We start from the raw sequence: 120146 nt of genomic DNA on the forward strand, positions 1-120146 counted from the left end.
AGTATTTCTGTAGGAGGGGATGTGGGTTGTTTACCAGAACCATTTGCCATGAATAAACCCACAAAGATGTGATAAAAATAAAAGGAAGCAAAAATATCCGTAGAAAAATCATTATTTCCATCCAATGTTACCACTAGGTCCAAGCTCTCAAGAGCAGGAGGTCAGTCTTGAAGATCCTGTGCACAGTATTCTGTACTGTGAACATGACTGCCCCCAATGACATTGTATTGTTCAAATTACTGAATACAAAATGTTCCAGGATTATAAACAACTGGCAGGATATGTTGCTGTTATGCAATCAATTAATGCATTATTTATAAGACAAATTCTCTTAATTCTCATACTGTAAAATAGCAAGAGACTGACAAGGTTTCAAACGAGTCATAACAGCTCACCATGTAAAATAACCACTTCTTACCAGCACAGTGGATGGAAGAAAAATGTATATCGTCTTTCACCCTTGAGAATAAAAAAAGAAAAATGTATTGTTTTAGGTTTTACATTTTTATTTGTTTATGATCAACATATATTTTCTAGGATCTTTGGTGTTCCCGCAGCACTTAGTTGCACATCGACTACTGTAATATACTGCATTTGACCCTTTAAAGTAGATTGAAAACCCTTCAAATCACAATCTCCTACAAAAAAAAAACAGGTCCACTGAAGACACTTCCTTGTTAAGTTCACGTACACTCAGCAGATCACATACTGATAAATGTGAGAAAAAGACACTATGGTGAGTCAGTGACAACAGAACAAATACACTCGTGACCTTTAGGATTTTCCATAAAGTCATTGTTTAGGAAACTCATTTTATAAACACATTTCTGACTTACAAATGTATAAAAAAAATAAACAGATTTGATCCAAAATTCAATCATATCCAGAAGGTCACATACATTTTTATTCTGAAGCACAAACATGTGAATATCACCTGTACGAAAATATTGGAGTGTAATGTCTTTACAATGATTTTGTGATGATCTGTGAACAGTTGTGAAGTTTGATTATTGTTGTGTGGTCAGTGTAAAGCAGTATAACTAAATATGTTGAGTATGTAATGTGAATACATATTGCCCTTAAATTGCACAGAAAATAAAAACCCTGGAAGTCTCAAAACGTCCTTGGCTGTGGAAAGTGATCGGCAGAAAAACTGGAGAACTGTATGTGGATATTTCTACTGTATATACTGTAGTTACACTATTTAACTATGGTCTTGATTGAATCGACACACAAGCTGCTGATTGTTGTATGTTGGTGAACTGAGTAATAACGAGCACAGATAGAAGGTGAAAGCTGAAACAGATGAGCTCATCTACTAACACAATGCTGTATGAGCATCAAGGTGGCCAAATCCAACGCTGCCGTTTCGCTCGCTGTTTTTCTCCCACTTTAAAACCCAGCAGGACTGGAACCCACAGGGATCAGCGTTCAGCTCTACTGCTCCATTTCTCTCCATCTCACCCAACAGTCACCACGAAGCCTCTAAGCTCCTGCCTTCCGTTTAAAACCCATCCTTTCCATTATCCTCCTGACCAACAGGACACTATAAATGCAGTCATTCATATCCTCTTCAAATACAACAGAAAACAGTCAATTCCACAAGTTCAAAAACCAAAAACAACAATAACATGAAATGAGTGTGCTCAAAAAGAAATAATAGGGGGGGAAACAAAAGAAAAGTGTGTCAGCTGTCTGCTCCAGTTTCCAAAGGGGAGGGGGATCTTTTCAGGAGCAGAGAGTCTGACAGATCTGGGTTAGCCTGAACCATTCTGATGCCTGATGGGTCTCTTGGTTTGTCTGTGGCAAACACTGTATCCTATTCCACCCCTTCTACTCCTACCCAGATCACGCCGATATCCCAACCCAAGCACTGTAAATAAGCCTCCGGTCTTCTGCTCTTTCCAAGGGTCGACGGAAGTTGTCGTAAACTGATTATTTTTGTAGAAATTCAGAAGGGTATTGTGTCTCATGGCATACGCTAACATTAAACCTCATGAATGCTCAAACAACAAGCATATATTTGTCCAAATCTAATTTCACTCAGACTCTGACGCTATGAGGGGTAATCTAGTATTTACCATAACCTTACAGGAGTCATTACAAGCCATAATGGGACCCCTTAATTGAGGACAAATTAAAATGAAGATCGGCATTGTACAAGTGAATGGTCAGTCATACAGTATAGGAAAACACTGGGAAGATTAAACAATTTCACAATAGGATAAACAATGAACAACAAAATGTATTTATCTCTATGACAATGAAAAATTCTGAAGATTTTTGAAGTAAGATCAGCATATGAACCGACAAATGGTGCATTGATCTCCTAGAAGTAATCTGAACAACAGTGACGGACAGTTGCTGCAGCAAGGATCACATGACTATTGCAACTGGTGAGTTCATATGAAAAAAATAGGATCAACCTTACGTTATTGCTTAAGTTGACATATCTTCTTCTAGAACCGTTATCTTTAAAACAGAAATAAACTCAACAGATACAATCACAATATACTTTTGAGAGAGCGATAAGCACTGCCAGTTGGCTGGACCAACAGCGGCTGAGAAACAAAAACCTCTTCGTAACGCAATACCTTTTCACACTGAAAGATCAAAAAAGTAACCCACTCACCATGGAGCTGCAGTAAGCTGTTCCAAATTCATTAATTCAACAGTTTATTTCACTGTCAAAACCCACCACCTTGTTAGGAAAACAACAAATAAAACGTACATTGTTTTTTGATGCAGATTACTGCTGATTGGCAAACCAATTTGAAAAAGGACTAAGACCTGACAAAGCTGTTTGAAGGACAAAGTCCATTCAACCTAGAGAGCTTTGCCCCTGTGGTGACTCGGAATGCTATGCGAATCATCACCCCTGTGCGTCTCCAACTGCCTCTCTGTCACAACAACACAACCCTCAAGGCACCGGGGCGGCTAGTGGGAGGGAAACTGGCCATTTTAAAGAGAGCCTTCTGGATGTACAACACATTATATAGTATCTCCTTTTTTCAAATTCCAGTTAGCCTTAGATGACTGGGCTCAACATACCACAGTGGATCTAGAGAAGGAATCCTACTGTATAAAAAAGTCATGGGATGACAGTTTGACAGCGTAGAAGAGTTTCAAAATGCTTCACTTCAAATACTTGGCACAGCATTTGGGTGTTTTCAAGACAAGGTCGGGAAGTTATGAGGCTGCGGATCTAGGGCTCATGATGTAAATGCCGGTAGCACATGTGTACTGTACCCTGTTATTATTTAATCAACCTTTTAAATACATAAGTAATCATGATGAATGTTAGTTTTCTTTTATGGAACAGATGAACCATTGTTGCACACACATCCAACTGCATACTGTACACCTGATACAAACATTACACTGGGGAGGAAAGGGTAATGGAATTATCTGGCAACTCTCTGGTAGCAACATCTTGTAATGCTACTCGGTTTGGCTTAATATACGACAAATCTCGAATATCGGCAATATTTTCCGTCAACGATATGGTTGAGATATTGTGACGCACTAGACCAGTGGTTCCCAAACTTTTTATAGTCCCGTACCCCTTCAAACATTCAACCTCCAGCTGCGTACCCCCTCTAGCACCAGGGTCAGCGCATTCTCAAATGTTGTGTTTTGCCATCATTGTAAGCCTGCCACACACACACACTATACAATACATTTATTAAACATAAGAATGAGTGTGAGTTTGTGTCACAACACGGCTCGTGGGAAGTGACAAAGAGCTCTTATAGAACCAGGGCAAATAATAATAATCAATAATTTTGCTCTTTATTTAGCCATCTTACATATAAAACCTTATTTGTTCATCAAAAATTGTTAAGAACTCACCACAGGTTAATGAGAAGGGTGTGCTTGAAAGGCTGCACATAACTCTGCAATGCTGGATTGTATTGGAGAGTCTCAATCTTAAATAATTTTCCACACACAGTTTGTGCCTGTATTTAGTATTCATGCTAGTGAGGGCCGAGAATCCATTCTCACATAGGTACGTGGTTGCAAAGGGCACCAGTGTCTTAACAGCGCAATTTGCAAAGGCAAGAAACTCTTGAGTACAGCTCTATCCAGAAATCTGGCAGTGACTTCTGATTAAATAACATTTTCACAGAAGCACTTGTTGCAATTTCGATGAGGCTCTCTTGTTCAGATATCGGTAAGTGGACTGGAGGCAGGGCATGAAAGGGATAACGAATCCAGTTGTTTGTGTCGTCCGTTCCGGGAAAGTACCTGCGTAATTGCGCACCCAGCTCACTCAGGTGCTTCGCTATATCACATTTGACATTGTCCGTAAGCTTGAGTTCATTTGCACAAAAAATCATACAGTGATGGAAAGACTTGTGTATTGTCCTTGTTAATGCAGACAGAAAAGAGCTCAAACTTCTTAATCATAGCCTCCATTTTGTCCTGCACATTGAATATAGTTGCGGAGAGTCCCTGTAATCCTAGATTCAGATCATTCCTTTTGAGAAAAAACATCACCCAGATAGGCCAGTCGTGTGAGAATCTCGTCATCATGCAAACGTTCAGACAAGTGGAAATTATGGTCAGTAAAGAAAAATGTAAGCTCGTCTCTGAATTCAAAAAAACTTGTCAATACTTTGCCCCTTGATAACCAGCGCACTTCTGTATGTTGTAAAGCGTGACATGGTCGCTGCCCATATCATTGCATAATGCAGAAAATACACGAGAGTTCAGGGGTCTTGCTTTAACAAAGTTAACCATTTTCACTAGTGTCCAAAACGTCTTTCAAACAGTCAGGCATTCCCTTGGCAGCAAGAGCCTACCGATGGATGCTGCAGTGTACCCAAGTGGCGTCGGGAGCAACTGCTTGCACACGCGTTACCATTCCACTATGTCTACCTGTCATGGCTTTTGCTACATCAGTACAGATACCAACACATCTTGACCACCAAAGTCCATTTGATGTCACAAAGCTGTCCAGTACTTTAAAAACATATCCTCTCATGTTGTCCTGGTTTCCAGTGGTTTGCAGAAGAGGATGTCTTCCTTAATTGACCCCCCATAAACGTAACGGACATATACCAGGAGCTGTGCCAGGCCCGCCACGTCTGTTGACTCATCCAGCTGTAAGGCATATAATTCACTGGCTTGTATGCGAAGCAGTAATTGCTTCAAAACAATGCCATGTCACTGATGCGTTGTGAAACAGTGTTGTTTGATGAAGTCATTGTCTGTAGAGTTTTTTTTAGCCTTTTCCCCCAGCATTGTACCAGCCATATCCACGGCAGCAGGAAGAATTAAGTCCTCCACAATAGTATGGGGCTTGCCTGTCCTAGCCACTCGGTAGCTCACAATATAAGACGCTTCTAGACCCTTCTTATTAATGTACCTGTTGCTTTTATACATGTCTTACTACTTGAACGTCGTCTTTATTCTCGCTCAAAAAACTCCCGTGGCTTATTCTTCAAATGGTCATGTTTCGTTTCTAAATGTCTGCGCAAGAGTGAAGGTTTCCCGCGAGAGATTAATGGTTAACGTGATTGGATGTTAATAATTTGACTAGGCTACCTGTATTTGACATTGTGTTGTTATTTCGCTGTACACTAGATGGTTTAATTGTATTTTTGTGAATACGTGAAACGAGGCTACTCAGTGAAACGAGGCTACTCAAGTGAGGAAAAAAACTCACCCAAATGTATAGCTCTGTTGGAAAATATAAATGTACTGTTTGAAAATGTGAGAAAATGTTGAAATAAAGAAATTATTAGGCGTTCCCCCGACGGCATTGTGCGTACCCCCCAGGGTTACCACCAGTTTATCAGTTAGGCAGTATCAATGTGTTCAAAAGAAGTCTAAATGAGAAGGTGATTATGATATCATAAATAAGCAAAAAAATAAGTCTGGAATTATTTTGTCATTAACAGCGCACCGCGATAATATCGCTCATATTTGGAGTAGCATATTGTGGAATTGGTCTCCCTAAATTCAACTCTGTAATGTAATTCTGCTCTCCTATGTAGTACAAGAGATTCATAGTTATCTTGGGTCAACTACATCGTTGCAAACCACTAATCCACCATGACGACTAGAATGAAACGTTTTGTAACGACCAAGGGTGACATAGAACATCTCTCTCACACACAATAAATATAACTTATAGACAGAATCATCCAGTTTCACAATCAAATTGTACCAATGTGATTGGTTAATAAAATGTGCTTCTACTATACCAGCATCTTGCTAATCGTGAGCAAGGGGCAGAGTCTTAACACGTTTTGAAGAACGTTGCAATTTGATCATGGAATTTGGTCCCAGGTGGCATTCGAAAACCACCGATCTGAACCCCTGATTGTAAAAGAGTCATTCAGGTCCACCTCTTTCCAATGGAATGGTCAAACTGTAGCTTTGGATTCTTGCTCTCAATTAGGCAATGACAAAAGTCTGAAAGTGGTCAGGGCACGCAAAGGAACACCACATCCAAGAAAAAGACCGAGCCTAATCCTAGGTTGAAGATCTCATCCAGCCTACTATTGGATAGAAAACTGAACAGGCAATGGAGGAGTGGGATGAAGTTTTAAGTGCCTAATTTCATTGTCGGGATTCGAAAGCCTCCAGAAAAACCAGTAGTCAATGTAATAAGGCTAGACGGAGGAGAGTCTTCTAGGTAGAGATCAGATGGGTATGGAAAGCACATTACCATCTATCGACTGTAGGGGTCTCCATGGTAACTGGCGCTGAAGTTGTTGTCAAGAGGGGAGACAACAGGGGACAGGGTTGAAGAAGAGGAGGAGGAAGCAGAGGGCAAGTGTAGATCTAGATCATCGACAAGTCCCACACCCTCAAACGCATCGTCTGTGTCCATAGGGGCCCCATCGGCCCCCTCCTCCACCCCAATGGGCCCCTGAGGGCTGAGATGAGAAGAGACTGTGATGTACTGGGAGGGGAGAGGTGCTACTGTTCGGCTGTGAGCCCCAGAGGGCTCTAACAGGAAGCCTGAGCTCTCGCCCAGCTGCATGCTGTGGTGGGTCAGAATACGGGAGGTGGGCTCTGTGAACGACAGAGTGCCGCGGTGGGACGGAGAGACGGACGTCCAACCACCTCCACCAAGACCCTGACCCCTGCCCTGAGTGTCTCTGCCCCCATCCTGAGCCTCTGTCCCAGTCTGGGAGCCGCGGTGGATGCGGTGGCTAACGATGATGTTGTTACCGAAGCTACCCATGGAGGCCATGGTGGTGCTCTGCTCCCTCTGGACCACGGCCGTCATACCACCCTCGGCAATCAGCCTGCGGAGCCGAGACACGGCGTCCTCCCCACTGCCCTGATCTTGAGATTCCCCTGGGGAGAGGAGGAAAAGACACGGAGAGCTTTGTAAAACATACAGTAGAAACAGTTTCAATAGGTTGTAGTTGGTCACTTGGTTCCATTCATTTCCTCAATGTTGGATTTACTTCGCAATGTTCTACTTGCTCAACATGTTGTTTGCGCCTAATTACAATACACACATGAAAAACGAAAACAATTTCTACTTCTACACAGATGCATGTCCTCTGCATGGCGGTTGAGAAACTCCCTCCATAAATGTAACCAGACAGTATAAACTATTTGAGGGAAGGTGGAAGTGGCAAGCATGACGTGATCGAAGTGGGCCTCTTCTCTGCGATTTGGCATGGCACGGTGATATCTGCGTTAGCCGTAGCGCTAGCCCTAATGAAGCCAACATTACCTGACAGGGGAAGAATATAGTTACTTACAAGGCTGGCTAAATGTCTTAGTGTCCAACTAGACTGGATTAAGCCACTCCTAAAACAGCATGACCAGTCTGCTCTAGCATCCAGCCCCTACTATAATAACGCATACTGTAATCATATTACTCAGGCAGCTGCTGTTGGTATAGAGTTCAACTTATCCCAATCACCTATTGATAGGAAATCAAATATTATTTTACGAGCCTAAAAAAACATATTAAGCAACATCTCGGAGGAAGTGCAGCCAAATAAATCTTTGAAACTAGACAGCTGTGTACTGTGACATCAGTGAAGTATGAACATGGTGCAACATCTACCTGTCAAGTACACATGGTTATTTGTCATTGCCACAACATGATTGGCTGTTTATACCCGTAAATACATTTTTTATATTAGTCTACAGGCAAAATAAAATGTATATGAAGATCACTGAGGGAACGTCAGCGGCCTAAATGTTTTGCAATCGCACTTAATGTGATGCGGAGAATGAAAATGAGAGTCAGTAGGCGGCCTCTAGCGATGCATGGAGAAGCCAGACTGACAGATCAGAGTACTGTGTGTTATCTGTCAGTCATGAACTCTCCTGGGACTCCGCAAAGAAATTCATAATGTAATTTGTGTCAAAAACAAAGCCACAGTCAGAAGCACACAGAGGGAAAAAAAACAAGGGCAGTACTGTAAGGTGGAAACACTGCAACTTAAGCATCCAAAACTTCAGGCATTCAGGATATGAACATGATACTTAAAAAAAACAAACATTATTGTACTTATGGCTGTCCCTTCTACTGAAAACAGGAGGTATCTGCATTGCTGTTTTTGTCAGGCACTTAAATGGTTGGAGAATGAAATGTGTCAATTTGGAAGAGTAAACATGTTGTATGCTGTTGTTCTTCATTTGAATTGGGCTCCAAGCAACCATAAAAGTTTATGAACAACGGTAGTATACCGTTAATCAGCAGAATACCACTGGGTGTGCCAGCAGGACAGTGGCCCTGGCAGTTCCATTATTCTTATGGATGAGGCTACTACTGTACATTGGTAAAACATTCAAAAGAGCTACTGTTTACTATGTACAATATCATAATCACCACCTTTATTTTTCACACCATGTTTGCTGGCAACAGTCACATCCACTCCACAGTTTATGGCTACTGTATTCAATACACAAATGACGATAATTTGTGGTCTATAGATCATATGTGCGTGCGCGGGTCGACAACCAGGCTGTAATAACCCCAGCCATTATAATGCTCTGCTGCCCCTACAACGGAGAGGCCATTAATAGGATTAATGAAGGGGGGAATATGAGGAAGGAGGCCTCCCCCCCCCCCATTTCCTCTAACCCAGAGATAAGGAGACAGTGAGTACTGGTAATCTCCTCAGACAAGGACCAAACTCATTTATCACAGCCAACCACTCCCGTGGACTGACTTGTCTTGCTAATGATGGTGGTGGTGGAATGGTGTTGAGATCATAGATATAGAACTGAGATGACCTCATGATGTGAGTTTTCTTTGGCTCACCTGGAGCTACATTATGTCTCCTATTTGTCAGCTATTTTTCTCTCAGGCAAAGATTGTCTTGACTTAACACTATTTTGTGGCATATAAAATGATCCCACAAATGCCAGTCAAATTGAGATGTCTATTTACACTGAGAATCAGGTGTGGAGGAGGAGAGCTGGATGAGGTTACCTGGGTTAGCCAAGGTGGTGCTGGCCTCTGTGAAGGCCTCGGCTGACTCGCCATCCTCCTGCAGTGTGTGCGGAGGCGTCTCAGGCACCATTTCTGTGCTGCTGCCTGGATGAAGGTCCCTTATGTGTCCAACGACTTGGGGAGGGAGAAAATAAAACACAGCACATGTTGAGACCTTGTTCACTGGGAGAGAAGATGCAATTATGCAATTTTATACACTTTAGAAAACATGCGTGACTTAGTGACACCAACAGAATCGTATGTTCATCATGTAAGAGAAAAACCACATCCAGTCAGATTACAACTGTTTACCCAGGTAAACATTCAAACTCATTAAAATCCTCCAAAAAACAAGCTCGTTGTGAATTAAGGGAATTCTTCAAGGTGATCTGTACCAAAAAAACATACCTCAAAGAGATACTGTAGATCGGTACTGAGTGTAGTACTCTGTACAATGATATATTTGTAGAAATATAGATTTACTCTGAGTAAATAGAATTTAGGAGAAACCTGTGCTATGTTGAACCATATCCCTCAAACACGCTTCCTAAAGAAATGTTTAGTCTCAGTGAGGGGGAGAGGAATCGGATTAGTGCAGTATTTTGTTGCTCCATCTGCGAGGTGGAGAGATGAAAGCCTGCATTGGGTGGCTGCCGTCTCCCGGTGAGGAGAGTGGGTGAGGAGTGTGTGTAAAAAAAAGAAAAGAATTAAGCTAAAAATGTCCCTCGTATGTAAAATTGGACTAGTAAAATGTTCTCACACCTCCAAAATCATGGATATCTGATTGTGACATCAAAAGGTGAATATTGGCATGACTATTGTCACCTCTAGATCCAATCAAACCAGAGACTGACAAGGCTAGGGGATTATACTGAAACTCGTATGGCATCAGGGAATTGGATATAAGACCTGTCAGTGGGTGGCATTCTATCTGACTGTTTGACACCACAAGGCCAGAGGCTGCGTGAGTAGCACTCTCTGTGTCAGTCACCTGTCCACCTGCAAACTGAACTGCAGAACCTTTTTAGAGTGGAGGTTTTCCCACAGTAGCTTGACAGACACAAATCCATTTAAGGTTTTTGCCTTAGAAGTGATGTTTTCAGTGATGGATTCCACCCATATATCTTAATGACGCTTCCTCTTAATAAGTAGATGACAGACAAGCCTTGGTTGGTTAACCACAAAGAAATAAACAATGTACATGACAAAAACTGTACGGGGAAGTTTCAGATCTAAGATGATTCCCATTCAAACCATAAAAATGTCAAATCCCTCACCCCACACATGTATAACCTGTGTTTTCAATAAACAAAGTTTCCAGTCATTAAACTGGAGGGGTTTCTTGAGGACCCTGATAGTAAATGCTAAGTCCTGGGCGTCCTCTATTGCTACTGTTGATTAGTCAAATATCTAGTCTATTCTCCATATCCCCATCGAACAGCGGGAGGCTCCATTTAAATCATCTTTACGTGGAGTAAGAGAGCGTCTCCTTTATTGCTCTGCCCTGTGTCATCTCCCAAGCGTTGCGCATAAATACCGAAGGTGTTGAGGGAAAGTTGCCTCCATAGGTACATCAGAGGACAAGCGCCGAGCATTTCCTATAGTGTCTCTGGCTCTCCTATCGCTCTCCGTGGGATCAATTATAATTTGGCCTAATAATGCAACTCAGGTGCTTTAGCTTTATCACCGTCCTGCCAAATTGAGGGCGGCTGATTTACGTGACCCCAGCGGGAAATTAGGGCTCTCCGAGGTGTGTCGCTGCCTTAATGAAAGCATGTGGGAAGTGTCACCTTGTATTTAACACTCTCCTCTACACAAAACGCAGGGTGTCTGGCTGGCTGGAGGGGACTCAACTCAAACAGAAGATTGGCTAAAGTCACTTTGCCAGGTGGGGGGGTGTAACAGAGGTGCTGGTTGGATTATTTTTTGGGGGATCCTTCAATACAGCGGGCTTTCGGGAATACGATAAATCAGAATTACTTAACTAAAATGACACATTAGGCCTTACACAAAAGTGAAAGTAATACACTAGGCAAGAGTCATGCCGAGTGTTCTTTGAGCCAGGTGTTATTTGAAGCACAAAGGCTCGAGTGCCAAGGCATAAATACTGTAGGTGTGCAGTGACTCTATAATCATAAAATGCGATCATCTTCTCACAACAGTGCCGCTAATCCATTTCAAATGAACACGTCGAGCAATGTTTGAATACAACTTGCTGAACACGAGTTGAGCCTGAGGAGTGTGCCGTTATGAATTCAATGCGATGTGCGGAGGCGCGTTCCCAATGCCTGCTCGCTCTCCCAACGGCAACACTCCATCAGCCATGCGCTGGAGAGGGCAGCTGAAGAGTCACTTAAGGCATCACAGCCATGGAGATGCTGATTAGTCAAACCAGCCAGCCCACAGTATGTGGATGGATGATTCAGATCCGAATGATACGTAAAAATAACTTCCCTTTGCACCATTGTATAACAGCGCAAACAGGCAAATGCAATTGCAAAGTTGTCCATTTGTTGGGACTATTTATGATGTAATGATTTTGACATACAGTTAATTTCCACCCACAGCAAATATTATTATGATGAATAAATTCAGGTTTTAAATCATTAAAAGCCTTTTCTATGTGATGAGTAATATTAGGCATCCTGATAGTGGTGTTTCGTACCTCCATCATTTTAGAGGAAAATTGGCAAATACACAACTTGCATACAATACGTCCATCTACCATTCTGAAAACTGCTTGGATAATAAACTCAGCAATAAAAGAAATGCCCCTTTTTCAGTACCCTGTCTTTAAAAGATAATTCATAAAAATCCAAATAAACCCTTTACAATGAAGATCTGTGAAGTTAACAACTGTTTCCCATGCTTGTTCAATGAACCATAAACAATTAATGAACACGCACCTGTGGAACGGTTGTTAAGACACTAACAGCTTACAGACGGTAGGCAATTAAGGTCACAGTTATGAAAACTTAGGACACTAAAGAGGCATTTCTACTGACTCAGAAAAACACCAAACGAATGATGCCCAGGGTCGCTGATCATCTGCGTGAAAGTGCCTTAAGCATGCTGCAAGGAGGCATGAGGACTGCAGATGTGGCCGGGGCAATAAATTGCAATGTCCGTACTGTGAGACGCCTAAGACAGTGCTACAGGGAGACAGGACGGACAGCTGATCGTCCTCATAGTGGCAGACCACGTGTAACAACACCTGCACAGGATCAGTACAGCCGAACATCACACCTGCCGGACAGGTACAGGATGGCAACAACAACTGACCGAGTTACACCAGGAACGAACAGTCCCTCCATCAGTGCTCAGACTCTCAGCCTATTGCGGACAGAGGCTGGACTTAGGGCTTGTAGGTCTGTTGTAAGGCAGGTCCTTACCAGACATCATCACCAACAACATCGCCTATGGGCACAAACCCAACGTCGCTGGACCAGACAGGACTGGCAAAAAGTACTCTTTACTGACGAGTTGCGGTTCTGTCTCACCAGGGGTGAGCGTTACACCCAGGCCTATACTCTGGAGCGGGATCGATTTGGAGGTGGAGGGTCCGCCATGGTCTGGGGCGGTGTGTCACAGCATCATCGGACTGAGCTTGTCATTGCAGGCAATCTCTGTGCGTTAGAGGGAAGACATCCTCCTCCCTCATGTGGTACCCTTCCTGCAGGCTCATCCTGACATGACAATGCCACCAGCCATACTGCTCGTTCTGTGCGTGATTTCCTGCAAGACAGGAATGTCAGTATTCTGGCATGGCCAGCGAAGAGCCCGGATCTCAATCCCATTGAGCACGTCTGGGACCTGTGGGATTGGAGGGTGAGGGCTAGGGCCATTCCCCTCAGAAATGTCTAGGAACTTGCAGGTGCCTTGGTGGAAGAGTGGGGTAACATCTCACAGCAAGAACTGGCAAATCTGGTGCAGTCCATGAGGAGATGCACTACTGTACTTAATGCAGCTGGTGGCCACACCAGATACTGACTATTACATTATTATTTTGACCCCCCCCTTTGTTCAGGGACACATTATGCCATTTATGTTAGTCACATGTCTGTGGAACTTACTTCAGTTTATGTCTCAGTTGTTGAATCTTATGTTCATTCAAATATTAACACATGTTAAATTTGCTGAAAATAAAACAGTTGACAGTGAGAGGACGTTTCTTTTTTTGCTGAGTTTATATATCAGATAATATGAGATATTATGAAACCTAACTTCAGGTTTGAGGAAGGGAGTAGATATCATGTAAGATTCTCTTAGTGTTTCACCTCCTTCAGTGTTTCTTATATATTTGGGCTTCCGAGTGGCGCAGCGGTCTAAGGCACTGCAACCCAGTGCAGTCCCTGGTTCGAATCCAGGCTGTATCACATCCGGCCGTGATTGGGAGTCCCATAGGGCGGCACACAATTGGTCCAGCGTCGTCCGGGTTTGGCTGGGGTAGGCTGTCATTGTAAATAAGAATTTGTTCTTAACTGACTTGCCTAGTTCAATAAAAGGTTAAATAAAGGTAAAAAAATGGATTAAAAAAATATATATATAAGAGTCAAGTCTTTTTTATGGGAAGGACAACACTCCACTTCAAGAAATAGGCACATTTTCACTGGAGAGTAGTGGAGTCTGAGCAGTCAACTTTTGAAGGGTGGCGGGTTGGAGTCAAAGCAATCAACCTTTATTACCATCTAACTCTTGGACACCTGTCATAGAATCCTCTCATAGCTCAACCTGTATGACGAGGACCATGGCAGAACACACACACACACGGTCAGAACTGGTTTCAAGTGAGGTACAGTTAGTACACTCCTACATACAGTACAGTGGATCTCTATCCCCTTGCTATGCTATATAATCATTATACCAGTCATTGGTTCATTAACAACAACAATAGGGGAGTAGAAACAGAGATAAATGTTAAGTGCCGGATATGATTGGATGAAAGGTGAAAGGGCCTTGAGAGCTCGTTTTCGATTTCTCGCCAGGTGTTTATTGTTTCAATCATTCATTTGTAATTAGTATAATGGAGTTGTGCTAATGCTCTCGCAACATAATGTATTGTGTACAACATTCCAGCTGAGACAAAATGGACTCTGGTGCTCTGTTTGTGGATATTGACTTCTATAAAATTGAGTCTAAACCCCTTTAGATAGAACCGTACAAAGCCCAGAGACACAAAAGTGCACTATGCAGGTCTCATTTTCTCTGATAGCACTCACGTTCCCAGATGTGCCACTAGGAAACATGAAGATAAAGTAATGAAAATTATATTTCAGTGCCCCAAGAGAGACGGGTTTTGGATGAGACCCAATATCACAACATCTATTTCTGTGATCTGTTACTAAGACAGTTAATGCAGAGATAGGGGGTAATTGGTATTGCTATATTACCACTGGGACAACAGACAAGTAATGATCCACTTCACCTGACTTAGGAACCAAGGGCAATTAAGAGGTTTGTGTCTTAAAAGGGCAATTTCACTTATTTTTCCCCCTTTTTTTTCTTTTCTACCTCACATTGATTATCTCCAGCACCACCCCAACATGTGTGAAAATGCCGCCTTTCTGTTTTGTAGTAAAGAGAGGAAGTATACATGTTTCCAATGACATCATTGATGTGCATCATGTGAATTTAACCAATTATGAGAAGGCATTGCCTACTAATTGGTTGATGATGTCATTGGAAACACACCATCTTCCTCTATCTTTTTTTACCCCAAAATATAGAAACGCCATTTTCACATACAGTATGTTGATGTTGGGGTGGTGCTGGAGATTATGAATATGAAGTTGAAAAATTGTGAAATGTACCTCTAACTAAACAAGTATTTGCTTCCTGTTGCCAGGTACTGTATAAGCCTTTAGTGCATGCCTTTGAGGTCTTTTTTTCTGCTCTGTATGGAATGAGGTCAAGGAGGTTGTTCAGACTGATTGCAATTAGGTTAAGTCTTAAATGCCAAATGAAAAGGATTCCATAAAAAGTTAATTAAATTATGACGCTACTAATTTGCCAGGTTGTATTTCCTGACGGCAACAAGGAACAAATTCCCCATTAATGAAAAAAAACAGCCATTGTAGAAATACTGTTGTGTTGTGCAGTAAAATGGAACCCGATTTCCACAGTTCACTCGTTCAATTAATGAAAGTATCATCCTGAAAATTTGTAAATTACTCATTTGTGAAAGTCCTTACAATATGCCTGAGGGGAGCCTTGGGCTCTCTGCATATTGTGTTAAGAATATTAAATAGTTCTGGGATTCATTTGATGGCGATTTAACCAGACTTACCCGTTAAGACATTACATAGTTGAACAGCTCAGTATTATGAAAACGATGTACAGTGCCTTCGGGAAAGTATTCAGACACCTTGACTTTTCCCACATTTTATTAGGTTACAGCCTTATTCTAAACATTTTCCTCAATCCACCCACCCACAACACCCCATAATGACAAAGCAAAAATAGTTTTTTCGATTTTTTTGCTAATTCATTTAAAATACTAAACTGAAATATCACATTTACATAAGTATTCAGACCCATTATTCAGTACTTTGTTAAAGCACCTTTGGCAGCGATTACAGCCTCGAATTCTTGGTTATGACGCTACAAGTTTGGCAGACCTGTATTTGGGGAGTTTCTCCCATTCTTCTCTGCAGATCCTCTCAAGCTCTGTCAGGTTGGATGGGGAGCGTCGCTGCACAGCTATTTCCAGAGATGTCCGATGGGGATCAAGTCCGGGCTCTGGCTGGGCCACTCAAGGACATTCAGAGACTTGTCACGAAGCCACTCCTGCGTTGTCTTGGCTGTGTGCTTAGGGTCGTAGACCTGTAGGAAGGTGAACCTTCACTCGAGTCTGAGGTCCTGTGCACTCTGGAGCAAGTTTTCATCAAGGATCTCTGTACTTTGCTCCGTTCATCTTTGCCTCAAATCTGACTAGTCTCCCAGCCGCTGAAACACACCCCCACAGCATGACGCTTGCCACCACCATACTTCACAGTAGGGATGGTGCCAGGTTTCCTCCAGACGTGATGCTTGGCATTCAGGCCAAAGAGTTCAAACTTGGTTTCATCAGACCAGAGAATCTTATTTCTCATGGTCTGAGAGTCTTTAGATGCCTTTTGTCAAACTCCAAGCGGGCTGTCATATGCCTTTTACTGAGGAGTGGCTTCCGTCTGGCCACTCTACCATAAAGGCCTGATTGGTGGAGTGCTGCAGAGATGGCTGTCCTTCTGGAAGGTTCTCCCATCTCCACAGAAAAACTCTAGAGCTCTGTCTGAGTGACCATCGGGTTCTTGGACACCTCCCTGACCAAGGCCCTACTCCCCCAATTGCTCAGTTTGGCCGGGTGACCAGCTCTTGGGAAGAGTCTTGGTGGTTCCAAACTTCTTCAATTTAAGAATGATGGAGGCCACTGTGTTTTTTGGGGACCTTCAATGCTGCATACATTTTTTTGGTACCCTTCCCCAGATCTATGCCTCGATACAATCCTGTCTCGGAGCTCTACGGACAATTCCTTCAACCTCATGGTTTGGTTTTTGCTCTGACATGCACTGCCAACCATGGGACCTTATATAGACAGGTGTGTACCATTCTAAATCATGTACAATCAATTGAATTTACCACAGGTGGACTCCAAGTTGTAGAAACATCTCAAGGATGATCAATGGAAAAAGGGTGCACCTGAGCTCAATTTCCCGATCATAGCAAAGGGTCTGAATACTTATGTAAATAAAGTGTTTCTGTTTTTTCTATTTGTATAAATTAGCAAAACATTTGAAAAGCCTGTTTTGACTTCGTCATTATGGGGTATTGTGTGTAGATTGCTGAGGATTTTTATTTATTTAATCCATTTTAGAGTAAGTCTAAAGTAACAAAATGTGTATAAAGTCAAAGGGTCTGAATACTTTCCAAAGGCATTGTAGATCTAGTAGATAGGGTAAATACTGGAGGGATTGGGGGAGAGAGCGATAGGTATAGATATAGGTAGATGTACTGTCTGTTGCTTGGGAGGCCCGGGAGGTGCTGGGAACCTGTGGCTCTCGGTCAGTCTGTGTTTCGGCATTCTGAAGCTGTAGGACGGGTGTCTGTGTGCCTTGTGAGGTCACAACGGGGGTAGGGTGACGGGGCTGGAGACCGATGGCGTTCATAAGTCCCATGTCCCTTTCAGACCTCAAGGGGGCCCTGCTGCTCCTGCAAAACACAGCCACATGGTAAATGTTGATAAAGGCCATATGGATGTAAGTGTGTGTGTATGAGACTAGCGTTGGCATTGCATTTAGTTGAAAATAAACATATTGTTGTGAGCAAAAGGGGAGAGTCCAATGTCAACACACAGAACTAGCGTGTAAACACAGTTCAGAGAATGCCTGCTAGACAGAAGACTTTCATATCTCCATTGAAGAAAAAAATAAAAACTCTACTTGCACACCCCCCCTTCTCTGAAAGCCACATATATCTAACTAGTGTTCTCACACACACCATCCTCAAAGGCCTGCCCCAGCCAATTCTCACCCTGGTCGCTCTCCATCGCGGCTCCCACCGGTACCACTGCCTCGATTGTTGTTGACAGCAAATATGGGCTCACTGTGCTCAGCGGGGCCGTCTCCGTCTGACTGGGCATCTCTAGAGGGGAGAGATGAAGTAGAGAGAGAGAGAGAGGGAGAGAAAGAAACAAAGAGAAGAAAAGAGAGAGGGACATTGTACAATGAGTCATTACTGTCATGTTGTTGCTCATGTTTCATCATTTGGTCATATTTGTATGTTAAATCAGAGAACTAAAAATGTTAAGTTACAATGTTCCACTCGTCATGTCAGACCTATACAGCAGGATATGCTAAAGCTTTCAATAAGTTACAGTATTTCAAATCAATCAAAAAAGGATGTATAGTACAAGCAGATCCCTCACAATGGTCCCCAGCACTAAGATGACAAATCTGTAGTACTGCTTCATTGCGTCATAGCTCAAAAAATGATACAATGTTGACTGAGGGAGGTTGTCAGTCCTGGATGCATCCACAATTATGATTTAATCTCATAAAAAATCAATTCAGGGCAGGCACTCCGGCTATCTTCGGGTAGAGTATAAATACAATAATTGCAGTGGAACAGTTGAGATCGTTTTCATAATACTGCTCTGGTCTGTGAATCTTACCAATAAGCGTCTGTTCAATTGGTGTTGAACCATAAAATAACCTGAAGACCTTCAATTCATCTCGAAAACATTCCTGTCCAGCAGGATTGGATTAAATCTTATGAAGCAGAGACAGAACGGCACTGGAGTTCCATGGTTGCCATGGCACCTAGAGGTAGCCTTGGTATTTTAATCCTGCAAAATCCATCATTATTTGTTAAGTGTTTAAGTGCATTGTTTTTAACAGATCCAAGATCAAATCAAATTTTATTTGTCACATGCGCCGAATACAACAGGTGTAGGCCTTAGTGACATGCTCACTTACGAGCGCCTAACCAACAATGCAGTTTAAAAAAAATATGGATAAGAATAAGAGATAAAAGTAACAAGTAATTAAAGAGAAGCGTTTCCTTTTTTTGATAGCTTATCAAGTATAGAACATAAGAATCTCGTTTTTTTTTATCATCAACGTTAAATTAGTTAACATATTTGGCTAGAACTTGCAAATTGTTTGGATTCAAATACCAGCCTAACTAGATCTGTCTAGATCCTCATCTCCTCGACCAAAGGCTGGATGAAAAAATTCTGAAAATGGCAGCAACCTTCATTTACTTTACAGAAGAAATCCTCAGAAGAACAGGCTCTTTCAATACGGGCTCCTACGGACAACATGGTGAGGACGACGAGGCGGTAGGAGACTAATTAACAAACTAAAGTCAATTGTATGCACTCACAATGAGAGTACAGGAGTTAGGTGATAAAGGGCCTGGCCATTTCTGCAGTCTGACCCTCAGGCAAATTACGTCACCCATTCCAAGTCAATACATACAGAGAGTGGACCAACCAAAATGCAATGAAAGTGTCTCCACCAATGCCTTCAGACGTCGTGCACTCTACAATCCTTAACAAGTCGCCTCTTTTGTATGACTTTATCTCAGACAATGATGTTGACATGATCTGCATCACTGAAAAATGTCACAAAGTGGGGGACTTTTACAATGTAAATGCTTCAGTGCCGCCTGGATATAAATACATTGAAAAAGGCACACAGCCACGGCTGTGGTGGAGACCTTACTGTTTTATAAAGAGTGCTTTATTTTAGTGCCTTGCTTTTAAAATGTAAACAACCAACTCCTCTCACTTGTTATCCTGGGTTACAGCCCCCAATCCCCTCCTGACAAGCAGTATTTTAATTCCTGAGTTTTGTGAACTAATAACCTCTGTATGCTCCACCCTCTCCAACACAGTCATTTCGGGTGACTTTAAAATCCATGTTGACTCACCCAAGTGCTCTATGGCTGTTGACTTCCTCAACTTGCAGGACTGTCTAAACCATGTGCAACATGTAAATGTTCCCCACCCACCACCGTCAACACACAATACATTATCACTAGAGATGCCCCTGCCTCTGACTTGGATGTCCTCGAACTTGGTATATCTGACCACAAGCCTGTGACACGGTCTGAATGCTCCCACTCCGCTCCACTGCCCAAATGGGGGCCATTCAATTCTGCAATTTAAGGAAACTTAACACATCCCTCTTCCTGGAACACATCCAGCCCACTTTTGAGTCTGATGCAAGTGAGCGACCCTCGACGACGTGGTCAACCTGTACAACAGCACTCTGAGTAATACCCTGAACATCATTGCTCCCGTAACTTCCCAACACTCTTCACCCTGGTTCACTGATGAACTGCGCAGAACGAAGACTCATGACCTTAAGCTTGAGAGGCGTTGGGAGGAAGGACGACTTCACTACCCATCTACAGGCCTACAAAGACCACCAAAGCAAGCTATTCTGCTGCCCTAAAAGCAGCACGATCAGCCTTCTACGCCACCATGATTGACAACGAGGCTAACCTCAGAATCCTGTTCTCAACCATCAACCACCTTAAAACGCATGCCCTCCTGCAGCCTTATCTGAACAGTGCAATCAGAACGTTTAATATGGGCCTTAACACGTTTCTACAGACTGTCTTTCTTATAGTCCTACCCTGGAAAGTCCTTTTAGCACCTAGCCTACTACTGCTATTTCCTGCCTTGATTCTAAATGTATGATATTTTTATTGTATTTAAAAAAAAATCTTTGCCTATGTAGATCTGTGATAACACAGTAATGAAAAGCACTACATGTGTTATTACTACTATAAACTCGATTGAAAGACATTCTCCGATTCTTTTGTATAATTGTTATCCATTAGTTCTGAAAGTAGCGCTCACGAGCCAAAAGTGGTCGCGAAAATGGCGGACATTGCACTCTCTTGCTTTGCTGTGAGGGAATCTTGCTAGCTGACACTCAAATAGCGAGGGGCTGAAGCGCATTGGCTAGAACTCGAATTGCTAAGGGGCTGGCCCACGTAGGGGAAAATGTAGGGAAAAGGGCACAGCAGTTTCCAGAAAAACAGTCGCTTTCAAAATAAAAATTGGGATTGTGTGGCTAATTTAGGTAAAACAGTAGTTCTGCTCGTATGAACTACACATTGACACATTCAGCCCTAAACGGGAGGTTTAAAAAAACACTTAGTCGTCGGCCAAAGTTGCAGAGCATGTCTTTAAGTCACACCCAAATAGTAATGTGGCCTGAGTGTTGGGAGAATGCAAGCCGCTCCGTAAACCAAGGTTACATTGAATAGCTAGAGATAGTCAAGCAGTTGGTTTCTGTGAAGACCGCACCATTCAAATGTGTCCATCAGCTACATCTTAGAAGGAAACGAGCAAAATAAGTTTCTATGTTCCATTAATCCCCGGCATCAGTGGACAGGCAGCAGAGTCAGCGAATCAGCAGCCTGTGAGAGACACTGATAAATCATGTACACTTAACGACCCTTCCGCTACAACCGTTTATCAAAATAAGTGCGATACAGGGAAATGAGATGCTTGATAAGAAACTGAGCCATGGCACTCTTTTTGGGGTAGTTACCATGGATTTAGGAAAACTGCTGGCAGGCATTAAACTGGGAAGATATTCATTTCAATAGCACAAAAGTGGATATCTTATAAGGACTGTTCTCACGCCGGTGGGTAGATAAACAGTATGTGTATATTTCCAAAGACCATATTCTGGTGTGTAAGCCAGTGCAGTTAATGGACTCGTGTGCTGAAAAGAAAAATGGATGAGAGAGAAGGAGAAAGAGGGGATATTTTTTTTCACTCACTCCCTCAGGCAAAAATAATATAATCTGAGAGACAAATTGAATGCATGACACTTAAATCGCTGGAACGGCGGCCCCTGACATGCTACTGCTTTCAAATCCTGTCAGATTGTCTGCTTTACCTTGGCTCTTTACAGTAAGCACACCAGGCAGAAGAAGAGACCTGCTCAAATCCCCAAAGGAGGAAGACAATCCATGTCGTCTCTCATTTGCATGAATCCGACACTGATGCTTCTTCAGCGTGGCTGATGGCAGGGAGTAAGGGTTGCTGGCATCAATACTTCAGGTGCCACCTACTGCTGATGTTCCCTTGAGCAAGGAACTTATACCCCCTAAACTGCTCACCGGGCACTGCGGCTGCCCTCTGCTCCAGCCTCTCCAACCTAAAGTGTGTTTGTGTGTACGTGTAAATCCAGGGGCGGGTGTTAAAATTGAGCTCTGCAAATATCACCAGGATGATTAAACAGACACATGCATAAGTTATGCATCTCTTATTTTGACTCAAACCTGTGTCTGAGCCAGAAATTGGATATGGGCACTGCTTGCTTATTCATCACAGTCTTGGATAATATGTAGCAGATGAGGTTCATTAGCAAGTACAGTACCACATCCAGCTGTAGTGAGTGCAGATTTGCTAGAAACTCCTTAAAGCACTTAGAATAACACTAAGAACTGGAATAGAGACAGTTTGGACAGAGATGTTTGGGACTAGAATGCGCCAGAGCTGAAGCATCAACTGTTTTGCCAAAGGTCTTAAAATGCCTCCATAAAAGGGATAATGAGAGCTCTTCCAAAAGGGCTCCTTTACCCAGCAGTCTCTGGGTGACTGGCCTGTTCTCCTCCAGCTGTTCCAAACTCCGGCGGGCACAGAACCACTCCACCTCATTACAGTTAGAGGCTTTTATGGGATATCAATGTGTGTGTGATGATGATGATGATGATACACATACAGTACTATAGGAGAGAGAAGGTGCTGGATATCATGAGTGTGCATCTGGTTTACAAGTCCCTACATTTTCTGCTTCAAATGTAAGAAAGCCACTGTGTAAAGTGAGAAGCAGGAGTGGGATAATCAATTTCAGGATAGATTTCCTCAGGTAACTGTACATGTGAAACCCTGGTTCCAGTTAACCTGACATAGACCCTGTACTAACTAGCAAGGAATTGCTTGCTTCGAGGCATGTAACATTGAAACATGCATGAGAGCATCAGCTGGTCCGGATGATTGTGTGTTCACGCTCTCCGCAGCCGATGTGAGTAAGACCTTTAAACAAACAGGTCAACATTCACAAGGCCGCTGGGGCAGACGGATTACCAGGACGTGTACTCCGAGCATGCACTGACCAACTGGCAAGTGTCTTCACTGACATTTTCAACCTCACCCTGTCTGAGTCTGTAATACCAACATGTTTCAAGCAGACCACCATAGCCCCTGTGCCCAAGAACACTAAGGTAACCTGCCTAAATGACTACCGACCCGAAGCACTCACGTCTGTAGCTATGAAATGCTTTGAAAGGCTGGTCATGGCTCACATCACCACCATCATCCCTGGAAACCTTAGAGCCATTCCAATTTGCATACCGCACCAACAGATCTACAGATGATGCAATCTCTATTGCACTCCACACTGCCCTTTCCCACCTGGACAAAAGGAACACTTATGTGAGAATGCTATTCATTGACTACAGCGCAGCGTTCAACACCATAGTGCCCTCAAAGCTCATCACCAAGCTAAGGACCCTGGGACTCAAGACCTCCCTCTGCAACTGGATCCTAGACTTCCTGACGGGACGCCCCCGGGTGGTAAGGGTAGGTAACAACACATCCGCCACTCTGATCCTCAACACGGGGGCCCCTCAGGGCTGCGTGCTCAGTCCCGTCCTGTACTCCCTGTTCACTCATGACTGCACGGCCAGGCACAACTCAAACACATTCATTAAGTTTGCCGTTGACAACAGTGGTAGGCCGGCCTGATCACCAACAACGATGAGACAGCCTATAGGGAGGAGGTCAGAGACCTGACCGTGTGGTGCAAGGACAACAACCTCTCCCTCAATGTGATCAAGACAAAGGAGATGATTGTGGACTACAGGAAAAGGAGGATCGAGCACGCCCCCATTCTCATCGATGGGGCTGTAGTGGAGCGGGTTGAGAGCTTCATGTTCCTTGGTGTCCACATCACCAACAAACTAACATGATCCAAACACATCAAGACACTCGTGAAGAGGGCACGACAAAACCTATTCCCCCTCAGGAGACTGAAAAGATATGGCATGGGTCCTCAGATCCTCAAAAGGTTCTACGGCTGCACCATCAAGAGCATCCTGACTGGTTGCATCACTGCCTGGTATGGCAACTGCTCGGACTCTGACCGCAAGGCACTACAGAGGGTAGTGTGTACGGTCCAGTACATCACCGGGGCCAAGCTTCCTGCCATCCAGGACATCTATACCAGGCGGTGTCAGAGGAAGGTCCTAAAAATTGTCAAAGACTCCAGCCACCCTAGTCATAGACTGTTCTCTCTGCTACTGCACGGCAAGCAGTACCGGAGCGTCAAGTCTAGGTCCAAGAGGCTTCTAAACAGCTTCTACCCCCAAGCCATAAGACTCCTGAACAGCTAATGAAATGGCTACCCAGACGCTGCTGCTACTTTGTTATTATCTATGCATAGCCACTTTAATAACCCTACCTGCATGTACATAATTACCTCAACACCGGTGCCCCCCACACATTGACCCATTGACTCTGAACCGGCACCCCCTGTATATAGCCCCGCTACTGTTATTTACTGCTTGTAGTATCCTTAGAGGCTTCTTAGATTGATGACTCATGAGCTATGCTATTTTCTTATTTACATTTTTTCAAACATATGATCTGAAAAAGCCTGGCGGAAGTCTCTCTCTAATAGAGCGTCTCAGAGGTGGTGTAGCTGGTGCCACCAGATCTTCACCCCTTGATGGTGAAACAAAGTAATTTTGTGGAGACTTCACAGGTGGAGGTCGTCACGGACTGGTGGTCTCAGGAAGTTGAGCATTGTTGGTCTCAGGTGGTTTGTCAAACTGCAACTCTGGGGAACGTTCCAATGTTCTATCCTGTTCGTTTAAGAATTGATCCAGATCCCCGGATGGAACTGGAATTCGAGCTCGGATCTGATCCACGTGTCTCCTTAGTCTTTGTCCACTTCCGATGATCACAGTATAGGATACTGGTCCTGAGCAATCCTCAATGGAAGGAACATTTTTCCTAGGGAAGGTCCAGCGTAGTCCACATGTAGTCGTGTCCATGGTTTTTCTGTCCATTCCCATGGATGTAATGGCGCGGTGGGGGGGGTGACTTCCTGTTACTCTGACATTCTGCACACCGGCTAACCTCATTTTCCACATCGTGGTCCATCTTTGGACACCAGACTTATGACTTCGCTAGGCCTTTCATTCTCGACATACCTGGATGCGACTGATGCAACAACTTCAGTAGCATTCCCCGCCCTTGTGGTGGGATAACTACTCTTGAACCCCACAGAACACATCCATCTCGAACACTCAATGCCAAGCGGCGAGTGTAGTAAGGCATGATCTGAGGCTCTGTCACTGTAGGCCATCCTTTCAGGATACATTCATGCACTTGTGATAACGGCACATTCTTTGAAGTCCATTGTCTGATTTGTGCCGTGTTCACCGGTGCATCATCCAACACATCGATCATCAAAACCTGGTCATTTTCTTCTTCCTGAATGATAATTTCTGGAAAGGGCAGCCTACACAGAGCATCAGCATTCCCATGGTATCTACCTGGTTTGTAAATGATTCTGTACTCGTAGGCCCTGAGCCACACAGCCCAACGTTGAACTCTTGGAGAGACCATTTGTGGTACTGGCTTTTGTTCATGGAACAGAGAGATCAGAGGCTTTATGGTCGGTCACAATAGTGAATGTTCTCCCGTATAAGTACTTGTGGAATCTCTGTATTCCGAATATGACAACCAGTCCTTCCTTGTCCAGCTGAGAGTACTTTTTCTCCGCTGGCGACAACGTTCTTGACAGGAACCCGATAGGTTTCTCTGCACCATTCTCCATCCGGTGTGATAGCACCGCCCCCACACCATACGACGAGGCATCACATGATAAGATGAGATCTCTGTCTGCTTAGTAGTACACTAGCACTTCAGCTGATTGCAGTAACACCTTTGACTTTGCAAAAGCTTCTTCCTGTCTTTCTGACCATTTCCAGGCCACGTCCTTCCTTAACAGTTGATATAGAGGAGCAAAGAGGGTAGTGAGGTTCGGGAGGAAGCGATTATAATAATTCAGTAAGCCTAGATAGGCTTTGAGCTCTGTAACGTTTGTCGGAGCTTCCACAACAGCCCTCACTTTAGCTTTGACAGTGAGTAACCCCTTGGCATCGACCTTGTGACCCAGGTACTGCACTTCATCAGCTAACAGTGTACACTTGCTCCTCTTCAGCCGGAGACCGGCGTCCTCCATCCTCCTCTAAGTTTCTGAGATGTTCCTCCTTCGTGACTCCCGTGACAAGAATGTCGTCGAAGTAAACCGCTACCTTGGGTATCCCCTGCAGAATTCCCTCCATAGTTCTTTGGAAGATAGCTGGTGCAGAAGACACCCCGAAAAGTAAGCGTTTATAGGTAAACATCCCTCTGTGGGTGTTTATGGTCAGGTACTTCTGTGAAGCTTTATCCATTAGCACTTGCTGATATGCGTGACTCATGTCCAGTTTTGTGAACTGTTGCCCTCAGGTTAACATTGAAAGCAAATCCTCCACTTTGGGTATGGGGTACTGCTCCAGAGAGGGAACTCTACTTACAGTCAGCTTATAGTCACCGCATAATATGATTGAACCATCTGGTTTTAGTATAGGAACAACCGGTGCTGCCCACTCAGAAAACTTGACAGGTATAATTATATCCTCTGCTAAGAGTCTGTCAATTTCCTCATCCACTTTAGGCTTCATGGCATTTGGAACTGATCTTGGCCTATAGAATCTGGGAGTAGCATCAGCAGCAACATGAAATGTAGCTTGGACCCCTTTTAATGTCCCTAGCTCTTCTTTGAAAACACACTCAAGCATTGAAAGCACCTGCTGTAGTGTCAATGTGTCTGTGGTGACATGTTTGATTTTATCCCAGTTACATTTTATTTCCTCCAACCACCCTCTTCCTAGTAAACTGGGGCCAGTACCTTCCACTACTAAGAGAGGCAGACTTTTCTTTTGTCCTTGATATTCCCCTTGAACATCAGCAACTCCAATCACAGTGATCTTCTCCCCTGTGTACGTTTTGAGTTTAATGGGGGTGTCTCTCAGTTTAGGCACTTCAACATTTTTCCACTTCATGTAGAATTGAGACCTGTTCCTCAGTGTGACACTACATCCTGTGTCTAGTTCAAACGGTACATTAAATCCATTTATTCCCATTTCCACAATGAAAGGCTTCACCTTCTTCATATTCGCCCCCTGTGCACTGTACATTGAGAACGCTTGCTCTGCGTCTGCGCACTCACTTTCACTTTCTATCCCTTGATTAGAGCGGTAGCTAGAGCGTCTGGAGGTATTCGGTTTTCTGTCCGTTCTCTTTTCTGCAGCCCGTGGCTTTTTTTTTTATTGCGGCACGCCCTCGCAATGTGGCCTATTATCCCACATGCATAACACTTTTCATGTTTGAATTTACAGTCAAACGCTGCGTGTTTGCCTTTGCAACGATAACAGTCTATTGGCTGCTGCCCCACGGCTTTCCGTTCTTTGAAATTCAGCGCGCTCAGAGCGGCTCTCTTTTATTGTATGGCACGCAGTTGCGCCCCCTGCCTGCAAATCCAGTGCATTTCTATTCGCAGACTCCATGGCCTGGGCCAGTTTGAGTGCATTCTCAAACGTGAGATTAGGCTCTGATAACAAGTATCCTGTCATCGTTAATCCCACACACCAGCCGATCGCGTAGCATTTGCGATAATGTATTCCCATAGTTACAGTCCAATGCTAGTTCTCAACTCAGACACATATTTCCCCACTGATTCGATAGGTTTTCTCATGCGTGAATCAAACTTGAATCTTTGTACTATCTCACTGGGTTTGGGGTTGAAGTGATTTTTTAATCTATGAATGACTTTTCTCCCTGGTTTATCTGGGCTCAACAGGTTTCTCATTAAGCTGTACGTCTGTGCACCGACAACGCTTATGAGTATGGATTTCTGTATAGCGGCATCAGTTATTTCATTAGCAGCAAATACCAGGTTACTACACTGCTGCTCCTTAATTATTTGGTTTTTCTTATCCCTTACTTGTTTTTGTGTTGGTGTTTTTCTAAAAGCTACATTGTTGTTAAAGGGCTTGTAAGTAAGCATTTCACTAAGATCTACTACACCTGTTGTATTCGGCGCATGTGACAAATAGATTTGATTTATTTTGATTTGATTTATAATTCCTACCTGTACCATTAGAGTATTTGGCCCGAAAAGCTTACATTTTAGACCCCCAGCACACTAGCTGTGAATCTGAAAGGAAGTTCAAGTATACAATCCAAGAAAAGCTGCCAAGAACAGAATACATGGTGGGAGTTGGGTCAAACTTTCAGGAGATGGATAAAGAAATAATATCGACAGTATTAGGACCAAGAGGGAGAAAGTTATTATTTTATGAGACTATTTCCCAAACAAGGCCACTATCTCTCTCTGTCCTGATCTCATTTCAGTTTCATCAGCAACAACACGTCCCTGCTCCGAAGCAAAGCTGCTTATAGCACAGCATGCTTGATATTAAAAAAAAAGAGTTACATTGCATTATTTTTCATGCTGTTATTCTATATAATAAAACAGAAAGGCTGCAACAGCCAGGCTTGCAGAATTGAATTACGGGGCTGAAAAATCTATCCCACGGTAGAAAACATCCACAACAAGTCGTACCCAAATCCCCCGAAACCAGGACAATGGAAGACAATGGAATGTGAGCAATTTTGGTGTGGGATGACCACTATACTGAGAAATCAGACAGCCAGAGACGGTGAGACGTCTGGGTAACAGCCGAGTTTGACAGGCTGCTGTTAGAACACCGCTGTTCGATTAGGCTTTCATGGGTTGATTAGGCTACCCAACTGGTCCCAGTGCCTTCTGTTGCTAAAGAGGTCACTTTGACCACACAATGACCAACAGAACTCCGCTAGACCGTACTCCACTTGTGGGGCAAGCGACCACTTTTCCACTCAAATGGTATTTGGTCAAGGTAGAAAAGGTGGCTATCAGTACAAACCTGTAGACTGTAGTTGAAACAAATATTAAATGGTTATCATCAAAGAAAGGGTAGACTGAATTACTAATCCCCTAAACAGTTGTTCACCCAAAATGGCTGATGATCATCGTTTGCTCTGATTCAAATGTCAAACTGAACGCAGTTAGCCACCATCGATCGGCTGTTTTGGCTAGGAGGGAAATCACCTGTAAAACCGAAATGTGGATAAAAAGTTCACTACGAGTTAAACAAGCAGCCTTAAATAGTTTTTCATCCAAGCAGAAAATGTAATATTGTAGGAAAAGAAAAAACAAAATTGATTGAAGATTTCAGGGTTCTCGTCAATACGTACAGAGCGAGGAAACTGCCTCTTCACCTCAGAAGCCTGCCTGTGGGCAAATCAGAAAACATTTTTCTCACGCTGCCAACACATATGAGAGATGCCAGATATTCAAATGCAGCTTAAAATGCAGCTTTCTGCAGAAAGAAGACGTGTGCATCGTTGCTGTTGGTAGTGCTGCTATACGAGGTCCGGCCATATACACAAGGTCCTTCGTATAGACCTTTAGACATGTTTGATCATGTAATTTACACAACGCAGGCAATTAAAGAGACTAGAGAACACAAACACATCCGGGGGTTCTGGTCTTCATTTCCCTCTTTAATGATCCCTGCTCAACAGCGTAGTAGATGAGCCACTGATTGCAGCACAACTGTTTCTACCATTAGTAAACACACAGGGATATAATAGGCTTTCCCCAATAGGGAATGTGGAGTCTATGCTGCAGTGGTATACTGTACAGTATGTCCATGGAGAGCACTGTGTGTGTTCCTCCTCTTGTGATGTTTGTTTGGTTATTATGCACCTGTGGTGCTGTATGTAGGAACGCTATTCATGTATTTTTTAGACCACAATTAGGGCTTCCCGATACAGATGCGGTTTTAAGTGTCTCTTGCATGTACAGTGACTCTCTGGGTAAAGGTACGATTATGGTTGGATCATTAAAATGACTGACATAAATTTGAGACAATTTGGCTGTTGAAAAATACGTTTAAAAATTCCCAAATTTTCCTCTTCAAAATCACATAACATTCTTTGTCTAGACTTAACTATCGCTGTTAGTAAGGTTTGTAATTTCTATGTGTAGAAAATCCTGTTTGGTCATAATGCACATTTTACTGGTGTTGGATAACTTGGCTATAGTTTTTGTTCTTTGAAGTAACAATGCAGGCCCGGGGGCTAGGGAGAACAAATCATCCTTCCTCTGTAACACGAGACAATTTATTTCAGAATATCCAGACATAACAAAGAAAAACAAAACTGAAAAACTTTTTGAACTTGAGTTCGAACACGCTCCTCTGACTTGACTTAGCTGACGAAAGCTGGCTGAATAAGTCAGTGGGCGCTCCATCGATCCAACTCCCTGCCCTGCCTGCCTGCCGTGGGTGGGTGGGAGCTGCTGCCTGCCTTCCCGAATGCCAAAGGCTTTAAAGCCATGAGCACTGGGACTCTCTTAAGGGCCATTAGGTAACCACACAAATGAGGGGATTCTTGTCCCTCAACAGAAACAGATATCTAAAGCGGGGATAGAAAATACACTAATTGGCTATTAGTTTTTCACTGTTTCCGTACAAATGTAAAACAAATACTTGACATATAGAGAAAGGTGCTTAGGGAGAAATCTAGCCACAGGCCACTCCTGATGTAAACATACTGTGGTAGTGAGAGAAGAGGTAGTGAGGACAAACTTAGGTCTCTAAGCCAGGGGCAGATTGCACTGTGCGAGAGGGAAGGCAAGAAAGAGAGAAACAGGTATATAGAGTGCGTAGTGCAGACTTACACAGGTCTGCAGATGACTAGGTCTCCCTTGTTGGTACCGTATGCAAGCCCCAGGCCAGGTTCTGGGAGCCAGCGGGCCGAGTTGATGCTGACGTGTCTCCGCTGATCAGAAGCCATGGGGTACACCACATCAAACATTCTCTAGGGTCGAATGGGAACATACGGAAATAAATCAATTACAGACAGAGCAAAGAGTACCACTATTGTCCCAATATGATACAACCTAACAACAAAAATACTAAAATTAATTTTATTGCATTAGCACCGTCTTCTAATGAGCTTTATCTTTCACTTTAGATTAGCATGTTATAACTTATTAATTTCATGTTAATATATTGGTTATCAATTAACCCGAGAATTCAGAACCTGAGACATAATCCGTTACTAGTGCGGGAATAGCAGAACAATGTTAGAACTTTAGTCTGTCTGCTGAAATGCTGATTAGAGTTGTTGAGTCGAGCAGCTCCCTGTCTTAACGGTTGGCTGTTCCCTCAATGAATCAAGTTCAGAAGAGACGTTGCTGGAGTGCCCATTTAAGAGCAGTCACCTTGGCTTGTCACACCACTTCTCAATATGACTAGCCAAAACTGCTGCTATGACAACCATATCAGGTGACTGACACGGGTACTACTTCCTGCCTCTGCGTTGTCTGCCTCTTACCTTGTGAAACGAAGATGAATGACCACATATACCCGTCTGTCTACATCTGCATACATTTTACACCACTCCGAGACAAAATACGGAGAAATAACAAAAGGAGAAGGGTAAAAAGTTGTTTGATTCATCTCCAAACGTAGGAGCAAGACAGCATAATTGGAGATCTGCATAAGAGCTGTCAGCTCAGAGAGCCTTATTGGACAGTCTATGCTGCCATAACTTGGGCGGTGTGTCAGATGTGCTCGCAGAGAATGCAAAATGTTCAACTTACAAATTGAGAACACATCTAACACATTCCCCGTTTGCTGTATGTAAGAGTCACAATTTCCAATTTGATAGGAACAAAAAACAGCAAGTTATTTTATTATTTTTAGGTGGTAGATAAGCTTAAATATTGCAGATAAATTGTAGCTTCTAATGTAATTTTCTGCGTCATTTCCAATCCCATTTTAAAAATATATATAGTTGAAGTCAGAAGTTTACATACACCTTAGACAAATACATTTTTCACAATTACTGACATTTAATCCATGACAAAATTCTCTGTCTTAGGTCAGTTAGGATCACCACTTTATTTAAGAATGTGAAATGTCAGAGTAAATGCAGAGATAATGATTTATTACAGCTTTTATTTCTTTCATCACATTCCCAGTTGGTCAGAAGTTTACATACACTCAATTAGTATTTGGTAGCATTGCCTTTAAATTGTTTAACTTGGGTCAAATGTTTCGGGTAGCTTCCACAAGCTTCCAACAATAAGTTGGGTGAATTTTGGCCCATTCCTCCTGACATAGCTGGTGTAACTGAGTCAGGTCTCGCACACACTTTTTCTGTTCTGCCCACAAATTTTCTATAGGATTGAGGTCAGGGCTTTGTGATGGCCACTCCAATACCTTGACTTTGTTGTCCTTAAGCCATTTTGCCACAACTTTGGAAGTATGCTTGGGGTCATTGTCCATTTGGAAGACCCATTTGCGACCAAGCTTCAACTTCTTGACTGATCAAATATAGGTGTCAAACAAATATAGGTGTGCCAAGCTTGTAGCGTCCTACCCAAGAAGACTCTATGCTGTAAACGCTGCAAAAGGTGCTTCAAAGTACTGACTAAAGGGTCTGAATACTAATGTAAAATGTGATATTTCAGTTTGACATTTTTTATACATTTCCAAAAATTTATAAAAACCTGTTTTTGCTTTGTCATTATGCGGTATTTTGTGTAGATTGATTAGGGAAACATTTCTTATACATTTTAGAATAAGGCTGTCACGTAACCAAATGCGGAAAAAGGGAAGGGGTCTGAATACTTTCCAAAGGCACTGTACATAACATTCTATTGGTTGCAAGAATTTCGTACAATAATTTAAATTGAAAAATTAAACGTTTTGAATTCAGCGTTGTTTTGTGTATCAGTTCATAAACCATGTGCCATGGAATTAGTACATCGAAAATCTCTTCCCAACTATTTTGCAATCTATATGGCACAGGTGTCAATTGTTTGGTCCTTAAATGAAACTGGTATATCTATCACAATTTTTTTTTGCTCATAGAAATAAAAAAACGGGTCGCTAGTTGTAGGCAAGACCATAAGCAAATAGGTAAACTGTGATATGACTAAAGAGATCATTCAGGGTGATTGTTCCACAAATAGACAGGTATTTTCCTTTCCATGGTAGCAAGATCTTATCTACTTTCTATTAAAATTTCTATTAAAATTCACTGGAGTGAGAATTTCTTTCTTACGGGAGTATGTCCACATCCCCGTCAGACAATTGTATTGGTAAACTACACGGTAATGTAAAAGTTGTATTTTTTTGTGATCCATTACGTAATAAAGTACACATCATAATTTGGTTTTAATCAAGAGAGGTTAGAAAAGGTATCTAGATTCTCTATGAGGCTGTGGAGGGATCCAAATTGTGGATTTAAAAGAATACATTAATCAGCGTACAATGACACATGTTTTTAAGCCCTGAATTTCTAACCTCTCAATATTATTGTTGGATCCGATTTTAACAGCTAACATTTTGATTGCAATAATAAATAGATATGCCGATAGTGGACAACCTTATTTCACTCCTCGTGGCAGTTTAAAACTTTCTGAGAAGTAGCCATTATTGACTTTTTACACATAGGGTTACTATACATAACTTGAACTCATTTTAGTAGAGATTCTCCGAAATGGAAATATTCCAAGCATTTATATATAAACTCTAGTTGTACATTATCAAAGACCTTTTTCAAAGTAAACTATGAATACCAGGCCTGGTTTCCCAGATTTTTCATAGTGTTATATTGTTTCCAGTACTGATTAGGATGAATAATTTCCGACAATACCTTTTTAATTCTACGCGTTAAGCATTTTGCTAGAACACTGAAGTGTAAGGGGCCTCCAATATTTCAAATGGACTGGATCTTTAATATTTACCACTTGGATCCTATTTCAGTAATAATGAAATCTGACCTTGTGTGTCTGATAATCTACCATTCATATCGTAGTGGTTAAAGCATGCTAATAACAGTCCTCTGAGTATATCAAAAAAGTTTGGTATACTTCCACTGGTATGCCATTCAGCCCATCCTTTTTCCCCGGACTTAGAGGCTTTAATAGCATCAATACGTTCTTCCTCTGTAATTTGGCCTTCACATGAGTCTTTCTGTACAGATGTTGATTTTACATTATTAATTGAAAGAAAAATCCATACAATTAGTTAATGGAGATGGAAGAGACTTAAATGAAAACATATGCTTAAAGTACTTTACTTCCTCTTTCAAAATATTGTTTGGTGAATCAGTAATTTTGGTAGCATTTCTATGTTGAAGATTTAAAAATAATAATCATTTGCTGCATTTTTCGCCATTATCCATCCAGTTCGCTTTTTTTTAAATAATATATTTTCTTGAATAAGTTCATCCATTTATTTTTGTTTATCCTCTAACTTAGTGACCTTCTATGGTACAGTTTTTTTTGCTATCTGTGCTGTTAGTCCTTCCATTACCTTTGTTAATATGGACTCTTTTGACCTAAATTGCTTTTGTTTTAGAGATGAGTACTGAATTGCATGGCCTCTAAAGGCACATTTAAAAGTGTCCCATTCAATAATGGGATCTGCTGTACCTATGTTATGATGGGAAAAAGTCAGTTATAAATGATTGTCCTAAAACAAGTTATCATCCAATAGGCCTTGATGAAATCAGGCCCCCCCCCCCCCGCCCCAAAAAGTTAAAACGTCATCTCAATGATCATTTAGCCTAGTTACCATGGCTGCATGGCATCTTCAAAAATGGGGAGGGACGGAGAACAGTCTCACTAACAGCAAGAGGCAGGGGGAAAGACAGAAAGACAACATCAAAGTGGCACCCTGATGTTGTTTACTCAGCCAAGTCATTAGAGGCTGCCCAGGCAGTGGGTCCTGCTTCCTGCTTTCATCAGGCCCTCTGAGGGCTGGATCTGGGGTGACCATGGGACACTGGGCTGTGTTCTGGGTCACTGGGATGTCACAGATGGAACCCTGGCTTCAAGCCCTGCATCATAAACACTTTACCCCTCATCCTTCACACACCACCTACCACATCCCCTGCTACATTCTGATACATGTACAGCCAAAACAGAGTCACATACTGAGCCACCAAACACAGAACACTTTCAAAGACTCTTCATTACTATTTAAGTGTGGCACATTGTGAGACTGTGTACACGGTGTGGTACATTCTCTAAAACGGTAATCATGACTATAAAAAACACAAATTAAAAAAGGGAGAATGAAATGTTTCACAGTGCTGTTGATCATAGATCATCAAGACCACCAGCAGACAAGTTCCTCTGAAAGAGGAAAGGGAACACACTGTACTGTGGTCTGCCAAAGGGCCATGAGAAATCACGGGGTAGATTTAAGACTTAAATTAAATGTGCATAACCATGATTCTACTTGGGGTCTAGCCAAATAAGTTTCTCCATTACACTAGACCACTTTGTACTGCTGGAATATAAAAGGCTAGAGTCTGGCACCTGGAGGCATGTGAAAAATACTCTCATTGATTGTAAGCCCATTTTCTATTCCCATCTTGTTGGAGCAAAAACATTCAAAAGCAGATCAATAAAGATATTTGGTACCTTCAGAATCCAGTTAAAGTAGAGTCCATGCAGGCTCTGCCAGCGCTGGTTTGTTTGTTTGGGGTTGCTAATCTGGCTGGCCATTGTGAGAGGGCTGGAGCTGCGAGGGTATTATTGAGCTACTGTGCTGTACTGAATTGTAATGTCTGTGTCTCACATTCCTCCTCAGTTGGTTAGATAAATGGGGTGAAAATCTATTGTTCATCCCCAAAAATGACGGCGTTAAAGTAGCTATTTATAAAGAGTCGTACTTCTTTGCCAGCCAGAAGCAGCCCATCATTTACATTCTCCTTTACCTCCAGATGTGGGCGGTTTCATTTTGTTACTGTCACCCTGCGGATGCTCACAGATGATGTGGGTCTAGGTTCTTGCTGGCATTTTCAAGTTCAATTCAAATAAACCTGAATCAAGACGCATTGATGAAAGCACAAATAAATGGCATAATACTGTTGTTGTTCCATGAAATTCCAAAGGATTAACGTTGGCCAAACTCACCCTCATGGAAGTCTCTCCACCATGGGGCTGCTGCAGGCGTAACACTTGCGCTACCATGTGGTCTGTAGTGTGATGGAGCAGGATCCTGCGGGAGGCCAAGCCCACCATCACGTAGTGGCCCATCGGGGACAGGCTGACAGAGATGGCATTAGGACCTAGACAAAGAAGAGATGGTTAGGCTACGTATGTTGAGCATGAATGTGTTTGGCATATAAACTTAAAGCAACTATTGAACACCTTTTGGCACGGTTTTACATGAGGGCCTAAAAACAGTATTTAAAGTCTGACTGAAACACTCCATAGTGTAAATTGCTTTATACATAATTGGGATTGTATTCTGAATGTCTCTGACTCAGCAGCTATAAATAACAGACAACAAGAACCATTAAATTAAACTTTCCTGCCTTCCCTGGTGCCTTAGATTGATGCATGCTACTGTACAAGCAGGCTAATGCAAGTCAGTTGAATTTTCTAACAAACCAGTTAAGTGTTTCTTAATTAATGGTTTTTGACGACAGTTGAATGTTTGTTCCCACTTGAGAAACATACAGTAAAACAAACTCTCATTAAAAGGCAACCATTTGGAAACCGATGCTATTATCCAGTTAGGAATCTGGAGTATATCCAAAATGGAGAGTCTCCCTCTGTTGAATGCAGCCTGCACCTGGTAAAAATCTAAAAGCTATATTTGTGTACTTGATTAAGCTATTGCCTAGTCTTAAATGACCGGTAAGTGTTTGTACTGCTCGTGAGAGTAGCTGAACTGTAAATTACAGTGTTCACAACTACTTTGGGCCTAGACCTGCTCTAAATAATTTGTTCGGGATTTATGGCTAAGCTAAATAAGTAGGCCTCCCACATTCCCATATCTACTTACCACCAAAAAAGTGTTGCCTAGATTAAAGCTTTAATTTGCCTTTATCAATCTTCATGCTTAATACGCCTTAATTAATATAATACTTACACAATACATGGACTTTATATTTCATCTTCAAACACGTAAAATGGATATGTACATTTTACTCGGCTCCCGAGTGGCGCAGCGGTCTAAGGCACTGCATCTCAGTGCTAGAGGCGGCACTACAGACCCTGGTTCGATTCCAGGCTGTATCACAACCGGCCGTGATTGGGAGTCCCATAGGGCGGCGCACAATTGGCTCAGCGTTGTCCGGGCCATCATTGTAAATAAGAATGTGTTCTTAACTGACTTGCCTAGTTAAATAAAAGGTTGAATAAAAAAAATATAAAATGTGAATAGTCATGGGATGTGAGCTGATTAAAATGATATACAATGTTATCCTAGTAGCTGCTTTTACTATGACAACTATAAACCTGCCCCAAACATTCCATTACAATGATGTAAAATCCAATGTTGGGCCTGTTGAGGCCAATTATATTACTTTTACTATTCTAGTTACAGACCAATCTGCTATGGTCCCATAGGTAAGAATACATCTTCATTTAGAGTAACTGCGTGTAATGGTTTGCTGCTCTCATCATCAGGTGAAAACGTATTGGCATTCCTACGGAATTTTAAATGTATGCATCAAGTTTCTGGTCCTCTGTTTTATGAAAACAGTTAATAGGATAACATAGTATATAATTGTAATCGGCTCACATCCATAACTATTCACATGTACTGTACATATCCATTTTACATGTTTGAAGATTTAATACTGCCATTATTGATCATAATATCTTCCCAAATCAGCAATTCAGAAAGGTTTTTGGGCAAATTTTTGCCAGAATTATGTGAATAATTTAAAATGTTTATATATCTGGCTCACGAGGTTGTGTATTCTACATCACTATGAACATTTGAAGATATTTTTGAGCTTACTACAATTATATTTCATATAGGTATGATCATGTGAAATTATCCAAGAAGATCCCATTGAGTTGTTTGGCGGCCATATTGTAAAAAGGCTTTTAAACTCGGACAAAACAGAGATGCTTGTTCTAGGTCCCAAGAAACAAAGAGATCTTCTGTTAAATCTGACAATTCATCTTGATGGTTGTAAAGTCGTCTCAAATAAAACTGTGAAGGACCTCGGCGTTACTCTTGACCCTGATCTCTCTTTTGACGAACATATCAAGACTGTTTCAAGGACAGCTTTTTTCCATCTACGTAACATTGCAAAAATCAGAAATTTTCTGTCCAAAAATGATGCAGAAAAATTAATCCATGCATTTGTTACTTCTAGGTTAGACTACTGCAATGCTCTACTTTCCGGCTACCCGGATAAAGCACTAAATAAACTTCAGTTAGTGCTAAATACGGCTGCTAGAATCCTGACTAGAACCAAGAAATTTGATCATATTACTCCAGTGCTAGCTTCCCTACACTGGCTTCCTGTTAAGGCAAGGGCTGATTTCAAGGTTTTACTGTTAACCTATAAAGCGTTACATGGGCTTGCTCCTACCTATCTTTCCGAGTTGGTCCTGCCGTACATACCAATACGTACGCTACGGTCACAAGACGCAGGCCTCCTAATTGTCCCTAGAATTTCTAAGCAAACAGCGGGAGGCAGGGCTTTCTCCTATAGATCTCCATTTTTATGGAACAGTCTGCCTACCCATGTGAGAGACGCAGACTCGGTCTCAACCTTTAAGTCTTTACTGAAGACTTATCTCTTCAGTAGGTCATATGATTGAGTGTAGTCTGGCCCAGGAGTGTGAAGGTGAACGGAAAGGCTCTGGAGCAACGAACCGCCCTTGCTGTCTCTGCCAGGCCGGTTCCCCTCTCTCCACTGGGATTCTCTGCCTCTAACCCTATTACAGGGGCTGAGTCACTGGCTTGCTGGTGCTCTTTCATGCCGTCCCTAGGAGGGGTGCGTCACTTGAGTGGGTTGAGTTACTGACATGATCTTCCTGTCTGGGTTGGCGCCCCCCCTTGGTTTGTGCTGTGGTGGAGACCTTTGTGGGCTATACTCGGCCTTGTCTCAGGATTGTAAGTTGGTGGTTGAGGATTTCCCTCTAGTGGTGCGGTGGCTGTGCTTTGGCAAAGTGGGTGGGCTTATATCCTTCCTGTTTGGCCCTGTCCGGGGGTTTCTTCGGATGGGGCCACAGTGTCTCCTGACCGCTCCTGTCTCAGCCTCCAGTATTTATGCTGCAGTAGTTTATGTGTCGGGGGGCTAGGGTCAGTTGGTTACCTGGAGTACTTCTCCTGTCTTATCCAGTGTCCTGTGTGAATTTAAGTATGCTCTCTCTAATTCTCTCGTTCTCTCTTTCTCTCTGAGAACCTGAGCCCTAGGACCATACGTCAGGACTACCGGGCATGATGACACCTTGCTGTCCCCAGTCCGCCTGGCCTTGCTGCTATTCCAGTTTCAACTGTTCTGCCTGCGGTTACGGAACCCCTACCTGTCCCAGACCTGCTGTTTTCAACTCTTAATGATCGGCTATGAAAAGCCAACTGAGATTTATTCCTGATTATTATTTGACCATGCTTGTCATTTATGAACATTTTGAAAATCTTGGCTCTCTCTAATATTCTCCTTCTCTCTTTCTTTCTCTCGGAGGACCTGAGCCCTAGGACCATACGTCGGGACTACCGGCCGTGGTGACTCCTTGCTGTCCCCAGTCCGCCTGGCCTTGCTGCTATTCCAGTTTCAGCTGTTCTGCCTGCGGTTATGGAACCGCCACCTGTCCCAGACCTGTTGTTTTTCAACTCTTGATGATCGGCTATGAAAAGCCAACTGAAAATTATTCATGATTATTATTTGACCATGCTTGTCACTTATGAACATTTTTGAACATCTTGGCATAGTTCTGTTATAATCTCCACCTGGCACAGCCAGAAGAGGACTGGCCACCCCTCATAGCCTGGTTCCTCTCTAGGTTTCTTCCTAGGTTTTGGCCTTTCTAGGGAGTTTTTCCTAGCCACCGTGCTTCTACACCTGCATTACTAGCTGTTTGGGGTTTTAGGCTGGGTGTCTGTACAGCACTTCGAGATATTAGCTGATGTACGAAGGGCTATATAAAATAAAATTGATTGATTGATATGGAGTTAATGCAGGAATTCTGTGATGGCCCAGTACCTACAAATCTTTTTAAAACACCGTTTTTTCTTGCTGTGTGTGCAATTTGGTGCCTCTATCACCAAAGTTACAATCCAAAAACATAGCGACCCTATTACTAGGGATGAGCGCGGTTATTTGAATACTCGAAAATCCGAACGGCCGTTAGTATTTGATTACTTGCGAGAGTATTCATTTGAGAGAAAAAAACATACACCTATTTTAATGAAAGGCTTTGTCTAAAATGCAATTATAAATGTAACATTGCAACATACAAGGATAGACCTTGACATTAAACATTTTAATAAAACAAAGTTAGTTTTTTTATGTGCGCCCCATCAACAAAACAAATCCGGTAGCCTAGGCTACACACTTTAAGAGTGTAACATACTGTTGTCAATCAAAGCAGCAGTCAGCGGCTCCATGTGTAGAAAGTGAAGTGAAGTTCTAATCAATGCTAAATGAAATTACAATTACAGAATGAAGTTGGCTAAATGAGGAGGAGTAGGCTACAATGATCAGCCAACAGGTAGGCTGTTTAATATGGAGTTGTTGTAGACAAGGACGAGGATCACACCATACTAGCATCAATTATCCTTGCTAGCAAGCTAGCTTCTTTAAATAGATTTGATGAAGTCAAGACAGACACCTCCAGATGAGATGATAGGTTGTCTATCACAGCAACAAGTTTGTCTAATTTGTGCGAGTCGGTTGGGCTACTTTCTTCCTCTCTGTGTCAGACACACCAACCCCTGCTCCCCCCCCCCCCCCCCCCGGGATGGAGGGATTAAAGAAAGAGTAATAACACACAGAAAGTTACCATTGCTGCACTGCTAACACCCATTTTCCAACTCTAGGGACACAGACCTTCAAAACATCACTATGAGACAGCCCACGTGAGCCTGACGACCCAAATTCGGGGGCCTGGCTCACGGACCACCTTGTTACTTCAGAGCAGGGGTGTCAAACTCATTCCATGAAGGGCCTAATGTCTGCTGGTTTTTGTTTTTTCCCTTTCAATTTCAATCAAGTACAAGGGAGGAGCGACACTCGGCCCTCCGTAGAATGAGTTTGACACATGATTTAGAGAGACAATGACTCACCGAATCTCTTGGAGTAGAGCATCTCTCCAAGGTTGTGAGGCGCCAGAGAGTAGATAGCCAGGATGCCCTCATCTGGGAAGCCCCGCTGGCTGCTGGGTATGAACACGGCCAGGAGCTGCCCGTCTGCAGAGATATCACAGCTGGCGTCATTGTAGATCTTGCAGTTCTGCACCAGCACGTTGACAGAGGCTGCAGTGGCAGGAGGAGAGGCACCGATATATGACCATTCAGTTTCACACATCTCCTACTGTGTACATGTCTGGTGCACATCAGCTATACAAAAAACCCACATTGTTAATAGGCGAATGTCTCAGAAGCTTGGAGGGAGAACACAAGGAGAAGAAAAGTTCACATTATCATTCAGTCATATTTTTTACCCCTAAGCTAGTCCACATTGCATTGACATAGTAAATTGATCATTTACATATCTAGTATGTCTCAGAGAGCTGCACCTGCAAAGAAAAAAATAATAGTTCCCACTGCCAATAAACTATCAGACAACATTGCAAAGAAAACAAATGCTAATTTCAGTCTGTTCAAAATATTTACCTAAAGGAAGAAAAAAAACAAAAAAAAAACTTTTGAATACTTATTTTGGCATTGATCTTAATGTTACATTCCAACACCCGGCATAATCCCTTCCTGTCTCCCTAGAGGAATAAACAATCCAAAACATGATTAAGTCATTTCTCAAAGCAGGCTCAGAGCAGCGGCTATATTAACGCCTAACTCTCCTCCAAGTGTTGAGATACTGTAAGAAAGGAAGTAATACTGGTAATGACTATACTGACAACTTGATGTATAAATAAAACGCATTCCATTTTTAGAGGGGTAACTATCAACAAGTGCAATGTCATTGTATTGATATTGTATTATCCATTCAACAACAAAAGGCTTTTCTAAAGGCTAAGGGTCCCAAATATGAGTATAAAAGTGTTAGTGTTTCTTATACAAAGAAAGAGTACCCTTATGGCAAAGCTGTGTCAACGTGAACAAATGGGTCACATACAGCAGGCAGAGGGATATCGTCAGTTAGCTGCAAACAGACCATGCTCCAGTTCCTCTAGCTGGTCATTCCCTGCGCACACCTTGGTTGAGGGAGCCGTTCTCCTTCCAATAACCTAGTCCAAGGATGTCTGTTATGGAACCAATACCAGTGGGTCTACTTGAGTCCAGTGAGGACCATGGTGATGGCTGGTGAGGGAGGGGTGGACACTGCATAGTGTATGGCCCATACAAGGGGTGATCAAAGCAGCTTGTAGGGAAGATTTAAGGTGGGCCATGTCAATTAAGTAAAGCAGTGAAGTAGTAGCAATGTAGGGCCGGGCCCTTGGGGGCAGACCCGGTGTTTTCCCTCTCAGCTTTATGAGCTCAATCCGTCAAGCAAAGCTAAATGGACAGAGTAGGCGTGAAGCAGCGACTTGTGTAAGTCCATTTGTGCTTTCACAAACAAATACACTTAACTTGTATAGGGTACACAATGTGCAATGTATGAGTAATTGAGAGAGTTGAGCACAGTTGTCGATTCAAATGTTGAGAAAGTTCACTAGCCTCCAGATAACATTTGTCTACACGGTTCCAGATATCGCCTGTGGCTCCGTATAAATTAAAACATGTAGACTACATTTAAAAAACACAAAAAATACTACCAAAAAGCAGTACAATTCCCATGACTCCAAGCATGAAAATGTTTTAACAACAACATCAACAGCTAAATACATTAATGTAAGTGGAGTAACCATATTACTGTAGCAAGAAACCATTATTACATTTTTTCCTTACTATTAAGTATCCTAATTAAAATGAATGGCTGGCCTTTCTGACAAACAATCTAAAACAACAATAATCAAAATGTTGTGTGTTGAGTAAAATGTATTTATTTGTCTCATACACAGAATGTGGGATAAGTGGATGATTGTCAAAATTAAAAGGGATACTTTTTATTGTCAATACGCTTTCACATTCAAACGCTAAACTAATACATTTATTTACTGCGAAATTAAACCTCAAAGCCTCTCAGCAATAAAATTGGCCCAGCTTCCTGCCATCGCTGCCAACATACTGTGAATTGCATTTTAAGAGAACAGTCCAATAGCAAACATCCATAGGACGGATGGCTTAGTCAGGTGATGGAACTATGACATTCTTTCTTAAACTGTTCTAGGCTTCGTGAATATTATAGCTGACCCGGGTTTTTAAAAAGGCACTCCGTTGTGCCATATCCTGTTATCGATCAAATCGACATCACACGTCCGGCATGGCCATACAATTTCAACCACCCATTACTCAACTCCCAGACTGGTAAAATCACATTTTCGTTGAGGACAGAGGATTCCCCTCTGCCAGTTCTCTTGCTCCCTCACCCTCTCACCAAACATGATCTGGCAGTTTGCGTCACACTACAAATTAGCTTTCCCCTTCAGCCACTCTCAGGCGGGATATTCTGCCAGTAATGGTGCAAAGCTCTGACTAAGTCCGGATGAGAGGAGAGCAATTTTTGTGCCCCCACCCTTATGTTTCCTAATCTGGGACAGGTCTGGGAGGAGAAGATGGGAGCTTCCTGGCCATTCAGTTGAGTTTTTTTGAGGATGCTGGCTTGTGATCTCTACTCCCCCAGCAGGCATATGGGTTGGATTTGCGAAAGACAGCAGACAATGTGTGTCACAGAACAAATAAGTCTAGGCAAGCAAGGTCAAAAAGTACCAGACAGATTTAAACTGAAAACAACAAAGTTAAAACACTGCATGAAAAGCATGTCTGGTACCTCTCTTCACTGTTGGAACCATTGTGATAGAAATGTCAGGGGAATAAAATACGTCACTTTCACTGTAACAGTGGAGAGAGGTGCCACCTTTTCCATCCCAAATGTCATTAATAGGGGAAAATAACTAAATCGGAGGATGGGCAATGTAATCGCTCCTTAGACATTTACTATCCCACTTCCTCCATGCCCCAACCAGTCTACAAGACATCTGAGGACACATTTGTTTTACACTTTTTGTAAGAACATGGCTAGCTTTCCATGAGTGCAAGAGTCTTGATGTGAACGCACTGTTCCAACAACCAATTAATTTAGCAAGAGAAGAGAGAGTGGGGCCTTTGAAAATGTTCCACGATATCGGCATCACACACTTAATCCAAACTTAATGCAATCTGCTTGTACCCACCAATTACTCTGCAAGGGTGAAAATACATCACGCAATCTTAGCATCTGAACTAGGTCTGTGACAATAGCAGTATCTCAATATTTTTTCGGTGGCAAAAATGAAAACACGAAGGACACCAAACTCGCTGGTCCTTTAAAAACCTGCTGTATGTAAAATATTGTGTGCTAATAGCTTGGAAAAGGACTGAATATCAACATTAGGGCTTTTTTCCTAAAGAAGTTTAATCCGCTTAGTATCTTGGCAAGGAAAACAACACTAACGAGTGTCACGATACTGGTATCGTCCCGGCAGGATTTCCATTAGCCAGTAAATGTCGGCTTTTGGCCGATAAAATAAATGAAAAGTCGATAAATAAAATTGTTGCCGGACAAATTGTCTGGAAGAAAAAAAGAAAACATTATAAAATAATTGTTGTTTTTTCCATTGATGGAAATACTAGTCGATGTGCTCCAACTTCAAAGGCAAATATACTTCATAGGCTAATAAATCCACAAGCTGCTTGGAAATCAGTGTCGGGTGTGTGTGTTTCTATTTTTACTTCCGCAAAAGACGTGAGGTTCCCATAAGGGACTTCAGCTAAGTGTACCCAGACTGGGCAAAATTGGCAAAGATTGTATTGATTATCCCCGTTTTCAGTGTGCCTGCCGAGAGGGGATTCCCTCTTCAAAACAGAGTAAAGACGGCTTCAAGATCACGCCTTCTTGAGGACAAAGTAACGAGGCTGATATGCATCACAAGCTGCTGCAAGGAGAAGGACAGCTTTGATTCCCCAACAGCAACGGCTCACTGAGCAGGCCAACGTCTGCCGCAAACGCAGGTAAACTAGAGGCAAATGATTGTGTAGTCAGGCACTGTCCTAGCAGTTCAGCTGCCGCCCAAGGCAAGATCAACATACGCCGCCTCTGTGTCATGAATAGTACAAAGATTTGGAATACTCGAGAAATTATATGTATCATGCGCAATTGGTGCATTTCAGTTGAGCTTATTCAGTAGCACTTGGAAAAGAAACATTGTTGCCAAGTACTCACATTGAAGAATTACAATGTTGCAATCACTAGGCAGCCAACTGCCGCCTATAGCAGGAAACAGAGTTGTTATCACTAAACCCACGTATATCACACATGACATGAGTCACGATCCCACGATAGCTTAAATTACAATAAAACATTTATTAACATCATCCAGTAGAACTGTAAAAAGAGAGATATAATTCAAGCTTTGGAAACAAGTGCTATCATAAATGCATGGCATGGGACTCATTTCACAGGAGCATTGTAAAATAAGATTTTTCTCAATGAACCAGCCTTAACAAATATAGTTTATTTACATATCGAGAGGTGCAGTGGTCTAATGCACTGCATCTCAGTGCTAGAGGTGTCACCACAGACCCTGGTTCGATCCCGGGCTGTATCACAACTGGCCGTGGTCGGGAGTCCCATAGGGCGCCACACAATTGGCCCAGTGTCGTCTAGGTTAGGGGAGGGTTTGGCAGGGGTAGGCCGTCATTCTAAAATAAGAATTTGTTCTTAACTGACTTGCCTAGATAAATGAGTAAAATAAAATTGGATTGTACAACATCAGTTTTATAATTCGTTCATTTTGTGGCAACCTAGTGTCCTCTTTTCCACTGCTGTGGTGCTGAATCGCAGCGGGAATGGGGAGGGCCAGCCTGGTCATGGCTAGAACGGGTCCAACTTTTGTCAAATTAATGTCAAAAGTTCAATTGTTTTGCATGTTATACTTAACAAAAATATAAACGCAACATGCAAGAATTACAAAGATTTTACTGAGTTACAGTTCAAATAAAGAAATAAGTAAATTTACAAATGAATTAGGCCCTAATCTATGGATTTCACATGGCTGGGAAGACAGATATGCATCTGTTTGTCACAGACACCAGAAAATCTGTCAGCATCTGGTGACCACCATTTGCCTCATGCAGCGCTACACATCTCCTTTGCATAGAGTTGATCAGGCTGTAGATTGTGGCCTGTGGAATGTTGTCCCTTTCCTCTTCAACGGCTGTGCGAAGTTGCTGGATATTGGCAGGAACTGGAACACGCCGTTGTACACGTCAATCCAGATCATCTCAAACATGCTCAATGGATGACATGTCTGGTTATTATGCAGGCCATGGAAGAACTGGGACATTTTCAGCTTCCAGGAATTGTGTACAGAACCTTGGGACATGGGGCAGTGCATTATCATGCTGAAACATGATGGCAGCTGATGAATGGCACAACAACGGGCATCAGGATCTCATCACGGTATCTCTGTGCATTCAAATTACCATGATAAAATGCAATTGTGTTTGTTGTCCGTAGCTTATACCTGCCCATACCATAACCCCACCGCTACCATGGGGCACTCTGTTCAGAACTCAGCAAACCGCTCGCCCACACAACACCATACACATGGTCTGCAGTTGTGAGGCCGGATGGATGCACTTCAAAATAATCTAAAACAACTTTGAAGCGGCTTATGGTAGAGAAATTAACATTCAATTCTCTGGCAACAGTTCTGGTGGTCATTCCTGCAGTCAGCATGCCAATTGCACACTCCCTCAAACTTGATACATCTGTGGCATTGTGTTGTGTGACAAAACTGCACATTTTAGAGTGGCCTTTTATTGTCCCCAGCACAAGGTGCAACTGTTTAATGAGCATGCTGTTTAATCAACTTCTTGATATATGACATCCGTCACATGGATGGATTATATTGGCAAAGGAGAAATGCTCACTAACAGGGATTTAAACAAATTTGTGCACAAAATTTGAGCGGAAATATACTTTTTGTGCTTATGGAACATTTCTGGGATCTCTTATTTCAGCCCATGAAACATGGGGCCAACACTTTACATAGTGTTTATATTTTTGTTGAGTGTAGTTAATCCTAACCCTAAACCTTTTCCTAACCGTAACCTAATTTTCCAGGTTAAATTCTCCTAACCTGCAACGAAAAGTCAAATCTGAAGTTAATTTGACAAAAGCTGGATGGCTTCTAGCCATGACCGGCTGGCCCTGGTGTTCATAGACAGCCATTTTTTGTTATTTATTAGGCCTGGATTGTATTTGAGAGGTCTAGATTGTATTTGAAAACAGCTGTTTTTTGTTATTTATTAAAATGTTCATACAAATAGCCTATAGGAAATATCATTCGCAAATTATATTAAACAAATATATTTTGAAGATGTGTTTTATTACTGTGCAGGTGACTTGTTCTTCTACACCAAATGTTTTTTTATTTTCTATAAAACATTTTCTAAATGTAACCTTTTTTTAACTAGGCAAGTCAGTTAAGAACAAATTCTTATTTACAATGACTGCCTACACCGGAAAACCCGTTCAATGCTGGGCCAATTGTGCGGCGCCCTATGGGACTCCCAATCACGGCCGGTTGTGATACAGCCTGGATTTGAACCAGGGTGTCTGTAATGACCCCTCTAGCACTGAGATGCAGTGCCTTAAGACTCCTGCTCCACTCGGGAGCCTGATATAAATATAAATTATATTAAATTATGATTTGCAGCAGGGATGGAAATGCAACGGGCAATGCTTTGCTTTTCAATAAAAAGCAGTCTTGTTGGTATAAGAACATCGTTATACCTTATTTTGTTACAATTTAACAGGCTAATTTCTATTCTGTTCAAATGAATTACAATAATCCACATGCGATTTGGAGAACAGTTGGTGGACACACTAATGCATTACACACCCAATGCATATGGATGTCAGGTAAAATAAAATCGTGCCGGTCACATTGTCCAGCTCCAAATTTTCCTGACGGAAACCCTGATGTGCATGCCTATGCATCACACACTAATAACCCCTGCTGCTGCAGATGTACTAGTGGGTTGGTCGAGAACCAATTGCCTACCTAAGCGCTTAAAAAAATTACCTATTGCACACCTGCCAACCCTGTATCATGCCAGTAGTACCAGAAGCACGTGGCAAATTGGAGATGTAGCACGAGCCGAATTGGGGGTTTCTTCCCCCGCACGTTCGCTGTTTGTGAGTCTGATGGCTTTTTAGACACGGTTCATAATCAACACTCAAAGCAAAATCATTTTGAAAACACATAAACAAATGATCGCATCGACTCAGACCGCAAACTGGCTACACAAAGCTTAAATTTAGCCTACATAAAGGTGCTTATTGTATTTCTTTGCAGAGCATACATAATTTCAGATCAGGCCCTATTAATTTCTGCGTACTTTTAACTTGGATCTCGTACCTGCGTAAATGGACAGAGAATTGCGTAGTTGATACACAAAATGCGTGCATGTTGGCAGGTCTGCTACTGGTTACCCAAGAAGATAAAGATCCAGAATAGGATTATGACTAAATTATGCAGCAACGCCTGGAGAAAAGATGGAGCTGGAGGGAATGGCTGCCGTCATATTGGCTCTTAACAAAACAGGCTATTTTGTTCGTTTTTTCACATTGGTCATGAGTTGTTTTGTACATAATGTTGCTGCACCGTCTTATGACCGAAAACAGTTTCTGGACATCAAAACTGAGTTTACTCACCTCAAATTGGACGAGGAGTTGTTCTTCATTGAGTCGGACGCGAGGGATATACTACAGACACCCGACCAGGCCCAGAACCCCGTGATTCGCTGGAAAAGGAAACATCTCTTTCCACGAAAGTTACGAGGATGCCTTGTGAGGATCAAGCGACAAGTGGCTAATCTGCCCTTGCCTTCCGTCCTGCTAGCTAACGTTCAATCGCTGGAAAATAAGTGGGACGAACTGAAAGCACGTATATCCTACAAATGGGACATTAAAAACTGTAATATCGTATGTTTCACCGAGTCGTGGCTAAACGACGACATCAACATACAGCTGGCGGGTTATACACTGTCAGCAGGATAGAACAGCAGGCTCTGGTAAGACACGGGGTGGGGGGACAATGCATATATGGGGGGGGGGGGGGGGGGCAACACAGCTGGTGCACAATATCTAAAGAAGTCTCAAGGTTTTGCTCATCTGAGGTAGAGTATCTCATGATAAGCTGTAGACCACAATATCGACCTAGAGAGTTTCTGTATTTTTACAGAAACTCTGTGTACATCCCACCACAGACCAATGCTGGCACTAAAACCGCACATAAGGGGCTGTATTCCGCCATAAGCAAACAGGAAAACGCTCATCCAGAGGCGGCGCTCCTAGTGGCCGGGGACTTTAATGCAGGGAAACTTCAATCAGTTTTACCTAATTTCTATCAGCATGTTAAATGTGCAACCAGAGAGGAAAAACATTTTTAGACCACCTATACTCAACACACAGAGACGCATACAAAAAAACTCTCCCTCGCCCTCCATTTGGCAAATCTGACTATAACTCTATCCTCCTGATTCCTGCTTACAAGCAAAAATTAAAGCAGGAAGCACCAGTGACTCAATCTATATAAAAAAGTGGTCAGACTAGAACCCGGAAGCTTATAAGAAATCCCGCTATGCCCTCCGACGAACCATCAAACAAGCAAAGCGTCAATACAGGAATAAAATCGAACTACACCGGCTCTGACGCTCGTCAGATGTGGCAGGGCTTGCAATCTATTCGACTACAAAGGGAAGCACAGCCGAGAGCTGCCCAGTGACAAGAGCATACCAGACGAGCTAAATAACTTCTATGCTCGCTTCGAGGCAAGTAACACTGAAACATGCATGAGAGCATCAGCTGTTCCTGATGACTGCGTGATCACGCTCTCCGCAGCCGATGTGAGTAAGACCTTTACACAGGTCAACATTCACAAAACTGCAGGGCCAAACGGATTACCAGGACGTGTACTCTGAGCATTCACTGACCAACTGGCAAGTGTCTTCACTGACATTTTCAACCTCTCCCTGTCTGAGTCTGTAATACCAACATGTTTCAAGCAGACCACCATAGTCCCGGTGCCCAAGAACACTAAGGTAACCTGCCTAAATGACTACCGACCTGTAGCACTCACGTCTGTAGCTATGAAGTGCTTTAAAATGCTGGTCATGCCTCACACCACCATTATGCCATTATCCCAGAAACCCTAGACCCACTCCAATTTGCATACCACCCTAACAGATCCACAGATGATGCAATCCCTATATTGCATTCCACATAGCCATTTCACACCTGGACAAAAGGAACACCTATGTGAGAATGGTATTCATTGACTACAGGTCAGCATTCAACACCATAGTGCCCTCAAAGCTCATAACTATGTTAAGGACCCTGGGACTAAACACCTCCCTCTGCAACTGGATCCTGGACTTCCTGACGGGCTGCCCCCAGGTGGTATGGGTAGGTAATAACACATCCGCCACACTGATCCTCAACACGGGGCCCCTCAGGGGTGCATGCTCAGTCCCCTCCTATAATCCCTGTTCACTCATGACTGCAAGGCCAGGCACGACTCCAACACCATTAAGTTTGCCGATGACACAACAGTGGTAGGCCTGATCACCGACAACAACGAGACAGCCTATAGGGAGGAGGTCAGAGACCTGACCGTGTGGTGCAAGGACAACAACCTCTCCCTCAATGTGATCAAGACAAAGGATTGTGGACTACAGGAAAAGGAGGACCGAGCACGCCCCCATTCTCATCGACAGGGCTATAATGGAGCAGCAAACTCACATGGTCCAATTTCACCAAGATAGTCGTGAAGAGGGAACGACAAAACCTATACCCCTCAGGAGACTGAAAAGATTTGGCATGGGTCCTCAGATCCTCAAAAGGTTCTACGGCTGCACCATCAAGAGCATCCTGACTGGTTGCATCACTGCCTGGTATGGCAACTGCTTGGTCTCCGACCGCAAGGCACTACAGAGGGTAGTGCGTATGGCCCAGTACATCACCGGTGCCAAGCTTCCTGCCATCCAGGACCTCTATACCAGGCGGTGTCAGAGGAAGGTCCTAAAAATTGTCAAAGACTCCAGCCACCCTAGTCATAGACTGTTCTCTCTGCTACCGCACTGCAAGTGGTAGCGGAGCGCCAAGTCTAGGTCCCAAAGGCTTCTAAACAGCTTGTACCCCCAAGCCATAAGAGTCCTGAACAGCTAATGAAATGGCTACCCAGACTATTTGCACGCCCCCCCACGCTGCTGCTACTCTGTTATTATCTATGCATAGTCACTTTAATAACTCTACCTGCATGTACATAATTACCTCGACACCAGTGTCCCCGCACATTGACTCTGTACCGGTACCCCCTGTATATAGCCCCGCTATTGTTATTTACTGCTGCTCCTTAATTACTTGTTATTCTCATCTTATTTTTTGTTGTTGTATTTTCTTAACATTGCATTGTTGGTTAACGGCTTGTAAGTAAGCATTTCACTGTAAGGTCTACACAGGTTGCATTCGGCACATATGACAAATAAGATTATGGTAGAGTTAAGTTCAAATACAAAGGATTTTAAATTGAAACATCCCACACTGTTTTTAATTGCAAAGCTTTCTCTTTGCAATATGTCTCGCTGAATATATGTGCATTAGCATATCAGTCAGTCTGCATTTGGCATGAACTTCAAGATCACGATGGGGAGAGTAATTTGCATTGTTGCCGATTGTATTTCAGACCCTCTGCTTTTAATCATTGCTGAGATGCTCCACTCCACACACACCCACCCACCCGCCCCGGATAACACATCTCTTCCTCTTTCCTAAACAGCTGTTACAGTTCATTGTTAAAGGCACCACCCACATCAATTATATATGAGCAGCATTCCGGAGAGGGCCCATAGCCAAGTCTGTCTGTGGAGCTTAGTGGAGAGCTATACACATCACACTGTTCACAACTTACTCTCACAGAGAGGAGGAACATCTGCTGTGCTAGCGTTCTTATCAGGAGGCAAAGTTATCATTATTTTTTAATTTATTATTTACATTCATTCCAGAGATTTACCTTGTCTTTTTCCATTATATACAGTGCATTCGGAAAGTATTCAGACCCATTCACTTTTGCCACATTTTGTTGTTACATTACAGCCTTATTCTAAAATGTATTTTAAAAATAAAATAAATCCTCAAGCTAAACAAACTACCCCAAAATGGCAGAGCAGGTTTAGACATTTTTTCTAATACAAAAAAACAACTGAAATCTCACATTTACACAAGTATTCAGACCCTTTACTCAGTACTTTGTTGAAGCACCTTTGGCAGCGATTACAGCCTCAAGTCTTCTTGGGTATGACGCTATAAGCTTGGCACACCAGTGTTTGGGGAGTTTCTCCCATTGTTCTCTGCAAATCTCTCAATCTCTGTCAGGTTGGATTTCGTACGTCGCTGCACAGCTATTTTCAGGTCTCTCCAGAGATCGGTTCAAGTTCGGGCTCCAGCTGGGCCTCAAGGACATTCCGAGACCAGTCTCGAAGCCATTCCTGCATTGCCCCGGCTGTGTGCTTAGGGTCACTGGAAGGTGAACCTTTCCTCCAGACGTGACGCGTGGCATTCAGGCCAAAGAGTTCAATCTTGGTTTCATCAGACCAGAGAATCTTGTTTGTCATGGTCTGAGAGTCCTTTAGGTGCCTTTTGGCAAACTTCAAGCGGGCTGTCATGTGCCTTTTACTGAGGAGTGCCTTCCGTCTGGCCACTCTACCATACAGGCCTGATTTGCGGAGTGCTGAAGAGATGGTTGTCCTTCTGGAAGGTTCTCCCATCTCCACAGAGGAATTCTGGAGCTCTGTCAGATTCACCATCGGGTTCTTGGTCACCTCCCTGACCAAGGCCCTTCTCCCCCGTTTGCTCAGTTTGGCCAGGGGCCAGCTCTAGGAAGAGTCTTGGTGGTTCAAAATGTCTTCCATTTAAGAATGGAGGCCACTATGTTCTTAAGGACCTATAATGCTGCTTAAATGTTTTGGTACCCTTCCCCAGATCTGTGCCTACGGACAAGTCCTTCAACCTCATGGCTTGGTTTTTGCTCTGACATGCCCTGTCAACTGTGGAACTTTATATAGAGAGGTGTGTGCCTTTCCAGATCATGTCCAATCAATTGAATTTACCACAGGTGGACCAATCAAGTTGTAGAAACATCTCAAGGATGATCAATGGAAACAGGACGTAACCTGAGCTCAATTTCGAGTACCACAGCAAAGGGTCTGAATACTTATGTAAATAAGGTGTTTTATTTTTAATACATTTGCAAAAACGTATATATATTTTTTAAACTGTTTTTGTTTTGTCATTATGGGGTATTGTGTGTAGATTGATAAAAAAGTAATTTAATCCATTATAGAATAAGGCTGTAACATAACAAAATATGTAAAAAGTCAAAGGGTGTGAATACTTTCCGAATGGACTGTAGGTGTTGCACTATTATTAGAAATGCATAGGTCAGATTAATTCAATATTGTTTTACTTTTACACGTTTTAACTGTTGACTTCAATTCAGGGCATCCTTGCTTGAGTTCTATAACGTATCAGTATTAAAAATAGCTTTTCAGATCAGATGTCAATACCACAGTGCCCTATAAGTTCATTACATGGCTCACGGCCCTGGGTCTGAGCTCCTCCCTAGGCAACTGGGTCCTGGACTTCCCGACAGGCCGCCCCCAGGTGGTGAAGACAGGCAACATGACCTCTTTGACATGGATTCTCAACAAAAGGGTTCGTCCTCAGTCCCCTCCTGTATACCCACAACTGCGTGGCCTCTCAGTTTCAATTGCATCATGAAGTCCGCTGACGACAACAATAGTAGGCCTGATTACCAACAACGACGAGACAGCCGACAGGAAGGTGGTAGGCACCTGAAGACGTGGTGCCAGGTAAACAACCTCTCCCTCAACACCAGCAAAACAAATGAGCTGACTGTGGACTTCAAGAGGACCCAGGCTGGACATGCCCCCATCTTCATCAATGGGGCTGCCGTGGAGACGGTCAATAACTTCAAATTTCTTGGCGTACACATCTCAGAGAAGCTGAAAATGGTCTAACCAGACGGACACCGTGGTGAAGGCACGACAACGACTCTTCAACCTCAGGATGCTGAAGAAATTCGGCCTGTCCCCGAGGGCTCTCACAGTGTTCTACAGGAGCACCATCGAGAGTATACTTTCGGGCTGCATCACAGCCTGGTATGGCAACTCCACTGCCGTGGACCGCAAGGCGCTTCAGAGTGTGATACGTGCAGCCAAAAGCACCATTGGGTGCACACTGCCTGCCCTACAGGAACCCTATAACACCAGGTGTCACAGGAAGGCCAAGAAGATCATTAGGGACCCCAGCCACGCCCTGTTCTCCCCGCTTCAAATCACTCAGACGCAGGCAGTACAGGAGCATCATGGCAAAAACCGGAAAACTGGCAAATAGTTTCTACCCTCAGACCATCGGGCTGCAGAATAGCTACCACTAGTCAACTACCCTTCCCCCTCGCTACTCCCCCATGGACATTCTCCTCCCCCGCTCCCAAGTCAGTTACCTTACCTATTGCTCCCTCTACGAACATTTCCCCCTCACCCCCCCACTGACTTTAACTCTGCCCCAACTCCAATGACATTCATCACTGTTGCTAATATGTACAGTGCAGTATAATTTTATTATAATTGGTTTTATTTCACTTGGTCCCTACACGCCCTCAATGATCATGCTGCACCCCCTTACAGTAATTCCCCCCCACCCCCTACAGAGTCTTTACTCTGCTTCCACCTCAATGGACATTAACTTATCCATCACTCCTACAAATGTTATGATGTATATAGCACTATTTCTATTGTTGTTTTTTTATTACCATTTTCATTATTTTATTTCATTTAGTCCTGCATGTTGGAGCTCGGACTCTAATATTTTCACTGTACCCTGCAATCACACCTGCAACCCTGTACGTGACTACTTAACACTCTGAATCTGATAAATCATCCACATAAAGACTCAGTAACAGGCTTTGCAGGCTCAAAATGCTCAAACAAAAACACCAGATATTGATTAACGAGCATAGAAACCAAAACTGTTTACTTTGTCAATTCAAATCATTGGTAAATGGAGACAAGAGTTGCAAGCCCTCCGATATCGCTATACAAACCCACACAGTGGAGCTAAAAATCACGTTGTTGGGAGTGGGTGAGTCACATCTCACCAACCTGAGGTACATTGCTGGGCAAAAAATAAAAAATAAAATAATGCCTAGGGCAGGGATTTTATTTGGTTTTCTGAGCAAAACATTATATAATATTTGGGTTTTTTGGACATAAAAACAGTAAGAACAGCAAATCAGCTCTAAGTTATTTTAATTTAGGAAATTTATTCCAAAGTATTCCCACACATAAGAGAGAGATCCAGTGCATTCGGAAAGTATTCAGACCCCTCGACTTTTTCCACATTTTGTTACGTTAGTCTTATTCTAAACTGGATTACATCGTTTTCCCCCCAACGACAAAGCAAAAACAGGTTTAGACATTTTTGAAAATGTATATACAGTATATATAAAAATAAATAAAAAATAAAAAAGTACCGAAGTATTCATACCCTTTAATTTTGTTGAAGCACATTTGGCAGCGATTACAGCCTGAAGTATTTTTGGGTATGCCACACCTGTATTTGGGGAGTTCCTTCCACGCTCTGTCAGGTTGGATGGGGAGCGTTGCCGCACAGCTATTTTCAGTTCTCTCCAGAGATGTTCGATCAGGTTCAAGTCCGGGCTCTGGCTGGGCCACTCAAGGACATTCATTCAAAGACTTGCCTTCAGAAGGTATTCACACTCCTAGACTTTTTCCACAGTTTGTTGTGTTACAGCCTGAATTTAAAAATGTATTACATTTATATTTTTTGTTACTGGCCTTTGTCACAATACCCCATAATATCAAAATTGAATTATGTTCTTTAACATTTTTACAAAAAAAATTGTTTGTTGGAAAATGAAAAGCTGAAATGTCTTGAGTCAATAAGTACTCAACCCCTTTGTTATGGCAAGCCTAAATAAACCGCTCAGGGATTTCACCATGAGGCCAATGGGGACATTAAAACAGTTCGAGAATTAATGGCTGTGATAGGAGAAAACTGAGGATAGATGAACAACATTGTACTTACTCTACAATACTAACCTAATTGACAGAACGAAAAGAAAGAAGCCTGTGCAGAATAAAAATATATGTTCTCATGTTCTGAGCAAGGAACTTAAGTTAGCTTTTTTACATGGCACATATTGCACTTTTACTTTCTATTCCAACACTTTGTTTTTACATTATTTAAACCAAATTGAACATGTGTTTCATTATTTATTTGAGGCTAAATTGATATTATTGATGTATTATATTAAGTTGAAATAAGTGCTCATTCAGTATTGTTGTAATTGTTATTATTACAAATAAAAATATAATAATAAATACAATAAAAAATATATAAAAAATATATATATTTAAAAAAAGAGAAAAATCGGCCGATTAATCGGTATCGGCTTTTTTTTGCCCTCCAATAATCTGTATCGGTGTTGAAAAATCATAATCGGTCGACCTCTAGTATGAATATTTTCTTAAGGCACTGCATATGTGATCGTGTAAGCAAGGTTTGAAATTATTATTACTATTTAGTCAAATATAATATCCGTTCGCGCTTCTTGTGGTCAATTTGCAGTCTACAAATTATTTGTAATTATGTTCTGGCCCTCTGACTATTCTCGCTCTCATAAAAAACATCCCATGGCTAAAGTTTGTTGATCCCTGGTCTAGAGAATACCATAGGCCTCTGCTTCCTATATTCTGGAATGAGTTTCTTGGATTCTTATTTGATTAACCCCAAAATAACAATCTTTTCACATTGCTCAAGTTTGGACGACCAAACGCTCAAAAGTTACTGACCTTCAGGTACGTACAGAAATGTGAAATCCTCTATAAAAGTCATGGCGTAGTTTGAGGATAATGTCCTTCCCCAATGTCTATTGTAGGTACTGGGTATAATTATGTTTTATTTAAATAGACACTATTACATATCATATTACAACCTCTATAAGAACAGTTTGTCAAACACAGTATGTTTAAAGAAAACTAAACCCAGAAAAAGTGCTTGGTTGGGCACTGAATGGATTAGAGCAGAATAACCCAGTGGGTTTTATATTTAGAGGTGGTGCTCTAAGCAGCGGGGCTCTGTTCTCTGTCCTGTGACCTGACGTCAGGAATAACGTGGCCTGAAGCAGAGTAATAACCAGACCACGACACTATGTGAGCCTGATGATAAACAGAGCCACTGAATCTCAAAATACTAAAGTAGAATGCACTCAGCATGGTCCTGCAGGGAGACTACTGTGAAATGAACCGGACCATTAAGACCAGCGGCAGGCGAGAGAGAGAGAGAAGGCATCCTAGAATAGCAGACAGTGCTAGGCTTGGATCTGAAACAATCCCCACAGAGGAATGAAAGATGGAAAAAAGGCAGGGCAGATCTGTATGAGTAGGCCTAAGTTTCTTGTTTCATCCCAACAAATCGACAAGTTCAACCATGTTGGACCACTCACAGTTGCTGATTTCAGGTAGGTCAAACTTGGTGAAGTCCCACCACTGGAGGCGGTAGGTGGTGTTGGCGATGTTACTGGCCACAGCTGACTGACCGTCACCAATAACCGCACCTAGGAGAAGAGAACAGAGAAGGTCATCATGTAGCTTTATCTCGCTGAGCAAAAACAAAAACAAACTGCAAGAGTCACTTCATTTCTATAATATGTACTTAGGTTATGGGGGGAAAAAGTGTTTTCTATTATACCGTTTTGTAATTCGGTCAAGCCTTTGTTGAGCGGTCATCCAAAATTAGGGATAACAGCAGTGGTCCAGGACCACGCTTTTTCCTGTCTGCCCAGTCATTCTCAGTAAACGAGTAAATGCTTCTTTTTTTTTTTTTGTCCATTATGTTGACGCTTTCCTGGAGTGGTATGTTAATAGGATGCACATAAACGTGGCTGATGATAATGGAATCCTGACCAGGTGCACTTATGTCAGTGTGGGACTAATGGCAAATCAAAAGGGTGCTGGTGAAAAACTATAGTAGACAAAACCATTTAATAATCATCAAAAGAGGGTACGCTGTACGCTGTTATACCAAAATGGGCAATCTAGTACAAATACGATTCATAAGAATGTCTAAACCGAAGAGGCAAAGAACTGCTTTAAAATGCTGTAAAATATATGATAAATGCATTAATAATACTGCAATATCGCCAATTGCAAGGTCCTAATGAATGATGAGGTATAGGCCTAAATCATTATTGCAAACGCATTTACTGGTTCTAATTTGATTTCAGAACAAACTTCCATCAGTCAGTACATAGTAAAATGTCTGTAGTAACTGACCCAGTGGCAGCAACATCAATAGAAACTGCCCTTATGCTACATTAAAATGCCACAAATTATTACACAATTGACACATTTTCTGTCTGTGGCAGAATGTGTGCATGTCAATCCCCAAGTCAGAGTCTAGGCCACTTACAAACTGCAACTGTCTGCAACCGCAATCATTTTTTCACAGTTCATTTGAAATGGAGATAAAGGCCTCAGGCTTGTGAGACAAAAACAAGTTGCTGTATTGACTTGACTGCAAAATAAACGAATGATAAAGACAAGAGACAATGAGTGTTTCTTCTACTTTCAAGGTGTTCAAAAAGCAAAGTAGATTAAAAACCGATCGAGTTTGCCATAATTAGCTACGCTTACATGACACAATTTTATCAAAAAATTACTGAAACTGCAATGTGAGGGATTAAGTGCTTAATGTTTTTATCTGCTGCGCCATGGTAATGGGCTAAACCTCTTTCAAGGCTGCACTTTCCCTTCTTACAGGAATACATCAAGTTTGCTGAGCAACAGTAAAATGTTCACGAAAGTGAAAGAAATTACCCCCTTCGTAATGTGGCAAACTTCGATTGGTTGGCTTAAATGTTACAATTTGTACTTGCACACAGTTGCAATTTGCCTCTACGGTATGTGGTCAACAATGCAGCCATACAGAACTACAGTATGATGGACTTTACATATGGTACGCCATCTGCCCTCTGCTCTTATTTAAGTCATTAAGAGAGCATCATTTATAACGTCACTGAAGTGTTGGAGCAAATTACATGTAGAGGGGCACTTGTTCCATTCATTTCTGACAGACCCATCATGACTCATGTCAGATGGGGGAGAAGGGGCCTAGACTCATGCAGGCTTTGTACATAGTCAGCTGCATATGTGGGAAAACCATCAACAATGAAAAGAAATGACTTTTAAATGAAAAACCTACCAATTAAAAAGGGCCCCTACTGCACATTAAATTTGATTATGTTTAATCTGGGAAGTTATCTGCCTTTATGCTCTATTCACCCTATTTCATTTTGTATTCCAAAAAATTCTAATTAGCCACCGTCTTACTCTATTTCCATGCATCATTGTCTACAATGCCCAAAAACCTCATGGCAGAATTATCTACGACGGATGATTGCTAGATTGAGGAAAATAAATATAGACCGAACTACCTATTCTCAGAAGAAGAGGGGAGCTATAACTAAAGATACCATCTGTAGTGCACTGGCTGCACTTGACTGATTGAAACAAAGTGGATCTTAAAGAGTGGATTTCACTTGTACCAGGCCTATACACCATAAATATAGTACATGATCGAACCCTTAAATGTTTTATGACAAATGTTAGTTACATTTGAAAGCAGATGGCACTCAATAAGCTAAACATTTCGAATAATTTCAGGGTTTAGAAACTCTGATAAATCATCGTTGGAAAATCACACTTAGAATCATACGTGGCAAACATTACAAACTACAGTATCTAGACTAGCACCGTAGTTAGCTAGTTAATGACTAAAAGCAGTTGAAGCCCAGACTGGTAAGACAAGGGGCGGCGGATTATGTATTTTTGTAAATATCAGCTGGTGCACGATATCTAAAGAAGTCTCGAGCTATTGCTCACCTGAGGTAGAGTATCTCATGATAAGCTATAGACCACACTATTTACCTAGAGAGTTTATCTGTATTTTTCGTAGCTGTTTACATACCGCCACAGACTGAGGCTGGCACTAACACAGCATTGAATGAGCTGTATTCCGCCAAAAGCAAACAAGAAAACGCTCACCCAGAGGCGGCGCTCCTAGTAACCGGGGACTTTAATGGAGGGAAACTTCAATCAGTTTTACCTAATTTCTATCAGCATGTTAAATGTGCAACCAGAGGGAAAAGAATTCTAGACCACCTTTACTCCACACACAGAGACACGTACAAAGCTCTCCCTTCCCCTCAATTTGGCAAATCTGACCATAATTCTATCCTCCTGATTCCTGCTTACAAGCAAAAATTAAAGCAGGAAGCACCAGTGACTAGTTCAATAAAAAAGTAGTCAGATGAAGCAGATGCTAAGCAACAGGACTGTTTTGCTAGCACAGACAGGAATATGTTCCGGGATTCCTCCGATGGCATTGAGGAGTACACCACATCAGTCATTGGCTTCATCAATAAGTGCATCGATGACGTCGTCCCCACAGTGATCGTATGTACATACCCCAACCAGAAGCCATAGATTACAGGCAACATCCGCACTGAGCTAAAAGGGTAGAGCTGACGCTTTCAAGGAGCGGGACACTAACCCGGAAGCTTATGAGAAATCCTGCAATGCCCTACAACGAACCATCAAACAGGTAAAGCTTCAATACAGGACAAAGATCGGATCGAACTACCCCGGCCCCGACGCTCGTCGGATGTGGCAGGGCTTGCAATACCGCACCAACAGATCCTAAAGGACCCTGCTAAAGGACCCTGGGACTAAACACTTACCTCTGCAACTGGATCCTGGACTTCCTGACGGCCGCCCCCAGGTGGGAAGGATAGGTAACAACACATCCGCCACTCTGATCCTCAACACGGGGGCCCCTCAGGGCTGCATGCTCAGTCCCGTCCTGTACTCCCTGTTCACTTATGACTGCACGGCCAAGCACGCCTCCAACACCATCATTAAGTTTGCCGATGACAACAGTGGTAGGCCTGATCACCGACAACGACGAGACAGCCTATAGGGAGGTCGTCAGAGACCTGACCGTAAGGTGCCAAAACAACAACCTCTCCCTCAACGTGATCAAGACAAAGGAGATGATTGTGGACTACAGGACAAAGTGGACCGAGCACACCCCCATTCTCGTCGACAGGGTGGCAGCCAAGCAGGTTGAAAGCTTCAAGTTCCTTGGTGTCCACATCACCAACAAACTAACATGGTCCAAGAACACCAAGACAGTTGTGAATAGGGCACAACAAAACCTATTCCCCCTCAGGAGACAGAAGAAGGCCCTAAAAATTGTCAAAGACTCCAGCCACCCTAGTCATAGACTGTTCTCTCTGCTACCGCACGGCAAGCAGTACCGGAGAGCCAAGTCATGGTCCAAGAGGCTTCTAAACAGCTTCTACCCCCAAGCCATAAGAGTCCTGAACAGCTAATCAAATGGCTACCCAGACTATTTGCATTGCCCCCCCCCCTTCCCCCTTTTAGACCGCTGCTACTCTGTTGTTATCATCTATGCATAGTCACTTTAATAACTCTACCTACATGTACATATTACCTCAACTAACCAGTGCCCCCGCACATTGACTCTGTACCGGTACCCCCCTGGTTATTTTACTGCTGCTCTTTAACTACTTGTTAGTTTTATTTCTTATTCTTTTCCGTATATTTTTTATAAACTGCATTGTTGTTTAGGGGCTCGTAAGTAAGCATTTCAATGTACACCTGTTGTATTCGGGGCATGTGACTAATACAATTTGATTTGATACTCAAATAGCCTCGACCATTTTCACACCATCATCAGATAAAAAGTTAATGATTACTAGAGAATGAAACTGGAGGGGGAGACGGATTGGAGCGTTGAACTGGATCGAAAGGAAGTGTCTGGGCCAGTGTGGGAAGAAGAGTAGCTAGCAGTACGCATGGAGGTGGTATGGGGACAATGGACAAAAAAGGGAGTGGGATAACAAGGGATGGAGAGAGCATAAGTGGCATTATTTGATGCATATTAATCATAGGCTGCATTTTATTCCCCCTGGTCTCGCAGTCCATATATAAAACCAGATACATTTTCACAGTTCACCCTTTTATAGGTAGAGGAGGGGTCAGGGGGGGGTCACAACTAAGTGGAGTCACTGGTTCTAAACCCATGGCCATGCAGACTACACCACTGTCACATGGCACCATGGATGAGAGAGAGGACCCTAATTCTCTCACATGGGACCTCGGTTCATAATAGTACCACATGGTGGGTTTGGAGATTGACTACAACTCACGGACTTACTGCAGTCATACATAAAATGAAAGTGGAATGATATACAGTTGAAGTCGGAAGATTACATACACCTTAGCCAAATACATTTACACTCAGTTTCACAACTCTTGACATTTAATCCTAGTAAAAATTCCCTGTCTTAGGTCAGTTAGGATCACCACTTTAAGAATGTGAAATGTCAGAATAATAGTAGAGAGAATGATTTATTTCAGCTTTTAATTTCTTTCATCACATTCCCAGTGGGTCAGAAGTTTACATACACTCAATTAGAATTTGGTAGCGTTGCCTTTAAATTGTTTAACTTGGGTCAAACGTCTTGGGTAGCCTTCCACAAGCTTCCCACAATAAGTTGGGTGAATTTTGTCCCATTCCTTCTGACAAAGCTGGTGTAACTGAGTCAGGTTTGTAGGCGTCCTTGCTCGCACACACCTTTTCAGTTCTGACCACACATTTTCTATAGGATTGAGGTCAGGGCTTTGTGATGGCCACTCCAATACCTTGACTTTGTCCTTAAGCCATTTTGCCACAACTTTGGAAGTATGCTTGGGGTCATTGTCCATTTGGAAGACCCATTTGAGACCAAGCTTTAACTTCTTGACTGATGTCTTGAGATGTTGCTTCAATATATTCACATAATTTTCCTTTGTCATGATGCCATCTATTTGTGAAGTGCACCAGTCCCTCCTGCAGGAAAGCACCCCCACAATATGATGCTGCCACCCCCGTGCTTCACGGTTGGGATGGTGTTCTTCGGCTGGCAAGCCTCCCCATTTTTCCTCCAAACATAACGATGGTGTAACGCTCGTCTTCCTCCTCTTCTGAGGAGGAGTAGTAGGAAGGATCAGAGGACCAATGCGCAGCGTGGTAAGTGTCCATATTTTAATAAAGAAAATGAACACTGAACAAAAACAACAAAGTGAACGAACGAAAACGTAACAGTCCCGTATAGTGAACACAAAACACAGGAACAGGAACAATCACCCACAACCCACAAAGACAAAACAGGCTACCTAAATATGGCTCCCAATCAGAGACAATGACTAACACCTGCCTCTGAGAACCATATCAGGCCAAACACATAGAAACAGACAAACTAGACATACAACATAGAATGCCCACTCATATCACACCCTGACCAAACAAAACATAGAAACATACAACGCAAACTATGGTCAGGGCATGACAGATGGTTGTTATGGCCAAACAGCTATATTTTTGTTTCATCAGACCAGAGGATATTTCTCCAAAAAGTACGATCTTTGTCCCTCTGTGCAGTTGCAAACCGTAGTCTGGCTTTTTTAATTGCGGTTTTGGAGCAGAGCTTCTTCCTTGTTGAGCGGCCTTTCAGGTTGTGTCGATATATGACTAGTTTTACTGTGGATATATATACTTTTGTACCTGTTTCCTCCAGCATCTTCACAAGGTCCTTTGCTGTTGTTCTAGGATTGATATGCACTTTTCGCACCAAAGAACGTTCATCTCTAGGAGACAGAACGCGTCTCCTTCCTGAGCGGTATGACGGCTGTATGGTTCCATGCCGTTTATACTTGTGTACTACTGTTTGTACAGATGAAGGTGGTACCTTCAGGCATTTGGAAATTGCTCCCAAGGATGAACCAGACTTGTGGAGGTCTACAAGTTTTTTTTCTGAGGTCTTGGCTGATTTCCCCATGATGTCAAGCAAAGAGGCACTGAGTTTGAAGGTAGGCCTTGAAATACATCCACAGGTACACCTCCAATTGACTCAAATGATGTCAATTAGCCTATCAGAAGCTTCTAAAGCCATGACATATTTTTCTGGAATTTCCAAGCTGTTTAAAGGCAGTCAACTTAGTGTATGTAAACTTCTGACCCACTGGATTTGTGATACAGTGAATTATAAGTGAAATAATCCGACTGTAAACAATTGTTGGAAAAATTACTTCTGTCATGCACAAAGTAGATGTCCTAACCAACTTTACAAACTATAGTTTTGGCAACAACACATTTGTGGAGTGGTTGAAAAACAAGTTTTATGACTCCAACCTAAATGTATGTAAACTTCTGACTTCAACTGTAGCTACAGTCTATTAGACCAGAGGGAGAAGACCCCTGTTAGTCACACTATAATACACAGAGGATCAGCCATATGAGGATCAAGCACCCTGGGTTATATTGAGTCATGCGAACGCAACCACTGGCCTTATGAGTCTCTGTAAATTCAGAGAAAAACTAGTACATGAACGCATTTTCGAAAAAACATTTTATTACGCCCTATTAGGAGAGTAAGATCAGACTAGCCAGAATAAGGACAGTCATTTTCCAACATCACTTAGAAATGTCTCTGCTGGGGTGGTTTACACTTTAAAAAGGAGAGGGAGGCACAAGTCTCAGAGAAAGAACCTTGTTGCTTTTTCCCCACAGCTATTTTTATACCAGTTGGGGTCTGAATGGCTGCTACTGTTGGTATTTGGTTCACATAGGGAGGTCTGAAATAAATGGCCCCTTCCTGGCCACTCATATCCCCACATGGGTTGACCTCCCATAAACCAGATAAACTCTACTGCACATCTTGTTCCGTACATGAAAATGACATTTCTCCAGCAAGCTTGCTTGCTAGATGCTTATGGCTTTCTTTGTCAGGATACAGCTAGTGGTGTTTGTTTGTGGCTGAGCTACAATTGTTCAGTAAGTGCTTCAAGCTACCCAGTGTGAGTGCGTTTGTTCAAGGCAGAGAAAAAGGGACAATACGTGAAAATAAACTAAAATCACAGTCGGTCCACTAACACATGAAACACAATGTAGTGCTGCAGCAGCATGGAAGCATGTCAAGTGGAGCTAGAGTTTGAGGTGTGACAACTGACCAACAGAGTAATCACTATCTTATCAAAGTAGCATGAAATCACAACATATTTGGTTGCTGTGGTTACATCCACAGTGCATTGGGGCATGACTGATGAAACGTAGAGACGAGGCAGTGTTAATGGCCAAGATGATTTGTTGAATATAAAATAATTTAAATAATGTTTAAAGGCTGATAACAGGATTAAAATACTCCAAATAAAACCAGGGAATATTTATGACAGCCCTAATACAAGAGCAATGCTAATCTCATTTGCCACACTATGAAATAAAGGAATGCAACAAGATGGGGCATTATAGAAATGGAATCAGACCGACAGTCAGTCTCTATTCTGACAGTTTAAACTGTTTAAATTTTGCCAGTCGAAACTTCTAACTTCAACCACATACCTTTAGGGTCGGCCATTCCTGACAGAATCCGAAAGCAAGCAAATGTTACAATAGTCAAAACGAGCATAATGTGGTTGAGATCTGTGTGCGTGTACATGATTGAGTCAGTGTACAAACTATTAGGTCTATACCCATTCTTCATGCTCTGAAAGTCCATATAAGCTGTAACTGGCCTTTAGATGGAATGTAGCACAGCCTGCAAAGAGATGTACACATTTTGAATGTACCATAAACAGCAGAACGATTAATGAATTATGCAGAGGCCATAATAACTGGACAGGGAAAAACTTTTCGGCAGAAGAGGTGTAGCTTTTAGAGTCCAGTGTCCAACTACTGCTTGAGCGTTCTTACATTTTGTGAGACTCCGCCAAGTAAAGCTTTGACTGAGCCAGCATTACCTGTGTTTTGCAAATCAACAAACCATTCATCTACAAAAAAAAAAAAAAAGGATTATCTGCCACTCACCACACTGCCAGTGTGCTTTACTCAAAAGTGGAAGTGAGCCTAAAGCATAGCAGAGTGATTACCAATGCCTTCCAGAAACCCATTTTTAATATCGAAGAGCAGAGCAGAGGAGATGGAGTCTCTGTAGAGTGAATTCTTCAAAAGGGATTGTGTATGGCTACTTTATCTCTGAACAATAACTTCATATAATACTGTAGACACTCTATTCTAACCACTGGGGCCTCTGACGACACTTAGCACTTACTTACTTCATTAAAAAAATACTTAATGGAGTAAGTAGGTACTTTAAAAAAAAATCATTTGGTGACGAGAAAGCTGCTGCCAGCTGTCCGACACAGCTCTCGGGAAAGTATTACAAAATCCAAATGCATATCCTTTGGGAATTTCCAGGCAAGATTTTAAAGAGCCCATAACAGTATGAGGGAGCACTGGTGTGTTCCTGCCATAGACCCTGACTCAGCTCATCCTGAATTATCCCCATAAAATGTTCCTCCTTCATAAGACCTATGAGGGTTGAGAAACATCTTCAAGTAATGGCCACCATCACTGGCTCCACAGCTCAACACTACCCCTAGACAACATGCCCAACACACCATAGCCTCTAAAGCAGGGGTACTCAACCCGGGAATCCACAGACCCATAGGTACTGCAGTTGTTCCAATAAAAAAAACCACAAATAACTAAAAAGCATGTATTTCAATGTTATGAATATTGCTAGCAACAACAAAATAAACATGTTGAATTACATACCTTCAGTAGAAAAGGGAATATAATTTCTAAATGATGTCAACTCCTAATATTGAGCTAATTACACTCATTGGAGCCTATTACACAAACTGGAGTATCTGACATTTTGTTTTGAAAAAGCACCCGCGAGTACCAGTCACTGCCACTGGTAAGCTTTCTTGACTGCTGCCATTTGTGAAAATGTGTTTGGAGTTACGTTTCTATCTAATAGGCTATGTTAGAGTTTACACTTCCTACTCCATTTATAATATGGGGAGGTCAAAATAAAAACAATGTACCAAATCTATTAATTAAAACAAATATTGATTGCTGGCCTTCGAATGGCGCAGTGGTCTAAGGCACCGCATCACAGTGCAAGAGGAGTTACTACAGAACCGGGTTCATTCCCGGGCTGTGCTACAACCGGCCGTGGCACAGCTCGGGACGGCGCACAATTGGCCCAGCGTCGTCCGAGTTAGGGGAAGGTTTGGCCGGGGGGATTTTTACTTGGCTCATCGCACCCTAGCGACTCCTTGTGGCAGGCCGGGTGCCTGCAGGCTGAGTTGAGTTGAACTTGGTTTGCGAGTTGAACGGTGTTTCCACCGGCACATTGGTGTGGCTGGCTTCCGGGTTAAGCTGGCGGGTGTTAAGGAGCGCGGTTAGGCGGGTCATGTTTCGAAGGACGCATGACTCCACCTTCGCCTCTCCCGAGCCCGTTGGGGAGTTTCAGCGATGAGGCAAGATCGAAATTGGGGAGAAAAAAAGTGGGGCAAAATACAAACAAATGTTTTAAATAATAATGTTGCTTACTTCTCCTTGCTATTCACCTGATAAGAAAAGATTGAGAACATTTGTTTTGTTATGATGGGGGTCCCTTGGTCGCCAGGTTTACCATGTGTCCCTGGGCAAGAAAAGGTTGAAGACCCCCTGCTCTAATGTCTTGCTTTATTGCATCCTGATGAAACATTGAGAATAAATAATTCTAATAATATAACCAGTTGGTGAATCGCATCTCTGCATGTCTGGCAGACATATCAGTGTGGATGACGGATCACCACCTCAAGCTGAACCTCGGCAAGACGGAGCTGCTCTTCCTCCCGGGGAAGGACTGCCCGTTCCATGATCTCGCCATCACGGTTGACAACTCCATTGTGTCCCTCCTCCCAGAGTGCTAAGAACCTTGGCGTGATCCTGGACAACACCCTGTCGTTCTCAACTAACATCAAGGCGGTGACCCGTTCCTGTAGGTTCATGCTCTACAACATTCGCAGAGTACGACCCTGCCTCACGCAGGAAGCGGCGCAGGTCCTAATCCAGGCACTTGTCATCTCCCGTCTGGATTACTGCAACTCGCTGTTGGCTGGGCTCCCTGCCTGTGCCATTAAACCCCTACAACTCATCCAGAACGCCGCAGCCCGTCTGGTGTTCAACTTTCCCAAGTTCTCTCACGTCACCCCGCTCCTCCGCTCTCTCCACTGGCTTCCAGTTGAAGCTCGCATCCGCTACAAGACCATGGTGCTTGCCTACGGAGCTGTGAGGGGAACGGCACCTCCGTACCTTCAGGCTCTGATCAGGCCCTACACCCAAACAAGGGCACTGCGTTCATCCACCTCTGGCCTGCTCGCCTCCCTACCTCTGAGGAAGTACAGTTCCTGCTCAGCCCAGTCAAAACTGTTCGCTGCTCTGGCACCCCAATGGTGGAACAAACTCCCTCACGACGCCAGGTCAGCGGAGTCAATCACCACCTTCCGGAGACACCTGAAACCCCACCTCTTTAAGGAATACCTAGGATAGGATAAAGTAATCCTTCTAACCCCCCCCCCCCTTAAAAGAGTTAGATGCACTATTGTAAAGTGGTTGTTCCACTGGATATCATAAGGTGAATGCACCAATTTGTAAGTCGCTCTGGATAAGAGCGTCTGCTAAATGACTTAAATGTAAATGTAATAAATGATACAGTCTAATAATATCCAAGATATTTTAGGGTTATTTTTAGGAGGGTACAACATCTTGTGCAGGCCCTGTGCACATAGAATTCAGCTGGGTACACTTCCTGGGATATGACACACTGCACAACAGAAAATCTGTTGCCCGTCTGGCAATGGAGAAATGAGTCCAAAAGCAGGACATTTCCTAAATCCCCAATGTATTGAGCTTAATGCTGACAGCTGGAAACTTCCACTTTTCTATGGTGAGTGCACATAAGCATTCAGTGGTGACAACCGGGTAGCAGACAGCAGGCCGTTACTAGCCTAAATGCTGACTGGATACTAACAGCCCGATCTGCAGTCTGATCACAGAAAAGAAAATTCAGATATTCTAACATTGTTATCATCCTGTTACATAACTTTCCCTGACCGTAGTCGGAACATCATTACAACCACTGCACAACTTCAGCAAAACCGAAGAGCATTGACAAGAGAACAATAAAAATTGTAATGGGAAACAAGACAGCAGAGAGGAAGCCGAATGCATTTCATACTTTCTATATCCGCTGAAAGTTACCCAAACAGGAAACGTAAAAGAGAGGAGGAAAATAGCAGGAGTGGGGATGCAATCAGCCATACTGGAGATCTCTGCTCAACACCATGACAATCCACTCCACTCTTATAAGAGGGGGTTCAACAGTTACACCTATTAAAATGACAGGCATGATGTTGGCAGGCTCTCCCACACTAAAACCACTACACTGCTCTGTCTGAGTGTCCATCAACCACAGCGTCAAATGCCTCCAAGAGAGCTCCCATAATGGAAATAAAAAAGGTAGTCGCCATTCCATCTATAAAGAGAGACTACTGCATTACTGAGTCAGGACCCGCTAAGATATTCTAACGCAGCCACTCAAGCACTCAGTAACCCCAGCCGGGACGCTTTGATTCAAACCGTATCTTTGTTATTTTGAAGAGCAAATACATGTGAAAAATGCAAATGACAAAAACTAAATTTTATATGAACATTTAAACAGTATGGTTTACTCTTCGCTAATGCATTTCCAAAGGAAGGTTCTAAATCGGAGGCTCAGTTTTCCCATTGGGCTTTGGGGGATAGCCTACGCACACATATTTTTGGAAGGCTAACAAAGTGCAGGCAATGCATATTCAACAGCTTTCCCAATACAAAGTACATGGAGATGACGGTCAGACTTATCTTGGTTTGACAGAGCCTGAGCCAACTGGGTGATGGTGTACTTCGAAAAGGGATGGGCAACTTAGGATGGTGGTGGTGGGGGGGGGGGGGGGGGCACAATTTTTTTAAACTCCTGATGAGGGGCCACAATTGCACAGCTAAAGAAAATAACTTGAGCAGAGAAACAATTGAAGCAGTGATCAGGAAGAGGTGTTGGAAATGAGGAGGCGGTACACTGTACACACATCAGTTTGGGACTTGCTCGTGTACATAAGCTACACCTCAAAATATGCCTTCTGTTACACATATTTACTTTTGCCAGGAAGGTATCAAAGAAAAACCATGAGGCGCTCTTTAACATGTATAATGCGGTTCTCAACCCTCCCACCTGTTATCAGCATGGGAGCTGCTACTGCAAATTCCAAGGTACATGAGAATAAATTATATGACTTATTCAAAGGGTGAACATTAAAAAGGAGGGAATTGTTTTCTTCTACACATCAGCAAGAAGTAGCTCCCTACAGAAGAGAAGCTCAAGAGATTTACTTTGGAGGAGAGGTGGATTTAGGATGGAGGGACTGAAGAGAAAAAGAGCGTAGGGATAAGCTGGAAAGACAACAGCGGAGGGTTGGAGGAGAGGGAAGAGGGATGAAGCAGAAACAGGGTGGGGGTGAAGAGAAGGCAAACCGAGTGAGAGACTGATCAGAGACCGAAGAGGGGAATGAGGTTATAGGGGACTGAAGCAGGGCAAAGTGACAAGAGAGTGACAAGCCCCTCTTTTCACAGTATGTCAGAGAGCTGGAGCGTCACATAATAAAATACACCTGGCATATCCTCTCTCCACTTGGCTGCACATGTGATTTCCCTGAAGTTCATATTTTTATGTTTGGCGGCAGTCCCAAGACAAAGCCCAAGTGGGGGAAGAGGAACATCGGGCCCCTTGCTGTTCAACTTCTGGGAAAGAGCCAACATGACCGACGGACTGTCTTAGAGCTGGCTGCCTTAATGAATTAAGACTTCCTGTCTCACTGATAAAACATGCCTCCAGATACTCTCACTGCCACATCTGAACACGCACTTAGAGCCTGATACAATAATATTGAATTATAACAGTATGGATTAAAGCACAAACCATTCTATATTGCATCATACACATGCCAATGGTTTGACCTCTGAGTAATGTGCACTACATTTAACCAATGATGAGAATACAAGCTCTGGGCTAAATCCACTGCCGCTGACGACACTGTGCCTTTAATTTCATAAAATAGGAGCAGCCAATAAATAGCCATCACTAGCCAGCTACGCAACCCTGCACCTTAGAAGCTGCTATATATATATTATATACACTGCTCAAAAAAATAAAGGGAACACTAAAATAACACATTCTAGATCTGAATGAATGAAATATTCTTATTAAATACTTTTTTCTTTACATAGTTGAATGTGCTGACAACAAAATCACACAAAAATGATCAATGGAAATCAAATTTATCAACCCATGGAGGTCTGGATTTGGAGTCACACTCAAAATTAAAGTGGAAAACCACACTACAGGCTGATCCAACTTTGATGTAATGTCCTTAAAACAAGTCAAAATGAGGCTCAGTAGTGTGTGTGGCCTTCACGTGCCTGTATGACCTCCCTACAACGCCTGGGCATGCTCCTGATGAGGTGGCGGATGGTCTCCTGAGGGATCTCCTCCCAGACCTGGACTAAAGCATCCGCCAACTCCTGGACAGTCTGTGGTGCAACGTGGCGTTGGTGGATGGAGCGAGACATGATGTCCCAGATGTGCTCAATTGGATTCAGGTCTGGGGAATGGGCGGGCCAGTCCATAGCATCAATGCCTTCCTCTTGCAGGAACTGCTGACACACTCCAGCCACATGAGGTCTAGCATTGTCTTGCATTAGGAGGAACCCAGGGCCAACCGCACCAGCATATGGTCTCACAAGGGGTCTGAGGATCTCATCTCGGTACCTAATGGCAGTCAGGCTACCTCTGGCGAGCACACGGAGGGCTGTGCGCCCCCCCAAAGAAATGCCACCCCACACCATGACTCACCCACCGCCAAACCGGTCATGCTGGAGGATGTTGCAGGCAGCAGAACGTTCTCCACGGCGTCTCCAGACTCTGTCACATCTGTCACGTGCTCAGTGTGAACCTGCTTTCATCTGTGAAGAGCACAGGGCGCCAGTGGCGAATTTGCCAATCTTGGGGTGTTGGGCTGTAAGCACAACCCCCACCTGTGGACGTCGCGGCCTCATACCACCCTCATGGAGTCTGTTTCTGACCGTTTGAGCAAACACATGCACATTTGTGGCCTGCTGGAGGTCATTTTGCAGGGCTCTGGCAGTGCTCCTCCTTGCACAAAGGCGGAGGTAGCGGTCCTGCTGCTGGGTTGTTGCCCTCCTACGGCCTCCTCCACGTCTCCTGATGTACTGGCCTGTCTCCTGGTAGCGCCTCCATGCTCTGGACACTACGCTGACAGACACAGCAAACCTTCTTGCCACAGCTCGCATTGATGTGCCATCCTGGATGAGCTGCACTACCTGAGCCACTTGTGTGGGTTGTAGACTCCGTCTCATGCTACCACTAGAGTGAAAGCACCGCCAGCATTCAAAAGTGACCAAAACATCAGCCAGGAAGCATAGGAACTGAGAAGTGGTCTGTGGTCACCACCTGCAGAACCACTCCTTTATTGGGGGTGTCTTGCTAATTGCCTATAATTTCCACCTGTTGTCTATTCCATTTGCACAACAGCATGTGAAATTTATTGTCAATCAGTGTTGCTTCCAAAGTGGACAGTTTGATTTCACAGAAGTGTGATTGACTTGGAGTTACATTGTGTTGTTCAAGTGTTCCCTTTATTTTTTTGAGCAGTGTATATACAGTGGGGAGAACAAGTATTTGATACACTGACAATTTTGCAGGTTTTCCTACTTACAAAGCATGTAGAGGTCTGTAATTTTTATCATACGTACACTTCAACTGTGAGAGAAGGAATCTAGCTTCTACCAGAGCTTGACGCCCTGATAAGTTCCTTTCCTGAGGATGGCTCACCTCTCACAGTTCTGGGTGACTTTAACCTCCCCACGTCTACCTTTGACTCATTCCTCTCTGCCTCCTTCTTTCCACTCCTCTCCTCTTTTGACCTCACCCTCTCACCTTCCCCCCCTACTCACAAGGCAGGCAATACGCTTGACCTCATCTTTACTAGATGCTGTTCTTCCACTAATCTCATTGCAACTCCCCTCCAAGTCTCCGACCACTACCTTGTATCCTTTTCCCTCTCGCTCTCATCCAACACTTCCCACACTGCCCCTACTCGGATGGTATCGCGCCGTCCCAACCTTCGCTCTCTCTCCCCCGCTACTCTCTCCTCTTCCATCCTATCATCTCTTCCCTCTGCTCAAACCTTCTCCAACCTATCTCCTGATTCTGCCTCCTCAACCCTCCTCTCCTCCCTTTCTGCATCCTTTGACTCTCTATGTCCCCTATCCTCCAGGCCGGCTCGGTCCTCCCCTCCTGCTCCGTGGCTCGACGACTCATTGCGAGCTCACAGAACAGGGCTCCGGGCAGCCGAGCGGAAATGGAGGAAAACTCGCCTCCCTGCGGACCTGGCATCCTTTCACTCCCTCCTCTCTACATTCTCCTCTTCTGTCTCTGCTGCTAAAGCCAATTTCTACCACTCTAAATTCCAAGCATCTGCCTCTAACCCTAGGAAGCTCTTTGCCACCTTCTCCTCCCTCCTGAATCCTCCTCCCCCTCCTCCCCCCTCCTCCCTCTCTGCTGATGACTTCGTCAACCATTTTGAAAAGAAGGTCGACGACATCCGATCCTCGTTTGCTAAGTCAAACGACACCGCTGGTTCTGCTCACACTGCCCTACCCTGTGCTTTGTCCTCTTTCTCCCCTCTCTCTCCAGATGAAATCTCGCGTCTTGTGACGGCCGGCCGCCCAACAACCTGCCCGCTTGACCCTATCCCCTCCTCTCTTCTCCAGACCATTTCCGGAGACCTTCTCCCTTACCTCACCTCGCTCATCAACTCATCCTTGACCGCTGGCTACGTCCCTTCCGTCTTCAAGAGAGCGAGAGTTGCACCCCTTCTGAAAAAACCTACACTCGATCCCTCCGATGTCAACAACTACAGACCAGTATCCCTTCTTTCTTTTCTCTCCAAAACTCTTGAACGTGCCGTCCTTGGCCAGCTCTCCTGCTATCTCTCTCAGAATGACCTTCTTGATCCAAATCAGTCAGGTTTCAAGACTAGTCATTCAACTGAGACTGCTCTTCTCTGTGTCACGGAGGCGCTCCGCACTGCTAAAGCTAACTCTCTCTCCTCTGCTCTCATCCTTCTAGACCTATCGGCTGCCTTTGATACTGTGAACCATCAGATCCTCCTCTCCACCCTCTCCGAGCTGGGCATCTCCGGCGCGGCCCACGCTTGGATTGCGTCCTACCTGACAGGTCGCTCCTACCAGGTGGCGTGGCGAGAATCTGTCTCCGCACCACGTGCTCTCACCACTGGTGTCCCCCAGGGCTCTGTTCTAGGCCCTCTCCTATTCTCGCTATACACCAAGTCACTTGGCTCTGTCATATTCTCACATGGTCTCTCCTATCATTGCTATGCAGACGACACACAATTAATCTTCTCCTTTCCCCCCTCTGATAACCAGGTAGTGAATCGCATCTCTGCATGTCTGGCAGACATATCAGTGTGGATGACGGATCACCACCTCAAGCTGAACCTCGGCAAGACGGAGCTGCTCTTCCTCCCGGGGAAGGACTGCCCGTTCCATGATCTCGCCATCACGGTTGACAACTCCATTGTGTCCTCCTCCCAGAGTGCTAAGAACCTTGGCGTGATCCTGGACAACACCCTGTCGTTCTCAACTAACATCAAGGCGGTGACCCGTTCCTGTAGGTTCATGCTCTACAACATTCGCAGAGTACGACCCTGCCTCACGCAGGAAGCGGCGCAGGTCCTAATCCAGGCACTTGTCATCTCCCGTCTGGATTACTGCAACTCGCTGTTGGCTGGGCTCCCTGCCTGTGCCATTAAACCCCTACAACTCATCCAGAACGCCGCAGCCCGTCTGGTGTTCAACTTTCCCAAGTTCTCTCACGTCACCCCGCTCCTCCGCTCTCTCCACTGGCTTCCAGTTGAAGCTCGCATCCGCTACAAGACCATGGTGCTTGCCTACGGAGCTGTGAGGGGAACGGCACCTCCGTACCTTCAGGCTCTGATCAGGCCCTACACCCAAACAAGGGCACTGCGTTCATCCACCTCTGGCCTGCTCGCCTCCCTACCTCTGAGGAAGTACAGTTCCCGCTCAGCCCAGTCAAAACTGTTCGCTGCTCTGGCACCCCAATGGTGGAACAAACTCCCTCACGACGCCAGGTCAGCGGAGTCAATCACCACCTTCCGGAGACACCTGAAACCCCACCTCTTTAAGGAATACCTAGGATAGGATAAAGTAATCCTTCTAACCCCCCCCTCCCTTAAAAGAGTTAGATGCACTATTGTAAAGTGGTTGTTCCACTGGATATCATAAGGTGAATGCACCAATTTGTAAGTCGCTCTGGATAAGAGCGTCTGCTAAATGACTTAAATGTAAATGTAAATGTAAATCTAAAACAAAAATCCAGAAAATCACATTGTATGATTTTTTATTAATTAATTTGCATTTTATTGCATGACATAAGTATTTGATACATCAGAAAAGCAGAACTGAATATTTGGTACAGAAACCTTAGTTTGCAATTACAGAGATCATACGTTTCCTGTAGTTCTTGACCAGGTTTGCACACACTGCAGCAGGGATTTTGGCCCACTCCTCCATACAGACCTTCTCCAGATCCTTCAGGTTTCGGGGCTGTCGCTGGGCAATACGGACTTTCGGCTCCCTCCAAAGATTTTCTATTGGGTTCAGGTCTGGAGACTGGCTAGGCCACTCCAGGACCTTGAGATGCTTCTTACGGAGCCACTCCTTAGTTGCCCTGGCTGTGTGTTTCGTGTCGTTGTCATGCTGGAAGACCCAGCCACGACCCATCTTCAATGCTCTTACTGAGGGAAGGAGGTTGTTGGCCAAGATCTCGCGATACATGGCCCCATCCATCCTCCCTTCAATACGGTGCAGTCGTCCTGTCCCCTTTGCAGAAAAGCATCCCCAAAGAATGATGTTTCCACCTCCATGCTTCACGGTTGGGATGGTGTTCTTGGGGTTGTACTCATCCTTCTATTCCTCCAAACACGGCGAGTGGAGTTTAGAGCAAAAAGCTCTATTTTTGTCTCATCAGACCACATGACCTTCTCCCATTCCTCCTCTGGATCATCCAGATGGTCATTGGCAAACTTCAGACGGGCCTGGACATGCGCTGGCTTGAGCAGGGGGACCTTGCGTGCGCTGCAGGATTTTAATCCATGACGGCGTAGTGTGTTACTAATGGTTTTCTTTGAGACTGTGGTCCCAGCTCTCTTCAGGTCATTGACCAGGTCCTGCCGTGTAGTTCTGGGCTGATCCCTCACATTCCTCATGATCATTGATGCCCCACGAGGTGAGATCTTGCATGGAGCCCCAGACCGAGGGTGATTGACCGTCATCTTGAACTTCTTCCATTTTCTAATAATTGTGCCAACAGTTGTTGCCTTCTCACCAAGCTGCTTGGCTATTGTCCTGTAGCCCATCCCAGCCTTGTACAGGTCTACAATTTATCCCTGATGTCCTTACACAGCTCTCTGGTCTTGGCCATTGTGGAGAGGTTGGAGTCTGTTTGATTGAGTGTGTGGACAGGTGTCTTTTATACAGGTAACGAGTTCAAACAGGTGCAGTTAATACAGGTAATGAGTGGAGAACAGGAGGGCTTCTTAAAGAAAAACTAACAGGTCTGTGAGAGCCGGAATTCTTACTGGTTGGTAGGTGATCAAATACTTATGTCATGCAATAAAATGCAAATTAATTACTTAAAAATCATACAATGTGATTTTCTGGATTTTTGTTTTAGATTCCGTCTCTCACAGTTGAAGTGTACCTATGATAAAAATGACAGACCTCTACATGCTTTGTAAGTAGGAAAACCTGCAAAATCGGCAGTGTATCAAATACTTGTTCTCCCCACTGTATATATATATATATTTTTTTAAATCACTCGTCACTTTAATAATGTTAACATACTGCTTTACTCATATGTATATGCTGTATTCTATTCTACAGTATTTTAGGCAATGCCACTGACATTGCTCATCCTAATATTTATACATTTCTTAATTCCATTCTTTTACTTTTAGATTTGTGTGTATAGTTGTGAATCTTTAGATACTACTGCACTGTTGGAGCTAGGAACACAAGCATTTCGCTTCACCCGCAATAACATATGTGACCAATAAAATTTGATTTAGATTATGGTCACAGGCCGTTAACTCAGCCATAAAACATTTAACAAGATCTCACATGATCAAAATTTCACAGGACTATAAGCCGTGGCCTGCGAGCAATAAACTGAAGAAAATACTACATTTATCGAAATGGGAAGAACTTTCACATAATAGAGAAAGACATCATAAAAAAAGAGGCATGAAATAGCAGTGTACAGATGTGAAGTATTGTGTGTTATGCATTAAAAGCTGTACGGCTGAGGGACTTTATGTAAGGGTGTCATCAGTTCGAGCAATATCGATGTTGCATGCATATCTGTGATGCCCCGACCAACATGTCAATGCACAGAGGGGTGAAAAGATGACACATCTGCCACCAGCCCAGTCGAAGGAGAAAACACCAGAGGGGGACAAGAGAGGTAGAGCAGAACTAAAAGCAACTTCTCTATAGACTGCGTCGCAAGACAATACTTGCAACTTGGTTTCTGGCATCGAAAATATGGTGCTAATAAGATTTTTGAAAGGAAGTTGGACATAGACAGGAGATGGTAGAGACTAATGATGCATGATTTACTGGTACGATGAAAATAGTGGGGAAATGAGCCAAAATATTCTGAAAAACCATTGTCTGTGTTTCTATCAGATCAATTCCATTTTGTGTGCTGACTGAACCCGTAACCCTCTCTGTCCACTCCATTACAGTCAGTCTCCACAGTTCTTCTCCACTGGGATTGGTAATTGCAGTGGGTTCACTCAGGGTTACAGGCTGAGCAGATAATATCACCCTGTCGGTTCCCTTCTCTCCTGACCTTTGGGGTGACAATGACATGTCATCGCAGGTCACCTTCTCCATTTACAAATTCTCTTTCTGCTCAGACACTGATTGGCCACCAAGATGGGAAGGGACATAGTTGAGCGGCTAAACCGGGTCTAGACTGTCTCTTAAACTCTGAATGACATGTCCACTGTACCTCGTGTCTTTACGCAAGTTTAAATTAAAATGCACTTTTTATATCACAAATTTAAAACAGTGAACCCCTAAAAGACAAAACCCTGTCATGGAAAAAAAGATAACTGCCAGTTATATAAATGTGAACCAGCATCATTTATTTTTAGAATGATTAAAGATTAGCATTTCTATCTCTTACATAAAAGGCACATATACAAGTATATGGTTACTACTGTCCTCTGCTGGTGAAAATTATAAATATGAATATATAAAAATGCCAGTTCTCAATTTTCACATCATCCAAAAACAAAAGACTAGACCATCTATGAACGGAGCTATGCTGAATGGCTGTGAAAGGTAATTTAAAGTCAAACACCCCATACGCCGCTGTGGCATTTCAAGAGCGACATTACAAACCATCATCAACACAGGTGTCACAGTAATCAGCGTAGGAAGCAAATGGAGGGCTGGGTGGAGAACATCTCTCCTGACTCAAGAGGCATGGAACCTGGTGTAATTTCTCCATTTATTAACTTGACGACACACACACACACACAAACGGAGACACTTTTCATGCAAGTTGAAAGGAAACACTAATTGTAAAACATTTGATATTTGTAAGTTTCAGCAGTGGGCAAGTCACACACAATGACAGTGATACAGTACAATGAGAAACAACACCGTAAACAACACGGAAGCCACAGCAGCACTCTAATTTCTCGCGGTGACTATCGGTCCTTGTCGGACAATGGAAGCAAAGGGTGAGTGGGACTATTTGGCTTGGTTTGACATGAGCTGTGAATGTGCTCTACCTTTGGATATGACGAGTCAGAAACCATTAAGAATGCAAAAGCACGCGTGAGACGGGACTTCAGAGAACCTCACTTTTTTTTCTTTTTTTTTTTTTACACATGAATCATGTCAGGGGAAAAAAAATTGTTTGGTAAGTTTGCTCTTTGGGGCTGGTGTGGGCGTTCCAGCATGTTTGCAAGAGTGTGGGCGGCAGGGGAAAGAGGTTCTGAAGCACTCTCGTTGACGAATTCATTACCTGCAACGTCCACATCAATACCACTGGAGCATGTGGATTGTGCTCCAAAAGCGTGGGTGGAGAGCACAGGGCAGTCATTACGCAGAGGCCCTCTTCGCAAACACTTACCTGTGCTGCTGCACTAATACTCATGAGTGGCTGAACTGCTCATCCATCTGAAAATGGTACATTGTGTGGGCAACCAGGTCCTAAAGCACCCACGTGATCCGAAATATTATAGGAATTGCCAGCTTTGCTTGCAGCCTAGATACCAAAACGAGACAAAAACACGAGGGATAACTCTGCCTACCTGCTAGGACCCTGTTGACGGAGGAATGGGTGGCCAGGCCAGGCTGGCCCCTCTCATGGTGGAAGATCCCAGCATATGGCAGATACTCAGGCAGTAGGAACCTCCTTGAACAAACAGAGAAGCATCAAGTTACATAGAATCACACAACTGAGAGTTCACTCACCCCATAACTAAGATGACATGAGAAAATTGGAGACCATCCATGTCGCGTAATAGGGGACTAAAATATGGGACTAAAAAGCATATGCAAGTCTATAATAGCCTTACCTGACTCTACATTGTTGCACAAACTGATGATTGTGCTGTATGATTTTGCTAATGATCACCACTGGTTTTGGGTAGACCGATTCTAAATCAAACTTCTGAAAAAATTTGAGAATATGTAAAACATTTCCTGTATCCAAATCTCGGGACACAGAGTCCCATTATGTCATTGGCAGCTCATATTTTTGGCCCCCAAAAAAAACATCCATTGGAATATGAAGAGCCAATAAGTGTAATGTATTCAGAGTCCAGGAGCACAACTGATGAGTTTGGATAGGTTGACTATTTCTTGGTTTTCCCGTATCTTTCTTTTTTAGTTAAGTATTTATTGTATGCTGTGTGGAGCTGTTTTTTTATTGTAGGGATGGCTGTTTTTGTTTGTTTTCTCTGCATTGTGTGTATTCCATCAGCGAAACCAGTGGAATCGATTTAATGCGTTATCCCTTGGGTTGTACTCTGTGCATCTTTTTCCTAATAAAATCAATCAATTAATCATATCAGGGCCACCCACCGGGGAACAAATCTGCCAAGCGAGGGGGCAGACATACGTGCGTTGCGTGGAGCTCTGTGTCTGGCGCGATCACCGTTATCCCTGTGAAGACAGGGAGAGGGAGATAACAGACAAACATATACAAGGAGTACTTCAAATTAAAAGCCTCAGGTTAACTGAGAGACCGTAGCTGGGCTCACTATATAGTGCAGGCTCACTTAAAAGTTTGATGTTAGCCTAACTTAGTGGCTTGAGACCCAGACCAAAGGGAGAAAGTTGCAGTACTGCTTGTGATTATCCAGCAGCCTCAAAAACCAAGCAGCCAAACAGAAACTCCAGAGAAGATTTGCAAAAGTTTGAAATGCTGCAATGCCTAAAGATGGTCATTTATGGTAAAGATGGTCATTTATGGTAAAGATGGTCATTTATGGTAAAGATGGTCATTTATGGCTCCAATGTTTCTCCATTTACAGGTTTGAAAAACTGCTCATAAGTAGGCCCCTTTTTACAACACCGTACACTCTAGTCCGGACACATTCAAAAGGAGATAAAACAAAGACAAAATATTTCCAGCCTGAGGAGACACTGTATAGAATCAGGACGGTATGTAACCTAGCGGTTAAGAGCGTTGGGCCAGTAACCAAAAGGTAGCTCGTTCGGATCCCTGTGCAGACTAGGTGAAAAATCTGTCGATGTGCCCTTGAGCAAGGCACTTCACCCTAGTTGCTCCTGTTAGTCGCTCTGGATAAGAGCATCTGCTAAAATGTTAATATCTAAACGTGCAAAGGAAGACTGTGCCATAACAGGAACATTGGTTCCTGTAATTTATTCACTGACCCCAGGAGGAACTAAATATGCATCATATTTCCATCAGAGAGTATCAGCTGAGAGGACACGGCCTCTTTGTGATCCACTGGGCGTTTCATATTCAGAATTTGCCTTACACTTCCTGAAAACTGTGACAATGTGAAGGATGTGAGAGGAAATCGGACAAACGTGGAGCCTCTGAAAGTATTCTAAATCGGAAAGCAGGGGCAAATAGAGATGCTTTCATAAATATACAATAACAATAAATATACAATTTCAATAACTGATATGAAATATGCTAACACTTAATACCCTCCGCAATTCATTTCTAAGTCGGGCAGTCAGGTTGGCGGAATAATTCATAAAGCAAATCGGTGAGGTCATATTCTGGCTTTGAGGATGAGCCCATCTCACATCAGTCATCCAGAACTGCATTTTAATACCGGCAAACTGTTGTTTGCTTCGACTGCAATGATACTCTGTGGCCGACTGGCCGTATAACTTCATTCCGTGTATGAAGCTCAAGTCGCAAGTAAAACTATTTTGCTAGCCATGTTATAAATGTCCAGCAAATAAGGAACCAGTTAATTGGTCTAGGAAGACTTCAAACTTGCAAACACACTAAAAATAAAAATGGGGACAAGACGCACCCGTAAGTAAGTGAAATGTCACAAGAAATGTCCACCCTCAGTTTTCTACACTTGCGAAAAATAACTCATTTAGATTAGGCCACAATTCATTTGGGAAAGGAGATGTGAAGGAGAGCTAATAAGTGGTCAAGTGACAGCTGCTTTCTGTGGAAACTGGCAACAGCGTCATCAGCGGTGTCATTATTAAACTGCTGTTCTCTTCGCTCTCTCTGATCAGCATGTTACAAAACAAGGTGAGAGTTTGGAAGAGAATTAGGCTACAGCTCTAAAATGATTTCTTCAGTACACCCTTTTAAAATACCAAATACTGTCACTCTGTGCAGTTCTCAAGGGGAGCATAATCCTGAATCATCTATAGTCGGAGTCTGCTGCTGTATATGTTTTCACAGGACTGTAATCTAGGTTTACTTACAATGAGCGAGTTCTTACGTCATTCCAAAAGCGCCATAGGGTTTGGCTGGCTATAAGGGCATGTTTTTTCACTGTGCAACTGGCACATCATGACCAGTTTAAAGAAAAAGTGAAAATCTGTTCAGTTATTCTGCACGTTAAAATATATGATTTTGTGAAAATCAAACAAAAACACCTATCGAGTGTGCATTGTGTTAAGAATGAATTGTTAAAAAAAAAAAAAAAATCATCACCCGTAGCATCCTGCTCCAGAATAACACAGCTCAGACTTGGCTGCAGACTAACGTCTGACCCTGGTGGCACCGGCCCAATGATTTGGTCGCACCAACATTTTGTGTAACGCAATAGAAAAAAAATCATCAAGTCATTCGCGGTGCTTTATTGAGGAAAATAGACTGTTGAGATGGTGTGATTAAAGAACTACGTTTTTTTCAAACATGTCCAAGCAGGAATGCATGATTCAAGTAATTATTATGTGCAATTAGGCAGTTATTGCTATATTTTACTTTCACAATAGGGCTCCTGACTTCTCCAAATGTTTTGATCAATAGAGATCCATTTGCCTACATGATTGTGTGTACGAGCTAATAGGCTAATTCATTTGGTGCTAATTCACCACCTGAGGAAGTGGAAATCAAAACACATTAGCTAGATCGCTAACTGTAAATATTGCTCATAGTTAGCCGTGCAATTGATCAATCTAATTGTAAATTGAATGTCCTAAAAACTTTAGTGATACTAGCACAGACTGCAAAATGGCCAACGTGGACAAGGCTCCGCATCTCAAAGACATACAGTACCACAAAATTCGTTTAAAAAAAAAAGTGCCAATCACTCATTATTGAAAGTTGAGAAACGTCATACCCGCAGAAATCTGAGACCTCCCTCTCTTCAACTAACAACAGCGTTGTGTCTGTGATGCATAGAGCCATCCCCCCATACTGTTAATTGCACTCACTATGGCTGCAAAGTTCTGATCCACGCCAATCATCTAAAACAATTAGTAAGCAGAAGCGTAAATCTGGAATTGGGGATAAGGGCAAGTCGTCTTGTTATAAGTCCCTAAATCCCACCAGGTTCAATAATGAACGAGAGGGTGGCAGCACATGTCTAATCTTGTCGGAAGAAAACAGACACTGTCTCGCACTGATGTGGAGCTGACGCCACACCATGCAATGACCCAGTTATAACTAGCAACATGGTGATTGGACCGTTTACATGCTCGAGGAAAATGTCCTTGCTGGTTTGATGTAACTCTGAAACCAACCCAAAGGACAATAAAAGGCATTCTAAAAGAGCTGATAGAGCGACGAATAACTTAACTGTTCATTCTGACAAACAGTTGTCATCATTATAAATAATATGTCATCAATTGCTGGGGAGGAAATAGCGCCAGGGGAATTCCTTTGACCTCATTCAGCCAACGATGCTACAGTACAAAGTCTGCAGAGGCCTGAGAAGACTGATGACCTCAAATAAGACCTGGGAGCATTGAGTGTTCCAAACCACTGACCATGGAGTATCAAGGCCCTGTAAGCAACACCATCCCCCTGCACCTTTATCATAGCCAGGCCAGAGGCAATTAACATTTACATATTGAAGGGAAAAAGAAAGAAAAAAACGAATCAATTTGAACAATACGTCACAAATTCAACCTTTGAGAGCCACACATTAGGCATTCGATACGCAAGTTATTTTGTTAGGAGTGTTTATCAGCTGTTTGCTTTGTTAGTCATTATGCACTCCAGATCATACCGAGGGTGTGTGGAGGCATAATGCAGGGAATGCATTTCCCTCACCCATTGGCAATGGTGGCACTAACTTCACAGCAAAATCCACTGACAGAGAAATCACAGCATTCTGCTGTTTTGGTTTCATGCTAATTATTCCATGAATAAAAACCCAAAGCTCTCAACAATTGTAGGCTGTTTTATCATAATGTGTCCTGTAAATGTCTTCATAAACAATAGTCAAGGGATACAAAAGGCATTGGATGTTGTAGGTAGATGACGACTCACTCAAACTCCTCAAAGTCCACCTCGTTGTTCTCAACGGAGGGGGAGCTTCCTGGGCTATCCAAGGTGGATGAGAGAGGCCGCAGTCGGCTCTGGTAGCGTAGTGATCGTTGGCGAATGCTGTCCCGCCGAGATAAGTACTGAATCATCCGCTGGGCGTAATATGCAGCAGGGGACAACCTGTGAACACAGCAAGGACACACAACTAAAATCAATGGTGATCAGATAACCCAGGAGCAATAGAACACAACGGAAATAAGTCTGACTCTGTGCTATCCCAGTCACGTTCTTTTTGTATGTATAGTGTAGATATGTATTTTTTTGAACTGACAAATAAAAACAAGCAAAGCAGGCAGAAAGCAGTGCTAATACTAGAAAAACCTGAACAAACCCAAGACCATGTATTGTCAGAGCCCAAATACAGTAAAAATGGAGCAGGCTTCTTCTTCAAAAAAGTTAACTTCCCTATCTTCCATGCTTCAACTCTGGTGGCCATAGTTACAGTGTGGTTCAATAAACCGCCTCGAACGTTATTTTAGGCCTCACAACCAACAGTGGTGTAAAGCACTTAAGTAAAAATACTTGAAAGTACTACTTAAGTAGTATCTGTACTTTACAATTTTTTATTTTTGACTACTTTTACTTCACTACATTCCTAATCTTCTTTAAGTACTTTTTACTCCATATATTTTCCCTGACACCCAAAAGTACTTGAACACATTTTGAATGCTAAAAGGACAGGAAAATGGTCTTATTCACACACTTATCAAGAGAACTTCCCTCGTCATCCCTACTGCCTCTGATCTGGCGGACTCAATAAGCACATGCTTCGTCTGTAAATTATATGTTAGTGTTAGACCGTGGCCCTAGCTATCCGTAAATTTAAAAAAAGAAAATGAGGCTGTCTGGTCTGCTTATTAAGATTTTTTTTATTATTTACAATTTTACTTTTGATGCTTAAGTATATTTTATCAATTACATGTACTTTTGATACTTAAGTATATTTAAAAGCAAATACTTGGACTTTTACTCAAGTAGTATTTTACTGGGTGACTTTCACTCAAGTCATTTTATATTAAGGCATCTTTACTTTCACTCAAGTATGACAATTGGGTAAATTTTCCCAACACTGGTTGGGAAATATACTTAAGCATCAAAAGTAAAATTGTAAATAAAAATCTTAATAAGCAGACAGCCTCATTTTCTTTTATTAAATTTACAGAGTGCCAGCTCCCGTGAGAGTTAGCTGCGTTCCATTGCATTTCTACAGACGAAGGAATTCTCCGGCTGAAACATTATTGAAGATTATGATAAAAACATCCTAAAGATTGATTTTATACTTCGTTTGACATGTTTCTACGAACTGTAATATGACTTTTCGTCTGAACTTTCGCCTGGACTTGCCCGCGCCTCCTGAGTTTGGATTTGTGTACTAAACGCGTGAACAAAAAGGAGGTATTTGGACATAAATTATGGACTTTATCTAACAAAACAAACATTTGTGGAACTGGGATTCCTGGGAGTGCATTCTGATGAAGATCATCAAAGGTAAGTGAATATTTATAATGCTATTTCTGACTTCTGTTGACTCCACAACATGGCGGGTATCTGTATGGCTTGTTTTTGTGTCTGATCGCCGTACTCAGATTATTGCATGGTGTGCTTTTTCCGAAATCTGACACAGCGGTTGCATTAAGGATAAGTTTATCTATAATTCCATGCATAACAATTGTATCTTTTAGCAATGTTTATTATGAGTATTTCTCTAAATTGATGTGGCTCTCTGCAAAATCACCGGATGTTTTGGAGGCAAAACATTACTGTACATAACGCACCAATGTAAACTAAGATTTTTGGATATAAATATGAACTTCATCGAACAAAACATACATGTATTGTGTAACATGAAGTCCTATGAGTGTCATCTGACGAAGATCAAAGGTTAGTGATTAATTTTATCACTTTCTGCTTTTTGTGACTCCTCTCTTTGGCTGGAAAAATGGCTGTGTTTTTCTGTAACTAGGTGCTGACCTAACAATCGTTTGGTGTGCTTTCGTCATGAAGCCTTTTTGAAATCGGACACTGTGGCTGGATTTACAACAAGTTTATCTTTAAAATGGTGTAAAATACTTGTATGTTTGAGGAATTTTAATTATGTGATTTCTGTTGTTTTGAATTTGACGCACTGCAATTTCACTGGCTGTTGTTGAGGTGGGACGCTAGCGTCCCGAATATCCCAGAGGTTAACACCCCGGCCGTCCTACAATCTAAGCTAGTTGCCCTCAATCTCACACAAATTATCAAGGAACCTACCAGGTACAACCCTAAATCTGTAACCATGGGCACCCTCTTAGATATCATCCTGACCAACTTGCCCTCTAAATACACCTCTGCTGTCTTCAACCAGGATCTCAGCGATCACTGCCTCATTGCCTGCGTCCGTAATGGGTCCGCGGTCAAACAACCACCCCTCATCACTGTCAAACACTCCCTAAAACACTTCAGCAAGCAGGCCTTTCTAATCGACCTGGCCCAGGTATCCTGGAAGGATATTGACCTCATCCCGTCAGTAGAGAATGCCTGGTTGCTCTTCAAAAGTGCTTTCCTCTCCATCTAAAATAAGCATGGCCCATTCAAATGTAGAACTAAGAACAGATATAGCCCTTGGTTCACCCCAGACTTGACTGCCCATGACCAGCACAAAAACATCCTGTGGAGTACTGCATTAGCATCGAATAGCCCCCCCCGCGATATGCAACTTTTCAGGGAAGTCAGGAACTAATATACACAGTCAGTTAGGAAAGCAGAGGCTAGCTTTTTCAAACAGTAATTTGTTTCCTGTAGCACTAATTCCAAAAAGTTTTGGGACACTGTAAAATCCATGGAGAATAAGAGCACCTCCTCCCAGTTGCCCACTGCACTGAGGATAGGAAGCACAGTCACCACTGATAAATCCACGATAATCAATCATTTCAATAAGCATTTTTCCACGGCTGGCCATGCTTTCCACCTGGCTACCCCTACTCCGGCCAACATCTCAGCACCCCCTTCAGCAACTTGCCCAACACCTCCCCCCCACTTCTACTTTACCCAGATCCAGACAGATGATGTTCTGAAAGAACTGCAAAATCTGGATCCCAAAAATCAGCTGGGCTAGACAATCTGGACCCCCTCTATCTAAAATTAGCCGCCGAAATGGTTGCAACCCCTATTACTAGCCTCTCTTTCGTATCGTCTGAGATCCCCAAAGATTGGAAATCTGCCGCGGTCATCTTCCTCTTCAAAGGGGGATACACTCTAGACCCAGACTATTACAGACCTATATCCATCCTGCCCTGCCTTTCTAAAATCGTCGAAAGCCAAGTTAACAAACAGATCACCGACTATTTAGAATCCCACCGTACCGTCTCCACTATGCAATCTGGTTTCCGAGCTGGTCATGGGTGCACCTCAGCCACGCTCTAGGTCCTAAATGATATCATAACCGCCATCGACAAAAGTCAGTACTGTGCAGCTGTCTTCATCGACCTGGCCAAGGCTTTCGACGTGGTCAATCACCGCATTCTTATTGACAGACTCAATAGCCTTGGCTTCTCAAATGACTGCCTCGCCTGGTTCACCAACTACTTCTCAGACAGAGTTCAGTGTGACAAATCTGAGGGCCTGTTGTCCAGACCTCTGGCAGTCTCTATGGGGGTGCCACAGGGTTCAATTCTCGGGCCGACTCTTTTCTCTGTAAATATCAATGATGTCGCTCTTGCTGCGGGTGATTCCATGATCCACCTCTACGCAGACGACACCATTCTGTATACTTCTGGCCCTTCTTTGGACACTGTGCTAACAAACCTCAAAACGAGCTTCAACGCCATACAACACTTCTTCCATGGCCTCCAACTGCTTTTAAATGCTAGTAAAACTAAGTGCATGCTCTTCAACCATTTGCTGCCCGCACCCTCCCGCTGGACTAGCATCACTACTCTGGACGGTTCTGACCTAGAATATGTGGACAAGTACAAATACCTAGCTGTCTGGCTGAACTGTAAACTCTCCTTCCAGACTCACATTAAGCATCTCCAATCCAAAATTAAATCTAGAATCAGCTTCCTATTTCACAACAAAGACACCTTCACTCACGCTGCCAAACATACCCTCGTAAAACTGACTATCCTACCGATCCTTGACTTCGGCTATGTCATTTACAAAATAGCCTCCAACACTCTACTCAACAAATTGGATGCAGTCTATCACAGTGCCATCCGTTTTGTCACCAAAGCCCCATATACTACCCACCACTGCAACCTGTATGCTCTCGTTGGCTGGGTAAAGCCCCGCCTTATCTCAGCTCACTGGTCACCATAGCAACACCCACCCGTAGCACGCGGTCCAGCAGGTATATTGCGCTGGTCATCCCCAAAGCCAACAACTCCTTTGGCCGCCTTTCCTTCCAGTTCTCTGCTGCCAATGACTGGAACGAATTGCAAAAATCACTGAAGCCTTATATTTCCCTCTCTAACTTTAAGCATCAGCTGTCAGAGCAGCTTACCGATCACTGTATCTGTAAATAGCACACGCGACTACCTCGTCCCCATATTATTACTTACCCTCTTGCTCTTTTGCACCCCAGTAGCTCTACTTGCACATCATCACCTGCACATCTATCACTCCAGTATTAATGCTAAATTGTAATTATTTTCGCCTCTAGGGCTTTTTTATTGCCTACCTCCTTACATTTGCACACATTACATAGATTTTTCTATTTTTCTTTTCTTTTGTGTTATTGACTGTACGTTTGTTTATGTGTAACTCTGTTGTTTTTGTCGCACTGCTGTGCTTTATCTTGGCCAGGTCTCAGTTGTAAATGAGAACTTGTTCTCAACTGGCCGCCAACACCTCATATTTCAACATGATAATGCACGATCCCATGTCACAAGGATCTTTACATAATTCCTGGAAGCAGAAAATATCCCAGTTCTTCCATGGCCTGTGCGCGATGCTCTGGATTGACATGTACGACAGCGTGTTCCAGTTCTCAACAATATCGAGCAACTTCGCACAGCCATTAAAGAGGAGTGGGACAACATTCCACAGACCACAATCAACAACCTAATCAACTTTATGCGAAGGAGAGGTCGCACTGCATGAGGCAAATGGTGGTTACACCAGATACTGAATAGTTCTGATCAACGCCCCCTTTTTTATTTAAAAAAGGTATCTGTGACCAACAGATGCATATATATACCAGTCATGTATAATCCATAGATTAGGGCCTAATGAATTTACTTCAATTGACTGATTGAAAGACTCTGTAAAATCTTTTTTTAAATCTAGTAGACATTTTTGTAAAGTGTAAATGCTAACCTATCAATTGTCTTCATCGGGCTTCGCTAAGCTGAGAACATTGTGTGGAAATTATTTTGGATTGTATATCTACAGCCTAGTTGGAGTACCCAAATCAAGGAAAATGTATGATGTTAAATACATAATAGCCTAAACTGGAACGTTATAGGCTAGGGCCACAGACTACAGTATTTCGATTTAATCCAAAATGTTGGTTTGAGTAAACAAAGCTCAAGAGTCAGAAGAGGTGAATGAGGAGATATCGCTAAATCAGTATAGTAAATATGTTCGTTTTTGCTGCTGACAGCAGACAAGGTGGTCTGGGACAGTCAATGTTGACACTCCACAAATATAAATAGATGACTTACCTCGCAGAAGATAAGGGTTTAGGGTTTTTCAAAACCAACACCCATCCATGCAATTATCACTAGTCAAGTTGTGTGCACACCTCAGTCTAGCTTTCCCAGTGATTGTACTGTATTACCAGGGCTCAAGGAGCATGCAATACTTTGGTATTAAGTACATTTTCCTTCAAGTTATAGTGTAACCTGCTATGCAATCTCTGTATAGCTGTTCATGTCACAAATGAGTTTATAGGTGGAAAAACCTGAGTAACATTAATCAAAAGTTATTGCATGATGCCCAGAGGGTCAGCAAATGGATTACAATGCAAAATTCTGGCTTGGAAATGAAAACGAGTACAGGGAAATAAATCAACACCTCGCAAGTATCACAAGTGCTACTAAATTGACACTACAAATTCGTTTTTTTCAGATCTGGCATCAATTCCACTGAAGCTTTATGAATTTGATGTGACAGGGGACAAACATGTTCAAAATGTCCAAAATAAAGGAGGCAGGTTCCATTACAAGGCAGCATCTTTTGATATCTTAGAAACTAAAATCATAAATCTCTACTCTGGAGTTCAGAATGCAATGGGAAGAGAAGGTAACAGGGTACATAGTGTTCTTTTTTATGGAGTTCCCAATACTCCAGGAGGTGAACAGCAGTGGCCATGAATATCTGTTTCTGTCCATGAGGAAACACTATCAAAGACACTGTCAAGCGCTGAAACAGGTTACCAGCAGAGAATATCTGAGTTTGGACACTACCTACTCTCAATGTAGTTCTGTCCTGGATGCAAGCCATACTGGCAAATTACAAAATGACAAAGCACCTACAAAGCCCCACTAGCTTTCTCACAATGTTCAATGGAAATTATTTTTTATAATTCCCTAGAAAAGGCTTTCTAGGAACTGGCCATAAAAAGGACCCATTTTCACCTCAGATACTTCAGCGGTCTCAATGCAATGTATTGAATGGTTGACAGCATGTAAGAAAATGTTCATGGGCAGAACACATGGGAAATGTTTTCATGTGGGAACTATTTGTAACTGTTACTCTTGCAGATAGGCCTAGGCTACTTCTTACTCTTGAATGTTTGAGGATATTAAAATGGAAGAGGAACTAGATTTGGATTTTCAAAGTAGAAAACCTTTAACGGATCCTTATATTCAGTCTGAATATGCCTTTTGGGAAATTCTGATTGTTGGTTGAGGACCTCTTAACTGAGGAATGGGGTTGTTTTTTTATGATTGTGTTTTTGAAGGTTCTGTATTTTCTATGCGCCTATGCTGACTTGATTGTGTAAGCGTTAGTCATGCATGGCTCCCTTGTAAAAGACACGTTGGTCTTAAATGGGACTCCACCCTGACTAAATAAAGTTGAAATAAATACATGACAGAGAGAGAATAACGAGGTGAGAGGGAAGTGTCGGCGCTATCCTCGCCACTAGATAGGCGTTTAAGATCAAAGGTCAAAGCAAATGACGACAGAGAGTGAGTAGTCAATTGTCCACTCTCTACAAAAATTGGCTGTACTGATCATTATGTCCCTGCTCTGGGTCACACATTGATTTTCTATATAGCACCTTGGTTCTAAGCGGAGCAGCTCTGTCCCTAGATGAATGTGTTTTTACTGAGAGGACTAGGCCCTACTATCCACCTCACAAGGCACCACCTTGGAGGTCAGCTGGCATTCAATCCCAGACACTAAATTCAAAACCTCCAGGCTCAGAGCAGACCCGGTGTAATGAATCACTCTTCAGCAAGGCAGTATCAGAAAGGTAAGACACAGATAGATGTTAATAACGTCACCACTTCGCTCAAAGGTCTAAGAAACATCACAACTTGTGTGGGGCTGCAATGAATAAAAATGTATTACCATGAAAACACCATGTCCTAGTTCCATTTATATTTAACGACGACCAGTTACAATTCCATTTATAGCAGTGATAATGGATTTCAAAGAACAGCATGCATTAGAATAAGTTAATATATGCTACACGGTTGGCCTACTGGCAGATGTTAAAGGGAAATTACCTTTGACAAGAGTTCATGTAAGCATCATATGCTTGAAGCTAAACTGTCTAGTTTGTCTTACAGTATATAATGTCAATGCTATGACATACTGTTGACTGAGAACCACAGAGACAAGTGTGCACAGGTTAGTGAAATGTTAGTCCTCCAAACATTTTGTTCTCGTCACGCCTCCTTTGGAGGTCTGAAGAATTTTGTATTAGCCGAAACGGTTTGAATGGTCCGCTGGCTTCCAGTAGCTCCATTTTTATTGGACGTTACATTCCAAGAACCCTCCCCACATGACTGAGGGAGTGCTGCCTCTTCAGCTCCACCCAAGCAAGGCATTGGATTGGTTTGACGTGTTGTGAGGCATCAGATTTAGACCAAGTCTCCACTCCCTTTTAGCTAATTTAGGCCAGACTTCAGGATTAGGGAAGCCTGGTTCTCTATGAGGCTAGTGAAATGATGATGTTGATAGTGGGACCATTTACCATTTGTTTGCTAGCATGTCTGCACCTGTTAGAGCACTACACCGAGGTCTGAACTGAAAATGTCTCATATTTCCTTGGCATCAATATTTGCCATAAAATGGTGCTCTATCCATTGTTTTTACAATTGACAATGCTCCCTGACAGTATCCCTTATGTTCAGTGATTGTTAGACAGAAGACAAAATGAAGAGACTGTATAAATTTAGGTCCAATAATTTCTGCACAGTTTCGATTTATTTTTTACTCAAACCACCTGAGGGCAAATCGACTATGTTTGACACCCCCATTTATCGAAGTGGCAAATTATTGTTGGTCCTTGTAGTGTGTGCTACATGCTAATCTAGTATGCTTGGTGGACATTTTTTGTATTCTCATAAATTACAAGTAAGACATCAATAGCACTGACCACAAGACTCACCTGGCAGGGTCTGGATAAATAGGATGGTCCCGGGAGCCAGATATGTCATATCGAGACTGCGACATAAGAGATGACTCCAAAAGCCTCCTATGAAACAGAGCAAAAGGGATGGTTAGATTTTCATGTCCACTAATGAAAACACCACAAACAAAGTTGTTGTACCTGTTGTTTAATGAGCAGCTCAAATATTTTCCATATTCATTATCACCAACTAGTCTAAACCGCTTTCCAGTGAAAAAAAGAATCCATTTCTGTGACTGACGCAACCAAACAATGTTTCTCTCCTATCTCATTACTTTTCAGAGGTATAATTAAGAGAATGAATACCTCCCCAATGAAAACACACACCAGAGAGCCTTACATATCAGGTGCTTCCTCAATGGATACGAATGTCTCCTAGCTCTTCATTATAACCACCTGTGTCCAGGGTCAGCTGATTTGGGGGATAGATTTACAATGGGAGTCAATGCACTACAGCTGAACAGCCCGATCAACTATGCTTGATAATGGCGGCAATAAAACATGTGACGACGCACTGAACCTGTATCAAGACCCAGTATTCCCACACTAGGGATGTTGCAAAGACCATGAACAATGCCAACATTTCAATTCACCACTTGCATTCTGCAGTCCAGTTCTTATTTTTCAATTTGGAGTTTGGATGAAACTGGATGTTTCATAGGGAAAGATTGGCTTTAGGGTGTTATTCAGGCCATTAAAGCTGAAACGTTTGAAATAGAGTGAATATAGAAAAGCTCAGGGACATGTGTGTGGCAACGGAGACACGACGTGACAATTTCAATCTTGAATTTGAAATTTTAATGTCCCTTAAGACAAAAAGTGACTCCAAATATGGGAACGCAGCAATCATTTATTCAGATTTAGAATGCAAAGTTTAAAAAAATATATATATATATTGTTGGATTCAAAAGGTGTTTTAAAATAGCACATATGCAGTGCAGACTATTTCAAGTGATTGGCTGGAGAGCTAGCCCAACATTGTCAACATTAAAACAAGTTTGTAAATGATTGTGTGGTTGACATGTTAATGAGACAGAACATGCAGTTCCCACCCTCCTGCCATAATCCTTACCCCAAAGTCACAAAACAACGTGCTCATTACCGTGAGGGATACAATTGCCAAATTACTGGAATAACTGAAAGCATTCCCTTCCTTGAGATTCACATTTATTTACATCCTCGCCAGCTTGCTCATTGGAGGATAGTCTTTTATAACCACCATTTTAGTCATTAAAAAGACTCATTAAATTCCTAAGGGACATTCATTTGCCCATTATCGGCAGCACATCAAGTTAAAAAAATGATAGTGATGTGAAATGTCACAGCCCTGTCTAACAACCCATTAAATTAGTCCAGTCTTTTACTGAGCCGGGACTTGAATGCCATTCCTATACAGAGGATGGTGAGGCAACTAATATAACAAATGGCCTTTATACTTTTGTGGCTTTGAGGAAAGTTTGGTATGCAAAAAAAGCACTAAATATTGAATTGTTAGATTATAACCTCAACTGCTCTAGTCTTTTGTCCTCAAAACAAGTCAGAAAATGTCTAAGAATACAGTAGCCAACACCTCTGTGAAAAAGCAATTACTGCAATAAATGCAGCCTAATATAAGCCTAGGCCTATTCATTTTGTTAAATCACTTTTAAATCTGCTATATCAATGCCTTGCCCAAAGAAGGTTGACTTCAGAATGTGGACACAAGAAAGAACCCATTGTGCCCATGTAGGCTCAACAACACAAAGTAGCCTAAAGCTCAAATATCATTAATATAGTCACATAAAACCTTGAACATATTCCATTTAGGGTAACCTGCAGCTGTGAGTCTTTGAGTTAGACTGGAATCTAAAAGAGACGTGAACAAAACAGAGAACCAAACTTCAGTTTGGTAATTTGCTTTCCAGACGCTTCTTGACGGCCTACAGATTAAACCCAATGCTTTGGCCTCGTGTCAGATAAAGTAGAGCAGCACCCTCAGGATGCTGGAGAGCTCTCCACACAACAAGCCCCAGCATTAGGCTAGATAATGAGGGGTTGAGCAGGAAGGGCAACTTCACATTGTTAAAGTTCACAACACTGCCCTTGAAACAGAGGCTAATTGCAACCTTCCAGGGCACAGGGGATGGATTGGGATTGAAGCGAGAAGGAAAATGAGAGGGGGAAAAAAACAATTACCGTGTGTGTTTTCAATGACTGTAGCTAAATGTTATGCAAATATTAAGATATCAAATATTTCACTGTTTCCTAAAATAGGCATTACTTTCTTGCCTGGCTACTCAAACTCCTTGCTCCACCAAAACGCCACGCCCAAGGACATTCGTTTCTTCTCCGCAATGAGTCTGGATCTGAGAACTTTCCAGACGATTTGTAGAATGGAAATCCATTCTAGACCATCTGATTGGTTCCAGAAACTGATGGGTTGGGCCAGCGCGCACACATGGGTAAAGTGGCATTTCGAAAATTCGTCAATGTCTTTAATACTCTTCACTGCCATCAATGAAGATAAAACCAGTCAAAGACTGAATTATGTTGCGAACAATAGAGCAGCGGAAGAATTTAGTTTGTGTCGTGTTTTGCAGAGCCCTTCATATCCTCATAGTTTGTGCAAATACAAATAAAATGACTTGCTCATTAAATAGCTTTTATAAGTGTTCACAGCAAATACCTATGCTAATTCCCAAACCAATCCTAATAGCCTGTGTCTAACTACTCCTATTCTAGACAGTTGTCAATGGTAGTTGCCACAGGAGAGGCAGAGCTGTCTGGGCAATCATCTCTAAATATCTAGTCAGTACCATACTGCCACCAAGTGGAAAACTGAGAAGCAACACGGAGACAGTCCTGCTTCTACAGGTCCATTACAAATTAGCTTGTGTCCGTCCACCATTTGATTGGAACAATGGGAAGTCGATCCCCGGCCAAGTCATACCAAAGACTGTAAAAACGGGACCCGATGCGTCCCTGCTTGGAACTCAGCATTAACGAGATTGAGGGTAATGCTGCATTCAATACAACTGTGACATTTCCAACTTGGAAACTTGTGGAAAGATGAGGTCCGAGCTTCCCACGAGCTTCCCACAAGTATCACAATCAGCCAGAAGAAAGCTCTACGCAAAAAAACTACTGTATGAAAAGCGACACATTGTCAACCTTGTAATTTTTTAAGTTTTGTAGGCTTTTTGAATGGTATTCAATTTGCAAAAACTTAGCGCAATGGCCTTCGGTGTAATAACTTCACTAAAGGCATTTTGGCAGAAGTAAATTCATACACACAGTACCAGGCAAAAGGTTGGACACCTACACATTAATTTATTTATTTAGACTATTTTCTACATTGTATAATAATAGTTTAGACATCAAAACTATGAAATAACATATGGACTCATGTAATAACCCCCCCCCCCCCAAAAAAAAGTGTTAAACAAATAAAAATATGTTATGTTTGAGATTCTTCAAAGTAGCCACCCTTTGCCTTGATGACAGCTGTGCACACTCTTGGCATTCTCTCAACCAGCTTCATGAGGTAGTCACCTGGAATATGTTTCAATTAACAGGTGCGCCTTGTTAAAAGTTCATTTGTGGAATGAATTTCCTTCTATAAGCCAATCAACTGTATTGTGACAAGGTAGGGGGTATACAGAAGATAGCCCTATTTGGTAAAAGACCAAGTTCATGTTATGGCAAGAACAGCTCAAATAAGCAAAGAGAAATGACAGTCCATCATTACTTTAAGACATGAAGGTCAGTCAATGCGGAACATTTCAAGGACTTTGAAAGTTTCTTCAAGTGCAGTCGCAAAAACCATCAAGCGCTATGATTAAACTAGCTCTCATGAGGACCGCCACAGGAAAGGAAGACCCAGAGTTACCTCTGCTGCAGAGGATACGTTAATTAGAGTTACCAGCCTTAGAAATTGCAGGCCAAATAAATGCTTCATAGTTCAAGTAAGAGACACATCTCAACATCCACTGTTCAGAGGAGCTGCGTGAATCAGGCCTTCATGGTCTATTTTCTGCAAAGAAACCACTACTAAAGGACAACAATAAGAACAAGATACTTGCTTGGGCCAAGAAACACGACCAATGGACATTAGACTGGTGGAAATCTCTCCTTTGGTCTGATGAGTCCAAATTTGAGATTTTTTGGTTTCAACCGCCATGTCTTTGTGAGACGCAGAGTAGGTGAACGGAAGATCTCGGCATGTGTGGTTCCCACTGTGAAGCATGGAGGTGGTGGTGTGATCGTGCTTTGCTGGTGATACTGTCAGTGTTTTATTTTTATTCAAGGCACACTTAACCAGCATGGCTACCACAGCATTCTGCAGCAATACGCCATCCCATCTGGTTTGCGCTTAGTGGGACTATCATTTGTTTTTCAATAGGACAATGACCCAACAGACCTCCAGGCTGTGTAAGGGCTATTTGACCAAGAAGGAGAGTAATTGAGTGCTGCATCAGATGTCCTGGCCTCCACATTCACCCGACCTCAACCCAATTGAGATGGTTTGGGATGAGTTGGACCCCAGAGTAAAGGTAAAGCAGCGAACAAGTGCTCAGCATATGTGGGAACTCCTTCAAGACTGTTGGAAAAGCATTCCAGGTGAAGCTGGTTGAGAGAACGCCAAGCGTGTGCAAAGCTGACATCAAGGTAGCTACATTGAAAAATCTAAAATCTATTTGTATTTGTTTAACACTTTTCTGGTTACTACATGATTCCATGTGTGTTGTTTCATAGTTCTGATGTCTTCACTATTATTCTCCACTGTAGAAAATAGTACAAATAAAGAAATAGCCTTGGATGAGAAGGCGTGTCCAAACTTTTGACTGGTACAGTATACTTTAATTGTCCAACATACTTACCAAAAAAAATGCCCTAATGACTGCACAAGTTTGGGAAAACACCTTATATCAACAAAAAATAAAAATGCATTTAAAAAGTGGGGGAAATATTACCATATTAGGGGATATAATCAAAAAAATATATAATCTGGGATACTGATGTGAGATGCACAGTTGAATGAGCACAAAAGCAAGACATGCAAAGTCTGCCTGTATGATTAGACTTATGACAAGCATGGGGTGACTTGGGATGATGTGTACGTCTTGTGGTAGGGCAGACTTGGAAGCTTATAAGATGTGTTGAATGTTGCATCTGGTACTGCCTCAAAGTCAGAGTTCAGCCATCAGGCCATTCATGCTACTTCCAGCATATTGGAAAAAGCTATGCTATCAATTATATTTTTCATTTCACAAATTGCACAAAATATCGATAACACAGAACTTAACACCTGATTCTCTCACCTTCTCAGGTAATCGTCATTGTGGTTTTCGTCAGGCATTTCTTGGTTTAAGGCCTCTTGTGGTACATTCACCGCTGGACTTGGACTGGCAGACGGTCGGTAAACTCTCTCCCACTGGCCTGTCTCCTGGTTATACACCAACCCCACCGCCTGTTCTCTCTGTGAGCTAGGGGTTCCCCGGTGAGGGAAGGCTGTGTCCCCTCCAGGTTCATCAGCACTGGGCTGTGGCTGTGCTAACTGTCTCCTGTCAGAGGACTGGGGAACATGTAGCACCGTCTGCCTCATTGTGTGAAAGGCAGGGTTGGGGCTTGGGGGCTGCCATGAGGTGCTCCCCTCTTGTGATGGGGTCTGGCCGGTGCGCTCCCAGCGCTGCGTACCTTGGTTAAACGTGAACAGGTTGTGGCAGACCCTGCAGCGGTTCATATGGCCACGGGAGGGACCAGAACCACCATCACTGCTGTTGCTGGGCTGATAATGGGGGGTGACAGGCCGCTCACAGTCTATGTTATTATTGAGCATCTCCCGTGTCTGTTGCTCTTGGCTGCTCTCTCCACCAGCACCACCTGACTGCTCCATTTCCTGCATGCGATCATACTCCATGAAGTAGCGATTCAAGTTGCACTGCAGCACGTTACGGATAGAAGTGGGGCTGTTGCTCCCTCCCTCCCCAAGAGAGTGGTGTCCACTACTAGTGCTGGGTCCATCTACAGAGCTGTTTCCACTGGTGTGAGGGCTCACTACTGCTGGGGGAAAGCTTCCTCCCTCTGTGGCAGAGGTGTAGACAGGCGACTGAAAGGAGCCCTCCTGCTGCCTCAGCACAGACAGCAGGTTGACAGAGGATGCATTAGTCCTGGGTGGAGATACCCCAAGACCCCCACTACGCTCAGGCCGCATGTTGAGCATGCTGCCCATCCAGTCTGCCCCCGCCAGTCGCCCAGAGCACTCCCGGCCTGGCTGCTGGTGGCCCTGGTTGGTTATAAGGCCTGGGATGCTGCGCTGGCCAAGGCCTGAAGACGGAGTGCGTAAAGAGTGTCCTCTAGCACTGCCGTACACACTGCTGAAGGCAGAGGGACGGTGTGAGGAGCGAGGCTCAGAGGGCTGTCGGGGCTCAGTGCGAGCAGAGGAGAAGGTGGAGGCATGAGACTGGGCCTCCAGGCTCTCAGGGTCAGAGGGGTCCTCCCCAGATGGTGAAGGGGCTCGGGTGGCAGAGCACCGACTGCAGAAGCAAACCATACCAAGGTGTTGCACACAACCCTGGTAGGGGGGTCGGGAGCGATTCTGCAGGGCAGAATAACGTCCAGAGGGAAGACTAGGAGAGTCAGCAGCACTATTGGCAGCGGGTGCAGGAGGATGCTGTTCCTCAGACTGTGAGCCGGAGTTCCTCGATGACAGGATGTGCAGGAAGTTGTGGAGAATGGGGGTACGGCGGACCGGTTGGGACTGTAGGAAGGATCGATGGCGAAAGTGGGGCATCTCCACGCTATCCATGGGGACCTCGGAGTCATCATCACTCTGCTGAAAAGCACACAACAGGAACACAATGTTCTTGATATGACACAACTGACCTCAAATAATGTAAAGTATTAAACAGTCTCACCTGTTGGTTAGAGGGATTCACTATAGCAGTCAACAGGTAATGACCCAGTGGGTCAAACCTCACCAGTCTGCAACAGAGCATTTGCATGTGTCATTAGCTACGTTTGGCTTCGACTCGGTTTCCAAATTCAGATATTGCAGCAAAGTTTCAACAAGTCAAATAATCGAACACTGTGGAAATGATAGGGAGATCGAGAAGGTGGAGCTTTTTGTCAGACCTGACTCTCTCTGTCTCGCTGGCAGTCTTGACCAGGGCAAATGGCTCCCTCCTACTCCAGTCCCAGAAGTGAACCTCATTGTTTGTTGCTATGAGAAGGAGCTGGGCAGTAGGGTGAAAGGCCAGGGAGGCAATGGCCACATTGCTCTCAGTGAACCAGCTCTCACTGCCACCCTGGGCATCACAAGGGCCACACAATGTTCAAAAGAAGATTAGTGTCAATATTATGCACATGCACAAAAACCCAGAATGTCATCCAACTATTTTTTCAAGAATGCACAGAAATCGATTGGTAAATTATAAAACTTGTGATGCAAGAGAGGACATGTTACCTACACCAGCACCACACAGAGATAGTTAGAGATCTCTAGTTGGATATAACCCCTTTTTGCATGGACACTGCCATAGAGCCCCACAGTGGAGGTGTCATAGTACCCATAAAACCTAGTAGTTAAACAGGGAAATGGTTCTTAAAGTTTTTCCATCATTAATTTTTCCCATAGGGAATTTTAGAAACACTTAAAGGGCTATGATTCGTGTAGGCTTACCCTAGTGTGATATTTTGATAACCGTGTAAATCTCTCTCAGACAAGGTAACTTCTATCAATATATTCTGCTCCATTTATGCTCAGATTCGAAAATGCTAATTAGCATCAAAGTAGACATCATGCAAAACTACAAATCCCTGCAAGTTTCTGCACATTATCTCTAGCTGACACCTTTGCTAACAGGTATTATAACAACTTAAAACTTGCACAAGACAGTTCACAGAATTGTCAATTGAAAGAAATCTTACCAATTTATTCATTACTACATTTAGCTAACATTAGATAGTTAATCCAGAGATTCTTACCTTTGCCTCGATTCGGCAGTCTAGTCCAGATCATCATGCCATTTGTAGTTCTTTATGATAGCCACATTAGTATTACATTTTTGGGGGATAAATACAGGCCAATATATTGATACAAGTGACTTTGTCTTTGAGAGATTTAGTTATCAAAACATCACACCGGGGAAAGCCTAAACAAAACATCCCTTATTTTAAGTGTTTCTAAAATCCCCTATAGGAAAAATGAAGTAATGAAAAAAAAATAAAAAATTGGACCCATTTCCCTGTTTGACCTCTAGGTTTTATGGGTATTATGACTCATATTGTGGTACTCTATAGAGGGCTTCCACCACTTTAAAGTAGTCAACAGGATGGGGATTCATATGGGCTGGGAGTGATCAGCCAATGCTCAAAGCATTCTTCTTCATTCAGAGGCTTCTTCTTCAAATTGGGTTACCTGGTTTGTAAATGGCTTTAAGCTGTATCACCGCCATCTTGTGGCCACAATAAATGAATGACAAGATTTGGGTCAGGACTCCTGCACTGCAGGTGGCCGTAAAACACCAATATACGTTGTATGCTATTTTCAAACACAAAAAAAATATGAAAATAGACTACTTCAAAATGGAGATGGCCTCAATGGCGCTGCACATGCTCTTACAGGTGCCATAATGGGACAGATAAAATTAGAGATTCTCAATTGGCTTTGCTCAACTCCTCTGTCCTGCTTTTGAAAAAGTTAAAAGGTAATCGAGGAGTGGAGGCAAAGAGAAGAAACAAATGAGCTTGTATGAAATGAGACTCCCCACTCCATAAGGCAAATTACATTTACAGGGGTGAAATCCCAAAATAACAAATACAGCTAGTTGTGGAAGACATTTTGAAGATTAAATAATAAGTGGCGTATCCTTTTTAAATGTGTGCATGCTTTCTCCTTCGAGAAAACAGCTGATTCAAAGGGGGTGTGGTGGATTTTAAAACACTTCTGCACTAGCTGCTGAGTGGAATACTCTTGTGTATCAAGGAAGTGAGCAAACTCCTCCATTCGCCTACTAATTAATTGACACCGTCCTCAACCACATATCGGTTTCCAGTTCACGGAGGAGAGGAGGACGGAGGAGTCTAGGAGAATCTCCCAAAGATGAGTCGTCTAATTAAGTCTATGGTAGCACATGTAGTCCCTGAGGTTCCTTTGCATGAGAAAATGACAGCCACTCACATGCAGGTCCCAGATGCGAACCTCTCCATCCAGACATCCCGAAGCCACCAAACCAGGGATGGTAGGGTGAAAGGTCAGACACCAAGGAGTGCGGCGATGGCCCACCAGAGAGTGAACACACTTCCCTGTCTTAATCTCGGTGATATAAATGTTGTGGTTGACATGAGTGGAGGCAATTAAGGTCCTATATGAAAGGAAAACATTAACAGTTAACATACAATCTTCCAGTCTTGGTGTCTTTCTACTTCCTCCAGACAAAAAATGTATACAACATTTTATAGGATGACATTCTGACCTGTCCGGGCTAAAAGCCAACAGGAAGGTAGAACGAGGGCTGTCCGGCAACTCCACTTTCTGAGGAAAATAAAATAAGAGCACATCAAAACAGTGTCCACTCATGTCAGTTAAACTTGTTACATTGCACGATTTCCATCCATGCCTCGCCAAGGATGCTCCTTACCTGACTCTGCCATTTCATCCGCCGGGTCTTCTCCTCAACAAGCTGCTGCAGGAGGCGCTGGGAGCCAAGACCACGGGCCCCACGCTCCCGGGCAGATAAGATCCGCACCGAATTATTTGGGTAGACAGTCATCTCAAAGATCAGACCTTCATTCCTCTCCTTCACACTGGTGTTTGTTGGTCTCAGTCACCAACGGGTCTAAGCAAAAGCCATATGAAAGTGTGTCTGTGGCTAGCTTGTAGTCTACACCTTTACCTTGCCAAATCCAGCAGTTGATGACATAACCATGTTTGTAGCTAACTAGCTAGCTAAAAATATTTTTTTATTATTAGTTACCTAATCACTGCAGTTCTCATTTGTTAACAGCCATGAGGTGCTGATGAAAACGTTGCCATAAGTGGCATGAATAATGAAAATCTGTTAGTTTTACACAATTATAACATAACGTTAATGGCAAAACAACTGTGGTGGTGTGGGTTCAGGCAGAACACCCGAAATACAGAGAACCACAACAGGCTGTCATGAAACTTAAAAATGCTAGTTAACTACCTGTCTCCAGATTGTAAAACCAGATAATGTGATTTAACCCAACAAATGTGGGCCATTATACTGGAGGACGAAGATAGTATCGCCAATAACAGGTTGGTTATTAGTTGAACAATCTGACAACGTTTTGTACAACCAGGCATGTAACTACCAATATATTTTTTGGTTAAATCACATTATCTTGTGTTACAATCTGTAACTACCTGTCTCCCAATAAACTAGCTAGCTAACATGCCAGCGTTTGTCCAACTCAAGCAAGAGCTGGCGTTGACAACCAACCCCATCAAGGCATTGCATTGGCCTAACATAACTAGCTAACGTTAGCGATACTCGACCATATCCCTACCTTTTCCCACTGCTACGGTTGGATGTTCTTGTCGACTTAGCAAGTTACATATATTCGACTTTTACTAGCACCTGAAACTATCTCGTATAATTATGGTCTATTTTCTCCGATGTTTTTATATTGTGTTGACCAACTGTGGTTAACAAGCTAGCAGTGTAGCTAGGCTAGCTATTAGCTATGTTCTCCAAAACATTAGCCAGCTGGCCAGACCAGCCACAGCTCATCAGGCATTACTAGTTGAATACAGGAACATAGCTGGGTGCCACAAAACCGATAGCTTTTTTGCAGTGCAAGAAATAGCTAGCTTACAAAGGGTCAATTTTGCTTTAAAGTAAGCAATGTATTTATAATCTACATGTATCGCTATTTCTATATGTTTTACAGAAAACATGAATACATATAAGTTCATGATTATACAACGTAGCGTTTTCCAAACTGGGTCTGGGCCATAGGATCCTGGTCCTCATCCAAACGGTGTATACAATATACAATAATGGTCCTTATGGTTGTCATATGTGCTATAATGATTTATAAAACGCTTTAATCTCAAAGAGAACACGTTTTCTACTAAAACACTGGACGCTGATCTAGCATAACCTTTTAGCTGCTGCACAGTTTGGATTGATTGATTGATTTGACAGTTTAAAAAAATACATATACACAAAGATTTGTAAAAGTGACCGGTATTGCACAATATAGTCGGGGATTTATTTCCATTGTGGTCCCTATTTTTAACATAAATACATATACAATTACATAGATACAGACAAATTACAGATATAGATGAAAAAATGCTCAACCTCCAGATGAGTATCAAAGGAGTTAACATACAATTCTTACAAGCTTGTTTGGCTGGTAGCTTATTCTTGAGATGTTTGGGGCTGCTGGTGAACCATGATGTGCATACATGGTCAAAGTGACACTGGATTAGTGCACTAGCTAGGTTTCCATCCAATTGGCGACAGATTTTCATGCGAATATTGTAAAATCTTCTTAAAAACAATATTTCAGAGTTTCGTTTAGGAAATTTTAGCGCCGGACGTGACAGGGAAGATTTTGGCCAAATGAGCCACATTTAAGTGTCGTTAAAAACAGCCTATAACAAATTACTATTCCTTGTGTTTCGATGTGCAGCATACGCAAAACGTTATAGCCTATTTGTTATTGTTTTTATGCTACTTTCTTAAAACAATAATTTTGCACCTCGCGGTTCAGCTGTTAGGGATTTGAGCACTACATGTATCAGGGCTTCGGTGTCCACTGTATAATATTACATTTTAATAAATGTTATATATATATGTATATATATATATATATATAGCCTATTTGAAAGAAGATAAGCTTAGGCCTAACCCCAGAGAGCTAGATATAAATAAGCAGACATCGACATGCATTTCTTTATGTGAGATGGTCACTATTTCTGGTATACAGTTATAGACATTCAAGAAGCTAATTAGTTAATTTTCGATCATAATATTTTCTATAAAGATAAGCATTGTATTGTTAGGAGTAACTCTGGTTGGCCTGAAACAGTCTTCCTCATCTCAAATTCAACTGTTTGAGTCAGTTGGAACCCCTGTGCTCTTTCAATTCAATTTCAATTTAAGGCCTTTATTGGAATGGGAAACATTTGTTTACATTGCCTAAGCAAATGGAATAGATAAACAAACATAGGTTGTATTTACAATGGGGTTTGTTCTTCACTGGTTGTCCTTTTCTTGTGGCAACAGGTCACAAATCTTGCTGCTGTGATTGCACGCTGGTATTTCACACAATAGATATGGGAGTTTATCAAAATTAGATTTGTTTTCAAATTCTTTGTGGGTCTGTGTAATGAGGAATATAAGTGTCTCTTGCACATAATCAAAGATTTCCTTAATTTTGGATCAGTCACAGTGGTCAGGTATTATGCCACTGTGTATTCTCTGTTTAGGGCCAAAAAGCATTGTCATGTCTTCTCCCGCTCCCCCTCACCGGGCAGGTTTACTAATCACTGGCTTTGACATCCATCAGTACGCACACCTGAAACCATCGTTACGGTCCCCTGCGCCTCATCATGAGACACACCTGGACTCCAGCACTTTACTGATTACCTCCCCTATATCTGTCACTCCCTTAGTGTTGTTCCCCCAGGCACTATTGGTTATGTGTTTCATATCCTGATGGTATGCTTGGTTTGTATTGTGCAATGGTCATTGTGTTTTTGGACTCACCACCTGCTTCTTGACTCCCAGTGTCTCTGTTACAGAATACTGCCTCAACAAATGGAAGCAGCTGGAAATCAGTCCACCTTGCTGATGTTTGATTAACAATGATAACTTCTTTGTCAACACCATGACCAGCTGGTGCAACTGGGGACAGCTATGGATAAGGTTCTTTGTGGTCTTCAACATCTCAAACATACCTGAGGATACTAGCGGAGGATACTGTACCACCAGTTGAGCCAGCACACCAGCCCATCCAACAGTCTGCCCAGGTCAGCGACGCCTGTTTGTCCCTCCCTGACAAATGACAGAACCCCCCATCTAAATGCTGTGGCTTCCTACTCCAGTGCTCCCTCTATTTTTGCGCACCAGATGGGAGCCCCCACCACAGAGGTTGACGGTTGCCACTGTTATTTCTCTGCTTACTGGGTGGGTGTAGGCTACGGCCATCTGGGAGAGAAGTTGCGCTGGCTTCTTATGAGGGGTTCATGGCACTGTTCAGAGGAACCTTCGCTCATCCACTGGAGGGCAGAGGGGGTGAGTACCTACTCCAACTATGGTGGGATGCCCAGACCGCTGCTGAGTACACGCTCACCTTCCAGACAGTAGCAGCATTCAGCAGATGGAATGAGCCGGCGCTCCGTATGCTTTTCAGAAGAGGACTGTATGAGGAGGTCCAGACGGAACTTGCATGTCGGGAAGACAACCTCCTTGGATGCACTCCTTGCAATAGCCATCAGTCTGGATAGCTAACTTCGGGAGCATCGGTGCCATCGCTTCTGTCCTTCCTTCAGTGACCACTCTATCAGAGCCTGAACCCTTGGAGGTAGTGGTCACACGCCTCCCCCTTAGTGATGCAGACGGCAACCGCTTGGGCTCTGTCCCTATTGTCGTTAAGGGGAGCTTCAGCAGTGTCCGGTACGTCCCAACTCGGGATCCACGAGAGCAGAGGGACGAACGTGTGCTCTTCCACCTCCTGGGGCAGGTGTGAGTGTTCCATTTATCGCTTTCTACCAAACCCCTTCTTTTTGTGTCAATCCCACAAGTTGGCTGTCCCTCATGTACTGTTTCTAGAGGGCTCCCGAGTGGCGCAGCGGTCTAAGACACTGCATCTCAGTGCCAGAGGCTTGAATCCAGGCTGTATCTCAACCGGCCGTGATTGGGAGTCCCATAGGGTGGCACACAATTGGCCCAGTGTAGGTCGTCATTGAAAATAAGTATTTGTTCTGAACTGACTTTCCTAGTTAAATAACAATGTATTTTAAAATGCAGTGCTAGTGGATTCCGGTGCCCCGGATCTTTATTGACTACAGTCCCTCTCTGAATGTCACCTCATAGCCGGTCTCCTCTGTTTCCAGTTCAAGACCTTGATGATCGGCGCATCTACTAGGATCTGGGACCCCTCACCGTGGAGTCCATCATGAGAACATTCCCTTCATTAGTGAAGGATGAGGATGACAATCACAGACTGGGCACTAGAATGCTGGAGGACCTGCTTTTCCGTTCCATGTCGGTTGAGTCCTGTGGTTGCCTTTTAGCCCAACATCCTGGAGGTATACCAGGACCTGTGGAAGTTTTTTTCCAAAACCCGCGCCACCTGTCTCCCTCATCGTCCCTGTGACTGTGCCATTGACTTGCTTGCGGACTCTGCGCAGACGCATCTATCCTGTCTGTGGCTTAGGCCATGGAGGATTACATCTGTGAAGCGATCCACCAAGGTTTCATCCACATGTCCACCTCTCCTGCTGCTGTGTGGTGGAGGATTACACCTGTGTATTGATTTGAGTACTGAATGAGATCACCAAGTACCAATACTATCCCGTTGGTGCCGGTAGCTATCGAACAGCTCTGCGGGGCCTGGTTCTTTACCAAATTGGACCTGCGGAGTGCATACAATCTCATCCGCATCCGGGAGGGGGATGAATGGAAGACGGCTTTCAGGCATTCGTCAACGAGGTGTTCCGGGACATGCTCGGACGCCAGGTGGTTGTCTATATCCACGACATCCTGGTCTGCTCGGCTACCTTGGCGGCTCACATCCGAGTAGTCCTGGAACGTCTCCTGGCCAACCAACTATATGTCAAGGAAGAGCATTGACAATTTCATCAGGAACTCTGTCTTTTCTAGGCAACCAGAACCACCCGCAAGGAGTGACGTTGTCGCTATCCAGGTTTTACTCGTACTACTCAATCCATCTCCAAGAAGTATTGGTGGTCAACCTTGGCGAGGGATGTGATTCACTATGTTAACTCCTGTCCCATGTAGTGATGCACTGATATTACATTTTTTTTACTGATATTTTCCTTGCCAAAAAACGATACCGATTTTAAAATTGGGCAGTTAAGTGTTCTAGTATAGTTAAAACACAGACGCAGCGGTCTGAGGCACTGCATCTCAGTGCAAGAGGCATCACTACAGTCCCTTGTTCGAATCCAGGCTGTATCACATCCGGCCGTGATTGGGAATCCCATAGGGCAACGAACAATTGGCCCAGCATCATCTGGGCTGTCATTGTAAATAAGAAATTGTTCTTAACTGAATTGCCTAGTTAAAGGTTACACACACCATACTAACCAAAAATGTATTTTCTTGGCATTTGTATGTCCCCGTTACAAGTTAAACATAATCAAAACCTATTTCTTTCACTTACTTGCTGTGCTGTTTCGTAGTCGTTTCATCCTCAAACAGGACTTCTATGGGACGCTGTTTGGGTCTTTGGTCAACAAGTGTTATTTGACACGCAATCAGGGTCTTGACTGACTGCACGTCACATAATTTAACACGTTCATTAGTGTAACTACGTAAATTATCACTCGTATTTCATGTCGCAACGATTCATCGATACGTATGCTATGATGCTGGGAAAGTTGTCTCGCGCACCTGCCCTTCCTCAAGCTCTGAACAGTGCTGGTCGTAAAAAAAGCTAGCAAGCTGATGGATTTGATGCAAACAATGTTCTTTCCCAAAAACACAGCAAAACGACATCTGTTACAGTAGCTTTAGTTAGCAACTATATAGCTAGGTGTCATCTAAAATAACCCTAATTTACAATATATTTCTTATTTGATTAATGGTGGTCGGACCCATCTGTGAAGCTAGCCACAATAAGGATTAGACGCAATAGTGGACTTTGCGGTTAGCCTTCAAATTAAAAGTATGGCATAATTTTACTATTTGCATTACTATTTGCATTATTGCATTAATTACATACTGTAATGAAACGGGCAGGGAGCAGGCCTCGAACCCTCGACCTTCTAGCCCGAAGTCCAGCGCGCCATCGACTGTGCCCCAAAAGCATGCTCCTGCGGCGGAGTCGATATCCGCGCTTGTAAACCCAGGGTCGTTACAATACCTTTATTTTGAAGGCATTAAGCAAATTCCACTTGTGCCTTATCCTTATTGTGGCTAGCTTCACAACCCGGTCAATCCTCACTAGCCAGATGAAACTAGCTAGGTACCAAGCAGTAGCGGACTGAGCCCCAGGAGAATTTATGGTGGACAAGTCAACCTCTGGGCCGGTGGGCCGCATTAAATTTTTTTATACATTTTTTTATACTACTTGTCAAAAAGTTGTCAGAAGGTTGAGCGACACGGGCCAACCCTTTCCCCCAGGCCCGTTGGTCTATTCCAAACGAACGTCTATGCAAACTTTAGCCACGCCCCTTTTGTCTCGCTCACGTTGACACTGACAGCTCAAACTAGGTACGATTTGAAAATGGAAAAGCAGAGTGAAAAATGTGAGGGTGGGGCTGACAAGTTAAGAGACGAGTCAAGTCTTCACTCAAATGCAAGTGAATGGAAAAAAACGAACCGACTTATTCGGTGGTAGTAGTACTATTGACACGGACGCTAACATTGAAGTGCTAGACCGGCAAGAGGAAGATGGCACAACCCGGTTTGCGGGCGAAAGAGTAGACTGAGAGGACAGCGAAGCCAAAGATGGGCACATATCTACCGTTTCGGCTGCACTAAATGTGTTCCAAATACAACATGTTATATATGTAAAAATGTACCACTAGCCACTTTAAACAATGCCACTTAATATAATGTTTACATACCCTACATTACCCATCTCATATGTATATACTGTACTCTATATCATCTACTGCATCTTGCCATCTTTATGTAATACATGTACCACTAGCCACTTTAAACTATGCCACTTTATGTTTACATACCCTACAGTACTCATCTCATATGTATATACCGTACTCTATACCATCTACTGCATCTTGCCTATGCCGTTCTGTACCACCACTCATTCATATATCTTTATGTACATATTCTTTATCCCTTTACACTTGTGTGTGTATAAGGTAGTAGTTGTGGAATTGTAGGTTAGATTACTTGTTGGTTATTACTGCATTGTCGGAACTAGAAGCACAAGCATTTCGCTACACTCGCATTAACATCTGCTAACCATGTGTATGTGACTAATAAAATTTGATTTGATTTGATTTGATCCGAATTTGAGTGAAATGCAAATACTATTGGTCAGCTACTGCTGTGTAAATGTACCAGAAGAAATTGAGGTAAAGACGTTCAGTAACTGGGTGTTAAAACCGGATAGCGGAAAAACTCAATTTGACGCCTAGCAACGCTCTGGATCCCTAGATTTCGCCGACTTTGGTTGCAAATAGTGTACATATTGTAAAACCAATCAAGTCCTTTCCCTCTCAAATTCATATTTTGTGCGGGAGAATATGGTAACAGTGATTTGCTAACTATGATCCTCATCGCCACCGGTTAATACCACTTCCCCTCTTTCTAGACAATGCATTGAAACTCACGGTGTGAATGGCGAGTGAAGTCACACAAAAAAATTGTGTGTTGTCATTCAATCACTTGATATGAAATAGTGGGGCGGTGTTTTTAGTTTTTAAAAATTGGGCCTTTTTATATTATTTTATTCATATCCAGGTTGATGATAGGTCCGTTTCAGTGGAAGAGGGAGCCAGGGAAGGTTAGACCAACTTTTGATTATTTCAAGAGACCAAAGTCAGATGACCTAAACATTGTTTCTACCCTATGCAGGAATCCAAAAATTCTGTGGTACAGAGGGTTTTCTGTTTTAAAGACGGTACCAATCGAAAATGGCTGTCATACAATCAAAGCTATGTGTAAACCTGTTCAATTTGTATGGCATTTGCGACGCCTACTAACAGCAGTATTTTTATGAGTGGAATGACGGATTGGAAACATGTTCCCCAAAGGGTAGAAGAGCTTGAGAAGAGCAACATCCACAGAAGTAGTGCTGAGGCATACTTTTTAAGGTCCTCCAAAGCAGACATTCAAAGTCTGCTCAGTGACAGTCAGGTGTCTGCCCACAGAGAGCAGGTACGCAGGGGAAGCAGTGCTGGAACTTGTCGTAGACATAGTGAAAGTCATTGGCAAGAGGGCGCTCAGTTACAGGGGGATGCAGTCTGAGGCTGCGTATGCATTAGAGGACACCAGTATCGATCACAGTAATTTCTTGGAGATGATAATACTGCTGGGAAAGTATGTGTTCTTGAAAGAACATCTCACCGAATTCATTGAGAAAAGCAAGAACCTACATCAGTCTGGGGCAAGAGGTTCTCTAGTCACACTCCTCTCAAAAAATACTGTCATTCACACAATTCAGAGCATTATCCAAGAGACCATGATAAGTGAAATTGAGCAAGCTGGAATGTTCTCTGCCCAGATCGACACAACTCAGGACATAACTTCTCAAGACCAGTGCTCTGTCATTGAGATGTGACAGATGTCGTACAAGAGAGGCTTGTGGCTGTTGTGAAGTGTGAGGCATCCACTGGACAGTACTTTGTCTGGTTGTTGACAGATGTCGTGGATAAAATCAAATTAGACATGAGCAAGTGCATTGGCAATGCTACGGATGGAGCATCAAATATGCAGGGCAAATATAAGAGTTTCTCTACTCTGTTATCCTCAAAGTCCCCCAATCAAGGGCATGTATGGTGCTATGCACATGTCCTGAATCTGATTTTGTCTGACACAACTGAAATTGTCTTAACTGGGTCACTGTTTGTGCTCCTTAATGACATTGCTGTGTTACTCGATGAATCCTACCAAAGGATGGATGTGTGGGAGAAGAGCCAGGACACGCGACACAGATGCCTATCTCCGATCGGAGAAACACGCTGGTGGACTAAGGATAGTGCTTTGATGAAGGTCTTTGGAAAACCAGACCAGGGTCTCTATGTTGAAGTACTCCTCACGCTATCAGCCATACAAGGACAGGCCAACATGAAGACAACTGTTTGGGTGAAGGAAAGCGGATTTACTGAGGCTCTTCTCCGGTATGAGACGACACTGACGGCTCAAATATTTCTTTGGATATTTGAGAACACGTCACCGCTGTCCAAATACCTGCAGACAAGTGGAATGGACATCCTGTCTGCCCATCGAATGGTTGTGGCTACACAGGAACCCTGAAAGGCATGTCAAGTGACTTTGACACCCTTAAGGCAGCCACAGACACATTTGTTCAGTTTGCAAATAAGAAGATCAAAGAACAGGATGAGGACAGAGCTGGAGGTGGAAGCCACTCTGCCACAGAAAAGGGCAAGAAAGAAGAAAATCATGTCTGGAGAGATGGCTCAAGATGAAAATTTGACAGAGGCAGATAGTACCTATAAAGTTCAGGTCCACAATCAAATTATGGATAAAGTCACAGATAGTATCCACAGGTGATTTCTGTCTCATGACACCCTTCTGGACCCTAGAAACCTCTCCCAAATAACATCCAATGGTCTTCAAGAGCTCAGTGTCACGATCGTCTTTCTGAGGAAGAGTGGACCAAGGCGCAGCGTGATATAAATACATCCTCTTTTTATTTACGAAGAAGATGAACACGAAACGAAACACTTTACAAACAAACAAAACAACAAACGACCGTGAAGCTACAAAACAAAAGTGCACACACAAGCTACTAACGTTTAGACATAGACAATTACCCACAACAGCCTAATGCCTATGGCTGCCTTAAATATGGCTCCCAATCAGAGACAATGAAAGACAGCTGTCTCTGATTGAGAACCACTCAGGCAACCATAGACATACCTAGACACCTACACTGAACACAACCCCATAAACTCTACAAAACCCCCTATACAATACAACCACCCAAGACGAGACAAATACACACAAACATCCCCCCTGTCACACCCTGACCTAACTAAAATAATACAGAAAACAAAGATAACTAAGGCCAGGGCGTGACACTCAGCAAATGTTTGCTTCGATATGATAGCCGAGCAACTGACAATTTGCAGTGTGAGCTGAGAAGCCTCGCTGTGCAGTGGAATAGACGACTGAAAAGTTCAGGATTTGAGGAATACATGACCAGGAACAGTGGAGGATGGCCCTAATGGAAATTAATATGTGGTGGAAATGAAGAATACATGCTGCTCATCCTGCAAATAATGTCCACTGTGTTACCAGATGCTGAGATTCCTACTCACCCTCTCAGTTGCCCAGGTAGCTTGTGAGTGGAGTTTCTCTACCTTAAAGTATATCAAGAGCAGACTCAGGAGCACTCTCCTCACAAGAACACCTAGAGGCCTTCATGCTGATGGCCACTGAGAAGGACTTCCTAATGGCCCTGGATACTGACATGGTGATCGATAGAGTTGCAGAGAAAAGCGAGCTGTTGAGAAAATTGCTCCTCCAATAAGGAAGTTGAGACATGTCTTATAACTTGCTTACTTACCATTATTTTACTCCTATATTTCTAATGTCACTTTTTCCTGTCTAATGTTGCTGTCCAGTACTTTGACAGAGTGAAGCCAGCCACTCTGTCAAAGTGGCTGGCTTCAAAGTGGCTGGCTTTGTGGATATTATAGGATCTTTTTCTCAAGGCTTCAGGTGATGTAGATGACTCGTGATGGCTTGTGCTGCTCTCTTACAGGTTACTTTCTATTTTTGGAGAGGTGTTCAACCATTGTTTTTTTTTTTTAAAGGTGTACTCCCATGACTTAAAGCCAGCCAGCTGACCCCGAGCAGCAGTTGGACAGTTCTGTCTCAGTGAGTTTTGTGGATATTTTAGAATCTCTTTTTCACTCTAGCCTTCTTGTGAGGTAGTTCAATCATGACAAATTCAGTGTGTTCTGTAGAAGTTTTATAACAATGTGCAATGTTTGTGTTCTGCAGCCTTTTTAAAGTAGTACTGCAGTAGTGATCAATGGTTGTGATGCAGCTAGGTGGTTGTATTCGGGGCTGGTCGTGTGTGTATGTGCGTGCATTAGCAGTGCGGCCGTGGTGGAGTATACAGGGTGTTGTCACGTACCTACATTATATAGGTATGCATGTCAGATTTGATATCGGTTTTGCACATCGGCGTTAAACTAGACATCGGCCGATATTAATGTTGTCATTTTTAGCTAATCGGTCTATCGTGCATCCTTAGTTCCATGTTTGCATTAAACTCACCACCAGCTTCTCGACTCCCATCGTCTCCGTTCCAAGCATTTGATTAGACTTTATTTTATTTTTATTTTTTTAATTCTTTCCAATCGGCCTCGTAATTCCCTTTGTTTTCTCATGATTTGTTTGGATTAATTGTCTTGCTGTCTTGGGACTCTGGTGTCTGTTTGTGAACATATGACCAGCTTGCTTAGGGGGATCTTCTGTAGGTGATGACTTTGTTATGCATGGTTTGGGAGTCGCTTCCTTCCTAGGTGGTTGTAGAATTTAACGGCTCTTTTCTGGATTTGGATAATTGGCGAGTATCGGCTGCATGCATTATTTGGTGTTTTTATGTTGTACACTGAGGATATTATTGCAAAATTCGGCATATAGTAAATTTTGTCCCATTTTTTTAATGAATTCTTGGTTGGTGAGCAGACCCCAGACCTCGCAACCATAAAGGGCAATGGGTTCTATAGCTGATTCAAGTATTTTTAGCCAGATCCTAATTGGTATATTGAATTTGATGTTCCTTTTGATGGCATAGAATGCCCTTCTTGCCTTGTTTCTCAGATTGTTCACAGTTTTGTGGAAGTTACCTGTGGCACTGATCTTTAGGCCAAGGTATGTATAGTTTTTTTTTATGTGTGTGTGTTCTAGGGCAACGGTGTCTAGATGGCATCTGTATTCGTGGTCCTGGCAACTGGACCTTTGGAACACCATTGTCTTACTGAGATTTACTGTCAGGTCTGACAGAATCTGTCATGGAAATACTTCTTAAAAACATCTGACACCAGAGCTTGTGAATTCAATAGACTTTATTACAAAGTAACAAGCCGAGCTGGTCCATGGAGCAACTGCCGCTACCAGACTCGGATCACTTTATATACAGTTTCAGTTTGAGACAACATACATATTCACTTCTCTTTGTAAATGATCCACATCTTTTGGTAGTCTGCCGCCACTGTTTCCTAATCTTACTTCTAGTCTGTCTGCGCCCAGCTTTACTTGGTCTCCTCCTCTTCTTGGCACATACTTCAGGGAATAGATTATATTGGTGGCGTAACCATAGCAACGATACAAAAGATAATAGACATTCATAATGCATGTCCAAGGACAATCACAGGACTAGGCAACGGCCTCCCTCAAGCCCACAATGGCTCAGTCACACAAACACACAATGGCCTCCCCCCAAGCCCACATTGATTGTGTTCACCACTCAGACGCACAACACATGCACTGGAAAATCCCCCATATCTGTGCAGAAGATCTAGGTGCTGCTGTAGGCCCTCCTTGGTTGGGGACAGAAGCCTCAAATCATCAGACATTTGACTTCAGATTCTAGTAGGGTGAGGCGGGGTGCTGCAGACGGTACTAGTGCCCTCGCCAATTCATTGATATATGTTGAGGGTGGGGCATAAGCTGCATCCATGTCTTCCCCCCCCCCCCCCCCCCCCCCCGGCCCTGTGGAAAGAAGTGCTTTTTTTGCCAATTGTAACCGTACACTTGTTTGTCTATATGGATTTGTGTTTAAGCCCCCAACAGCACTTTCCATCCATTTGTATAGCAGGCCCTCATACCAAATCATGAAGACTTTGCCTTTGTTTTCGTTTGTCAATTAGGGTGTGCAGGGTGAATACGTGTTCTGTCGTACGGTAATTTGGTAAAAAGCCTATTTGACATTTGCTCAGTAGATTGTTTACGCTGAGGAAATATACAAGTAATGTTAATGCATAGGATTTCCCACTAGCCAGATGAAGCTAGCTGGCTGATTATAATGTTAGCTTTGGGCAACAGGGTTAAGTAGCTGGCGAACAAATAAGTGGTCATCTAACTAATACTTACTCACAAGGATTCCTAAATCATTGTTAAGAATAATGAAAATGACTGCAGTTTGTACTGGTCATTGTTTTCAGGCTTGTTGTATTGGTGCTAGCTAGGTACCAACGCGGTATTGATAACACGTCGTTCGTGGCCAGTGTGTGCTTGTTTACATACTTTTTTTGTACAGCTTTGACAGTGCTACTGATAGTAGTGGTGGCGCTTGTCTTGCACATGCAAATTCATCACACACAACATTCTATAATATAATTGTGTTATTTGACGTGTCAAATTAAAAGCTTATTTATTTGACGAGTCAAATAATGGGGATTGGTCAAGACTCCAGTAAAAAGTGTGATGTTACATACATGTTTTTTATGGAAGTCTAAAAGGTTGAAATCTATGGAAGGGCCTTCCATAGTTTTTTCATAATTCACCCGCCCCTTAATCTCTAGTTGCGAGCAAAGAACGAAGACTCGCTGGGGACGGCGTTTTCTAAACTACGTTGTGTGAACAGTTAGAATTGGAGGAAAAACAAACAATCAAACCTTACTCGTGTGGCGGCGGTTCGGCACAGCTGTGCTGTGACTGGGTTAGAGATGGTAGGAGATAGTGATGGAGAAGAAAGTGAAGCAAATATGGAGCGTAGTGGTACAAATAAAGGAGGGAGTAAGAAAAAGAAAGCGGGAGAGTAGGGGAGCGAGCGGTCTATGGAGACAGTCTTTGAGAAGAGCAACATAGTTTCTAACGCTGGGGGTAGAACGTGTAGAGTAAGGGGAAGATTAGACATACGCGAGTGGAGCATGGAGGTGAGGAGGAGCATCAAGTGATTCTGAATTTAGGGAGGAAGGGGGAGTAGGGGCGATGAGTACGATAAAGGTTGACGGCTGTGATAAAGGAGTTGATAGGGGAAGTTGTAAATGCTAAAGTGTTAAGAGATAGGAGTTGGTGTTCTGTAACGACATGACGCAGAGGGAGAAAGGTCTCGGAGTGAAGCAAATAGGGAAGTGTAAAGTGGTGTCGAGCAGATGGAATGATCAAACAGGGAAGCAGTGGATTAAAAGGGTGATAACAGGAGTGCCTGTGAGCATTAGCATTCAAGAGGTAAGAGACCATTTGAGAGGATGCATTCTAGTGAATGTTCATAGATTGCAAGCAACAAGGGGTGGAGTTAGGGCAGATAGCCCGTATATTCTGGGGGGGGGGGGGGGGCCCTTCATAAAGCAAGGACTTCCCTACAGGATGCTAGGCGAAGGTATTGGACAGGAATATGTGGTGGTGGAGGTGTGGTTGAGAGTAGGGATGATAGTGGTAGTGAACTACTATAATCCGTGTCAGGTATTGGACCTAGAAGAGTTGGAGAGGGTGGAGAGCCAGGATAGAAGTAAGGTGATGTGGGGATTTTAATGCCCACAACACGCTCTGGGGGGACGGACGGACAACACGCTCTGGATGGATGGAAATGGCCAAGTGATGGAAAATCTGATCGAAGTTAAAGATCTGGTGTGCCTGAATGATGGCCGAGGGACTAGGATTGATGTAGTTACAGGGAAAGAGTCTGCATTGGGCCTCACTCTGGTATCTAGTGCGATGGCAGGAATCTGTGAGTGGGAGGTATGGGAGGAGTCGACAGTAGGAAGTGATCATTACCCCATAGTATGCACAGTAAGCCAGAGGGAGGAGGAGGTATCAGTGGATGGAGTAGTGTTTGAAAGGGCAAAGTGGGATCAGTTTCAGGAGTTAAGTGAGCGGGTGATGGCTTGGGTGGATTTGTGAGGGGAAGTGGATAGTATGAATAACTGGGTGAAAGCAGCTTTAGTGGGGGCAGCTACTGAGGTGATACCTAAGAGTTCAGGGAGGAGGAAAGCAGTCCCACGGTGGACGGAGGAGTGTGGGGCAATGGTGAGGAGTAGGAACAGGGCATTTAGAGCACTGAAAAGGACAACTTCCAACATCTGATTCAGTATAAGCAGGCCCAGGCTCTGAGGAGAACAATTCGTCAGGCAAAGAGGTCATGTTGGCGTCGGTTCTGTGACACCATTGGAAGGGCGACACCAGTGGTAGAAGTGTGGGGGATGATTTAAGAGGATGAGTGGGGTCAGAAGGGAGTGGGATTATCCAGTGTTGACGAGTGGGGAGGATGTGGCAGTAACAGATGAGAAGGCAGAGATGATGGCCAAAGCGTTTGTCCAAGTGCATATCTCGGCAAATTTGTCAGAGGGGCAGAGCGAGAACAAGAAAGAAGCATCCTTGAGTGCTGGATAGGAGGGAGGATGTAAATGATGCGTTGAATGCACCATTTACAATGGCAGAGGTGAAAAGGGCAATATGTAAGGCTGGGTTAACTTCACCTGGGAAAGATGAGGTGTGCTGTGTTATGCTGGCCCATCTTAGTGATGAGGCACTGGATAAGGTATTGGTGTTGTACAACAGTGTGGGAGGAGGGGAAACTACCAGGCAGCTGGAAGGAGGCAGTAGTGGTACCAATCCGGAAGCCGGGGAAGGACCCAACGAGGCATACAAGCTATCGGCCAAAAGCCTTAACATCACATGTATGTAAGATTATGGAGCGTATGATAACGGAGAGGCTAACTTACTTCCTGGAGAGCAGGGGGTTAGTATCGCCACATCAGAGCGGATTCAGGAAGGGTAGGGGAACAATGGACCCAGTGCTCTGCTGAGAAGCAGAGGTCAGGAAGGCTCAGGTGAACAAGGACTGTTGTAGCTGTATTTTTTGATGTGTAGAAAGTGTATGATGTGGAAGGAGTGGTTGTTAATCAAGTTTGATATTATGGGGGTAGGAGGAAGAACGTACAACTGGATAAAGGATTTCCTGTTTGGAAGGTCTATCCAGGTGAGGGTGGGGAAGTCTCTCAGGCAGCTACATGGTGGATAATGGTACAGCACAGGGGAGTGTGATTAGTCCTCTGTTGTTCTCAATCATGATCAATGGTGTTTACTCTCCGGCACAGCTGGATATTGGGAGGTCGTTATTTGCAGATGATGGGGCCTTATGGAAGAGAGGAAGAAATGTGCCATATATAGTCAGGAAGGTACAGGAAGCAATTGATGAGGTCGAGCGGTGGGCATTAATGTGGGGATTCAGGTTTTCTGTAGAAAACTCGGACAGTGTTCTTTACCAGGAGAAAGGTGGGAGATGATGTATGCTTGAGGTTATATGGGAGAAACTTGGAGAGGGTGGGGGCCTTCAGGTTCCTTGGGGTATACTTTGATACTAGAATGACTTGGGCAGAACACATTGAGAGAGTGGTGGGAAGTGTAAGAAGATACTAAATGTGATTCGCTGTCTGACAGGGAAGGAGTGGGGGGCTGGGTGTGCCTCATTGAAGACCATATATGTTCTATTGATCCAATCTGTATTAGACTATGGAAGTATAGTGTATGGTTTGGCAGCCCGTACATCATTGGAAAGACTAGATGTCATACAGCGACAAGGACTCAGAATATGTAGTGGGGCGTTTCGGACGTCCCCAGTGGCTGCACTACAAGTGGAGATGGGGGAAATGCCATTGCAGATTAGGAGACAGCAGCTGGCAATGAATTATTGGGTCAGCCTACAGGGACATGGGGTATCTCATCCTGCGAAAGGGATTTCAGGCATGCTGGGAACATGAGCGAAGACAGAAAACGAGCTTTGGGTGGGTGGGTAATACCCAGGCGAAGGAGATTGGACTGTATGGAAGGGAGTTTAATCCAACGGTAGCTATCCCTGTGAATCCACCATGGCTACTCCCACCTCCAGTAGTAGATCTAGCAGTATTGGAGAGACTAGGGAAAGATGGGGAGGGTGTTGATCCATTTGATTTGTTTAAGAGACGTCTGAATACTGTGTATCAGACTTTTGTGGCCATATACACAGATGGTTCAAAGGATCCAAGGACAGGACGTATTGGGTCAGCATTTGTAGTGCAGGAATGTGGGGTGAGAGTTAGGAAACGTATTACAGATCATCTGGCTGTATATACGGCACAGATGATGGCCATACTGTTGGCCTTGCAGTGGGTGGAGGAAGTTAAGCCAGAAAGGGTAGTTATTTGCTCAGATTCATGTACAGTGCTAAGGAGTCTCCAGTCCTTTATATCATGTAGCAGACGACCTGCTTTATGAGGTGCTACAAACCCATGGCAGGAGTAAACAAATGGGTATACAGATAATATTTACATGGGTCCCAGCTC

At 43.1% G+C, this 120146-nt stretch overlaps 1 protein-coding gene across 2 annotated transcripts; it reads right to left on the reverse strand.

Moving 5' to 3' along the window:
• Window positions 1–483: 483 nt before the first annotated feature.
• On the reverse strand, window positions 484–103758 carry ambra1a (autophagy/beclin-1 regulator 1a). 2 transcript variants are annotated; one of them, XM_071402091.1, is made up of 19 exons: window positions 103520–103758; window positions 102628–102825; window positions 102463–102521; window positions 102168–102351; window positions 100121–100293; window positions 99904–99970; window positions 98308–99818; window positions 92987–93073; window positions 84385–84561; window positions 80520–80600; window positions 79745–79848; window positions 57745–57855; window positions 41156–41344; window positions 36034–36188; window positions 30772–30911; window positions 17930–18040; window positions 17412–17608; window positions 9422–9556; window positions 484–7317 (listed from the first exon to the last, which is right to left on the reverse strand). In XM_071402091.1, exons 2-19 carry the CDS (start codon window positions 102757–102759, stop codon window positions 6683–6685), a joined length of 4248 nt encoding a protein of 1415 aa, XP_071258192.1. In that variant the 5' UTR covers window positions 102760–102825; window positions 103520–103758; the 3' UTR covers window positions 484–6682. The 2 variants fall into 2 exon arrangements, with proteins under 2 accessions (XP_071258192.1, XP_071258191.1); XM_071402090.1 differs by having other exon boundaries at window positions 98308–99821.
• Between the last annotated feature and the right edge of the window lie 16388 nt (window positions 103759–120146).

This window comes from Salvelinus alpinus, chromosome 5 (genome assembly GCF_045679555.1).
Source record: "Salvelinus alpinus chromosome 5, SLU_Salpinus.1, whole genome shotgun sequence".
NCBI classification, from domain to species: domain Eukaryota; kingdom Metazoa; phylum Chordata; class Actinopteri; order Salmoniformes; family Salmonidae; genus Salvelinus; species Salvelinus alpinus.

What these genes read in the sequence shown, in the direction of transcription:
- ambra1a (XM_071402090.1), bottom strand. Translation starts at nt 102,759, where the DNA reads ATGACTGTCTACCCAAATAATTCGGTGCGGATCTTATCTGCCCGGGAG. An exon ending in GGATGAAATGGCAGAGTCAG is followed by an intron (nt 102,522 to 102,627) that starts GTAAGGAGCATC and finishes TATTTTCCTCAG; the next exon opens with AAAGTGGAGTTGCCGGACAG. An exon ending in TTGGCTTTTAGCCCGGACAG is followed by an intron (nt 102,352 to 102,462) that starts GTCAGAATGTCA and finishes CCTTTCATATAG; the next exon opens with GACCTTAATTGCCTCCACTC.